The following is a 144179-nucleotide window of genomic DNA, read 5'->3' on the forward strand; positions in this document are numbered from 1 at the left end:
AAATATTAACTTCAACTCCTGGAACATCTCATATGCTACATGACATTCAAAGAGTCGTTCAAGACCCGGTTCTAAGCTGTAAAGTATGGCACATTGAACTATCGAGTAGTCATCAGCTTTGCTCTGCCAGACGTTCATAACATCTGGCGTTGCTCCTACAGTGGGTTTGGCACCTAGCGGTGCTTCCAGGGCGTAATTCTTCTGTGCAGCAATGAGGATAGTCCTCAAGTTACGGACCCAGTCCGTGTAGTTGCTACCATCATCTTTCAACTTAGCTTTCTCTAGAAACGCATTAAAATTCAACGGAACAACAGCACGGGCCATCTATCTACAACAACATAGACATGCAAAATACTATCAGGTACTAAGTTCATGATAAATCAAAGTTCAGTTAATCATATTACTTAAGAACTCCCTCTAATCATCTAAGTGATCACGTGATTCAAATCAACTAAACCATGTCCGATCATCATGTGAGATGGAGTAGTTTTTAATGGTGAACATCACTAGTTTGATCATATCTACTATATTATTCATGCTCGACCTTTCGGTCTCAGTGTTCCGAGGCCATATCTGCGTATGCTAGGCTCGTCAAGTTTAACCCGAGTATTCTGCATGTGCAAAACTGGCTTGCACCCATTGTATGTGAACGTAGAGCTTATCACACCCGATCATCACATGGTGTCTCGGCACGATGAACTTTCGCAATGGTGCGTACTCAGGGAGAACACTTGTACCTTGGAATTTAGTGAGAGATCATCTTATAAAGCTACCGTCAATCAAAGCAAAATAAGATGCATAAAAGATAAACATCACATGCAATCAATATAAGTGATATGATATGGCCATCATCATCTTGTGCCTTTGATCTCCATCTCCAAAGCACCGTCATGATCACCATCGTTACCGGCTTGACAACTTGATCTCCATCGAAGCATCGTTGTCGTCTTGCCAACTATTGCTTCTACGACTGTCGCTACCGCTTAGTGATAAAGTAAAGCAATTACATGGCGATTGCATTTCATACAATAAAGCGACAACCATATGGCTCCTGCCAGTTGCCGATAACTCCGTTACAAAACATGATCATCTCATACAATAAAATTTAGCATCATGTCTTGACCATATCACATCACAACATGCCCTGCAAAAACAAGTTAGACGTCCTCTACTTTGTTGTTGCAAGTTTTACGTGGCTGCTACGGGCTGAGCAAGAACCATTCTTACCTACGCATCAAAACCACAAGGATTTTTCGTCAAGTATGTGATGTTTTAACCATCAACAAGGATCGGGCGTAGCCACACTCGATCCAACTAAAGTTGGAGAAACTGACACCCGCCAGCCATTTGTGTGCGAAGCACGTCGGTAGAATCAGTCTCGCGTAAGCGTACGCGTAATGTCGGTCCTGGCCGCTTCATCCAACAATACCGCCGAATCAAAGTATGACATGATGGTAAGCAGTATGACTATTATCTCCCACAACTCATTTGTGTTCTACTCATGCATATAACATCTACGCATAAACCTGGCTCGGATGCCACTGTTGGGGAACGCAGTAATTTCAAAAAAATTCCTACGATCACGCAAGATCTATGTGATGCATAGACCCGAGAGGGAAGAGTGCTGTCTACGTACCCTCATAGCCCGTAAGCGGAAGCGTCAAGTGACGCGGTTGATGTAGTCGAACGTCTTCGCGATCCAATCGATACTAGTATCGAAAGTACGGCACCTCCGCGATTTGCACACGTTCAGCTCGGTGACGTCCCACGAACTCTCGATCCAGCTGAGTGTCGAGGGAGAGCTTCGTCAGCACGACGGCGTGATAACGGTGTTGATGAAGTTACCGACGCAGGGCTTTGCCGAAGCACTACAACGATATGACCGAGGTGGAATATGTGGAGGGGGGCACCGCACACGGCTAAGACAATGTCAACTTGTGTGTCTATGGGGTGCCCCCCTCCCCCGTATATAAAGGAGTGGAGGAGGGGGAGGGTCGGCACTCTATGGTGCGCCCGAGGGGGGAGTCCTACTCCCAGTGGGAGTAGGATTCCCCCTTTCCCTTGTTGGAGAAGGAGAGAAGGAAGGGGGAGAGAGGGAAGGAAAGGGGGGCCACCCAATTCGGATTGTGCTAGGGGGGGCGCGCCCTCCACCTTGGCCTCCCTCTCCTCTATTCCACTAAGGCCAATAAGGCCCATATACTCCCCGGGGGGTTCCGGTAACCTCCTGGTACTCCGGTAAATGCCCGAACTCACTCGGAACCATTCCGATGTCTAAACATAGGCTTTCAATATATCAATATTTATGTCTCGACCATTTCGAGACTCCTTGTCATGCTCGTGATCACATCCGGGACTCCGAACAACCTTCGGTACATCAAAACACATAAACTCATAATACCGATCGTCACAGAACTTTAAGCGTGCAGACCCTACGGGTTCGAGAACTATGTAGACATGACCGAGACTCCTCTCCGGTCAATAACCAATAGCAAAATCTGGATGCTCATATTGGTTCCTACATATTCTACGAAGATCTTTATCGGTCAAACCGCACAACAACATACGTTGTTTCCTTTGTCATCGGTATGTTACTTGCCCGAGATTCGATCGTCGGTATCTCAATACCTAGTTCAATCTCGTTACCGGCAAGTCTCTTTACTCGTTCCGTAATGCATCATCCCGCAACTAACTCATTAGTCACATTGCTTGCAAGGCTTATAGTGATGTGCATTACCGAGAGGGCCCAGAGATACCTCTCCAACAATCGGAGTGACAAATCCTAATCTCGATCTATGCCAACTCAACAAACACCATCGGAGACACCTGTAGAGCACCTTTACAATCACCCAGTTACGTTGTGACGTTTGGTAGCACACAAAGTGTTCCTCCGGTAATCGGGAGTTGCATAATCTCATAATCATAGAAACATGTATAAGTCATGAAGAAAGCAATAGCAGGTTTCAAAATATCCGCTCCACTTTATTGATTAACGTTCATATGGATCTAATTTACATCTGGGGTTGGAGAAGCCACACATGGCGCCCATCTGACAACCCTAGAGTGAATTTTGTGAGGCTATGTGCCTCAAAATTTGTACTTCTACCTTTGAAGTTGAAAGAGCAGGTTTCAAATTAGCCGCAATGAACTTAATATGTTTTACATTGATGCCATGCATTCCTCATGTTCCATTATGAATATCCTCCACCACTGCTTTGCAATCCGAAGCCACCAAAATTTTGGAGATGTTGCCATCTAGAGCTACGCCACTGCAGTTGTTTCTAGTTAGCTTATTGGCCAACTGGGCCACAATATATAGATCTGTGATGAATTCTTGGCGGCTCTGGTCTTGCCTGGTTTTTGCTCCATGTTGCTCTCTCAAGCTCTTCCCTTCCCCCTCCTTTCCGTGAAATTTTCGCTATGTCGCCTTATTCAAGTTTTGGATCACTATAACAAGACATGGATTCAAATCGGTAACTTCCTTGCCAAAACAGACTATTCCCACCTCCTATCCAAATAACACAATGGCACTCGGACTGAATTCAGTTAGGTACTAGTATAGTACAATACAACACAGTAAGTACAACAATTTTGTGAAATGGGATAACTGGCGCTCAGCTCTCGACCCAACCACACAACTAAGCCGGCAACACCACCACCTCGACACCTAATTTCGCCGCCACCTTCTCCGTAGGGTCACCATCTCCATCGTCCTCTATGGCAGCTCTGGCATGCTGCTCTTGTTTCCCAGTGAAAACTCGTGGGATCTTCATCCTCCTTACCTGTTCGACCACAACATGCAGGATGCTCGCCTTGTATGTAATCCAGCCGACAAGGCAAGCTCCGATCAACACGGGCAGGCCGCTCCCCACCTGGATTGCAAATCTTAGTATTAGACTATTAGTTCATTCTTCAGCTATTGCTTGATCAAACAAGGGAAACAACCATGGACCTTACCAAATGGAGAATCTTCTCTGCATCCCATGGGCTTTCTGTTTTTCCAACAGAGTAGACGAATCGGTAGATGGCGATGATTGTGTCGGCCAACATAATGAGCAGATCGCGGAGCAAGTTTTTAGGGCCTCCATCCTCGTTTATCTATGCCACGATTTAGTGTAACAAATTCAATATTTACCTCTTGCATTTCTCATGTACATTATATATAGGCTGTCCCTTATCTTGCACTCATGTGCATATGCACTACATTTATCTTATACCTTGCTGTGTACCAACAGGCCGGCCTCAAGAGAGACTATGCAAATGTAGATCGTGTGTACCACAGAAGTATGCCAAGCATGGTCCTTTGGGATTACCATCCCGCGACAAAGCAATGACGCTCCAGCGGCCACAAATATTGCCTTACCCACCATCTGTAAAATTTGAGTACAGTTTTGATCCATGTGCCATGTGGTAAAAAAGATTGAGTATAGCTGATATAGTTATGTCAATCAAACTGAGTATGAATTCTACTTAGCTATGAGAATTTTGAAAGGTTAAAACAGAAGTCATATATTGACAGCAGCAAATTTTGTTGGTGTCTGAAAAATTATATGTTTGTAGAAGAGAAAAATAATGTGGTAATTAAGTGGGTTTACATACTGATACTCGTATATGGCATCATTCAAGTATTGTCAAGTATTGTGTAAACCTTACCCTGATCCTGACCCAAGCTTTGAGATTCTTGTCGAGATGATGTGTGATAGCACATGAGTGAAGAGAGAACCCCAATAAGCAGACGTACCCAAACACCCCAGACCCCTCGGTGTGAGTAGCATGATACGTAGCGACGAACAGCTTGAAACAGCTGATCGATTTATCTATCACCACCAAATTGTGGAATACTAACTCGCCAGCACCATTATATTCTGAATCGGCGAACCTGAAAGACGTGCAAGAAATGGTGCCATTAGCGTTGTGCGTGTCGAAAGAAAAGAAAAAGGCTTCCTATAAAATTGGCGATTGGGCAATTACTTGGGGGAAAAAACTCGTGGAATGGTTTGTACTTACATCTGTGTGATGCGAAGCGCAATGGTGAAGATGTCGACCATCAAGTTCATGGTCGTATAGGCAACGGCTTGAGCTCCAGCTCCGGCGCCCGCCATTTCTAGCTGATGTGTTTGAGCGGAGCAAATTCTTACTGAGGAGAGGAGAGTGGAGAAAAGCAATGAGGGAAAGGCCTATTTTTTGTAACTGCGGGACGGCAGCTATATATATGGGCTCAAGGGGTCACTGTCCTGAAATTTTTATGTTGCTTGACCAGACCACAAGTCCATTTTCTTCCCGCGTCCTCGTATTATTAAACCGCCGTTGTTATGTGCTGACCCAAGCCGGCCGTCAAATGCTGGGCGCTAATTGGTGGGCGTTGCATGCCAGCTCGTGCCAGCATTCCATATGTACTTTTAGAAATTTGACATGCCGTCGCTCTGACCTAAAAAAAATATCCCCGCGTTGCCGGCGTTTCATCTTTGCGACACTGGTGTCCACGTTTCGAGATTGCTTCGCCACCAGGTCGGAAACGAGGATTTTAAGATTTCGAACTCTGGAATTAGCGGCACCTGCCAAACACAGTGATGTCTCGAAATTGACCGTAGGAGGAGTTCTTTATTTTCTCCTCTGAAGTCGGAACTCACCATGAGGCCCTTGCCCATATGGCATTCCAATAGAATTCTATTATTAAAATAAAAACTAAGGTGAACCACTTAACATGAAACTCTCCCGGCTCCCTCCCCTGGGTACACAGGCCGCGGCTTCTCTCTCCTCCACCCTAGTTTCCCCCTTTGCCGTCACTGGTGGGACCTGATCATTTTCTTTGTTGAAGGCGCTTTTGAAGAACTCGCTCACTCATCTCAGGGTTGTGGACACATTGGCAGTGGAGGTCAAGTTGGTCGGTGTCGGAATTGTTGTTCTTTTCTCTTTTTCGTTATCTGAGTATTTGAACGGTTGCCCTTAATCAATCGGGCGATTGTGGTTTCCTGCCTAGTTTCCCTCATATATCTGTCTGCTCAGCATTTTTGTTTTTCTATCTTAATAAAATCGGCAAAGCTCATGCCTTGCATGTCAAACAATACTCCCTCTGTTCCTTTATGTAAGGTGTATTATTTTCGGCACGGTAACCAAGGTACATAATTATAGACATGTTACGACGAAATTACCCTTGGCAAATTTGTTGGTTAGTGGCAAGTAAATCAGTTAGTCCAGGAAAGTAAGAGATCCATGCAATCGACGGAGAGATACTTTCCTTCTTTTGCTACAAGGAGAGATACAGACAATTAGAAGAGAGATACTTTCCCTTTTCTAGAGGGCTAACAAGAGAATTATGAGGAATTAGAAGAAATGCACCTTACATTCTGGAATTTTATCAAAAAAATACACTTTATATAAAGGAACAGAGGGAGTATATTCTAAAATTGATCATCGAAAGTCGTTCTCCTTACTCAGGCGACCGTGGAGAAACCCTAGTCGCCGGTCTACACCATCTCATTTTGCCCCTCCTCTCCTTGTTGCCATCAAAGGTCTTCGTCGGAAAAGCTACCGCGGCATCCGGGAAAGGTTCTTTTTTACTGGGGAGGCATGTGACTGCTTGGTTGTGTTTAGAGGCGACGGTCAAGTCGTGGTGCCTCGCCGATGCAGAGCCGCCATCCAAATGCAGCAGTGGTGTGACAACAAGGTGGCCTCACTGGCATTTCGGTTGCTGTCAACCCATATTGGTATGGGAATTGAATATGACCGCGGATTTGTGCTATATGGAGCTGCTTCTTAATTATATGAAAGATTGTGTGTCGCAACTTGTTTCATGTTGGCATGAATGTTAAATTTTGGAAAGACGACATTTGTGTATTATGAAGCTCTTTTTGAAACTAAACCATGTGTGGGTCTATCAATTCTTGCCAAATTGGGAACCAAACATGATATGGGAGTCATTTCAATTTATAAATCCTTGTAGCAGCCAAATATGTTTTTTGCAATTGGATTTTCATTTCGACCAAAGGAAACCCTAACAGAGATTTCATTTCCTTTCTACCAAATGAAATGAAATGAGTGGTGCCAAACGAGATTACTGGAAAATTGATCAACTTTTGTGTCGATCGTGCCGCCGTACAGACTGACAAGTGCAATAGTTACAGACTGGCCAGAGGACCATGCTGCTGCTGCAAATTTGTTTGCACTTTTAGCTAATTACCCAGGGAATTTATCGTGCTTTTGGTCGGCTTTTGCAACATTGTGTTCGGCTTTATGGACGACTCGTAACAAGTTTATCGTCGAACATATTTTCCCTAACAAAGCAGGTGGTTGCTTATTCAAAATGATTGCTCACCTACAACAGTGGATTCCACTCGTTAAAGATGTGGATGCCAACGCCAACTCGATGATTATCTCCTAGATTTATGTGAATGCCGTCGCCCTCACCCAGTGTTTGTTAAATTGTGATCCAAATTATACCGTGTTGAACTAGACGTAGTACAACTGATGTGCGCCTTTGCGTTGACGTCGACAAGTACGAGTACAACTCGTTTACTTGTCCTTCAAAGACTTTCATGTATTGCCCTCATATATACTCATGTAGTCGCACCTAAAACGGTCTGTCGTCTCGTGTTTGTAATACTCCTTCTCATAGTGATTGCGTCTTCGTGCGTCCGTGGTTTTCTTTCGCAAGGGTTTCCACGTAAAAGTCCATGTCTCTTTCTCTCGTTTATTTTTCGTTATTATCTAATAAGTGGTATACAGAGCCAAGTTTACAGATACGAGATTGACACGAGAGAAGTTAGGGTTACGTGCGCCGCCGCGTCGTGACCAGGCGATCCGGCTTCGGATCGATTTCAGATACGCTGTACGAAGCCGAGTTCGAGGAGAAGGTGATCCGCGATCTTACTAGCGGCCGCCCTCGCGTTCTGCACGCAGCGTAGTCTGCTGCTGCTATTACTATGCCGAGTTGCCGCTGTCGGCTCCACGTACAGGATCAAGTCCAAAGGCTGTTTTTCGATCGTGACGTGGAGACAGGAATCAAATACTACTAGTACTCACGATTTTCAAGGTCTGGTTAATCTAGTAGCCTTGCTACTTCACGTGAAGGACAAGATCTGCTACTTCCTCACGAGGGACCGAGGAAACGTGTCACTTCAAGTTTTTCGTTCTTCGGTAGATTCGTCTGCTATGTCCACTGCCTATACTACCAGGTGCTATCTGTTTTAGTTTTTGATCCAAATATTAAATTCTGTCAAGAAATTTTCTACCGCCTTGTATTACTTTGTGTACACAGATTTATCTACTTATGGCATCCATGAAGTACGATTTTTCGCTGCTGGATCTGACACAAGGTTTACCCTATGGCAAGTCAAGATGCGGGCGTTGTTGGCACAGTTCGACTATGATGAAGCACTGGATAGTTTCGGGAAGATCAGAATTCAGGACTGGACTGATAAGGAGTTAAGGATTGATCGTAAGGCTTTGTCAAAAATTTAACTCCATTTGCATAATAATATTTTGCAGGAAGTTTTGAGCGAGAAAACTGCCGCCGCTCTATGGTTAAAACTGGAAGGGATTTGCATGACAAAAGATCTTACCAGCAAGATGTCTCTAAAGCAAAAATTATTCCTGCACAGGTTACCCGAGGAAGGTAATGTTTTGAATCATATTTCAGAATTTAAAGAGATCATATCTGATCTAGCTGCAATGAAGGTTAAGTATGAAGAGGAAGATACTGCTTTAATGTTACTTTGTTCACTGCCAAGTTCCTATACCAATTTTAGAGACACCATATTATACAGTCGTGATACTCTCACGCTTAATGAAGTTTATGAAGCTTTGAACTCTAATGAGAAGATGAAATTAATGGTGCCTCATGATGGTTCAAGTTCATCCCAAGCCAAAGGATTATCTGTTCGTGGCAGGGCAAAGGAGAAGAACTCCAATAATGGAAACAGATGCAAAAGTAAAAACGGCTATAGGGGCCGGTCGCAATCCAGAGACAAGAAGTATTGCAGGTATTGCAAGAGAGACGGGCATGACATCTCTGAGTGTTTCAAGTTGCAGAACGAGGAAAAGAGGAACAAACAAGGTGAAAATTCTGCTAACGTTGCTCGTGATGATAGTTCCGATGATGCTCTTGTCATTATTGCTGGATGTGCTGAGACCAATGATGAGTGGGTACTTGATACTGCATGTACTTTTTATATGTGCCCGCATAGAGATTGGTTTACTACTTTTGATTCCACTACTTCTGCTGGTTCCATTTTCGGTTTTGATAATTCACCATGCAAGATTGAAGGCATAGGTTCCGTTTGAATCAAGATGTTTGATGGTACAATCAGAACTTTGACAGATGTTCGGTATATTTTGAAGATGAAGAGAAATCTTATCTCTGTTAGTGCCCTTGATGCAAAGGGGTACAAGTATTCAGGTGGAGATAGTGTTTTGCAGGTCACCAAAGGCTCCCTTGTTGTGATGAAAGGTGACTTAAGTTCGACCAATGGTCTTTATTACCTTCGAGGTTCTACCGTTTCAGGTAACGCTACTCCAATTATTTCAAAGAATTTTGATTGTGATGCTGTTAACCTTTGGCATATGCGTCTTGGACATATGAGTGAACTTGGTTTGGCAGAGTTAAATAAGAGAGGTCTTCTTGATGGATATGAACCTGGTAAATTGAAATTTTATGAGCATTGTATCTTTGGCAAACACAAGAGGGTGAAGTTCAACACTTTGACTCACACAACTGAAGGTATTCTTGATTATGTGCATTCTGATTTATGGGGACCATCTCGCAAGAAGTCACTAGGTGGTGCAAGTTACATGCTGAAAATTATTGATGATTATTCGAGAAAAGTTTGGCCTTATTTCTTGAAGCATAAATATGAAGCATTCTCAGCATTTAAGGAGTGGAAGATTATGATTGAAAGGCAAACTGAAAGGAAGGTAAAAATACTTAGTATGGATAATGGTATGGAATTCTGTTCTAAGCAATTTAAGAATTATTGCAAGTCTGAAGGCATTGTCAGACATTACACTGTTCCTTATACTCCTCAAAAAAACGGTGTTGCTGAGCGTATGAACAGGACCATTATTTTCAGAGCCCGTTGCATGTTGTCCAATGCAGGTTTGCATAGGCGTTTTTGGGCTGAGGCTGCTTCCACTGCTTGTTATCTCATTAACCATTCACCATCTATTGCTCTTAATAAGAAAACTCCAATTGAGGTATGGTCTGGTTCACCTGCTGATTATTCACATTTGAGAGTTTTTGGTTGCACTGCTTATGCTCATGTTGATAATGGAAAGTTGGAGCCTAGGGCTGTTAAGTGCATCTTTCTTGGTTATAAGTCTGGTGTTAAAGGTTATAAATTATGGAATCCTGAAACCCAGAAGGTTGTTATTAGCAGAAATGTTATCTTTAATGAATAGCAGCCTATTATTCAGGAGCCTACTGTTCAGGTGGAGCATGTTACTGATTCAGGTGATACATCTGGTAATGAAATTGTTGATGCACATGATGAACCCGTCGTTAATGATGATAATGTCACTCCCACTCCAAATCAGCCTATTGTTCCGCCTAGTTGGAGTCTCGCACGTGACAGAGTTGGACGGGGTATTAATAAACCTGACAGGTTAATTGAAGAGTGCAATATTGTTTCTTTTGCTTTATCTGTTGCAGAAGAAATTGAAGGTAATGCTGAGCCTTATTCATATTCCGAGGCTATTATTTCTGGTGATAGTAATAAGTGGATGACTGCTATGCATGATGAGATGGAATCACTTGAAAAGAATGGCACTTGGGATTTAGTAAGATTACCTAGAGAGAAGAAACATATTCGTTGCAAGTGGGTTTTCAAGAGAAAAGAATGTGTTTCTCCTAATGATGAGACAAGATATAAAGCAAGGTTAGTTGCTAAAGGTTATAGCCAGATTCCAGGCATAGCTCTATTCGCACTTTACTCGGTATTGTTGCCATGCATGATCTTGAGCTTGAACAATTGGATGTTAAAATTGCATTCTTACATGGAGAATTAGAAGAGGATATTTATATGGAACAACCTGAAGGTTTTGTTATTCCTGGAAAAGAAAAGCTTGTCTGTAAGTTAGAGAATTCTCGTTATGGATTGTAGCAATCCCCTAGACAGTGGTACAAGAGATTTGACACCTGTATGCTCTCTCAAGGTTTCAAAAGGTCTAATTATGATAGTTGTGTTTATTTGAAAACTGCAAATGGTTCAACTATTTATTTGCTCCTTTATATTGATGATATGCTAATTGCTGCAAAGAGTATGTCAGAGATTAATGAACTAAAGAAGCAATTGAGTAATGAATTTGAGATGAAGGATTTGGGTGCAGCAAAGAAAATACTTGGCATGGAAATATCCAGAGATAGACCGTCTGGAAAAGTATATCTAAGTCGGAAGAGATATATTGATAAAGTTCTTCGTCATTTTAATATGCATAATGCCAAGCCAGTAAGTACTCCATTAGCTGCACATTTCAAATTATCATCAGCTTTATGTCCTAAGTCAGATGCAGATATTGAGTACATGTATAGAGTTCCCTATTCGAGTGCAGTTGGTTCACTTATGTATGCCATGGTTTGTTCTCGTCCAGATTTATCATATGCATTGAGTGTTGTCAGTAGATACATGGCTAATTGTGACGCCCCCGATTCAATCATACACTAATCATACATGCAAACGTGTACGATCAAGATCAGGGACTCACGGGAAGATATGACAACACAACTCTACAAATAAAATAAGTCATATAAGCATCATAATACAAGCCAGGGGCCTCGAAGGCTCGAATCAAGTGCTCGATCATAGACGAGTCAGCGGAAAAAACAATATCTGAGTACAGACATAAGTTAAATAAGTTGCCATAAGATGGCTAGCACAAACTAGGATACAGACCAAAAGAGGCGCATGCCTCCTGCCTGGGATCCTCCTAAACTACTCCTGGTCGTCGTCAGTGGCCTGCACGTAGTAGTAGGCACCTCCAGTGTAGTAGGAGTCGTCGTCGACGGTGGCGTCTGGTTCCTGGGCTCCGGCATCTGGTTGCGACAACCAGGTAGAAGGGAAAGGGGGAAAAGAGGGAGAAAAGCAACCGTGAGTACTCATCCAAAGCACTCGCAAGCAAGGAGCTACACTACATATGCATGGGTATATGTGTAAAGGACCATATCGGTGGACTGAACTGCAGAAGGCCAGAATAAGAGGGGGATAGTTAATCCCGTAGAATACTACGCTTCAGGCCCCCTCCATCTTGCAGCATGTAGAAGAGAGTAGATGGTAAGTTCACCAAGTAGCATCGCATAGCATAAACCTACCCGGCGATCCTCTCGTCGTCACCCTGTGTGAGAGCGATCACCGGGTTATATCTGGCACTTGGAAGGGTGTGTTTTATTAAGTATTCGGTTCTAGTTATCATAAGGTCAAGGTACAACTCCAAGTCGTCCTGTTACCGAAGATCACGGCTATTCGAATAGATAAACTTCCCTGCAGGGGTGCACCACATAACCCAACACGCTCGATCCCATTTGGCCGGACACACTTTTCTGGGTCATGCCCGGCCGCGGAAGATCAACACGTCGCAGCCCTACCTAGCCACAACAGAGAGGTCAGCACGCCGGTCTAAATCCTATGGCGCAGGGGTCTGGGCCCATCGCCCATTGCACACCTGCACATTGCGAACGCGGCCGGAAGCAGACCTAGCCCCCTTAATACAAGCGCGAGCTTACGGTCCATTGCAGCGCGCGCCGCTCAGTCGCTGACGTCACAAAGGCTTCGGCTGATACCACGACGTCGAGTGCCCATAACTGTTCCCGCGTAGTTGGTTAGTGCGTATAGGCCAGTGGCCAGACTCAGATCAAATACCAAGAACTCGTTAAGCGTGTTAATTGAAGTATCCGCGAACGCTGACGAGGGCCAGGCCCACCTCTCTCCTAGGTGGTCTCAACCTGCCCTGTCGCTCCGCCCCAAAGTAACAGTCGGGGGCCGTCGGGAACCCAGGCCCACCTCTACCGGGATGGAGCTACCTGCCCCTTCAGCCCCCATCTCCGAACAGTATCATAAGTAATGTAACAGTATAAAGTATATAGCATATGCCCGTGATCACCTCCCGAAGTGGTCACGACCCAGTAGTATAACATGGCAGACGGACAAGAGTGTAGGGCCACTGATGAAACACTAGCATCCTATTCTAAGCATTAGGATAGGAGGTAAAGGTATCAACAATTATAGCAACAATGACAGGCTATGCAGCAGAATAGGATTAACCGAAAGCAGTAACATGCTACACTACTCTAATGTAAGCAGTAGAGAGAAGGAATAGGCGATATCTGGTGATCAAGGGGGGCTTGCCTGGTTGCTCTGGCAAGGAGAGGTCGTCAACACCGTAGTCGTACTGGGTAGCAGCGGCGTCGGTCTCGGTGTCTAACGAGAGAAGAGGGGGAAGAAACAATAAATATAATGCAAACATAAGCATGACGATGGAAGACATGACAATGCGCGGTTGATACGTCTCCAACGTATCTATAATTTTTGATTGCTCCATGCTATATTATCTACTGTTTTGGACTATATTGGGCTTTATTTTCCACTTTTATATTATTTTTGGGACTAACCTATTAACCGGAGGCCCGGCCCAGAATTGTTGTTTTTTTGCCTATTTCAGTGTTTCGAAGAAACAGAATATCAAACGGAGTCCAAACAGAAAAATTCTTTTTGGAACGTGATTTTCTCACCGGATAAGACCCAGGAGACTTGGACCCTACGCCAAGGCATCGAAGAGGCGGTCACAAGGGTGGGCCCCCCCTAGGGCGCGCCCCCTGCCTCGTGGGCCCCTCGAAGCTCCACCGACGTACTTCTTCCTCCTATATATATATCCATGTACCCCCAAACGATCAGAACAGGAGCCAAAAACCTAATTCCACCGCCGCAACTTTCTGTATCGACGAGATCCCATCTTGGGGCCTGTTCCGGAGCTCCGCCGGAGAGGGCCGTCATCACGGAGGGCTTCTACATCATCATAGCCTCTCCGATGAAGTGTGAGTAGTTTACCTCAGACCTTCGGGTCCATAGTTATTAGCTAGATGGCTTCTTCTCTCTTTTTGGATCTCAATACAATGTTCTCCCCCTCTCTTATGGAGATCTATTTGATGTAATCTTCTTCTTTTTGCGGTGTGTTTGTTGAGACCGATGAATTGTGGGTTTATGATCAAGTCTATCTATGAATAATATTTGAATCTTCTCTGAATTCTTTTATGTATGATTGGTTACCTTTGCAAGTCTCTTCGAATTATTCGTTTGGTTTGGCCAACTAGATTGGTAGTTCTTGCCATGGGAGAAGTGCTTAGCTTTGGGTTCGATCTTGCGGTGTCCTTTCCCAGTGACAGAAGGGGCAGCAAGGCACGTATTGTATCGTTGTCATCGAGGATAACAAGATGGGGTTTATTTCATATTGCATGAATTTATCTCTCTACATCATGTCATCATGCTTAAAGCGTTACTCTGTTTTTAACTTAATACTCTAGATGCATGCTGGATAGCGGTCGATGAGTGGAGTAATAGTAGTAGATGCAGAATCGTTTCGATCTACTTGTCACGGACGTGATGCCTATATACATGATCATGCCTAGATATTCTCATAACTATGCTCAATTCTGTCAATTGCTCAATAGTAATTTGTTCACCCACCGTAGAATACTTATGCTCTCGAGAGAAGTCACTAGTGAAACCTATGGCCCCCGGGTCTATTCTCATCATATCAATCTCCATCACTTTACTTTTGCTTTGTTTTTACTTTGCCTTTTACTTTTCACTCTGCATCTTTATACCAAAAATACCAAAAATATTATCTATCGGATCTCACTTTTGTAAGTGACCGGGAAGGGATTGACAACCCCTAATCGCGTTGGTTGCGTTGAGCTCTTTGTGTTGTGTAGGTACGAGGGACTTGCGCGTGGCCTCCTACTGGATTGATACCTTGGTTCTTAAAAACTGAGGGAAATACTTATGCTACTCTGCTGCATCATCCTTTCCTCTTCGGGGAAAATCAACGCAAGCTCAAGAGGTAGCAAGAAGAATTTCTGGCGGGGAGTCTACGCAAAAAGTCAACATACCAAGTACCCATCACAATCCCTATCTCCCGCATTACATTAGTTGCCATTTGCCTCTCGTTTTCCTTTCCCCCACTTCACCCTTGCCGTTTTATTCGCCCTCTCTTTCCCCATCTCCTTCTCCTTCTCTTCCTCCATTTGCCTTTTTCTCGCTTGCCTTTTGTTTGCTCGTGTGTTGGATTGCTTGTTTGTCACGATGGCTCAAGATACCACCAAATTGTGTGACTTCACCAGTACCAACAATAGTGATTTCCTTTGCACTCCGATTGCTCCTCTTGCCAATACTGAATCTTGTGAAATAAATACTGCTTTGTTGAATCTTGTTATGAAAGATCAATTTGCCGGCCTTCCTAGTGAAGATGCCGCTACTCATCTGAATAGCTTCGTTGATTTATGTGATATGCAAAAGAAAAAAGATGTCGATAATGATGTCGTTAAATTGAAGCTATTTCCTTTTTCGCTTAGAGATCGTGCTAAAGCTTGGTTTTCGTCTTTGCCTAAAAATAGTATTGATTCTTGGAACAAGTGCAAAGATGCTTTTATCTCTAAGTATTTTCCTCCCGCTAAAATCATCTCTCTTAGAAACGATATTATGAATTTTAAGCAACTTGATCATGAACATGTTGCACAAGCTTGGGATAGAATGAAATTAATGATACGTAATTGCCCTACTCATGGTTTGAATTTGTGGATGATTATACAAAACTTTTATGCCGGATTGAATTTTGCTTCTAGAAATCTTTTAGATTCGGCCGCGGGAGGCACTTTTATGGAAATCACTTTAGGAGATGCTACTAAACTCCTAGATAATATTATGGTTAATTATTCTCAATGTCACACTGAAAGATCTTCTAATAAAAAAGTGCATGCGATAGAAGAAATCAATGTTTTGAGTGGAAATATGGATGAACTTATGAAATTATTTGCTACTAAGAGTGTTTCTTCTGATCTTAATGATATGCCTTTATCTACTTTGATTGAGAATAATAATGAATCTATTAATGTGAATTTTGTTGGTAGGAATAATTTTGGTAACAACGCGTATAGAGGGAATTTTAATCCTAGGCCTTATCCTAGTAATCCTTCTAATAATTATGGAAATTCCTACAACAACTCTTATGGAAATTTTAATAAGATGCTCTCTGAATTTGAGAATAGTGTTAAAGAGTTTATGAATTCACAAAAGAATTTTAATGCTTTGCTTGAAGAGAAATTGCTTAAAGTTGATGATTTGGCTAGGAACGTTGATAGAATTTCTCTTGAGGTTGATTCTTTAAAGTTTAGATCTATTCCTCCTAAGCATTATACCAATGAGTCTCTCAAAGCTATGAGAATTTCCATTGATGAGTGCAAGGAAATAACCGCTAGGATGCGTGCTACGAAAGATGCCTTTATTAAAGCGTGTTCTTCCAATTCCTATGAAAATCAAGATGAAGATCTAAAAGTTATTGATGTGTCCCCTATCAAATCTTTGTTTTGCAATATGAATCTTGATGAAACTGAATATGATCTTCCCTTACGTAGAAGGCGTTCTAAAAATTCGGAGTATTTAGATCTTTATGATGAAATTGATGAAAGTGGGATTGAAAGAAATAAAAATCTAGATGTTGCTAAACCCACTATATTGGATTTCAAGGAATTTAATTATGAAAGTTGCTCTTTGATTGATTGTATTTCCTTGTTGCAATCCGTGCTAAATTCTCCTCATGCTTATAGTCAAAAGAAAGCCTTCGCCGAACATATTGTTGATGCCTTGATGCAATCTTATGAAGAAAAACTTGAGTTGAAAGTTTCTATCCCTAGAAAACTCTATGATGAGTGGGAACCAACTATAAAAATTAGAATTAAAGATCACGAGTTTTATGCTTTGTGTGATTTGGGTGCTAGTGTCTCCACTATCCCCAAAACTTTGTGTGATTTGCTAGATTTCCATGATTTTGATGATTGCTCTATAAACTTGCATCTCGCGGATTCTACTATTAAGAAACCTATGGGAAGGATTAATGATGTTATTATTGTTTCTAATAGGAATTATGTGCCCGTAGATTTCATTGTTCTTGATATAGATTGCAATCCTTCTTGCCCTATTATTCTTGGTAGACCTTTCCTTAGAACGGTTGGTGCGATTATTGATATGAAGGAAGGGAATATTAGATTCCAATTTCCATTAAAAAAGGGCATGGAACACTTTCCAAGAAAGAAAATAAAATTGCCATATGAAACTATCATGAGAGCCACTTATGGATTGCCTTCCAAAGATGGCAATACCTAGATCTATCCTCGCTTTTATGCCTAGCTAGGGGCGTTAAACGATAGTGCTTGTTGGGAGGCAACCCAATTTATTTTTAGTTTTTTGTGTTTTTCTTATGTTAGGGAATAAATAACCCATCTACCTTCTGTTTGGATGTGGTTTTGTGTTTTAATTAGTGTTTGTGCCAAGCTAGACCTATTGGATCTTCTTGGATGATAGTTATTTGATCTTGCTGTAATTTCCAGAAACTTTGCGTTCAGTGCCCGAATTATTAAAAATCATCAGAAAGTGATATTGATTCTAATTGCTGCTGATCAATAAACAAATTGTCTAGGTCGTCTAATTTTGGTAGAAGTTTTTGGGTTCCAGAAGTTTGCGTTAGTTACAGATTACTACAGACTGTTCTGTTTTTGACAGATTCTGTTTTTCGTGTGTTGTTTGCTTATTTTGATGAATCTATGGTTAGTAAAATATGTTATAATCCATAGATAAGTTGGAATACAGTAGGTTTAACACCAATATAAATAAATAATGAGTTCATTACAGTACTTTGAAGTGGTCTTTTGTTTTCTTTCTCTAATGGAGCTCACGAGGTTTCTATTGAGTTTTGTGTTGTGAAGTTTTCAGGTTTTGGGTGAATTCTTTTGATGGGTTATGGAACAAGGAGTGGCAAGAGCCTAAGCTTGGGGATGCCCATGGCACCCCCAAGATAATCCAAGGACACCAAAAAGTCAAAGCTTGGGGATGCCCCGGAAGGCATCCCCTCTTTCGTCCACTTCCATCGGTAATTTACTTGGAGCTATATTTTTATTCACCAACATGATATGTGTTTTGCTTGGAGCGTCTTGTATTATTTGTGTCTTTGTTTGTTAGTGTGCCACAATCATCCTTGCTGTACACACCTTTTGAGAGAGCCATACATGAATTGGAATTTGATAGAATACTCTATGTGCTTCACTTATATCTTTTGAGCTATGTAGTTTTGCTCTATGTGCTTCACTTATATCTTTTGAGCGTTATAATTTTGCTCTATGTGCTTCACTTAGATCTTTTAGAGCATGGTGGTGGTTTGTTCTAAAGAAACTATTGATCTCTCATGCTTCACTTAAATTATTTTGAGAGTCTTAATAGCATGGTAATTCGCTTAATAATAACTTGCTTGGTGTTCAAGATTTGTGAATTTTTCTTTTGAGTGCGTTGAATACTAAGAGAATATTGAAGCATGATAATTGTTTTGAGGTATGGAGGTGATGATATTAGAGCCATGCTAGTTTAGTAGTTGTGAATTTAAAGAATACTTGTCTTAAAGTTTGTGATTCCCGTAGCATGCACGTATGGTGAACCGTTATGTGATGAAGTCGGAGCATGATTTATTTATTGATTGTCTTCCTTATGAGTGGCGGTCGGGGACGAGCGATGGTCTTTTCCTACCAATCTATCCCCCTAGGAGCATGCGCGTAATACTTTGCTTTGATAACTTCTAGATTTTTGCAATAAGTATACGAGTTCTTTATGACTAATGTTGAGTCCATGAATTATACGCATTTTTTCCCATCCTTCCATCATTGCTAGCCTCTCTAATACCACGCACCTTTCGCCAGTATCATACACCCACCATATACCTTCCTCAAAACAGCCACCTTACCTACCTATCATGGCATTTTCATAGCCATTCCGAGATATATTGCCATGCAACTTTCCACCGTTCCGTTTATTATGACACGCTCCATCATTGTCATATTGCTAGCATGATCATGTAGTTGACATCGTATTTGTGGCAAAAGCCACCGTTCATAATTCTTTCATACATGTCACTCTTGATTCATTGCATATCCGGGTACACCGCCGGAGGCATTCATATAGAGTCATATTTGTTCTGAGTATCGAGTTGTAATTGTTGAGTTGTAAGAAAAATAAAAGTGTGATGATCATCATTTTTTAGAGCATTATCCCAAGTGAGGAAAGGATGATGGAGACTATGATTCCCCCATAAGTCGGGATGAGACTCCGGACGAAAAATAAAAAAAGAAGAAGAAAAAAAGAGGCCATAAAAAAAGAGAAAAGGCCCAAATAAAAAAAATGAGAGATAAAGAGAGAAGGGACAATGTTACTATCCTTTTACCACACTTGTGCTTCAAAGTAGCACCATGATCTTCATTATAGAGAGTCTCTTGTTATGTCACTTTCATATACTAGTGGGAATTTTTCATTATAGAACTTGGCTTGTATATTCCAATGATGGGCTTCATCAAATTTCCCTAGGTCTTCGTGAGCAAGCGAGTTGGATGCACACCCACTTAGTTTCTTTTGATGAGCTTTCATATACTTATAGCTCTAGTGCATCCGTTGCATGGCAATCCCTACTCATTCACATTGATATCTATTGATGGGCATCTCCATAGCCCGTTGATACGCCTAGTTGATGTGAGACTATCTTCCCCTCTTTTTGTCTTCTCCACAACCACCATTCTATTCCACCTATAAGTGCTATATCCATGGCTCACGCTCATGTATTGCGTGAAGATCGAAAAAGTTTTGAAAAAGTTAGAGTATGAAACAATTGCTTGGCTTGTCATCGGGGTTGTGCATGATTTAAATACTTTGTGTGGTGAAGATAGAGCATAGCCAGACTATATGATTTTGTAGGGATAACTTTCTTTGGCCATGTTATTTTGAGAAGACATAATTGCTTTATTAGTATGCTTGAAGTATTGTTATTCTTTATGTCAATATGAACTTTTGTCTTGAATCTTTCGAATCTGAATTTTCATACCACAATTAAGAAATTTTGCATTGAAATTATGCCAAGTAGCACTCTGCATCAAAAATTCTCTTTTTATCATTTACCTACTCGAGGACGAGCAGGAATTAAGCTTGGGGATGCCTGATACGTCTCCAACGTATCTATAATTTTTGATTGCTCCATGCTATATTATCTACTGTTTTGGACTATATTGGGATTTATTTTCCACTTTTATATTATTTTTGGGACTAACCTATTAACCGGAGGCCCAGCCCAGAATTGCTGTTTTTTGCCTATTTCAGTGTTTCGAAGAAACAGAATATCAAACGGAGTCCAAACAGAAAAATCCTTTTTGGAACATGATTTTCTCACCAGATAAGACCCAGGAGACTTGGACCCTACGCCAAGGCATCGAAGAGGCGGTCACGAGGGTGGGGGCGCCCCCCTAGGGCGCGCCCCCAGCCTCGTGGGCCCCTCGAAGCTCCACCGACGTACTTCTTCCTCCTATATATATCCACGTACCCCCAAACGATCAGAACAGGAGCCAAAAACCTAATTCCACCACCGCAACTTTCTGTATCCACGAGATCCCATCTTGGGGCCTGTTCCGGAGCTCCGCCGGAGAGGGCCGTCATCACGGAGGGCTTCTACATCACCATAGCCTCTCCGATGAGGTGTGAGTAGTTTACCTCAGACCTTTGGGTCCATAATTATTAGCTAGATGGCGTCTTCTCTCTTTTTGGATCTCAATACAATGTTCTCCCCCTCTCTTGTGGAGATCTATTTGATGTAATCTTCTTCTTTTTGCGGTGTGTTTGTTGAGACCGATGAATTGTGGGTTTATGATCAAGTCTATCTATGAATAATATTTGAATCTTCTCTGAATTCTTTTATGTATGATTGGTTATCTTTGCAAGTCTCTTCGAATTATCCGTTTGGTTTGGCCAACTAGATTGGTAGTTCTTGCCATGGGAGAAGTGCTTAGCTTTGGGTTCGATCTTGCGGTGTCCTTTCCCAGTGACAGAAAGGGCAGCAAGGCACGTATTGTATCGTTGTCATCGAGGATAACAAGATGGGGTTTATTTCATATTGCATGAATTTATCTCTCTACATCATGTCATCATGCTTAAAGCGTTACTCTGTTTTTAACTTAATACTCTAGATGCATGCTGGATAGCGGTTGATGAGTGGAGTAATAGTAGTAGATGCAGAATCGTTTCGATCTACTTGTCACGGACGTGATGCCTATATACATGATCATGCCTAGATATTCTCATAACTATGCTCAATTCTGTCAATTGCTCAACAGTAATTTGTTCACCCACCGTAGAATACTTATGCTCTCGAGAGAAGCCACTAGTGAAACCTATGGCCCCCGGGTCTATTCTCATCATATCAATCTCCATCACTTTACTTTTCCTTTGTTTTTACTTTGCCTTTTACTTTTCACTTTGCATCTCTATACCAAAAATACCAAAAATAGTATCTATCGGATCTCACTTTCGTAAGTGACCATGAAGGGATTGACAACCCCTAATCGCGTTGGTTGCGTTGAGCTCTTTGTGTTGTTTAGGTACGAGGGACTTGCGCGTGGCCTCCTACTGGATTGATACCTTGGTTCTCAAAAACTGAGGGAAATACTTACGCTACTCTGCTGCATCATCCTTTCCTCTTCGGGGAAAACGAACGCAAGCTCAAGAGGTAGCAGCGGTGCTAGGTGTGCCGTAACGCGGTAGGAGGTGGTACCAGCGAAGGGTGGAAACATCCGGGAAAGTATCCCCAGTGTTTCACGTTTTCGGACAGGTGATCCGGAGGGGGAAGGTTGTAGGTTTGATATGCTAGGGACGCGTGGCGGACGAACGGGCTGCGTATCCGGATTCGTCTCGTCATTCTGAGCAACTTTCATGTACAAAGTTTTTTCATCTGAGCTACGGTTTATTTTCTATTAATTTTTTAAAGTTTTAAATCATTTTCTAATTTATTATTAAATTAATTCGAAATTAGTATTATTGCATCAGCATGACGTCAGCAGTCAACAAAGGTGTTGACTGGTCAAACTAACGTGAGGGTCCCGCATGTCATTAACTGATTAATTAAATAACAGTTAATTAGGTCAATTAATGATTAAATTAATCTATTTATGATTAATTAAATTAATTAGGGCTTTAATTAATTAATAAATTAATTTTAATAATTATTTATTAATTTACCTTTTTAACTAATTCTTTTTTTGTTCTGGGCGTGGGCCCACTGGTCACTGGCTCTGGGGGAGCCAAGCGGGCACTGGGCTAAGCAACTGCGGGTGAGCGGGCGACGGCCGCCGAGGCGCGGCGGGGCACCGGAGTTGGCCGCGGGGGCGGCGCAGGCTCGCGTGAGGGGGAGCGGAGCGGCGGGCACGTGCTGCAGCGGGCGTGCGAGGTAAGCAGCAGCGGGGAAGCGGGCGACAGGACGAGCGCACGTGGGCGGGGCACCGTAGGGTTGGCCGGGTGCGGCTGTCCGCGGGCGCCGGCGGGCGGCGGAGCCGAGCGCGGAGGAGAGGCAGGGCGCACAGGGGAGAGAGGAGAGGGGGAGCTCACATGGGCGGTAGGGATTCGGGCAGCGGGGGTCGAGGAGGTCGTTGGGGACAACGTGCGGCGAGGAGGCAGACCGGTGGGGAGGCTCCGGTGAAGTAGATCGACCGTGAGGTCGTGCGGTGGCCGTGGGCGGAGGCGAGGTCAAATGCGGCGAGGTGGCGCGTCGGGGGCAATGGACGACAGCGCGGTAGCGTCCAGAGGAGGACGGGGAAGCGCGGTGGCGGTCCGGGGGCGACGTGCGGCGGGATCAACGATGGGGTCGGGGGGTCGTTGCCTCGATCCAGAGGGAGTCGGGGGGAGGCAGAGAGAAGAGTGGGGAGTCGTGAGGGAAGTGGGGAGGAGATCGCTAGGGTTCGGTCGCCCCAGGGGGCTGTAGGCGCTGGCTGGGCCGGTACGACCGGGCTGGCAGAAGTGGCCAGCTGGGCCGGTTGGCCCAGTTGGGCCAGGGGCACTTTTCCTTCTCTTTTTCTTGTTGTTTTAGTTTTCTGTTTTCATTTTATTATTTTCTGCTTTATCCTATTTTCCAATTAACCTTAATTTTGTAAACTATATAATTAGTATCTAAATTAGTTCTTCTAAATATACTACTGCCACCAAAAGTTTGGTACCCAATTAATTTTAGTTAAAACATATTTACTATTTTAAAAGAATTAAATAATAGTCTAAGCCATAGTTTATTTATTTTAGAGCATTTAGCTACTTTATAAGAGTGTGATTTCTCCACCAATATTACCCATGATCTATTTGCTACTTTTTGAACATTTTATTATTTATTATTTGAAAACTTTTATTGTTTGCTTAATTTAGAATTTGAATTCGAATCGATTTCGAACTAACGCGAGATTAGCAACAATAACAGAGGTGACGTGGCATCTTTAGCAGAGGTTTACTGTAGCTTGATTATCCGGGCGTCACACTAATCTTGGAAAAGAGCATTGGAGAGCAGTTCAGTGGATTTTCAGATACCTGCGTGGTACTTCTAATGCTTATTTTTATAGTTTGGGAAAACTGGAGATGGACTTGTTGGTTTTGTTGATTCTGATTTTGCTGGTGATTTGGATAAGAGAAGATCACTCACAGGTTATGTTTTCACCGTTGGTGGTTGTGCTGTGAGTTGGAGAGCAACTTTGCAGTCTATTGTGGCTTGTTCCACTACTGATGCCGAGTATATGGCTATTTCTAGTTGAGAGGTTTGTACACTGAGCTTTGTGGAGATTCATCTTGCCCTACCATATTTTCTGACAGTCAAAGTGCCATATATCTTACAAAGAATCCAATGTATCATGAGAGGACAAAGCACATTGATGTCAGATTTTATTATATTCGAGATGTTGTTGCTGAAGGCGATTTGAAGGTATGCAAGATAAATACTCATGATAATCCTGCTGATATGACGACAAAGCCAGTTCCGACCAATAAGTTTGAGCTTTGCTCAGGCTTAGTTGGTATTTCTCACTAGTCCTATGGACTTTGACGCACAAGGTGTTTATACTGATTTGGATGGAGTTATTCACTTTGTTCGACTACTGAAGGGAATTTGGATCAAGGTGGAGATTGTTAAATTGTGATCCAAATTATACCGTGTTGGACTAGACGTAGTACAACTGGTGTGGGTCTTTGCGTTGACGTCGACGCGTACGAGCACAACTCGTTTACTTGTCCTCCAAGGACTCTCATGTATTGCCCTCATATATACACCATGTAGTCGCACCTAAGACGGCATGTCGTTCGTGCTTGTAATACTCCTCCTTATAGTGATTGCGCCTTCGTGCGTCCGTAGTTTTCTCCCGCAAGGATTTCCACGTAAAAATCCATTTCTCGCTGTCTCTTTTTTTCTCGTTATTATCTAACAGTGTTCTTATGTGGCCCTGCCTAGCTAGTTACCCTTCTCTATGATTTTGGGAGGCCTACCTGTCATTCCCGCGGATTGTTCCTTTGGTTTGTATCAAGCCTGTTGTACCTTTACTTTGTTCTCGAACCTGCTTGTCATTTCTGGGATGGCATTTGTCGTGATGGGTTAATCTATAAAATTGAGCTAATGAATTTTCTCTAAAAAAACAAACAGCCTACATCGGACCAGTTCTCGGTGAAGAGGTTGTAATTACTCCTTTAAAAGATATGTTGAAGTACCTCCCTCACTCCAACAAACAGCCTACATCGGACTTGGGTGAGTGAGGGACTGCAACATCCAAACAACATTTCTCCTCGAAGCTGATGGTTAGGATGGGCTCTAGTGGTGGTGTGGAAGGGAATTGACCTTCAGTTGCCCGGCGGATTAAGGCAGAGCCGATTCCCCACACAGCTTTAGAAGCTCGGGCCCGATCTGCAATACAGTAGCCATGACCACATGGATTGTCGGACCCTCTGACGACAGACGACGATGTCCAGGCCCTAGCATGAGGCGTTAAATGGCCATGAAGCCCCACGCCCCTCTTGTCCACAAAGCCGATATCAGCCACAACGAGAGGGCGGGATACATGAGATGTTTGCAACACAGGTGGCACCAAGGCGAGCCTACCTAGTGCAATCTTAGCTCGCTCCAGAAAACTCCCAATTTGTAGCATCCAACCTCGCATGGAGTCAACGACGTCACATAGAGGTTGGACCGCCTCATCGAGCCGAAAGGAAACCATGCCGAGGAGCTCATAGCATAGCAGCGCATACACCGCAGCAGAGGCCGGCGGCAGCGGCAGCCAGAGATGGCCCGGAAGGAACTTTTTTGGCGGCAGCTAGGTTTCGCTTCTGTGTCGCGAGGGGGGTGACGCAGGGAGCGCGGGTTTACCCCTGGGTTACACTGCTTTAGGTTGTTACACTAGAAATCTTATTCAAGGAGAACTTGTTTTCATAATCTAGGAAAGTTGTTTGGGCCCGCTAAAGGCTCATCTTGCATGCACTCAATTCAGTCCACCATGGCGTCGAAGCGTAGTTGCGGAATGTTACTATCCTTTCTTGAAACACTGGCATATTTTAACAAACAAAATGAGAAAAGTGGAATGGCATACGAAGATATTGCTATGACTTTACAAAATAAGCGTTGCTCATCACAGGGACTCAATAGCTTGATGTTAGTTGCATGAGCATCCAAACTGAACTTTATCCCAAATGAAAGAAAATAACTACATACTACAATTTGTTGACTACATACAGAAATAATGTATATGTAGCTCTGCGATCGTATGTTCTGAAAGCGAGCACACAATTCCAGCTTGCTTCAGCTAACGGCAACTGCATCAAAATCTTAAACCTAACGCTAAAGGGAATGCCATCAAAATCTTAAACCTTAAGCAAGAACGATAAGTACTGTAGGCAATGGAAGCATAAATCACCATGTACTTTAGTTATTATCCTTTGTACTGCAAGCATATCGAACTAATCCGACTTATTCTGGTTAATACGGTTATGTATTCTAGTTGTGCGACCACATACAGTTCGAATCCCCATACAGTTTCACTCAACTTGCTGCCAGCGCTCAAAAGAATATAGACAAGATTCTCGAGACTATCAACATCCACAAAAAAAGAAGGGAATCTCACACAATTGTAGCAACATACAGCCTATAATATCATTCAAACTTGCCGTCGTAGCTCAGAAGAAATACCCAACATTACGAATATCCAACAAGAACTTGAAATAATGATAGGTAAGCCAGGCAAGGAGTATTCTTCTGCAACTACTAATTAAGCACATATGATGTAGTCGATGAAGGGCATGCCAGTGTAACAGGCTTGTAATTACCAACATTTATGTATCACCATTAATTCCATCGTTATTCAGCCATACTCGAGTTTACTCTAGTCTTCTTCTGAGGAGGTTTCATGATGGTCGTTTTTTCACGTGCAATCTTGAACCACTCCCGCGCTTCGACCAAGAGGGTCGGGAAACTCTGCATCAAATGGAGGTACTCACCAGACGTCGCGGCCATCTTGAAATTGTCACCATCGGCAAGGAAATCAAAGCACCGAGCTTTGAGTTTGGGGCAGACGTGGTCCTCCGCGAGCTCCAGCATTGAGACCACACTGTCTATGGTGATACCGTTGCCGCATAGCTTGTCCTCACAGATCATCTTCAGCTCCTCCATCCCATACCTATCAGCGGCTACAAGCAGACGCTGGTACTGTGCCATGGTGGACGTGAAATCAGCGGCTACAAGCAGACGCCTATCAACATGGCGACTACCATCATTTTCGCCGGCATCGGGTAGCGAACCATGATACATGTAATGGAGCAAAGATCGGAAGGTGGAGGCCTCCATGTCTTGGATGGTGATCGAAGTCATCTTGCTTTCGGCCATCGGGCCATAGAGCTGCGCTCTTAAGACGGGCGATCGGGCCGCGAGCACCAAGCGATGTGCGTTGAAGCTCTCCCCGCCGACGTCAAAGGAAACATCAGTGAGGTCTTGTTTACCAAGCATGATGGCCAGATCATGACCCAGACCCGGTGGTGAAGCCGGAGGTGTCCAGTTTTTTTCCCAGCTGATGTCAACGGAGCACAGCGCCTGGAAGTAGTCGTCCACCACACAGTTGGCCATGAGATCATCCCTCTCTACCAGCAGGATGTAAGCAGCTCCTTTTTCCGTGAACGCAGGGATGGGCGCGCTGTTGAATCCCACTGTCCGCACGGAAGGCGCCGGTGAGCCTGTTTTGTCGAGTAAAACCATGTGCGTCGACATCTTGGTAGCGCTCTCTATGACGGGGTACTCAGCCAACACGCTGAGAACCAGGATGATGCCGCTTCCATGAGAATACGCAACGCATTTGCATCCAGCCACGACGGTCGTCGCCAACAGAGGGCCAACCTCGGGCGGCACGAATCTTACCCGGAACAGGAAGCGGTGGCTGTTTCTTGTGGGGATTGTGTGGCACGAACCTTTGGCCATGATTGAGTTCGATCGACTGGGGAACCACCGGAAGCTGTAGGCGATCGGCGGCGACCAAACCTGTAATATGTTGAGAATTAGGGATCTGTTCCCGTGGGGTTTTAAGGGGAGTATCGCAGGCAGCCGCCGCTCGTACCGAAGCCGTACCAAGCGCGAGATTGCAGTGCCGCTAGGGTTGGGACTCTCTAGTTTTTTCGTCTTCGTTTTTTTTCCTTCCCTTTAGAGGGACAAGTACACGTTAATATTAGGAAGGCAATTAATTGCAGTTTGATATTAGGACTTCGATTGTACTTTGTTTAAAAAAATAGGACGACGATAACTGCCACACGTGTGGGCGTTAAGGGGTCTGCCCACACATTTTGTGTGGTGTCTAAGAGGATCAGCCCACACGCCTACGTGTGGGCAAAAGAACTAGCACCCACACGCCTTTTTTTTCCTTGCGGTCCCTCTCTCACACTCCTACGTGTGGGCAAAATGCATAACGCCCATACGACCTCTCTTAGCCACCTACCTCACGGTCCCGCACGCCCCGCATGACAGTCCCCACGCGTCCCCGCAGTTGCCATGGTCCGGACCCTCTTCAATGTCCGTTTAACTGCAGTTGCCATGGTTGCTCAACTGCAGTTGCCATCTCAGGTCAAGTGCCAGATGCCATTTTGGACAACTGCAGTTGTTGCCATGTATGGTCTGGTTTACTCTAGTTGCCATGATTTGAAAATTTTAGAGGTTGCCACCTACTAACACTAAGCAGTTGCCATGTATAGTCTGGTTTACTACAGTTGCCATGATTTGAAAATCTTAGGAGTTGCCACCTACTAACACTAGGCAGTTGCCGTGTAGCGCTACAAAGAGATTGGCGTGTAGTTGCCACCTACTAGACAGTTGCTGTGTAGTTGCCACCTACTAACACTAGGCAGTTGCCGTGTAGCGCTACAAAGAGACAGTTACCACCTACTAACACTAAGCAGTTGCCATATATGGTCTGGTCTACTTACAAGCACGCTAGGGCAGTTGCCATGTACACTGCAAAACGCATGGCAACTGGCGGCTTGGGTGTGGAGAGAGGAGACGGGCGTGTGGGCGAGATGGCAAATTCCCACACACCAGCCTTTGTGCGTGAGTGAAAACTGGCATGTGGGCGAATTGCTAAACGCCCACACACCGGCCCCTCCGTGTGGTGAAACGAATGTGTGGGCGACCGGGTGAATGCCCACACATCAGTCCAGTCCTACGTGGCACCACAAATATGCCAAGATTCGTGCACCCACAAACGGACGTGGAACCACGCATGTGGGCAAGACGCCCACACGTTGTTAGGTCACGTAGTAATTTCAAAATTTTCCTACGCACACGCAAGATCATGGTGATGCACAGCAACGAGAGGGGAGAGTGTGATCTACGTACCCATGTAGATCGACAACGGAAGCGTTAGCACAACGTGGTTGATGTAGTCGTACGTCTTCACGGCCCGACCGATCAAGCACCGAAACTACGGCACCTCCGAGTTCCAGCACACGTTCAGCTCGATGACGATCCCCGGACTCTGATCCAGCAAAGTGTCGGGGAAGAGTTCCGTCAGCACGACGGCGTGGTGACGATCTTGATGTACTACCGTTGCAGGGCTTCGCCTAAGCACCGCTACAATATTATCGAGGACTATGGTGGAAGGGGGCACCGCACACGGCTAAGAATATGATCACGTGGATCAACTTGTGTGTCTAGGGGTGCCCCCTGCCTCCATATATAAAGGATCAAGGGGGGGGTGCGGCCGGCCAGGAGAGGGCGCGCCAGGAGGAGTCCTACTCCCTCCGGGAGTAGGATTCCCCCCTTTCCTAGTTGGAATAGGATTCGGGAGGGGGAAAGAGGAGAGAGAGAAGGAAGGGGGGCGCCGGCCCCCTCTCCTTGTCTTATTCGGACTAGGGGGGGAGGGGGGCGCGGCCCAGCCCTGGCCACCTCTCCTCTCTTCCACAAAAGCCCACTAAGGCCCATATACCTCCCGGGGGGTTCCGGTAACCTCCCGGTACTCCGGTAAAATCCCGATTTCACCCGGAACACTTCCGATATCCAAATATAGGCTTCCAATATATCAATCTTTATGTCTCGACCATTTCGAGACTCCTCGTCATGTCCGTGATCACATCCGGGACTCCGAACAAACTTCGGTACATCAAAATGCATAAACTCATAATATAACTGTCATCGAAACCTTAAGCGTGCGGACCCTACGGGTTCGAGAACAATGTAGACATGATCGAGACACGTCTCCGGTAAATAACCAATAGCGGAACCTGGATGCTCATATTGGCTCCTACATATTCTACGAAGATCTTTTATCGGTCAGACCGCATAACAACATACGTTGTTCCCTTTGTCATCGGTATGTTACTTGCCCGAGATTCGATCGTCGGTATCTCAATACCTAGGTCAATCTCGTTATCGGCAAGTCTCTTTACTCGTTCCTTAATGCATCATCCCGCAACTAACTCATTAGTCACATTTCTTGCAAGGCTTATAGTGATGTGCATTACCGAGAGGGCCCAGAGATACCTCTCCGAAAATCGGAGTGACAAATCCTAATCTCGAAATACGCCAACCCAACATGTACCTTTGGAGACACCTGTAGAGCACCTTTATAATCACCCAGTTATGTTGTGACGTTTGGTAGCACACAAAGTGTTCCTCCGGCAAACGGGAGTTGCATAATCTCATAGTCATAGGAACATGTATAAGTCATGAAGAAAGAAATAGCAACATACTAAACGATCGGGTGCTAAGGTAATGGAATGGGTCATGTCAATCAGATCATTCACCTAATGATGTGATCCCGTCAATCAAATAACAACTCTTTGTCTATGGTTAGGAAACATAACCATCTTTGATTAACGAGCAAGTCAAGTAGAGGCATACTAGTGACACTCTGTTTGTCTATGTATTCACACATGTATTATGTTTCCGGTTAATACAATTCTAGCATGAATAATAAACATTTATCATAATATAAGGAAATAAATAATAACTTTATTATTGCCTCTAGGGAATATTTCCTTCAGTCTCCCACTTGCACTAGAGTCAATAATCTAGATTACATAGTAATGATTCTAACACCCATGGTGCCTTGGTGCTGATCATGTTTTGCTCGTGGAAGAGGCTTAGTCAACGGGTCTGCTACATTCAGATCCGTATGTATCTTGCAAATCTCTATGTCTCCCACCTGGACTAGATCCCGGATGGAATTGAAGCGTCTCTTGATGTGCTTGGTTCTCTTGTGAAATCTGGATTCCTTTGCCAAGGCAATTGCACCAGTATTGTCACCAAAGATTTTCATTGGACCCGATGCACTAGGTATGACACCTAGATCGGATATGAACTCCTTCATCCAGACTCCTTCATTTGCTGCTTCCGAAGCAGCTATGTATTCCGCTTCACACGTAGATCCCACCACGACGCTTTGTTTAGAACTGCACCAACTGACAGCTCCACCGTTTAATGTAAACACGTATCCGGTTTGCGATTTAGAATCGTCCGGATCAGCGTCAAAGCTCGCATTGACGTAACCATTTACGATTAGCTCTTTGTCACCTCCATAAACGAGAAACATATCCTTAGTCCTTTTCAGGTATTTCAGGATGTTCTTGACCGCTGTCCAGTGATCCACTCCTGGATTACTTTGGTACCTCCCTGCTAGACTTATAGCAAGGCACACATCAGGTCTGGTACACAGCATTGCATACATGATAGAGCCTATGGCTGAAGCATAGGGAACATCTTTCATTTTCTCTCTATCTTCTGTAGTGGTCGGGCATTGAGTCTGACTCAACTTCACACCTTGTAACACAGGCAAGAACCCTTTCTTTGCTTGATCCATTTTAAACTTCTTCAAAACTTTGTCAAGGTATGTGCTTTGTGAAAGTCCAATTAAGCGTCTTGATCTATCTCTATAGATCTTAATGCCTAATATGTAAGCAGCTTCACCGAGGTCTTTCATTCAAAAACTCTTATTCAAGTATCCCTTTATGCTATCCAGAAATTCTATATCATTTCCAATTAGTAATATGTCATCCACATATAATATCAGAAATTCTACAGAGCTGCCACTCACTTTCTTGTAAATACAGGCTTCTCCAAAAGTCTGTATAAAACAAAATTCTTTGATCACACTATCAAAGCGTTTATTCCAACTCCGAGAGGCTTGCACCAGTCCATAAATGGATCGCTGGAGCTTGCACACTTTGTTAGCTCCCTTTGGACCGACAAAACCTTCTGGTTGCATCATATACAACTCTTTTCCAGAAATCCATTCAGGAATGCAGTTTTGACATCCATCTGCCAAATTTCATAATCATAAAATGCGGCAATTGCTAACATGATTCGGACAGACTTAAGCATCGCTACGGGTGAGAAGATCTCATCGTAGTAAATCCCTTGAACTTGCCGAAAACCTTTTGCGACAAGTCGAGCTTTGTAGACAGTAATATTACCGTCAGCGTCAGTCTTCTTCTTGAAGATCCATTTATTCTCAATTGCTTGCCGATCATTGGGCAAATCAACCAAAGTCCATACTTTGTTCTCATACATGGATCCCATCTCAGATTTCATGGCTTCAAGCCATTTTGCGGAATCTGGGCTCACCATCGCTTCTTCATAGTTCGTAGGTTCATCATGATCTAGTAGCATGACTTCCAGAACAGGGTTACCGTACCACTCTGGTGCGGATCTCACTTTGGTTGATCTACGAGGTTCAGTAGTATCTTGTTCTGAAGTTTCATGATCATCATCATTAGCTTCCTCACTAATTGGTGTAGGTGTCACAGAAACAAGTTTCTGTGATGTACTACTTTCCAATAAGGGAGTAGGTACAGTTACCTCGTCAAGTTCTACTTTCCTCCCACTCACTTCTTTCGAGAGAAACTCCTTCTCCAGAAAGTTTCCGAATTTAGCAACAAAAGTCTTGCCTTCGGATCTGTGATAGAAGGTGTATCCAATAGTTTCCTTTGGATATCCTATGAAGACACATTTCTCCGATTTGGGTTCAAGCTTATCAGGTTGAAGCTTTTTCACATAAGCATCGCAGCCCCAAACTTTCAGAAACGACAACTTTGGTTTCTTGCCAAACCACAGTTCATAAGGCGTCGTCTCAACGGATTTTGATGGTGCCCTATTTAACGTGAATGTGGCCGTCTCTAGAGCGTATCCCCAAAACGATAGCGGTAAATCAGTAAGAGACATCATAGATCGTACCATATCTAGTAAAGTACGATTACGACGTTCGGACACACCATTACGCTGTGGTGTTCCGGGTGGCGTGAGTTGCGAAACTATTCCACATTGTTTCAAATGTACACCAAACTCGTAACTCAAATATTCTCCTCCATGATCAGATCGTAGGAATTTTATTTTCTTGTTATGATGATTTTCAACTTCACTCTGAAATTCTTTGAACTTTTCAAACGTTTCAGACTTGTGTTTCATTAAGTAGATATACCCATATCTGCTTAAGTCATTTGTGAAGGTGAGAAAATAACGATATCCGCCACGAGCCTCAACATTCATCGAACCACATACATCTGTATGTATGATTTCCAACAAATCTGTTGCTCTCTCCATAGTACCGGAGAACGGTGTCTTTGTCATCTTACCCATAAGGCACGGTTCGCAAGTACCAAGTGATTCATAATCAAGTGGTTCCAAAAGCCCATCAGTATGGAGTTTCTTCATGCGCTTTATACCGATATGACCCAAACGGCAGTGCCACAAATAAGTTGCACTATCATTATCAACTCTGCATCTTTTGGCTTTAACACTATGAATATGTGTGTCACTACTATCAATATTTAATAAGAATAGACCACTCCTTAAGGGTGCATGACCATAAAAGATATTACTCATGTAAATAGAACAACCATTATTCTCTGATTTAAATGAATAACCATCTCGCATCAAACAAGATCCAGATATAATGTTCATGCTTAACGCTGGCACCAAATAACAATTATTTAGGTCTAATACTAATCCCGAAGGTAGATGTAGAGGTAGCGTGCCGACTGCGATCACATCGACTTTGGAACCATTTCCCACGCGCATCATCACCTCGTCCTTAGCCAATCTTCGCTTAATCCGTAGTCCCTGTTTCAAGTTGCAAATATTAGCAACAGAACCAGTATCAAATACCCAGGTGCTACTGCGAGCATTAGTAAGGTACACATCAATAACATGTATATCACATATACCTTTGTTCACCTTGCCATCCTTCTTATCCGCCAAATACTTGGGGCAGTTCCGCTTCCAGTGACCAGTCTGCTTGCAGTAGAAGCACTCAGTTTCAGGCTTAGGTCCAGGTTTGGGTTTCTTCTCTTGAGTAGCAACTTGCTTGCTGTTCTTTTTGAAGTTCCCCTTCTTCTTCCCTTTGCCCTTTTTCTTGAAACTAGTGGTCTTGTTGACCATCAACACTTGATGCTCCTTCTTGATTTCTACCTCCGCAGCTTTCAGCACTCGGGAATAGTCTTATTCATCCCTTGCATATTATAGTTCATCACGAAGCTCTTGTAGCTTGGTGGCAGTGATTGGAGAATTCTGTCAATGACGCAATCATCTAGAAGATTAACTCCCAATTGAATCAAGTGATTATTATACCCAGACATTTTGAGTATATGCTCACTGACAGAACTGTTCTCCTCCATCTTGCAGCTATAGAACTTATTGGAGACTTCATATCTCTCAATCCGGGCATTTGCTTGAAATATTAACTTCAACTCCTGGAACATCTCATATGCTCCATGACGTTCAAAACGTCGTTGAAGTCCCGATTCTAAGCCGTAAAGCATGGCACACTGAACTATCGAGTAGTCATCAGCTTTGCTCTGCCAGACGTTCATAGCATCTGGTGTTGCTCCAGCAGCAGGCCTGGCACCCAGCGGTGCTTCCAGGACGTAATTCTTCTGTGCAGCAATGAGGATAATCCTCAAGTTACGGACCCAGTCCGTGTAATTGCTACCATCATCTTTCAACTTTGCTTTCTCAAGGAACGCATTAAAATTCAACGGAACAACATCACGGGCCATCTATCTACAATCAAGCATGAATAAGCAAGATACTATCAGGTACTAAGTTCATGATAAATTTAGGTTCAATTAATCATATTACTTAAAGAACTCCCACTTAGATAGACATCCCTCTAATCCTCAAAGTGATTACGTGATCCAAATCAACTAAACCATGTCCGATCATCACGTGAGATGGAGTAGTTTCATTGGTGAACATCACTATGTTGATCATATCTACTATATGATTCACGCTCGACCTTTCGGTCTCCGTGTTCCGAGGCCATATCTGTATATGCTTGGCTCGTCAAGTATAACCTGAGTATTCCGCGTGTGCAACTGTTTTGCACCCGTTGTATTTGAACGTAGAGCCTATCACACCCGATCATCACGTGGTGTATCAACACGAAGAACTTTCGCAATGGTGCATACTCAGGGAGAACACTTCTTGATAATTAGTGAGAGATCATCTTATAATGCTACCGTCAATCAAAGCAAGATAAGAGATGCACGTCCTCTACTTTGTTGTTGCATGTTTTACGTGGCTGCTACGGGCTTAAGCAAGAACCAATCTTACCTACACATCAAAACCACAACGATAGTTTGTCAAGTTGGTGCTGTTTTAACCTTCGCAAGGACCGGGCGTAGCCACACTCGGTTCAACTAAAGTTGGAGAAACTGTCACCCGCTAGCCACCTTTGTGCAAAGCACGTCGGGAGAACCGGTCTCGCGTAAGCGTACGCGTAATGTCGGTCCGTTCCGCTTCGTCCAACAATACCGCCGAACCAAAGTATGACATGCTGGTAAGCAGTATGACTTATATCGCCCACAACTCACTTGTGTTCTACTCGTGGATATAACATCAACATATAAAACCTAGGGTCGGATGCCACTGTTAGGTAACGTAGTAATTTCAAAATTTTCCTACGCACACGCAAGATCATGGTGATGCATAGCAACAAGAGGGGAGAGTGTGATCTACGTACCCTTGTAGATCGACAACGGAAGCGTTAGCACAACGTGGTTGATGTAGTCGTACGTCTTCACGGCCCGACCGATCAAGCACCGAAACTACGGCACCTCCGAGTTCTAGCACACGTTCAGCTCGATGACGATCCCCGGACTCCGATCCAGCAAAGTGTCGGGGAAGAGTTCCGTCAGCACGACGGCGTGGTGACGATCTTGATGTACTACCGTTGCAGGGCTTCGCCTAAGCACCGCTACAATATTATCGAGGACTATGGTGGAAGGGGGCACCGCACACGGCTAAGAATATGATCACGTGGATCAACTTGTGTGTCTAGGGGTGCCCCCTGCCTCCGTATATAAAGGATCAAGGGGGGGGGTGCGGCCGGCCAGGAGAGGGCGCGCCAGGAGGAGTCCTACTCCCTCCGGGAGTAGGATTCCCCCTTTCCTAGTTGGAATAGGATTCGGGAGGGGGAAAGAGGAGAGAGAGAAGGAAGGGGGGCGCCGGCCCCCTCTCCTTGTCCTATTCGGACTAGGGGGGAGGGGCGCGCGGCCCAGCCCTGGCCACCTCTCCTCTCTTCCACTAAAGCCCACTAAGGCCCATATACCTCCCGGGGGGTTCCGGTAACCTCCCGGTACTCCAATAAAATCCTGATTTCACCCGGAACACTTCCGATATCCAAATATAGGCTTCCAATATATCAATCTTTATATCTCAACCATTTCGAGACTCCTCGTCATGTTCGTGATCACATCCGGGACTCCGAACAAACTTCGGTACATCAATATGCATAAACTCATAATATAATTGTCATCGAAACCTTAAGCGTGCGGACCCTACGGGTTCGAGAACAATGTAGACATGACCGAGACACGTCTCCGGTCAATAACCAATAGCGGAACCTGGATGCTCATATTGGCTCCTACATATTCTACGAAGATCTTTTATCGGTCAGACCGCATAACAACATACGTTGTTCCCTTTGTCATCGGTATGTTACTTGCCCGAGATTCGATCGTCGGTATCTCAATACCTAGTTCAATCTCGTTACCGGCAAGTCTCTTTACTCGTTCCGTAATACATCATCTCACAACTAACTCATTAGTTGCAATGCTTGCGAGGCTTATGTGATGTGCATTACCGAGAGGGCCCAGAGATACCTCTCCGATCAGAACCTGCCAAGTCGGAGTTACTCTGTAAAACCCCGTAATAAGCACGTGAATGTAGGATTGTTGCGTGCCCCCCCCACCCCTGATTGTGCGATGTTGTCTAATTAGTCATATGAATGCATGTTTTTTTAGACAAACTCGTGAAGCTTTATTAGATCATCACAACGTTTACAAGGACGAAAAAGAAGATCATCGGGCTGACCTAACCAAGAATGGCAGCCAGCCCCTTAAAGTTAAAGTATGCTTCGCTAAATTGTGAGCCTCGTAGTTCAAGCTCCTACTTAATCCACGTATATACATACTTGCCCCCCCACCCCCTGTCTCAGTGTTAAGTTTACAAAAAGGAATAAGGCCCATGTGACGCCCACTAGCAGTCAGCTTGGGCTATTGGCTCAAGTCTCCTCCTGGCCTGGGTGTTGCGTTCTCCTGTGATTAGTCTATACCCAAAATCACTAATTGAGGAGTACTCCTTCCGAAGATCAATCCCATCTCTTTAAATTGCGACAAGTGGTGCACTGCATGCGCACCACTTGTTGCAACCTGGGTATTTTCCCTTTTTCATAGATCCATTTATTCAAAACATTTTATATCTTAAATTGTGCATCCAAATATCGAACTGTTTTCACAATTGGATTGCGCGCGTCAAGATCTTCAAATTTAGATCCCATGTTGACAGGTTTTGACGAACTTTTTCAACAAAAAAGGGGAAAAACCCCCGAAGTGGGAGCGCTTTTTTTCGTTTTCGAAAGAGGCACGACTGTGCCTCTCGCGGAAGGAAATCCGTGCCTCCACGAGAAGTAGACCCGTGCCTCTCGCGGAAGGAAAAAAAGAAAACGCATTTTTTTCGCTTCCGAGAGGCGCGACCGTGCCTCCCTCGAAAGCAAATATGTGCCTCTCGCGGAAGAAAAAATACACTTTTTTTCCTGTTTCCGATAGGCACGGCCGTGCCTCTCGCTTAAGCAAATCTGTGCCTGTCGCGGAAGCAAAACCATGCCTCACGTGGAAGGAAAAAATAGAAAACGGTTGTTTTTTCCGTTTCCAAGAGGCACGGCCATGCCTCTCGCTAAAGAAAAACCGTCCCTCTCACCGAAGTAAAAACGTGCTTCTCTTGGATGGAAAAAGAAAGAAAACAAGTTTTTTCTTTGTTTTCGAGAAGCTCGCGAAAATAAAACTGTGCCTCTCGTGAAGGAAAAAAAGGAAAACGCATTTTTCATGCAAAAATATTGATTATTTCGTTCAAAAACTAAAAAAGACCGGTGGAAAACCAAAAACCCAAAAATAACCGAAGAAAAACCATATAAAAGCAGAAAACGCGTGCGGGAAAATAGAAAAAATCTGGAGGGAGCACCCAGAGCATGACATGTGGCGGCGGCTGAGAGCGCCCCAAGTGGCGTGCTCTCAGCGCACTCCCAAGTGATCATTGGGAGTCTTCCGAAGGAGCGCTCGTCAACTAGTTGCTCAACTATGTACGCGGATTAGTATGCACAAATTATCCGCCTCCGTTCCGTGCCGTAGCCCGCCCGGCCGCCTCTACTCTCCCTGCCCTGCTGCTCTCGATCCTATTCTTACGATGACGGCGCGGCACAACCTTCTTCCCTTGTCAAATCTTCTGGATCCAACCAACGGGAACTAGCCAAGGACACAAGGTTTAACACGTCACTACATCACACCATCTAGTAATCTCAATTGCCATCTTTTATCGTTGTTCAATTTATACATCAGCCTTTTGTTGTTTACTTGTTTTTGTTGTGTGATTTGTGATGGTATGGTTCCATGAAGAGTTCTTATCTTGTACTATCCTGGAAATAATCATGATCATGATGCAAATTATCTTATATGAGTTCATATTTGTGATGCAATTTTTTCCTATGTCGAACAGCTAATTGAGAGATTACAATTCCATAGATGCGAAGAGAAAAGTGCCATCAAATGCCGCTATGATTTATTCTTTTTTAAGCTTGATTCTTCAAGTTCTCAACCTACTGAATTGTTAACGACGCTGATGCACAAATTACAAATCCCAGTCGAATTGACACTCAAGTTGAGAATATGCCGGACATGGTAAAAGTTTGCAGAACAAGAAAACAACATAACCACAACTTATATGTAAGACCTAATAAACATTGTCAAAATGGAGCTACCACCGGACAAGCAAGATGAAGCTCAACATTTCTATATACACCTGAGGGACCATATCAGCCACAAAGTTCCCCTAAACATTGTAACTATTTATTTATCAGTTAAGCACCGCCAAATGGGAGACGGATGACTTCGGTATTGCATGATCGTATACGTTGAAAAGAATTAGCAGGTAAGTCTCTTCCAGTGAAATTATTAAACTTTTTCATCTTATTTGGCAATTGTACAGGCAAATTTAAAATCATACAATTGTATTCAATATTTCTAGTGTGTGACACATTATTATAGTATGATGATAGTTATTTATTTTTGGTCCAGAAAAAAATGAACTTGACTTGACCCCCCGTATACCAAAATCCTGGCTCCACCCCTGGCGATGACTGGTCGCCGGCTACAAACACTACAGGCCGTGCATGGTAGCTGCCGATGCGATGGTCCGGGATGGCAGAACTCAATGCTCACTGAAATTCTATCTCTACCCTCCACTTGTTTTTGGACCGAACTACCTGTGGGGTTGATTAACAATGAGCTGCCTAAAATACCCCTCACAACTCAATATACTACTGGAAATCCGGTGTAGTATTGCCTCATCTGGCCGTGAAACAAGAAAAATAATGGGCCAAAATTTAGTTGATGTACCGTAAAAGGCCTCGACCCACAATGCCAAGGCTGTGATGCACGCATGCAGCTATTAATGTAATCAACTAACATCGGCAAGAGTACCAACACCGATATTCCATGGACAAAAAACCAAGCAGCCAAGCCGATGCCGCTGGGAACCGTAAGTACGAATCTCCATTGTCGAGGACGTAGCAGCCGGGACTGATATTGGGAGGAAATTCCTCCTCAAGGCGATCATGAGAAAAAAAAAGTCAAAACCGATCTGGTGAAGCAAGATCTGAAGGACAATACCAAGACAAATTTAATCTTCCAACACCCCAATTGACACCGGGAAGGAGATCTCGTCATTGAACGAAGGGACGAAGATTACTTATTGTAAACTATGCCATCTCCACCGAAGAAGATGACTATAAAACCCTAAACCAATCTAGTGAAAACACTACTATTATTCCACGCAAAAAAAAGAAACCACTACTATTATTAAGTACTCCACTCATAGATCTGGTTCCCCACCCCTCCCAACGCTAGTGAGGCCGGCCGGAGGAGCTGGACCCGATCTATGGTGGAGGCAGAGGTGGTGGCAGCGGCTAAGTTTTATTCCAGAGGACCTTTCAAGCCATTGATTTGGTTGCTAACATTTCAATTTGACTGTATGGAACATGAATATTTTATGTAACATTATGACAACTAAAACGGAAAGAGTATGGCTAGGTTGCCAATTGAGACTTAATCAAGTCTCAGTCAAATGACATAGTATATAAGAAGAAAAAGTAAAGAAAAATATACGAATCTCCATGCAAGATCAAACGAACATATAAGACATAATGAAAACTCAGTCGACTAATTCTTGGCAAAACTGGAACTGAAAATACAGCATCTCCCCAACTGCTAGTTAAAGAATAGGGAGGCCAAACTACACAAGTGCATGCAATTTTTTTTTCTAAATTATGTACTGTTCATCTCTAAATTGGGAGGAATGTTCCCCCTGTCTCCTTTACTATACGCAGGGCAGAACCACCTGTGCGTATTGCGATTGGCCAAACCATGAAACCGCCGCGTGACAATTATGCAGTCTCGCTCATTCGTACTACTATTCATCATCTACTAGAAGGGCAACCCAAGCTTTGCTGCGTCGCTTATGTTCTTGGGGTTTTACATGTTTTATTTTTATGTGGTAATGTTTTTTAATTGTGAAATTATTAATGTGCTGGTTGATTTGGCGTTTGGGGGAAACAATGAAGTGTGTTATTTTTATCAAAGATGCTACACCTACGGATAGACTTTACGGAATCATGGTTACGGATGACTGTGTCAATTTATGGTTAGAGTTTAGGGTAAGTGTGGCCCATTGGTGAAACTCGGGGAGTGATTGGTGGGAGTGTGTTCAGTATAACCAAACTGCAGTGAGTCGGCCTTGAGTGTATCATTTTTCATTTTTACTGTGGTGCTTCGGTGGGTCTTTTTGGCTCTTCGATTGGAGGGCGTCATTTAATTATACAAATATATGAGGCAGTTACCTATCTTCTTGGTCGCATGTGTTATGCTGGTGCTAAACGTGTCAGGCGGCACTTCCTTTTTGTCAACGAAGGCCTACAACACCTAGGAACTTACAAGAGACTGATTCATCGAGAGATCCCACAACAAAGCCCGGGTCAACGACCCAATCAGTCGTGTATCCAAACCAAATTGAAGATCTCAGTTCAATGGGGAGGCTTTAAAATTAAGGAGCTTAATGAAGGTAGAGATTGCATCGCCACAACCAAGGATTCACCGAGTCAAAATCAAGGCATTGAAAATGTATACCTCAATCGAATGGGAGAGCTCCAAAATTAGGGAGCATAGTGTATTAAAAAAATTGAAGCCCCAATTGACTCTCATGCCTTTAAAATTAATAGTGTTATAGAGAACTAGATAATACTCCGCATGTTGTTGCGGAAATATTTTGCGACATATTTCAATGTGATTCGTTGTATGAAACATGAATGTTTGAATTAATAATATAAAAGGCTAAAACTAAAAATATTTATAATTTATTATGGTTGAGTACTGTATAGTTGTAAAACGTTTATTAAATATAAATAACATAATAGAATGAAAATTCTCATGTATCTTTGCATGTTAAGATGAGTCTTTTTTTCATGCATGTTTTATGATGAAGTGGCATGCTCGTATGTTGAGAGACATATTGTAGTGGAGGTGGGCATTCTCTCATGCATGTTGTACAATGATGTGACATGCTTGCATGTTGAGAGAAATAATTACTGGAGGTTAGTTATTTAGATATAGAAGATATATGGCAAGCATTATGAGAACTGAGACCAATTGACCACGAGCTTTCCTACATCTATGGGCCATTTCTCACCGAAAGGTAGTTACGGGCTGACATGACCCAGTTAAAATAGGGGGGCAGGGTTAGTTAAAATTAAGGACGAACCAACCTGTGATTAGATGGTTAGAGGGACAGTGGTATGCTCAGCCCATCAGGGTTCAAGTCCTGGTGCTTGCATTATTCCTTGATTTATTTCAGGATTTTCGGCGATACGCTTTCAGTGAAAGGAGATGTCCTCGTCGATGATGAGGCGCCCACGGCGACTTCGTAAATCTCAAGATGATATGTCGGCTCAGTTTCTCGAAGGTGCTCATAGGAGTAGGGTGTGCGTGTGTGCATTCATAGGGGTGAGTGTATGCGCGTATGTATGTGCGTTTGCGTCTGGACTGTGTTAAAAAAATTGAAATTAGGGTGTGTGTGTGTGGGGGGGGGGGGTTGAATTTGTGGTGGAGAGGAGGACACATCTCCCCGTGAAATCAGTCCGTAGGCAAGTGTAGGATTTTTGCTGTCCTATAAAATACATCAGTATAGAGAGCTTCACCCAGCTCTCACCATTTGCAGTACGACTGATCCAAAATGGAAACCACCATGATACGGATCTAGATAATAGGTCGCTCGATTACACTCAATCACACGGAATCAGAGGAATTGTAGCAGTGTATTTAGTCTCAGCAAGAAGGGGATCGGGGAGTGAGAGCCTGGAGGTGGGAGGAGAGATACATCGCCCAGCGGCGCCAATACGGTAAGTGATCCAACGATGCCAACCCTAGCGCCGGGCTGCCCTTATATACCTACTTGGTCCACTCTAGGCCTTGCACCAGTGGGTTGGGCTTTTCCTTCCTCTTGGTTCTCTCCAGCTGGGCTGGGCTTCTCTGTACGGGGCCCACCATTCCCATGACATTCCCCTCTCCTTGAGAATTGGCTTCACCCCAAGCCAGAGCTCTGGGAAACCTGGACTTCAGAGGTACTTCGTCTTCCCAGGTGGCCAACGAGTCGGGGAACCCAGACCAACGCACTAAGACCTGCTTCACTTGACGAGCCCCACGCATCACGGATCGGCGCTGCAGGATCCGCTCGGGCACTTGCAGAGGAAGAAGATCCTCGTCGAGCGTCGGCAGCTCCGGCATCACTTGAGTTGACGGAGGCACGCCCAGCCGGAGTTGCGAGACATGAATGACGGGGTGGATACGCGCTGCTTCAGGCAACGCCAGCTTGTATGCCACCTCTCCAACTTGCCCCAGTACCTGAAAGGGACCAAAATAGCGAAATGCCAATTTGTGGTTAGCTCTTGTTGCCACCGACGACTGCGCGTACGGTTGAAGCTTGAGGTACACCCAGTCCCCAACAGCAAACACCCGATCCGAACGCTTGCGATCAGCCTTGCTCTTCATCACTTGCCGAGCTCTGTGGTGGTGTTGTTTGACAAGTGCCATCACTGTTGCTCTTTCTTTAGTCCAAGCGGCCAAATCAGTGACAGCCTCATCCGCTACATTGGTGATACCAAAGAAACGAGGCTTGTGCCCATACATGACTTCAAATGGAGACGATCGAAGAGCTGAGTGGTAAGAGGTGTTATACCAAAACTCGGCTAACGCCAGCCAGTCTGCCCACTTGCTAGGACAGTTATGCACGAAGCAGCGGAGATATAGTTCCATGCATTGGTCGACCCTCTCAGTAGTGCCATCTGTCTGTGGGTGCCGTGCAGAAGAGATGTTCAGTGTAGTATGCGTCAGCCTGCACAGCTCCTGCCACACACGACTGTTAAAGATCCGGTCATGGTCTGACACCATTTTATCAGGAGGTCCATGAAGCTTGAACACATTCTCCATGTAAGCTTTCGCTACTTGCAAGGCCGAATAAGGGTACCGCAAGGGAATGAAATGTGCATACCGTGTTAACTTATCCACCACGACCAAGATAGAGTTGAACCCCCGAGAAGAAGGCAGACCTTCCACGAAGTCCAGTGTCACCATCTCCCAGGCCTGCTCCGGAACAGGCAAGGGCTGGAGAAGCCCCGGATACTTCACATGCTCAGGCTTGGCCTGCTTGCATACCGCATAGTTTGCCACAAAGATCTTGACAGTCTGCTTCATTCTGGGCCACGCGAAATGCCGCATGATTCGATTGTATGTAGCGTGCACTCCTGAGTGTCCCCCAAGGCTCCCGCATGCAATTCGTGCAACACCATCTTCTGAGCTGTTACGTTGGAGCCGAGCTAGACCCGGCCCTTGTATCGAATCAGTCCATCAACCACCGTGAACGGGCCATCCAACGGCGCCCCTGAAGCTGCAGTTGCCAACTTGTTCGAGCAAGATGGTCCTTCTGATAGCCTTTCTTCACCTCTTCCAACCACGTGGGAAGGCTGTCTTGGCTCAAAATGACCATGGTGAGTTTGGAAGGCTGTCTTGGCCTCGTCCTCGGGTCGCATCCGGATCTGATGGTACCCAGACCGCAAGTCCAAACTGGTAAACACCGTTGCGCCATGCAATTCATCTAACAGCTCGTCAATGACCGGAATGGGAAACCGGTTCTTGATGGTGATAGCATTGAGGAAGCGATAGTCAACACAAAAGCGCCATTCACCATCTTTCTTCTGCACTAGCAACACGGGCGATGAGAAAGTACTGCGGCTGATCTGAATAATCCCTTGCCGCAACATCTCCGCTACCTGAGCCTCGATTTCATCTTTGTGAGCTGGGTTGTAATGGTACGGACGCCGTTTCACTGGCTAAGCGCCAGGAATCAACTCAATTGCATGATCGAACTCTCGCTGCGGTGGCAACCCTTTTGGTTCTTCAAACAAGTCCGCGAATTCCGTGAGTAACTCCTCCACTTCGACTGGGATTGGCTCGATTGTTCCTTCAGGCTTGGATACTGCTAGGAGTATCACGTGCGCCAGCTCTGTGCGTGCCTGCATTAACTGTAGCTCCGCTCCTGAAATAGCATGACAACGCGACATCTCAGGTGTGGTCCCTGTCAACTGAATGTACTTGCCTTCTTACTGGAATGTCATCAACTTCTCCCCCCAGTTAACTGTCATTAGACCCCGAGACTCGAGCCAATCCATGCCTAGCACTACATCATAACTGCCCAATGGAAACAACTTGAGAGTGGAGCTGAATCGATGGCCCTGGATGACATACTCACAACCTGGCACCTCTTGATCACATGGTGTCACTGCCCCATCGGCCACCTTGACCTTCAAAGGTGTGCGCATCGCTTGCACCCCCTCCCATTCCTGAGCAATCTCGGTGTTGACGAAGCTATGAGAACTCCCCGAGTCCACTAGCATGAGTAACACTTTGTTTCCAATCTTCCCAGACAGACGGAATGCCTTGGGCGCTTCAGTACCTTGGACTGCGGCCGTCGACAAAAGACAGAGGTCATCTTCAGAGCTTTCTGCCTGAGCAACAGCAGTGCCCGGAGAAACCGGAGGCGAGATCATGCCCACCGGTTCTTCAACGACATGTAACTGGACCGTGGATGCACATACATGCCCTGGCCCCCAACGCTCGCCACAAGTGAAGCAGAGACCACGTGCTTTGCAAAAAGCCCGAAGAGCCTTGAGCTTGTCATCTGTTGTTGTGCCCGCAGCACTCGAGGGTGACTTGGCGATGTCCAGACCTCGTTGTGTCTTGAGTGGAGTGGAGACAGGCAGCGACGCGTTCGAGCGTCCCATCGGAGACGCCGCCGGCACCGCCACGGATAGGGCTGGGCGTGAGGGAAAACGCCTAGTTCTGCTGTTGGATGCCCCAGAGCGCTGCGCCACAGTGGCCTCTTGCTCCTGACGCACCATTTCAACCACCTCTTCCTGCAATTCAGCCAAGGAAACAGCAGTATCGAGATCTTTTGGACGATGTAACATAACAACCACTTTAATTTCATGAGCTAGCCCTTCAATGAATTGAGTAGTAAAGAACAAAGGATCCCAAGAGCTATGATGAGCTAGCAAGCAGTGCATGGAAACATTGAACTGCTCTGCATATTCTAGAACTGCACCCTCTTGCTTAAGCTTCGAAAAACGACGCAACAACTGCTGAAACTCTGACCTACCAAACTTTTCTAGAACTGTTGTGCAAAAAGTATCCCAACTAGCGGCCTTAAGATGCATCTTAGACCACTCGAGCCACAAGGCAGCAGCCCCAGTGAAGTGGACCACCACAGTGTCCACCCACACTGTTGGATCAACACCACACACACGAAAGTAAGCCTCGCAACGAATGCGCCACCCCGTAGGATTAACGCCATCAAAACTGGGACAGTCTACATGCTTATGATACCCCTGATGACCAGTACCACTGCCAAAATCCAACGACGGCGGTAGGGGAATGGGAACTGTGGGAAAAGGAGTGCGGACCGTACCGTTGGCCGGGACCGACGCGGGGAGGAGAGCCCCCCCCCCAACCAGTTCCCGTGGATTCGAAGCCCTGCGGTGGCCATCGGGCCCGTAGCCGTCGCCACTGCGGTGTCCCCCGAGCTCTAGCGCGTCCGCCACTGCCGAACTCGAGGTTTCCGCCATCTTGTCGCGGGGCGAGGTGTGCCGCGCCATCTTTTCCAGTTCCGCGCGGATCTCACCGAGGTCGACCCGGAATTGCCCCATAGCCGTATCCACACCGGGGCGCCACGCCGCCAGGTCTTGCACCACCGGCTCCAAGGAGGCAAGCGCAGGCTCCATCTTGGCGACCGCTGGCTCCATGTTCGCGACCGCGGGAGCCATCCGATCCAACGTCTACTGGATCGAGAGGAGGGCCTTGGCAATGCCGCTCTGCTCCGCCGGCTGCTTCCTCCAGCTGCTTCTGGACGTCTGTCCCTGCCATGATCTCCTTCAGGCTATGAAATTTCGGCGCCAAATCGAGCCACGGAAGAGAAATTTGGTGGTGGATTTGGAGGCTCTGATGCCAGATGATACGGATCTCTACTTCTAACGGAGCAGTTGGTAGTCTCGCTTCCAGGTTTTTTTTAGTCCCACCTCCCACGGTTTATTTTGGTACCTCCTCCCACCTCTGACTAAGCCACAACAAATCGAAAAAACCTCCTCCCGAGGCCCGAACCCGCACCTATCCGCATGCGACCCTCAATAGACGTACGAAGGTTAACCTGCGACAAAAAAACCTATGACGGTTAACCAGCGACAGAAAAAGCGTGCGGCCGCACGTAGGAGCGACGAGTGCTGTTATCGAGCGAGGTCTCCCTTCGTGGCCGCCCTACATCCCTGCGCCGCCGCGCTTCAGTCGCTGCCCTCCATCCTCGCCGCCTTCCATCCTGGTCGAGGTCGCCGCCCCGCTTCACTCGCCGTCCTCCATCCGCGTCGATCCTGGACAAGGTCGCCGCGGCCCTCCATCACTTCGCCGCCGCGCTGAACACCTCGACGATCCGGTGCTGGTCCCGATCCGCTCCTCCCCCTCTCCCGAGGATACGCAGCCGCCGCCTTCGCCGGATTCGCCGCCGGCGCCTCGAATACGTCGCCCCGCTCGACATGGATGGCCGCCCCAAGACATGGATAAGCTCTCGTGATCCCCACCCCACCCCTCTCATCCCCTGAATCCATATCCTCCTTCCCGTCTTCATCCCGCCCACGATCTGATCAGGAAGCTGCCCATGATCCGATCCCCTGGTTTCTTATCCGGTTATCCACCTCTCTTGTCTCGCACGGGCGTTCTAGCAACCCCCATCTTCGGTGTGGCGACGATGCTGACGTCGTCGCGGCCTCCCGCAATTCTAGGCTCGGCCTTCCTCGACTCCATGCGCGGCTGACGAGGTGGTCTTCTCCAGAGGTGGTCTGCTCGTGCTCTCCTGGTCCTCCCGAAACGACGAGGGGTAGTGCCGGTCGTGGCTCAGCAGGATAGCATAAGCTTGCCCTTGTTCTTTTGTGTTTGAATCAGATTTGCTGGTTCTTAGTTTTACATGCACCTATCAATCTTTCTTCTGTATGCAGGTTACACACCTGATTATGTTTATGGCGAGGCGCAGGAACAAGAAGAGGCCGAGGAAGTGTGGGCACACGCGAGGAAGGTTCAGCAGGCTGCAGAAGTCGGGCGACGTCCGGAGCGCCGCGCCAACGCATGTGTGCGTGGTCGGTGGGTTGGCCAAGATCTGCATTCTACACATCTTCAAGTATTGTAGTAGTATGCTAATTAGGCTTAAGGCATCTGCGAATGTGACCGACAGGTGGAATACTAGAATGCCTACATAGGGAGCACACTGGATGGGTTAAGGTCAGTCGTTCTAACGAATTCCACCAAGAATTTTCATGAAACCTTCAGAGATTAATTCCTCTTTATTTGGTAAGTTACTTAAATGTGTCACCAGATTAAGTGAACCGCTGACTTAAAGTGTTTCTGTTTGCTTAGATTGATGAGTCAAACAAGAACAATACTTCTCTTAATCAGTTGAGGGGCAGAGTTGTGGTCTTTGATTGTGAAGACGATTGCAACCAAAACTGAGCTACATGGATCTCCACTGCAGGGTCTTGACATTCTGAAAGCAAGGCACTAACTGAACTTCTGTTTTTCATCCTTATATATCTGCAGTAAAAAATAGCAGTTCTAGGTAAGGGAGGTTCTTTGCATTGGTTCCCTTTCTGTATGGTGTTCTTCCATCCATTTCCTTCCTTCTCTATAGTCATGTTTGTTATCAGTTCGATTACTGCGATAGACATGTATATGCGGATTGTGGTATAGTTCTAGGTAAAAATGGAGCAGTTGTTCACTTGTTCTATAACAGTCGAAAGGGATTTCCAGTGAAACTCTAGGTATGTAGCTGTGTTTTATTTTGAACCAGTAATAATACTAGAATGATTTCCTGGCCAGGACAAATTGACGTGTGTGAATACCATTAAACTGCTATGATAAAATATTTAGTCTAATAAGAGTCAAAAAATACGATTTTGGGGAAAGTTTTCATATCCCAATCGTGGTACATTAAGATATTGAGTACCTTATACATGTATTGAGTACCTTACTTTCTTGTTATAGTTGATCTGCTGATGGTGCTTCACTACAAATTACTGGAATTTTGTGGGCACTACTAACGATAATATCATTCTTTCCGCGAGTTGCGGATACAATATTGAAGGTTACAAGTCTATAAATCGGCCGCCTACCCATTTTCTGTTATTTAGTTACCAGTTTAACTCATAAAACTAAAGTATGATTGGTGCTCGAGATAATGTTGTTGCTAAGAATTCGAAGGTACTGCATTTCTCTCATTTTTGTCACCTGGCAAAATGTTCTCCCATTAATAGACTTGTAATTCAGTTTCTGTTGTCACTAGATTTTTTTTGTTAAAATTGTAGTTTGCAAGGAAACTGTAATGTTTGATTTTTTTTAATTTGAGGTAAAGCTAATTGTGTCTTGCATACACTCAGGTTTTTATTTGGGTCTGGTTGAATAACTCATATCAGGCGGCATGGAGCTGATTTGACTCCTAAAGCCAGTAAGAGGGTTCCTTGGATGGTCAATAAGGGGATGATGCCAATTAGTCTGGATTCTGGAACAATGCTAACATTCAAATCCTTGAACTTGTTGGTGCATCCGTGCTTTGAGAAAAAAACAGTTAGGTATGCTTCTCAGTTCTCACTACCTCCGCGTGAAAACCAAAGTTACAAATCCTTATTTGTTATTTCCAACTATATTTTGTGGCTGCTTGGACAATATTTCCGTTGCTAACTTCCTTCCTTTGAATGACTTGCCAATGATCTTTCACAATTTATAGCGTTTTACTTTATTTCTGTAACTGATATCATTTAAATTCAGTTTGTTTTAAAGGTTCACCATGTTTCTTTAACAAAATTTATCCAGTGAATTGGTATGTCTGCTCCACTGGGCAGCAGCTGCAACCTTTCAACTTTGGCTCTTGCACCATTGTTTCATATGTGTATGCTCTATTTTCCTGTCAAGTCATTTGGTCTTTATATTCAGCTTGTGTTTGTCAAGAGCTTATTCGGTCAAAGGTTATAAGAGATATGACATTGCCGCTGTTGCGCTAAGGGATACGGGGTCATGAAAAATCAAGGTTTGTTCGTGTTTCCCACCAATTGTTTTGTTATACACCCTGTTCTTACTACTTGCATGTGACAGCCCGAGCAGCAGGCAAAATTCTATTTCTTCTTCTAGATTGCTATACCATTGTGCAAGAATCAGAATACCAATGCAAATGTGCCTTTTCAGTCCATATTTAACAATGACAAAAAATTATTTTCCTTTTGTTTCCGTTTCACTTGTGTCTGCACCGGAGAATGTTCATCCTTGCCTTCCATCACCGGAGAATATTCATCCTTACCTTCCATCACTTGCTCTACTGTAACAATGCTAATTTCTCTGCCATCTAATTGCTCCATACACTTAGTTTGTTTATATCTAGAGTTCACATAGGGGTCAGTAAACAGATAGTCTTTTTTAATCAAACGGCCATGCAGGTTTGAGCAAGCTCAAAGTAGGCTGGGGGATGACCAATGATTATACTGGTGCTGGTCAAAGCCATATTTTTTATGCAGGTCCTAGCAAGCTCATCGCCCACATAAAATATTCCTTGATGGTGGTCCATATTTTTTGTGCATATTTAGCTCGGTATTCGCCCAAACACTTTAACTTGTATATCATAAGAAAGAAAATGTTCATTTTTTACTCGAGAAGCAGTAAATCTCTTGATTACTAAAATTGTCAGACACCTTTATGATTCAGAAGTATACTTGTCTACGATCACGGCCGCCCGCGCATTCGAGCCACCAGGACCGTTAAGGAGACCTTGCAAGGCAATACTTGGGCGCTGGACTTGGGACCAGTCATTGATTTGCCATGCCTGCAACAGTTTTGGATGCTATGGCCACAGATTGCTGATGTTCAGCTCATGGGAGGAGCAGAGGCCCCCATAAGATGGGCGTGGAAGAGTAGTGGCATGTTCTCCGTTCGCCCTGCATATGCCTCAAAATTCGGAGGAAGCGATGTGGTACCGTACGCGGACGTCACATGGAACTCGAAGGCCGCCCTTCAATGTCGGTTCTTTACTTGGTTAGCCATGTGAAACAGTTGTTGGACGTTCGTTCGACTCACCAAGAGAGGCTTGCCCACCACGACACATGCCCCTTCTATGAAACCGACGAGACCATTAACCATCTTCACATCGAATGCACCTCCACACGATCATCGATCGGTGTCGCATATGGTGTGGTCGGCTGTTGGGAATCCGGACCAAGCTCCCACTGTTGACGATAACTTGGGAAACGAAACGAGGGCCATTATTTTGTTTTTTGCGAAATGAAACGAGGACCATTCTCTCGCTCATCACTTGGGAACTTTGTAAACACCGCAATGCTATTGTCTTTGGCGGAGCAACACTTTGTGTGCTTACGATCATCAAGAAAATTGTGACCGAAGGGAGGACATGGCAGCAAGCCGGGCTACTCAAGGGTAGGTGGTTAGTAGAGAGTAGTCAATCATTGTGGCCGATAGATGGTGGGCTACCGTGTACTAATATATGATTAGCACACTCTCCGTGAAAAAGATGTATATGTATAATCTGGTCTTTTCTCTATTTGTGATTTTCCGCACTAAATTTTTTGTGGACCTTGGATCGTGCCGAGTCGGCTAGAAATGCTATATCATCAGTACCTTAGCTATTATTTTCATTTATTACCAATACATTAAAGACCCAGTTGGTGATGCTATATGCCATTTCTGACCATATGAGCGAACGCACGTGAGGTAAATTGCATGAGTGAGCAGTTCATATTTTTTACATAAAGTCGTATAATTTTTTGATTAGGATACAAGGGTAAATGCGTTGGTTGATTGTGTCAAGAGTTAATAACGAGCATGGTGGTGTATCAGTCGCATGCCCAACACTGGATATGATATTTTTGTTTCCTGGTAATGCTCGACATTAAACTGTATGTCACAACGTGACAATGGCTCATGAGACGTCGGATATGCCTTCTTGGCTCGGGAGCGTCACAGTGCACACCTCGTCGCCCTTGATGGCGGCAACGGATCGAAATGAATACGGGGGAGGGGATCAGTGCGGAGAGCGGGGTAGTTGGCGGGGGATTCCTCTTTAGTGATCCGTCAGGAAGTATGGTGGGAAGGAGAGGGGGCGCCATGGCAAATGTGAGGTCGGCGTCATCCAATTTTTAAGAAGTGGACTCCAGCGAGAAGTGTCTAGCTATGGTGGGAAACCTAGCGGGAAATGGAGGGTCCAACAGGAAGAGAGAAGGGTGCGTCGTTGGGAGGTTTTTTTATGAAACCGTGTTGGAGATAACATGACGGATAGTTCGAACAACCACATTTCTCTCCCAAATATAGGCCGGCTTTCTAGGAGCCCGGACTGTCCATATAGTTCCATTTTGTGGAGCCCGCTAGGCGTCATTTAATGTTCGAACTTGTTCGAATGTATGAGGGAGAAATGAGATTTGACCTTGAAGACGATCCTAATTATTTAGTTGATTCATTTATATGCATTATAGCCCGTAGCAACGCACGGACATTCTACTAGTCTAGATAGTAAGTCGCTCGATTACACTCAATCACACGGAATCAGAGGAATTGTAGCAGTGTATTTAGTCTCAGCAAGAAGGGGATCGGGGAGTGAGAGCCTGGAGGTCGGAGGAGAGATACATCGCCCAACGGCGCCGATATGGTAAGTGATCCAATGATGCCAACCCTAGCGCCGGGCTGCCTTTATATACCTACTTGGTCCACTCTGGGCCTTGCACCAGTGGGTTGGGCTTTGCATTCCTCTTGGTTCTCTCCAGCTGGGCTGGGCTTCTCTGTACGGGGCCCACCATTCCCGTGACACACCATGACGATGACATTTCCATTCACACTACAAGTTGGCACGCTAATCCTCGCCGTGTCGTGCTCACTACTGCTGCTATTGCGTACCAAAACCAAGAAGCATCCCGCCGACCAACGACTCCCGCCCTCGCTGCCGCGCCTGCCGATCGTCGGCAACCTCCACCAACTCGGCGCGCTCCCACACCGCGCCCTGCACGGCGCTCGCCGTGGCGCACGGCCCCGTCATGATGCTCTACCTCGGCCGCGTGCCAACCCTGGTCGTCTCCTCCGCCGACGCGGCGAGGGAAGGGCTGCAGCTGCAGGACCATGCTTTCGCCAACCGGCCGTCACTCGCCATTCCGAGACGTCTCCTCTACGGCTGCACCGACATCGCCTTCGCGCCCCACGGCGCCTACTGGCGCGGCGTGCGCAAGCTCGCTGTGCTCCACCTCCTGAGCCCCGGCAGGGTGCGCGCCTACCGCGGCGTGCGCGAGGAGGAGGTGGCGAAGCTCGTCCGGAGGGTGGAGGAGGAACGAGCGCACGGCGGCGGCGTGGTGCGGCTCAGCGAACTCCTGGGCGGCTTCGCCAAGGATGTGAACGGGCGGATCGTGCTCGGGGTGCGCGCCTCGGGCGCAGCCGGGTGGCGTGCCAAGGTGGACGCGCTGCTGGAGGAGGCCAACGCGCTCCTCGGGGCGTTCCACGTCGGCGACTACTTCCCGTGGCTGGCGTGGGTGGCCGCCGTCGACGGGACGGACGCCAAGGTGAGCAGGGCGTTCGAGAGGATCGATCGGATCCTCGAGGAGATCGTCGACGTTGCCGCGACCACCGGCGTGGGAGGTTGCCGTCGCGAGGACGAGGCGTTCGTGCATGTGTTGCTGTCGCTTCAGAGAGAATCGAGCGAGACAGGGTTTCGCTTGAGCAGGGACAACGTCAAGGCACTACTAGAGGTAAAACTTCATGCATGATCCACAAGCTTCACGTGACAAAACTCGTTATAACCACGGAAAATCACAGTAAATTGGTGAATATCGGCTTCTTAGAGAAAGAAAAGCAATTTTGGTAAGTCTTAGTCGACTAAGACTTTGTTATGTCTCAGTCGATATTATCTTCCTTTGATTTTGCATGAAGATTCGTGAAAAAAGTTCTTCTCAGTTTGTCTTTCTTCTTCTCATATGCTATATCACTTGACTGAGACTTCGTTAAGTCTCAGCCGACTGAGACCTAGCCACACCCAAAGAAAACATGCTGCTGATGTCGGAGGGCATGCAACTATATTTTTGAAAAGGAAAAGTTGGCATGCGAATATTGAGCAATAATTAGGAAAGCCATTGTTTGCCTATTTTAGGAAATTGATGAATCGTGCTACCTTGCAGACATTAAGCACTCAAACCAAGTCATGTCATTCACAGTCTTGCGGCAAACATCCCATTCAATCATATCATTGTCATGATTAATGTAGTGGACCTGGGCACCATTTTGTTGTGGCCAAAAATGGTTCATGCCTTTACATTTCTCTTGATCAACACATTCTAAGAATCGTGCTTGCATTCCAACATGCACGTAGGGATTTCGTTTTCTAACTCTTGGATAAACATGGACAGGATTTGTTCGTAGCAGGGACAGACTCGACCATCATCGTCCTCGAATGGGTCATGGCCGAGCTTCTCCGCAACAAGCCAGTGATGCAGAAGCTACAACAAGAAATCAGGCGCCACTATACCAAGACTAGTCACTTACTAATGATTACTGAGCAAGACCTTCCAGTGATGGAGTACCTTAGGGCCGTTATCAAGGAGACGATGCGGTTGCACCCACCGGGGCCTCTTCTTGTTCCCCGTGAGTCTATGCAACACGCGAGGGTCCAAGACTATCACGTCCCTAATGGGACTCGGGTCATTGTGAATGCATGGGCCATCGGGAGAGACCCTGCAGCATGGGAGCATGTCGAAGAGTTCTGGCCGGAGCGGTTTATCAACAGCATGGTGGACTTTCGCGGGCAACATTCCCAACTGATACCTTTCGGTGCAGGTAGGAGGATGTGCCCCGGGATAGGGTTCACAACCACTGTCGTGGAGCTCACGCTTGCTAACCTTGTGGGGCACTTCGACTGGGCGATTCCACCGTCAGTGGTGGTGGATATGGAAGAGGCGCCAGGAATCACGTCACGAAAGAGGGTGCCAATTTACGCCGTGGCGACAGTGGCACTTCATGAGTAACCTAGGTTACATATGCACCAATGTTGTTGAATATGTTCAATTATATTTTTACGTGTAGATTAGATGTTAGATTTGTGCTTGGAGTACAACACTATGAGTAACCCACAGTAATAGGTTACATGCGTTATTGTTGTTCATACGTGAGTTGGTTATATGTTGGACCTTTTCTTCGCCATATGTAATTACATGTTAGACTTGCGTGTGGGTAGGATGTTGTTGAGATAACATATGTGTATGTTGTTGAAAATGTGTTGAATATGTGTGTACATGTGCAGATGTGTTGGCTATATGCTGGATCTTTTTGTAGTGGTTGCATGTTGGACTTGTGTGTGGGTAGGATGATAGAGTGTTGAAGTAGGACATTTGTATCATAGATCTCCTATGTACAATAAGGGGGGCACACTAGCCTAGAACACATAATTGCAACACTCACAAGGGCAAGTTGTGGTTTGAACCAGCACCCTGTGTCATGAGTGTAGCAGTAACGAAAAGGAATATATGCCAGTCATATCCAACAAATCTTTATGCATCGTATCATCTCGTACTATGATTGATCGGTCCTTACTTATCAATAGATCATTACCGCATGCCCGAAAAATATATGTCTTGTTTAGGCATTGGGTATTGTAGTATATGTAACGAAATTGATCAAGCCACACAAAGATCTAGCCAGGCAAAGTTGTCGTCGCCGAACATGATAAGATCTGCAAGACCGCGCAAATGGCTAGGCACAGACATATTCGAAGCTTTGCCAGGACCAGATATTTTGGTAGCTGCCATCGTTTATCTTCATGGTCGGGTGGTGTCAGTGGAGAGAAGGATCTCTAAGTGGAGGAGATCTGAGGGGAGAGAATAGGAAGGCCACCGGACCGCTACCGTCGCCGTCGGGTGCAGCGCTCAAGGGGGAAGGAGCGGACGACGTCGCTCTTGATCGTCGGACAAATAGCCTCCGAGGTTGTGGGCTTCTACCAAGTGCCACCGCTTCTTAGTCCATTCGTTGCGACTCGCGAGAGCGACCGAGACAGGGATTTCCTACGGTTGGGGAACGCAGTAATTTCAAAAAAAAATCCTATGATCACACAAGATCTATGTGATGCATAGCAACGAGAGGGGAGAGTGTTGTCTACATACCCTCGTAGACCGTAAGAGGAAGCGTCAAGTGACGCGGTTGATGTAGTCGAACGTCTTCGCGATCCAACCGATCCTAGTACTGAAAGTACGGCACCTCCGCGATCTGCACACGTTCAGCTCGGTGACGTCCCAAGAACTCTCGATCCAGCTGAGTGTCGAGGGAGAGCTTCGTTAGCACGACGGCGTGATGACGGTGTTGATGAAGTTACCGACGCAGGGCTTCGCCTAAGCACTACAACAATATGACCGAGGTGGAATATGTGGAGGGGGGCACCGCACACGGCTAAGACAATGATCAACTTGTGTGTCTATGGGGTGCCCCCTCCCTCGTATATAAAGGAGTGGAGGAGGGGGAGGGTCGGCCCTCTATGGCGCGCCCAAGGGGGGAGTCGTACTCCCAGTGGGAGTAGGATTCCCCCTTTCCCTTGTTGGAGTAGGAGAGAAGGAAGGGCGAGAGAGGGAAGGAAAGGGGGGGGGCAGGGGGCGGCCCCCACCCAATTCAGATTGGGCTAGGGGGGCGCGCCCTCCACCTTGGCCTCCCTATCCTCTATTCCAATAAGGCCCAATAAGGCCCATATACTCCCCGGGGGGTTCCGGTAACCTCCTGGTACTCCGGTAAATGCCCGAACTCACTCGGAACCATTCCGATGTCCAAACATAGGCTTCCAATATATCGATCTTTATGTCTCGACCATTTCGAGACTCCTCGTCATGCCCGTGATCACATCCGGGACTCCGAACAACCTTCGGTACATCAAAACACATAAACTCATAATACCGATCGTCACAGAAACTTTAAGCGTGCAGACCCTACGGGTTCGAGAACTATGTAAACATGACCGAGACTCATCTCCGGTCAATAACCAATAGCGGAACTTGGATCTTCATATTGGTTCCTACATATTCTACGAAGATCTTTATCGGTCAAACCGCTCAACAACATACGCTGTTCCCTTTGTCATCGGTATGTTACTTGCCCGAGATTCGATCGTCGGTATCTCAATACCTAGGTCAATCTCGTTATCGGCAAGTCTCTTTACTCGTTCCTTAATGCATCATCCCGCAACTAACTCATTAGTCACATTTCTTGCAAGGCTTATAGTGATGTGCATTACCGAGAGGGCCCAGAGATACCTCTTCGACAATCAGAGTGACAAATCCTAATCTCGATCTATGCCAACTCAACAAACACCATTGGAGACACCTGTAGAGCACCTTTATAATCACCCAGTTACGTTGTGACATTTGGTAGCACACAAAGTGTTCTTCTGGTAATCGGGAGTTGCATAATCTCATAGTCATAGGAACATGTATAAGTCATGAAGAAAGCAATATCAACATACTAAACGATCAAGTGCTAAGCTAACGGAATGGGTCAAGTCAATCACATCATTCTCTAATGATGTGATCCCGTTCATCAAATGACAACTCATGTCTATGGCTAGGAAACTTAACCATCTTTGATCAACGAGCTAGTCAAGTAGAGGCATACTAGTGACACTCTGTTTGTCTATGTATTCACACATGTATCAAGTTTCCGGTTAATACAATTCTAGCATGAATAATAAACATTTATCATGATATAAGGAAAAATAAATAACAACTTTATTATTGTCTCAGGGGCATATTTCCTTCAGTCTCCCACTTGCACTAGAGTCAATAATCTAGATTACACAGCAATGATTCTAACACCCATGGAGTCTTGGTGCTGATCATGTTTTGCTCATGAGAGAGGCTTAGTCAACGGGTCTCCAACATTCAGATCCGTATGTATCTTGCAAATCTCTATGTCTCCCTCCTTCACTTGATCGCGGATTAAATTGAAGCGTCTCTTGATGTGCTTGGTTCTCTTGTGAAATCTGGATTCCATTGCCAAGGCAATTGCACCAGTATTGGCACAAAAGATTTTCATTGGACCCGATGAACTAGGTACGACACCTAGATCGGATATGAACTCCTTCATCCAGACTCCTTCATTTGCTGCTTCCGAAGCAGCTATGTTCTCCGCTTCACACGTAGATCCCGCCACGATGCTTTGCTTAGAACTGCACCAACTGACAGCTCCACCGTTCAATAAAAACACGTATCCGGTTTGTGACTTTGAGTCACCCGGATCAGTGTCAAAGCTTGCATCGACGTAACCATTTACGACGAGCTCTTTGTCACCTCCATAAACGAGAAACATATCCTTAGTCCTTTTCAGGTATTTTAGGATGTTCTTGACCACTGTCCAGTGATCCACTCCTGGATTACTTTGGTACCTCCCTGCTAAACTAATAGCAAGGTACACATCAGGTCTGGTACACAACATTGCATACATGATAGAACCTATGGCTGAAGCATAGGGAATGACTTTCATTTTCTCTCTATCTTCTGCAGTGGTCGAGCATTGAGTCTGACTCAATTTTACACCTTGTAACACAGGCAAGAACCCTTTCTTTGCTTGATCCATTTTGAACTTCTTCAAAACTTTATTAAGGTATGTGCTTTGTGAAAGTCCAATTAAGCGTCTTGATCTATCTCTATAGATCTTAATGCCCAATATATAAGCAGCTTCACCGAGGTCTTTCATTGAAAAACTCTTATTCAAGTATCCTTTTATGCTATCCAGAAATTCTATATCATTTCCAATCAACAATATGTCATCAACATATAATATTAGAAATGCTACAGAGCTCCCACTCACTTTCTTCTAAATACAGGCTTCTCCAAAAGTCTGTATAAAACCATATGCTTTGATCACACTATCAAAACGTTTATTCCAACTCCACGATGCTTGCACCAGTCCATAAATGGATCGCTGGAGCTTGCACACTTTGTTAGCATCCTTTGGATCGATAAAACCTTCAGGTTGCATCATATACAACTCTTCTTTCAGAAATCCATTCAGGAATACAGTCTTTACATCCATTTGCCAAATTTCATAATCATAAAATGCAGCAATTGCTAACATGATTCGGACGGACTTAAGCATCGCTACTGGTGAGAAGGTCTCATCGTAGTCAACTCCTTAAACTTGTCGAAAACCTTTCGCAACAAGTCGAGCTTTGTACGTAGTAACATTACCATCAGCGTCAGTCTTCCTCTTGAAGATCCATTTATTCTCTATGGCTTGCCGATCATCGGACAAGTCCACCAAAGTCCACACTTTGTTCTCATACATGCATCCCATCTCAGATTTCATGGCCTCAAGCCATTTCGCGGAATCTGGGCTCATCATCGCTTCCTCATAGTTCGTAGGTTCGTCATGGTCAAGTAACATGATCTCCAGAACCATATTATCGTTCCACTTGGTGCGGATCTTACTCTGATTGACCTACGAGGTTCGGTAGTAACTTGATCTGAAGTTACATGATCATCATCATTAGCTTCCTCACTAATTGGTGTAGGAACCGCACTAACTGATTTCTGTGATGAACTACTTTCCAATAATGGAGCAGGTACAGTTACCTCATCAAGTTCTACTTTCCTCCCACTCACTTCTTTCAAGAGAAACTCCTTCTCTAGAAAGGATCCATTCTTAGCAACATATGTTTTGCCTTCGGATCTGTGATAGAAGGTGTACCCAACAGTCTCCTTTGGGTATCCTATGAAGACACATTTGTCCAATTTAGGTTCGAGCTTATTAGGTTGAAGCTTTTTCACATAAGCATCGCAGCCCCAAACTTTAAGAAACGACAACTTTGGTTTCTTTCCAAACCACAGTTCATAAGGTGTCATCTCAACAGATTTAGATGGTGTCCTATTTAATGTGAATGCAGCCGTCTCTAAAGCATAACCCCAAAACGATAGCGGTAAATCAGTAAGAGACATCATATATCGCACCATATCTAATAAAGTACGGTTACGACGTTCGGACACACCATTACGCTGTGGTGTTCTGGGTGGCATGAGTTGTGAAACTATTCCGCATTCTTCAAATGAAGACCAAAGTCATAACTCAAATATTCTCCTCCATGATCAGATCGTAGAAACTTTATTTTCTTGTTACGATGATTTTCCACTTCACTCTGAAATTCTTTGAACTTTTCAAATGTTTCAGACTTATATTTCATTAAGTAGATATACCCATATCTGCTCAAATCATCTGTGAAGGTGAGAAAATAACGATACCCGTCGAGAGCCTCAATATTCATCGGACCACATACATCAGTATGTATGATTTCCAACAAATCTGTTGCTTGCTCCATTGTTCCGAAGAACGGAGTTTTAGTCATCTTGCCCATGAGGCATGGTTCGCAAGTACCAAGTGATTCATAATCAAGTGAATCCAAAAGTCCATCAAAATGGAGTTTCTTCATGCGCTTTATACCAATATGACCCAAACAGCAGTGCCACAAATAAGTTGCATTATCATTATCAACTCTGCATCTTTTGGCTTCAATATTATGAATATGTGTGTCACTACTATCGAGATTCAGTAAAAATAGACCACTCTTCAAGGGTGCATGACCATAAAAGATATTACTCATATAAATAAAACAACCATTATTCTCTGATTTAAATGAATAACCGTCTCGCATCAAACAAGATACAAATATAATGTTCATGCTTAACGCTGGCACCAAATAACAATTATTCAGGTCTAAAACTAATTCCGAAGGTAGATGTAGAGGTAGCGTGCCGACGGCGATCACATCGACTTTGGAACCATTTCCCACGCGCATCGTCACCTCGTCCTTAGCCAATCTTCGCTTAATCCATAGTCCCTGTTTCGAGTTGCAAATATGAGCAACAGAACCAGTATCAAATAACCAGGCACTACTGCGAGCATTAGTAAGGTACACATCAATAACATGTATATCACATATACCTTTGTTCACCTTACCATCCTTCTTATTCGCCAAATACTTGGGGCAGTTCCGCTTCTAGTGATCAGTCCCTTTGCAGTAGAAGCACTCAGTCTCGGGCTTAGGTCCAGACTTGGGCTTCTTCACTTGAGCAGCAACTTGCTTGCCGTTCTTCTTGAAGTTCCCCTTCTTCCCTTTACCCTTTTTCTTGAAACTGGTGGTCTTGTTGACCATCAACACTTGATGCTCTTTCTTGATTTCTACCTCCGTAGCCTTTAGCATTGAGAAGACCTCGGGAATTGTCTTATCTATCCCTTGCATATTATAGTTCATCACGAAGCTCTTGTAGCATGGTGGCAGTGATTGAAGAATTCTGTCAATGACACTATCATCAGGAAGATTAACTCCCAGTTGAATAAAGTGATTGTTATACCCAGACATTTTGAGTATATGTTCACTGACAGAACTATTCTCCTCCATTTTGCAGCTGTAGAACTTATTGGAGACTTCATATCTCTCAATCCGGGCATTTGCTAGAAATATTAACTTCAACTCCTGGAACATCTCATATGCTACATGACATTCAAAGAGTCGTTCAAGACCCGGTTCTAAGCTGTAAAGTATGGCACATTGAACTATCGAGTAGTCATCAGCTTTGCTCTGCCAGACGTTCATAACATCTGGCGTTGCTCCTACAGTGGGTTTGGCACCTAGCGGTGCTTCCAGGGCGTAATTCTTCTGTGCAGCAATGAGGATAGTCCTCAAGTTACGGACCCAGTCCGTGTAGTTGCTACCATCATCTTTCAACTTAGCTTTCTCTAGAAACGCATTAAAATTCAACGGAACAACAGCACGGGCCATCTATCTACAACAACATAGACATGCAAAATACTATCAGGTACTAAGTTCATGATAAATCAAAGTTCAGTTAATCATATTACTTAAGAACTCCCTCTAATCATCTAAGTGATCACGTGATTCAAATCAACTAAACCATGTCCGATCATCATGTGAGATGGAGTAGTTTTTAATGGTGAACATCACTAGTTTGATCATATCTACTATATTATTCATGCTCGACCTTTCGGTCTCAGTGTTCCGAGGCCATATCTGCGTATGCTAGGCTCGTCAAGTTTAACCCGAGTATTCTGCATGTGCAAAACTGGCTTGCACCCATTGTATGTGAACGTAGAGCTTATCACACCCGATCATCACATGGTGTCTCGGCACGATGAACTTTCGCAATGGTGCGTACTCAGGGAGAACACTTGTACCTTGGAATTTAGTGAGAGATCATCTTATAAAGCTACCGTCAATCAAAGCAAAATAAGATGCATAAAAGATAAACATCACATGCAATCAATATAAGTGATATGATATGGCCATCATCATCTTGTGCCTTTGATCTCCATCTCCAAAGCACCGTCATGATCACCATCGTTACCGGCTTGACAACTTGATCTCCATCGAAGCATCGTTGTCGTCTTGCCAACTATTGCTTCTACGACTGTCGCTACCGCTTAGTGATAAAGTAAAGCAATTACATGGCGATTGCATTTCATACAATAAAGCGACAACCATATGGCTCCTGCCAGTTGCCGATAACTCCGTTACAAAACATGATCATCTCATACAATAAAATTTAGCATCATGTCTTGACCATATCACATCACAACATGCCCTGCAAAAACAAGTTAGACGTCCTCTACTTTGTTGTTGCAAGTTTTACGTGGCTGCTACGGGCTGAGCAAGAACCATTCTTACCTACGCATCAAAACCACAAGGATTTTTCGTCAAGTATGTGATGTTTTAACCATCAACAAGGATCGGGCGTAGCCACACTCGATCCAACTAAAGTTGGAGAAACTGACACCCGCCAGCCATTTGTGTGCGAAGCACGTCGGTAGAATCAGTCTCGCGTAAGCGTACGCGTAATGTCGGTCCTGGCCGCTTCATCCAACAATACCGCCGAATCAAAGTATGACATGATGGTAAGCAGTATGACTATTATCTCCCACAACTCATTTGTGTTCTACTCATGCATATAACATCTACGCATAAACCTGGCTCGGATGCCACTGTTGGGGAACGCAGTAATTTCAAAAAAATTCCTACGATCACGCAAGATCTATGTGATGCATAGACCCGAGAGGGAAGAGTGTTGTCTACGTACCCTCATAGACCGTAAGCGGAAGCGTCAAGTGACGCGGTTGATGTAGTCGAACGTCTTCGCGATCCAATCGATACTAGTATCGAAAGTACGGCACCTCCGCGATTTGCACACGTTCAGCTCGGTGACGTCCCACGAACTCTCGATCCAGCTGAGTGTCGAGGGAGAGCTTCGTCAGCACGACGGCGTGATAACGGTGTTGATGAAGTTACCGACGCAGGGCTTTGCCGAAGCACTACAACGATATGACCGAGGTGGAATATGTGGAGGGGGGCACCGCACACGGCTAAGACAATGTCAACTTGTGTGTCTATGGGGTGCCCCCCTCCCCCGTATATAAAGGAGTGGAGGAGGGGGAGGGTCGGCACTCTATGGTGCGCCCGAGGGGGGAGTCCTACTCCCAGTGGGAGTAGGATTCCCCCTTTCCCTTGTTGGAGAAGGAGAGAAGGAAGGGGGAGAGAGGGAAGGAAAGGGGGGCCACCCAATTCGGATTGTGCTAGGGGGGGCGCGCCCTCCACCTTGGCCTCCCTCTCCTCTATTCCACTAAGGCCAATAAGGCCCATATACTCCCCGGGGGGTTCCGGTAACCTCCTGGTACTCCGGTAAATGCCCGAACTCACTCGGAACCATTCCGATGTCTAAACATAGGCTTTCAATATATCAATATTTATGTCTCGACCATTTCGAGACTCCTTGTCATGCTCGTGATCACATCCGGGACTCCGAACAACCTTCGGTACATCAAAACACATAAACTCATAATACCGATCGTCACAGAACTTTAAGCGTGCAGACCCTACGGGTTCGAGAACTATGTAGACATGACCGAGACTCCTCTCCGGTCAATAACCAATAGCAAAATCTGGATGCTCATATTGGTTCCTACATATTCTACGAAGATCTTTATCGGTCAAACCGCACAACAACATACGTTGTTTCCTTTGTCATCGGTATGTTACTTGCCCGAGATTCGATCGTCGGTATCTCAATACCTAGTTCAATCTCGTTACCGGCAAGTCTCTTTACTCGTTCCGTAATGCATCATCCCGCAACTAACTCATTAGTCACATTGCTTGCAAGGCTTATAGTGATGTGCATTACCGAGAGGGCCCAGAGATACCTCTCCAACAATCGGAGTGACAAATCCTAATCTCGATCTATGCCAACTCAACAAACACCATCGGAGACACCTGTAGAGCACCTTTACAATCACCCAGTTACGTTGTGACGTTTGGTAGCACACAAAGTGTTCCTCCGGTAATCGGGAGTTGCATAATCTCATAATCATAGAAACATGTATAAGTCATGAAGAAAGCAATAGCAGGTTTCAAAATATCCGCTCCACTTTATTGATTAACGTTCATATGGATCTAATTTACATCTGGGGTTGGAGAAGCCACACATGGCGCCCATCTGACAACCCTAGAGTGAATTTTGTGAGGCTATGTGCCTCAAAATTTGTACTTCTACCTTTGAAGTTGAAAGAGCAGGTTTCAAATTAGCCGCAATGAACTTAATATGTTTTACATTGATGCCATGCATTCCTCATGTTCCATTATGAATATCCTCCACCACTGCTTTGCAATCCGAAGCCACCAAAATTTTGGAGATGTTGCCATCTAGAGCTACGCCACTGCAGTTGTTTCTAGTTAGCTTATTGGCCAACTGGGCCACAATATATAGATCTGTGATGAATTCTTGGCGGCTCTGGTCTTGCCTGGTTTTTGCTCCATGTTGCTCTCTCAAGCTCTTCCCTTCCCCCTCCTTTCCGTGAAATTTTCGCTATGTCGCCTTATTCAAGTTTTGGATCACTATAACAGGACATGGATTCAAATCGGTAACTTCCTTGCCAAAACAGACTATTCCCACCTCCTATCCAAATAACACAATGGCACTCGGACTGAATTCAGTTAGGTACTAGTATAGTACAATACAACACAGTAAGTACAACAATTTTGTGAAATGGGATAACTGGCGCTCAGCTCTCGACCCAACCACACAACTAAGCCGGCAACACCACCACCTCGACACCTAATTTCGCCGCCACCTTCTCCGTAGGGTCACCATCTCCATCGTCCTCTATGGCAGCTCTGGCATGCTGCTCTTGTTTCCCAGTGAAAACTCGTGGGATCTTCATCCTCCTTACCTGTTCGACCACAACATGCAGGATGCTCGCCTTGTATGTAATCCAGCCGACAAGGCAAGCTCCGATCAACACGGGCAGGCCGCTCCCCACCTGGATTGCAAATCTTAGTATTAGACTATTAGTTCATTCTTCAGCTATTGCTTGATCAAACAAGGGAAACAACCATGGACCTTACCAAATGGAGAATCTTCTCTGCATCCCATGGGCTTTCTGTTTTTCCAACAGAGTAGACGAATCGGTAGATGGCGATGATTGTGTCGGCCAACATAATGAGCAGATCGCGGAGCAAGTTTTTAGGGCCTCCATCCTCGTTTATCTATGCCACGATTTAGTGTAACAAATTCAATATTTACCTCTTGCATTTCTCATGTACATTATATATAGGCTGTCCCTTATCTTGCACTCATGTGCATATGCACTACATTTATCTTATACCTTGCTGTGTACCAACAGGCCGGCCTCAAGAGAGACTATGCAAATGTAGATCGTGTGTACCACAGAAGTATGCCAAGCATGGTCCTTTGGGATTACCATCCCGCGACAAAGCAATGACGCTCCAGCGGCCACAAATATTGCCTTACCCACCATCTGTAAAATTTGAGTACAGTTTTGATCCATGTGCCATGTGGTAAAAAAGATTGAGTATAGCTGATATAGTTATGTCAATCAAACTGAGTATGAATTCTACTTAGCTATGAGAATTTTGAAAGGTTAAAACAGAAGTCATATATTGACAGCAGCAAATTTTGTTGGTGTCTGAAAAATTATATGTTTGTAGAAGAGAAAAATAATGTGGTAATTAAGTGGGTTTACATACTGATACTCGTATATGGCATCATTCAAGTATTGTCAAGTATTGTGTAAACCTTACCCTGATCCTGACCCAAGCTTTGAGATTCTTGTCGAGATGATGTGTGATAGCACATGAGTGAAGAGAGAACCCCAATAAGCAGACGTACCCAAACACCCCAGACCCCTCGGTGTGAGTAGCATGATACGTAGCGACGAACAGCTTGAAACAGCTGATCGATTTATCTATCACCACCAAATTGTGGAATACTAACTCGCCAGCACCATTATATTCTGAATCGGCGAACCTGAAAGACGTGCAAGAAATGGTGCCATTAGCGTTGTGCGTGTCGAAAGAAAAGAAAAAGGCTTCCTATAAAATTGGCGATTGGGCAATTACTTGGGGGAAAAAACTCGTGGAATGGTTTGTACTTACATCTGTGTGATGCGAAGCGCAATGGTGAAGATGTCGACCATCAAGTTCATGGTCGTATAGGCAACGGCTTGAGCTCCAGCTCCGGCGCCCGCCATTTCTAGCTGATGTGTTTGAGCGGAGCAAATTCTTACTGAGGAGAGGAGAGTGGAGAAAAGCAATGAGGGAAAGGCCTATTTTTTGTAACTGCGGGACGGCAGCTATATATATGGGCTCAAGGGGTCACTGTCCTGAAATTTTTATGTTGCTTGACCAGACCACAAGTCCATTTTCTTCCCGCGTCCTCGTATTATTAAACCGCCGTTGTTATGTGCTGACCCAAGCCGGCCGTCAAATGCTGGGCGCTAATTGGTGGGCGTTGCATGCCAGCTCGTGCCAGCATTCCATATGTACTTTTAGAAATTTGACATGCCGTCGCTCTGACCTAAAAAAAATATCCCCGCGTTGCCGGCGTTTCATCTTTGCGACACTGGTGTCCACGTTTCGAGATTGCTTCGCCACCAGGTCGGAAACGAGGATTTTAAGATTTCGAACTCTGGAATTAGCGGCACCTGCCAAACACAGTGATGTCTCGAAATTGACCGTAGGAGGAGTTCTTTATTTTCTCCTCTGAAGTCGGAACTCACCATGAGGCCCTTGCCCATATGGCATTCCAATAGAATTCTATTATTAAAATAAAAACTAAGGTGAACCACTTAACATGAAACTCTCCCGGCTCCCTCCCCTGGGTACACAGGCCGCGGCTTCTCTCTCCTCCACCCTAGTTTCCCCCTTTGCCGTCACTGGTGGGACCTGATCATTTTCTTTGTTGAAGGCGCTTTTGAAGAACTCGCTCACTCATCTCAGGGTTGTGGACACATTGGCAGTGGAGGTCAAGTTGGTCGGTGTCGGAATTGTTGTTCTTTTCTCTTTTTCGTTATCTGAGTATTTGAACGGTTGCCCTTAATCAATCGGGCGATTGTGGTTTCCTGCCTAGTTTCCCTCATATATCTGTCTGCTCAGCATTTTTGTTTTTCTATCTTAATAAAATCGGCAAAGCTCATGCCTTGCATGTCAAACAATACTCCCTCTGTTCCTTTATGTAAGGTGTATTATTTTCGGCACGGTAACCAAGGTACATAATTATAGACATGTTACGACGAAATTACCCTTGGCAAATTTGTTGGTTAGTGGCAAGTAAATCAGTTAGTCCAGGAAAGTAAGAGATCCATGCAATCGACGGAGAGATACTTTCCTTCTTTTGCTACAAGGAGAGATACAGACAATTAGAAGAGAGATACTTTCCCTTTTCTAGAGGGCTAACAAGAGAATTATGAGGAATTAGAAGAAATGCACCTTACATTCTGGAATTTTATCAAAAAAATACACTTTATATAAAGGAACAGAGGGAGTATATTCTAAAATTGATCATCGAAAGTCGTTCTCCTTACTCAGGCGACCGTGGAGAAACCCTAGTCGCCGGTCTACACCATCTCATTTTGCCCCTCCTCTCCTTGTTGCCATCAAAGGTCTTCGTCGGAAAAGCTACCGCGGCATCCGGGAAAGGTTCTTTTTTACTGGGGAGGCATGTGACTGCTTGGTTGTGTTTAGAGGCGACGGTCAAGTCGTGGTGCCTCGCCGATGCAGAGCCGCCATCCAAATGCAGCAGTGGTGTGACAACAAGGTGGCCTCACTGGCATTTCGGTTGCTGTCAACCCATATTGGTATGGGAATTGAATATGACCGCGGATTTGTGCTATATGGAGCTGCTTCTTAATTATATGAAAGATTGTGTGTCGCAACTTGTTTCATGTTGGCATGAATGTTAAATTTTGGAAAGACGACATTTGTGTATTATGAAGCTCTTTTTGAAACTAAACCATGTGTGGGTCTATCAATTCTTGCCAAATTGGGAACCAAACATGATATGGGAGTCATTTCAATTTATAAATCCTTGTAGCAGCCAAATATGTTTTTTGCAATTGGATTTTCATTTCGACCAAAGGAAACCCTAACAGAGATTTCATTTCCTTTCTACCAAATGAAATGAAATGAGTGGTGCCAAACGAGATTACTGGAAAATTGATCAACTTTTGTGTCGATCGTGCCGCCGTACAGACTGACAAGTGCAATAGTTACAGACTGGCCAGAGGACCATGCTGCTGCTGCAAATTTGTTTGCACTTTTAGCTAATTACCCAGGGAATTTATCGTGCTTTTGGTCGGCTTTTGCAACATTGTGTTCGGCTTTATGGACGACTCGTAACAAGTTTATCGTCGAACATATTTTCCCTAACAAAGCAGGTGGTTGCTTATTCAAAATGATTGCTCACCTACAACAGTGGATTCCACTCGTTAAAGATGTGGATGCCAACGCCAACTCGATGATTATCTCCTAGATTTATGTGAATGCCGTCGCCCTCACCCAGTGTTTGTTAAATTGTGATCCAAATTATACCGTGTTGAACTAGACGTAGTACAACTGATGTGCGCCTTTGCGTTGACGTCGACAAGTACGAGTACAACTCGTTTACTTGTCCTTCAAAGACTTTCATGTATTGCCCTCATATATACTCATGTAGTCGCACCTAAAACGGTCTGTCGTCTCGTGTTTGTAATACTCCTTCTCATAGTGATTGCGTCTTCGTGCGTCCGTGGTTTTCTTTCGCAAGGGTTTCCACGTAAAAGTCCATGTCTCTTTCTCTCGTTTATTTTTCGTTATTATCTAACAAGTGGTATACAGAGCCAAGTTTACAGATACGAGATTGACACGAGAGAAGTTAGGGTTACGTGCGCCGCCGCGTCGTGACCAGGCGATCCGGCTTCGGATCCATTTCAGATACGCTGTACGAAGCCGAGTTCGAGGAGAAGGTGATCCGCGATCTTACTAGCGGCCGCCCTCGCGTTCTGCACGCAGCGTAGTCTGCTGCTGCTATTACTATGCCGAGTTGCCGCTGTCGGCTCCACGTACAGGATCAAGTCCAAAGGCTGTTTTTCGATCGTGACGTGGAGACAGGAATCAAATACTACTAGTACTCACGATTTTCAAGGTCTGGTTAATCTAGTAGCCTTGCTACTTCACGTGAAGGACAAGATCTGCTACTTCCTCACGAGGGACCGAGGAAACGTGTCACTTCAAGTTTTTCGTTCTTCGGTAGATTCGTCTGCTATGTCCACTGCCTATACTACCAGGTGCTATCTGTTTTAGTTTTTGATCCAAATATTAAATTCTGTCAAGAAATTTTCTACCGCCTTGTATTACTTTGTGTACACAGATTTATCTACTTATGGCATCCATGAAGTACGATTTTTCGCTGCTGGATCTGACACAAGGTTTACCCTATGGCAAGTCAAGATGCGGGCGTTGTTGGCACAGTTCGACTATGATGAAGCACTGGATAGTTTCGGGAAGATCAGAATTCAGGACTGGACTGATAAGGAGTTAAGGATTGATCGTAAGGCTTTGTCAAAAATTTAACTCCATTTGCATAATAATATTTTGCAGGAAGTTTTGAGCGAGAAAACTGCCGCCGCTCTATGGTTAAAACTGGAAGGGATTTGCATGACAAAAGATCTTACCAGCAAGATGTCTCTAAAGCAAAAATTATTCCTGCACAGGTTACCCGAGGAAGGTAATGTTTTGAATCATATTTCAGAATTTAAAGAGATCATATCTGATCTAGCTGCAATGAAGGTTAAGTATGAAGAGGAAGATACTGCTTTAATGTTACTTTGTTCACTGCCAAGTTCCTATACCAATTTTAGAGACACCATATTATACAGTCGTGATACTCTCACGCTTAATGAAGTTTATGAAGCTTTGAACTCTAATGAGAAGATGAAATTAATGGTGCCTCATGATGGTTCAAGTTCATCCCAAGCCAAAGGATTATCTGTTCGTGGCAGGGCAAAGGAGAAGAACTCCAATAATGGAAACAGATGCAAAAGTAAAAACGGCTATAGGGGCCGGTCGCAATCCAGAGACAAGAAGTATTGCAGGTATTGCAAGAGAGACGGGCATGACATCTCTGAGTGTTTCAAGTTGCAGAACGAGGAAAAGAGGAACAAACAAGGTGAAAATTCTGCTAACGTTGCTCGTGATGATAGTTCCGATGATGCTCTTGTCATTATTGCTGGATGTGCTGAGACCAATGATGAGTGGGTACTTGATACTGCATGTACTTTTTATATGTGCCCGCATAGAGATTGGTTTACTACTTTTGATTCCACTACTTCTGCTGGTTCCATTTTCGGTTTTGATAATTCACCATGCAAGATTGAAGGCATAGGTTCCGTTTGAATCAAGATGTTTGATGGTACAATCAGAACTTTGACAGATGTTCGGTATATTTCGAAGATGAAGAGAAATCTTATCTCTGTTAGTGCCCTTGATGCAAAGGGGTACAAGTATTCAGGTGGAGATAGTGTTTTGCAGGTCACCAAAGGCTCCCTTGTTGTGATGAAAGGTGACTTAAGTTCGACCAATGGTCTTTATTACCTTCGAGGTTCTACCGTTTCAGGTAACGCTACTCCAATTATTTCAAAGAATTTTGATTGTGATGCTGTTAACCTTTGGCATATGCGTCTTGGACATATGAGTGAACTTGGTTTGGCAGAGTTAAATAAGAGAGGTCTTCTTGATGGATATGAACCTGGTAAATTGAAATTTTATGAGCATTGTATCTTTGGCAAACACAAGAGGGTGAAGTTCAACACTTTGACTCACACAACTGAAGGTATTCTTGATTATGTGCATTCTGATTTATGGGGACCATCTCGCAAGAAGTCACTAGGTGGTGCAAGTTACATGCTGAAAATTATTGATGATTATTCGAGAAAAGTTTGGCCTTATTTCTTGAAGCATAAATATGAAGCATTCTCAGCATTTAAGGAGTGGAAGATTATGATTGAAAGGCAAACTGAAAGGAAGGTAAAAATACTTAGTATGGATAATGGTATGGAATTCTGTTCTAAGCAATTTAAGAATTATTGCAAGTCTGAAGGCATTGTCAGACATTACACTGTTCCTTATACTCCTCAAAAAAACGGTGTTGCTGAGCGTATGAACAGGACCATTATTTTCAGAGCCCGTTGCATGTTGTCCAATGCAGGTTTGCATAGGCGTTTTTGGGCTGAGGCTGCTTCCACTGCTTGTTATCTCATTAACCATTCACCATCTATTGCTCTTAATAAGAAAACTCCAATTGAGGTATGGTCTGGTTCACCTGCTGATTATTCACATTTGAGAGTTTTTGGTTGCACTGCTTATGCTCATGTTGATAATGGAAAGTTGGAGCCTAGGGCTGTTAAGTGCATCTTTCTTGGTTATAAGTCTGGTGTTAAAGGTTATAAATTATGGAATCCTGAAACCCAGAAGGTTGTTATTAGCAGAAATGTTATCTTTAATGAATAGCAGCCTATTATTCAGGAGCCTACTGTTCAGGTGGAGCATGTTACTGATTCAGGTGATACATCTGGTAATGAAATTGTTGATGCACATGATGAACCCGTCGTTAATGATGATAATGTCACTCCCACTCCAAATCAGCCTATTGTTCCGCCTAGTTGGAGTCTCGCACGTGACAGAGTTGGACGGGGTATTAATAAACCTGACAGGTTAATTGAAGAGTGCAATATTGTTTCTTTTGCTTTATCTGTTGCAGAAGAAATTGAAGGTAATGCTGAGCCTTATTCATATTCCGAGGCTATTATTTCTGGTGATAGTAATAAGTGGATGACTGCTATGCATGATGAGATGGAATCACTTGAAAAGAATGGCACTTGGGATTTAGTAAGATTACCTAGAGAGAAGAAACATATTCGTTGCAAGTGGGTTTTCAAGAGAAAAGAATGTGTTTCTCCTAATGATGAGACAAGATATAAAGCAAGGTTAGTTCCTAAAGGTTATAGCCAGATTCCAGGCATAGCTCTATTCGCACTTTACTCGGTATTGTTGCCATGCATGATCTTGAGCTTGAACAATTGGATGTTAAAATTGCATTCTTACATGGAGAATTAGAAGAGGATATTTATATGGAACAACCTGAAGGTTTTGTTATTCCTGGAAAAGAAAAGCTTGTCTGTAAGTTAGAGAATTCTCGTTATGGATTGTAGCAATCCCCTAGACAGTGGTACAAGAGATTTGACACCTGTATGCTCTCTCAAGGTTTCAAAAGGTCTAATTATGATAGTTGTGTTTATTTGAAAACTGCAAATGGTTCAACTATTTATTTGCTCCTTTATATTGATGATATGCTAATTGCTGCAAAGAGTATGTCAGAGATTAATGAACTAAAGAAGCAATTGAGTAATGAATTTGAGATGAAGGATTTGGGTGCAGCAAAGAAAATACTTGGCATGGAAATATCCAGAGATAGACCGTCTGGAAAAGTATATCTAAGTCGGAAGAGATATATTGATAAAGTTCTTCGTCATTTTAATATGCATAATGCCAAGCCAGTAAGTACTCCATTAGCTGCACATTTCAAATTATCATCAGCTTTATGTCCTAAGTCAGATGCAGATATTGAGTACATGTATAGAGTTCCCTATTCGAGTGCAGTTGGTTCACTTATGTATGCCATGGTTTGTTCTCGTCCAGATTTATCATATGCATTGAGTGTTGTCAGTAGATACATGGCTAATTGTGACGCCCCCGATTCAATCATACACTAATCATACATGCAAACGTGTACGATCAAGATCAGGGACTCACGGGAAGATATGACAACACAACTCTACAAATAAAATAAGTCATATAAGCATCATAATACAAGCCAGGGGCCTCGAAGGCTCGAATCAAGTGCTCGATCATAGACGAGTCAGCGGAAAAAACAATATCTGAGTACAGACATAAGTTAAATAAGTTGCCATAAGATGGCTAGCACAAACTAGGATACAGACCAAAAGAGGCGCATGCCTCCTGCCTGGGATCCTCCTAAACTACTCCTGGTCGTCGTCAGTGGCCTGCACGTAGTAGTAGGCACCTCCAGTGTAGTAGGAGTCGTCGTCGACGGTGGCGTCTGGTTCCTGGGCTCCGGCATCTGGTTGCGACAACCAAGTAGAAGGGAAAGGGGGAAAAGAGGGAGAAAAGCAACCGTGAGTACTCATCCAAAGCACTCGCAAGCAAGGAGCTACACTACATATGCATGGGTATATGTGTAAAGGACCATATCGGTGGACTGAACTGCAGAAGGCCAGAATAAGAGGGGGATAGTTAATCCCGTAGAATACTACGCTTCAGGCCCCCTCCATCTTGCAGCATGTAGAAGAGAGTAGATGGTAAGTTCACCAAGTAGCATCGCATAGCATAAACCTACCCGGCGATCCTCTCGTCGTCACCCTGTGTGAGAGCGATCACCGGGTTATATCTGGCACTTGGAAGGGTGTGTTTTATTAAGTATTCGGTTCTAGTTATCATAAGGTCAAGGTACAACTCCAAGTCGTCCTGTTACCGAAGATCACGGCTATTCGAATAGATAAACTTCCCTGCAGGGGTGCACCACATAACCCAACACGCTCGATCCCATTTGGCCGGACACACTTTTCTGGGTCATGCCCGGCCGCGGAAGATCAACACGTCGCAGCCCTACCTAGCCACAACAGAGAGGTCAGCACGCCGGTCTAAATCCTATGGCGCAGGGGTCTGGGCCCATCGCCCATTGCACACCTGCACATTGCGAACGCGGCCGGAAGCAGACCTAGCCCCCTTAATACAAGCGCGAGCTTACGGTCCATTGCAGCGCGCGCCGCTCAGTCGCTGACGTCACAAAGGCTTCGGCTGATACCACGACGTCGAGTGCCCATAACTGTTCCCGCGTAGTTGGTTAGTGCGTATAGGCCAGTGGCCAGACTCAGATCAAATACCAAGAACTCGTTAAGCGTGTTAATTGAAGTATCCGCGAACGCTGACGAGGGCCAGGCCCACCTCTCTCCTAGGTGGTCTCAACCTGCCCTGTCGCTCCGCCCCAAAGTAACAGTCGGGGGCCGTCGGGAACCCAGGCCCACCTCTACCGGGATGGAGCTACCTGCCCCTTCAGCCCCCATCTCCGAACAGTATCATAAGTAATGTAACAGTATAAAGTATATAGCATATGCCCGTGATCACCTCCCGAAGTGGTCACGACCCAGTAGTATAACATGGCAGACGGACAAGAGTGTAGGGCCACTGATGAAACACTAGCATCCTATTCTAAGCATTAGGATAGGAGGTAAAGGTATCAACAATTATAGCAACAATGACAGGCTATGCAGCAGAATAGGATTAACCGAAAGCAGTAACATGCTACACTACTCTAATGTAAGCAGTAGAGAGAAGGAATAGGCGATATCTGGTGATCAAGGGGGGCTTGCCTGGTTGCTCTGGCAAGGAGAGGTCGTCAACACCGTAGTCGTACTGGGTAGCAGCGGCGTCGGTCTCGGTGTCTAACGAGAGAAGAGGGGGAAGAAACAATAAATATAATGCAAACATAAGCATGACGATGGAAGACATGACAATGCGCGGTTGATACGTCTCCAACGTATCTATAATTTTTGATTGCTCCATGCTATATTATCTACTGTTTTGGACTATATTGGGCTTTATTTTCCACTTTTATATTATTTTTGGGACTAACCTATTAACCGGAGGCCCGGCCCAGAATTGTTGTTTTTTTGCCTATTTCAGTGTTTCGAAGAAACAGAATATCAAACGGAGTCCAAACAGAAAAATTCTTTTTGGAACGTGATTTTCTCACCGGATAAGACCTAGGAGACTTGGACCCTATGCCAAGGCATCGAAGAGGCGGTCACAAGGGTGGGCCCCCCCTAGGGCGCGCCCCCTGCCTCGTGGGCCCCTCGAAGCTCCACCGACGTACTTCTTCCTCCTATATATATATCCATGTACCCCCAAACGATCAGAACAGGAGCCAAAAACCTAATTCCACCGCCGCAACTTTCTGTATCGACGAGATCCCATCTTGGGGCCTGTTCCGGAGCTCCGCCGGAGAGGGCCGTCATCACGGAGGGCTTCTACATCATCATAGCCTCTCCGATGAAGTGTGAGTAGTTTACCTCAGACCTTCGGGTCCATAGTTATTAGCTAGATGGCTTCTTCTCTCTTTTTGGATCTCAATACAATGTTCTCCCCCTCTCTTATGGAGATCTATTTGATGTAATCTTCTTCTTTTTGCGGTGTGTTTGTTGAGACCGATGAATTGTGGGTTTATGATCAAGTCTATCTATGAATAATATTTGAATCTTCTCTGAATTCTTTTATGTATGATTGGTTACCTTTGCAAGTCTCTTCGAATTATCCGTTTGGTTTGGCCAACTAGATTGGTAGTTCTTGCCATGGGAGAAGTGCTTAGCTTTGGGTTCGATCTTGCGGTGTCCTTTCCCAGTGACAGAAGGGGCAGCAAGGCACGTATTGTATCGTTGTCATCGAGGATAACAAGATGGGGTTTATTTCATATTGCATGAATTTATCTCTCTACATCATGTCATCATGCTTAAAGCGTTACTCTGTTTTTAACTTAATACTCTAGATGCATGCTGGATAGCGGTCGATGAGTGGAGTAATAGTAGTAGATGCAGAATCGTTTCGATCTACTTGTCACGGACGTGATGCCTATATACATGATCATGCCTAGATATTCTCATAACTATGCTCAATTCTGTCAATTGCTCAATAGTAATTTGTTCACCCACCGTAGAATACTTATGCTCTCGAGAGAAGTCACTAGTGAAACCTATGGCCCCCGGGTCTATTCTCATCATATCAATCTCCATCACTTTACTTTTGCTTTGTTTTTACTTTGCCTTTTACTTTTCACTCTGCATCTTTATACCAAAAATACCAAAAATATTATCTATCAGATCTCACTTTTGTAAGTGACCGGGAAGGGATTGACAACCCCTAATCGCGTTGGTTGCGTTGAGCTCTTTGTGTTGTGTAGGTACGAGGGACTTGCGCGTGGCCTCCTACTGGATTGATACCTTGGTTCTTAAAAACTGAGGGAAATACTTATGCTACTCTGCTGCATCATCCTTTCCTCTTCGGGGAAAACCAACGCAAGCTCAAGAGGTAGCAAGAAGAATTTCTGGCGGGGAGTCTACGCAAAAAGTCAACATACCAAGTACCCATCACAATCCCTATCTCCCGCATTACATTAGTTGCCATTTGCCTCTCGTTTTCCTTTCCCCCACTTCACCCTTGCCGTTTTATTCGCCCTCTCTTTCCCCATCTCCTTCTCCTTCTCTTCCTCCATTTGCCTTTTTCTCGCTTGCCTTTTGTTTGCTCGTGTGTTGGATTGCTTGTTTGTCACGATGGCTCAAGATACCACCAAATTGTGTGACTTCACCAGTACCAACAATAGTGATTTCCTTTGCACTCCGATTGCTCCTCTTTCCAATACTGAATCTTGTGAAATAAATACTGCTTTGTTGAATCTTGTTATGAAAGATCAATTTGCCGGCCTTCCTAGTGAAGATGCCGCTACTCATCTGAATAGCTTCGTTGATTTATGTGATATGCAAAAGAAAAAAGATGTCGATAATGATGTCGTTAAATTGAAGCTATTTCCTTTTTCGCTTAGAGATCGTGCTAAAGCTTGGTTTTCGTCTTTGCCTAAAAATAGTATTGATTCTTGGAACAAGTGCAAAGATGCTTTTATCTCTAAGTATTTTCCTCCCGCTAAAATCATCTCTCTTAGAAACGATATTATGAATTTTAAGCAACTTGATCATGAACATGTTGCACAAGCTTGGGATAGAATGAAATTAATGATACGTAATTGCCCTACTCATGGTTTGAATTTGTGGATGATTATACAAAACTTTTATGCCGGATTGAATTTTGCTTCTAGAAATCTTTTAGATTCGGCCGCGGGAGGCACTTTTATGGAAATCACTTTAGGAGATGCTACTAAACTCCTAGATAATATTATGGTTAATTATTCTCAATGTCACACTGAAAGATCTTCTAATAAAAAAGTGCATGCGATAGAAGAAATCAATGTTTTGAGTGGAAATATGGATGAACTTATGAAATTATTTGCTACTAAGAGTGTTTCTTCTGATCTTAATGATATGCCTTTATCTACTTTGATTGAGAATAATAATGAATCTATTAATGTGAATTTTGTTGGTAGGAATAATTTTGGTAACAACGCGTATAGAGGGAATTTTAATCCTAGGCCTTATCCTAGTAATCCTTCTAATAATTATGGAAATTCCTACAACAACTCTTATGGAAATTTTAATAAGATGCTCTCTGAATTTGAGAATAGTGTTAAAGAGTTTATGAATTCACAAAAGAATTTTAATGCTTTGCTTGAAGAGAAATTGCTTAAAGTTGATGATTTGGCTAGGAACGTTGATAGAATTTCTCTTGAGGTTGATTCTTTAAAGTTTAGATCTATTCCTCCTAAGCATTATACCAATGAGTCTCTCAAAGCTATGAGAATTTCCATTGATGAGTGCAAGGAAATAACCGCTAGGATGCGTGCTACGAAAGATGCCTTTATTAAAGCGTGTTCTTCCAATTCCTATGAAAATCAAGATGAAGATCTAAAAGTTATTGATGTGTCCCCTATCAAATCTTTGTTTTGCAATATGAATCTTGATGAAACTGAATATGATCTTCCCTTACCTAGAAGGCGTTCTAAAAATTCGGAGTATTTAGATCTTTATGATGAAATTGATGAAAGTGGGATTGAAAGAAATAAAAATCTAGATGTTGCTAAACCCACTATATTGGATTTCAAGGAATTTAATTATGAAAGTTGCTCTTTGATTGATTGTATTTCCTTGTTGCAATCCGTGCTAAATTCTCCTCATGCTTATAGTCAAAAGAAAGCCTTCGCCGAACATATTGTTGATGCCTTGATGCAATCTTATGAAGAAAAACTTGAGTTGAAAGTTTCTATCCCTAGAAAACTCTATGATGAGTGGGAACCAACTATAAAAATTAAAATTAAAGATCACGAGTTTTATGCTTTGTGTGATTTGGGTGCTAGTGTCTCCACTATCCCCAAAACTTTGTGTGATTTGCTAGATTTCCATGATTTTGATGATTGCTCTATAAACTTGCATCTCGCGGATTCTACTATTAAGAAACCTATGGGAAGGATTAATGATGTTATTATTGTTTCTAATAGGAATTATGTGCCCGTAGATTTCATTGTTCTTGATATAGATTGCAATCCTTCTTGCCCTATTATTCTTGGTAGACCTTTCCTTAGAACGGTTGGTGCGATTATTGATATGAAGGAAGGGAATATTAGATTCCAATTTCCATTAAAAAAGGGCATGGAACACTTTCCAAGAAAGAAAATAAAATTGCCATATGAAACTATCATGAGAGCCACTTATGGATTGCCTTCCAAAGATGGCAATACCTAGATCTATCCTCGCTTTTATGCCTAGCTAGGGGCGTTAAACGATAGTGCTTGTTGGGAGGCAACCCAATTTATTTTCAGTTTTTTGTGTTTTTCTTATGTTAGGGAATAAATAACCCATCTACCTTCTGTTTGGATGTGGTTTTGTGTTTTAATTAGTGTTTGTGCCAAGCTAGACCTATTGGATCTTCTTGGATGATAGTTATTTGATCTTGCTGTAATTTCCAGAAACTTTGCGTTCAGTGCCCGAATTATTAAAAATCATCAGAAAGTGATATTGATTCTAATTGCTGCTGATCAATAAACAAATTGTCTAGGTCGTCTAATTTTGGTAGAAGTTTTTGGGTTCCAGAAGTTTGCGTTAGTTACAGATTACTACAGACTGTTCTGTTTTTGACAGATTCTGTTTTTCGTGTGTTGTTTGCTTATTTTGATGAATCTATGGTTAGTAAAATATGTTATAATCCATAGATAAGTTGGAATACAGTAGGTTTAACACCAATATAAATAAATAATGAGTTCATTACAGTACTTTGAAGTGGTCTTTTGTTTTCTTTCTCTAATGGAGCTCACGAGGTTTCTATTGAGTTTTGTGTTGTGAAGTTTTCAGGTTTTGGGTGAATTCTTTTGATGGGTTATGGAACAAGGAGTGGCAAGAGCCTAAGCTTGGGGATGCCCATGGCACCCCCAAGATAATCCAAGGACACCAAAAAGTCAAAGCTTGGGGATGCCCCGGAAGGCATCCCCTCTTTCGTCCACTTCCATCGGTAATTTACTTGGAGCTATATTTTTATTCACCAACATGATATGTGTTTTGCTTGGAGCGTCTTGTATTATTTGTGTCTTTGTTTGTTAGTGTGCCACAATCATCCTTGCTGTACACACCTTTTGAGAGAGCCATACATGAATTGGAATTTGATAGAATACTCTATGTGCTTCACTTATATCTTTTGAGCTATGTAGTTTTGCTCTATGTGCTTCACTTATATCTTTTGAGCGTTATAATTTTGCTCTATGTGCTTCACTTAGATCTTTTAGAGCATGGTGGTGGTTTGTTCTAAAGAAACTATTGATCTCTCATGCTTCACTTAAATTATTTTGAGAGTCTTAATAGCATGGTAATTCGCTTAATAATAACTTGCTTGGTGTTCAAGATTTGTGAATTTTTCTTTTGAGTGCGTTGAATACTAAGAGAATATTGAAGCATGATAATTGTTTTGAGGTATGGAGGTGATGATATTAGAGCCATGCTAGTTTAGTAGTTGTGAATTTAAAGAATACTTGTCTTAAAGTTTGTGATTCCCGTAGCATGCACGTATGGTGAACCGTTATGTGATGAAGTCGGAGCATGATTTATTTATTGATTGTCTTCCTTATGAGTGGCGGTCGGGGACGAGCGATGGTCTTTTCCTACCAATCTATCCCCCTAGGAGCATGCGCGTAATACTTTGCTTTGATAACTTCTAGATTTTTGCAATAAGTATACGAGTTCTTTATGACTAATGTTGAGTCCATGAATTATACGCATTTTTTCCCATCCTTCCATCATTGCTAGCCTCTCTAATACCACGCACCTTTCGCCAGTATCATACACCCACCATATACCTTCCTCAAAACAGCCACCTTACCTACCTATCATGGCATTTTCATAGCCATTCCAAGATATATTGCCATGCAACTTTCCACCGTTCCGTTTATTATGACACGCTCCATCATTGTCATATTGCTAGCATGATCATGTAGTTGACATCGTATTTGTGGCAAAAGCCACCGTTCATAATTCTTTCATACATGTCACTCTTGATTCATTGCATATCCGGGTACACCGCCGGAGGCATTCATATAGAGTCATATTTGTTCTGAGTATCGAGTTGTAATTGTTGAGTTGTAAGAAAAATAAAAGTGTGATGATCATCATTTTTTAGAGCATTATCCCAAGTGAGGAAAGGATGATGGAGACTATGATTCCCCCATAAGTCGGGATGAGACTCCGGACGAAAAATAAAAAAAGAAGAAGAAAAAAAGAGGCCATAAAAAAAGAGAAAAGGCCCAAATAAAAAAAATGAGAGATAAAGAGAGAAGGGACAATGTTACTATCCTTTTACCACACTTGTGCTTCAAAGTAGCACCATGATCTTCATTATAGAGAGTCTCTTGTTATGTCACTTTCATATACTAGTGGGAATTTTTCATTATAGAACTTGGCTTGTATATTCCAATGATGGGCTTCATCAAATTGCCCTAGGTCTTCGTGAGCAAGCGAGTTGGATGCACACCCACTTAGTTTCTTTTGATGAGCTTTCATATACTTATAGCTCTAGTGCATCCGTTGCATGGCAATCCCTACTCATTCACATTGATATCTATTGATGGGCATCTCCATAGCCCGTTGATACGCCTAGTTGATGTGAGACTATCTTCCCCTCTTTTTGTCTTCTCCACAACCACCATTCTATTCCACCTATAAGTGCTATATCCATGGCTCACGCTCATGTATTGCGTGAAGATCGAAAAAGTTTTGAAAAAGTTAGAGTATGAAACAATTGCTTGGCTTGTCATCGGGGTTGTGCATGATTTAAATACTTTGTGTGGTGAAGATAGAGCATAGCCAGACTATATGATTTTGTAGGGATAACTTTCTTTGGCCATGTTATTTTGAGAAGACATAATTGCTTTATTAGTATGCTTGAAGTATTGTTATTCTTTATGTCAATATGAACTTTTGTCTTGAATCTTTCGAATCTGAATTTTCATACCACAATTAAGAAATTTTGCATTGAAATTATGCCAAGTAGCACTCTGCATCAAAAATTCTCTTTTTATCATTTACCTACTCGAGGACGAGCAGGAATTAAGCTTGGGGATGCCTGATACGTCTCCAACGTATCTATAATTTTTGATTGCTCCATGCTATATTATCTACTGTTTTGGACTATATTGGGATTTATTTTCCACTTTTATATTATTTTTGGGACTAACCTATTAACCGGAGGCCCAGCCCAGAATTGCTGTTTTTTGCCTATTTCAGTGTTTCGAAGAAACAGAATATCAAACGGAGTCCAAACAGAAAAATCCTTTTTGGAACATGATTTTCTCACCGGATAAGACCCAGGAGACTTGGACCCTACGCCAAGGCATCGAAGAGGCGGTCACGAGGGTGGGGGCGCCCCCCTAGGGCGCGCCCCCAGCCTCGTGGGCCCCTCGAAGCTCCACCGACGTACTTCTTCCTCCTATATATATCCACGTACCCCCAAACGATCAGAACAGGAGCCAAAAACCTAATTCCACCACCGCAACTTTCTGTATCCACGAGATCCCATCTTGGGGCCTGTTCCGGAGCTCCGCCGGAGAGGGCCGTCATCACGGAGGGCTTCTACATCACCATAGCCTCTCCGATGAGGTGTGAGTAGTTTACCTCAGACCTTTGGGTCCATAATTATTAGCTAGATGGCGTCTTCTCTCTTTTTGGATCTCAATACAATGTTCTCCCCCTCTCTTGTGGAGATCTATTTGATGTAATCTTCTTCTTTTTGCGGTGTGTTTGTTGAGACCGATGAATTGTGGGTTTATGATCAAGTCTATCTATGAATAATATTTGAATCTTCTCTGAATTCTTTTATGTATGATTGGTTATCTTTGCAAGTCTCTTCGAATTATCCGTTTGGTTTGGCCAACTAGATTGGTAGTTCTTGCCATGGGAGAAGTGCTTAGCTTTGGGTTCGATCTTGCGGTGTCCTTTCCCAGTGACAGAAAGGGCAGCAAGGCACGTATTGTATCGTTGTCATCGAGGATAACAAGATGGGGTTTATTTCATATTGCATGAATTTATCTCTCTACATCATGTCATCATGCTTAAAGCGTTACTCTGTTTTTAACTTAATACTCTAGATGCATGCTGGATAGCGGTCGATGAGTGGAGTAATAGTAGTAGATGCAGAATCGTTTCGATCTACTTGTCACGGACGTGATGCCTATATACATGATCATGCCTAGATATTCTCATAACTATGCTCAATTCTGTCAATTGCTCAACAGTAATTTGTTCACCCACCGTAGAATACTTATGCTCTCGAGAGAAGCCACTAGTGAAACCTATGGCCCCCGGGTCTATTCTCATCATATCAATCTCCATCACTTTACTTTTCCTTTGTTTTTACTTTGCCTTTTACTTTTCACTTTGCATCTCTATACCAAAAATACCAAAAATAGTATCTATCGGATCTCACTTTCGTAAGTGACCATGAAGGGATTGACAACCCCTAATCGCGTTGGTTGCGTTGAGCTCTTTGTGTTGTTTAGGTACGAGGGACTTGCGCGTGGCCTCCTACTGGATTGATACCTTGGTTCTCAAAAACTGAGGGAAATACTTACGCTACTCTGCTGCATCATCCTTTCCTCTTCGGGGAAAACGAACGCAAGCTCAAGAGGTAGCAGCGGTGCTAGGTGTGCCGTAACGCGGTAGGAGGTGGTACCAGCGAAGGGTGGAAACATCCGGGAAAGTATCCCCAGTGTTTCACGTTTTCGGACAGGTGATCCGGAGGGGGAAGGTTGTAGGTTTGATATGCTAGGGACGCGTGGCGGACGAACGGGCTGCGTATCCGGATTCGTCTCGTCATTCTGAGCAACTTTCATGTACAAAGTTTTTTCATCTGAGCTACGGTTTATTTTCTATTAATTTTTTAAAGTTTTAAATCATTTTCTAATTTATTATTAAATTAATTCGAAATTAGTATTATTGCATCAGCATGACGTCAGCAGTCAACAAAGGTGTTGACTGGTCAAACTAACGTGAGGGTCCCGCATGTCATTGACTGATTAATTAACTAACAGTTAATTAGGTCAATTAATGATTAAATTAATCTATTTATGATTAATTAAATTAATTAGGGCTTTAATTAATTAATAAATTAATTTTAATAATTATTTATTAATTTACCTTTTTAACTAATTCTTTTTTTGTTCTGGGCGTGGGCCCACTGGTCACTGGCTCTGGGGGAGCCAAGCGGGCACTGGGCTAAGCAACTGCGGGTGAGCGGGCGACGGCCGCCGAGGCGCGGCGGGGCACCGGAGTTGGCCGCGGGGGCGGCGCAGGCTCGCGTGAGGGGGAGCGGAGCGGCGGGCACGTGCTGCAGCGGGCGTGCGAGGTAAGCAGCAGCGGGGAAGCGGGCGACAGGACGAGCGCACGTGGGCGGGGCACCGTAGGGTTGGCCGGGTGCGGCTGTCCGCGGGCGCCGGCGGGCGGCGGAGCCGAGCGCGGAGGAGAGGCAGGGCGCACAGGGGAGAGAGGAGAGGGGGAGCTCACAGGGGCGGTAGGGATTCGGGCAGCGGGGGTCGAGGAGGTCGTTGGGGACAACGTGCGGCGAGGAGACAGACCGGTGGGGAGGCTCCGGTGAAGTAGATCGACCGTGAGGTCGTGCGGTGGCCGTGGGCGGAGGCGAGGTCAAATGCGGCGAGGTGGCGCGTCGGGGGCAATGGACGACAGCGCGGTAGCGTCCAGAGGAGGACGGGGGAGCGCGGTGGCGGTCCGGGGGCGACGTGCGGCGGGATCAACGATGGGGTCGGGGGGTCGTTGCCTCGATCCAGAGGGAGTCGGGGGGAGGCAGAGAGAAGAGTGGGGAGTCGTGAGGGAAGTGGGGAGGAGATCGCTAGGGTTCGGTCGCCCCAGGGGGCTGTAGGCGCTGGCTGGGCCGGTACGACCGGGCTGGCAGAAGTGGCCAGCTGGGCCGGTTGGCCCAGTTGGGCCAGGGGCACTTTTCCTTCTCTTTTTCTTGTTGTTTTAGTTTTCTGTTTTCATTTTATTATTTTCTGCTTTATCCTATTTTCCAATTAACCTTAATTTTGTAAACTATATAATTAGTATCTAAATTAGTTCTTCTAAATATACTACTGCCACCAAAAGTTTGGTACCCAATTAATTTTAGTTAAAACATATTTACTATTTTAAAAGAATTAAATAATAGTCTAAGCCATAGTTTATTTATTTTAGAGCATTTAGCTACTTTATAAGAGTGTGATTTCTCCACCAATATTACCCATGATCTATTTGCTACTTTTTGAACATTTTATTATTTATTATTTGAAAACTTTTATTGTTTGCTTAATTTAGAATTTGAATTCGAATCGATTTCGAACTAACGCGAGATTAGCAACAATAACAGAGGTGACGTGGCATCTTTAGCAGAGGTTTACTGTAGCTTGATTATCCGGGCGTCACACTAATCTTGGAAAAGAGCATTGGAGAGCAGTTCAGTGGATTTTCAGATACCTGCGTGGTACTTCTAATGCTTATTTTTATAGTTTGGGAAAACTGGAGATGGACTTGTTGGTTTTATTGATTCTGATTTTGCTGGTGATTTGGATAAGAGAAGATCACTCACAGGTTATGTTTTCACCGTTGGTGGTTGTGCTGTGAGTTGGAGAGCAACTTTGCAGTCTATTGTGGCTTGTTCCACTACTGATGCCGAGTATATGGCTATTTCTAGTTGAGAGGTTTGTACACTGAGCTTTGTGGAGATTCATCTTGCCCTACCATATTTCCTGACAGTCAAAGTGCCATATATCTTACAAAGAATCCAATGTATCATGAGAGGACAAAGCACATTGATGTCAGATTTTATTATATTCGAGATGTTGTTGCTGAAGGCGATTTGAAGGTATGCAAGATAAATACTCATGATAATCCTGCTGATATGACGACAAAGCCAGTTCCGACCAATAAGTTTGAGCTTTGCTCAGGCTTAGTTGGTATTTCTCACTAGTCCTATGGACTTTGACGCACAAGGTGTTTATACTGATTTGGATGGAGTTATTCACTTTGTTCGACTACTGAAGGGAATTTGGATCAAGGTGGAGATTGTTAAATTGTGATCCAAATTATACCGTGTTGGACTAGACGTAGTACAACTGGTGTGGGTCTTTGCGTTGACGTCGACGCGTACGAGCACAACTCGTTTACTTGTCCTCCAAGGACTCTCATGTATTGCCCTCATATATACACCATGTAGTCGCACCTAAGACGGCATGTTGTTCGTGCTTGTAATACTCCTCCTTATAGTGATTGCGCCTTCGTGCGTCCGTAGTTTTCTCCCGCAAGGATTTCCACGTAAAAATCCATTTCTCGCTGTCTCTTTTTTTCTCGTTATTATCTAACAGTGTTCTTATGTGGCCCTGCCTAGCTAGTTACCCTTCTCTATGATTTTGGGAGGCCTACCTGTCATTCCCGCGGATTGTTCCTTTGGTTTGTATCAAGCCTGTTGTACCTTTACTTTGTTCTCGAACCTGCTTGTCATTTCTGGGATGGCATTTGTCGTGATGGGTTAATCTATAAAATTGAGCTAATGAATTTTCTCTAAAAAAACAAACAGCCTACATCGGACCAGTTCTCGGTGAAGAGGTTGTAATTACTCCTTTAAAAGATATGTTGAAGTACCTCCCTCACTCCAACAAACAGCCTACATCGGACTTGGGTGAGTGAGGGACTGCAACATCCAAACAACATTTCTCCTCGAAGCTGATGGTTAGGATGGGCTCTAGTGGTGGTGTGGAAGGGAATTGACCTTCAGTTGCCCGGCGGATTAAGGCAGAGCCGATTCCCCACACAGCTTTAGAAGCTCGGGCCCGATCTGCAATACAGTAGCCATGACCACATGGATTGTCGGACCCTCTGACGACAGACGACGATGTCCAGGCCCTAGCATGAGGCGTTAAATGGCCATGAAGCCCCACGCCCCTCTTGTCCACAAAGCCGATATCAGCCACAACGAGAGGGCGGGATACATGAGATGTTTGCAACACAGGTGGCACCAAGGCGAGCCTACCTAGTGCAATCTTAGCTCGCTCCAGAAAACTCCCAATTTGTAGCATCCAACCTCGCATGGAGTCAACGACGTCACATAGAGGTTGGACCGCCTCATTGAGCCGAAAGGAAACCATGCCGAGGAGCTCATAGCATAGCAGCGCATACACCGCAGCAGAGGCCGGCGGCAGCGGCAGCCAGAGATGGCCCGGAAGGAACTTTTTTGGCGGCAGCTAGGTTTCGCTTCTGTGTCGCGAGGGGGGTGACGCAGGGAGCGCCGGTTTACCCCTGGGTTACACTGCTTTAGGTTGTTACACTAGAAATCTTATTCAAGGAGAACTTGTTTTCATAATCTAGGAAAGTTGTTTGGGCCCGCTAAAGGCTCATCTTGCATGCACTCAATTCAGTCCACCATGGCGTCGAAGCGTAGTTGCGGAATGTTACTATCATTTCTTGAAACACTGGCATATTTTAACAAACAAAATGAGAAAAGTGGAATGGCATACGAAGATATTGCTATGACTTTACAAAATAAGCGTTGCTCATCACAGGGACTCAATAGCTTGATGTTAGTTGCATGAGCATCCAAACTGAACTTTATCCCAAATGAAAGAAAATAACTACATACTACAATTTGTTGACTACATACAGAAATAATGTATATGTAGCTCTGCGATCGTATGTTCTGAAAGCGAGCACACAATTCCAGCTTGCTTCAGCTAACGGCAACTGCATCAAAATCTTAAACCTAACGCTAAAGGGAATGCCATCAAAATCTTAAACCTTAAGCAAGAACGATAAGTACTGTAGGCAATGGAAGCATAAATCACCATGTACTTTAGTTATTATCCTTTGTACTGCAAGCATATCGAACTAATCCGACTTATTCTGGTTAATACGGTTATGTATTCTAGTTGTGCGACCACATACAGTTCGAATCCCCATACAGTTTCACTCAACTTGCTGCCAGCGCTCAAAAGAATATAGACAAGATTCTCGAGACTATCAACATCCACAAAAAAAGAAGGGAATCTCACACAATTGTAGCAACATACAGCCTATAATATCATTCAAACTTGCCGTCGTAGCTCAGAAGAAATACCCAACATTACGAATATCCAACAAGAACTTGAAATAATGATAGGTAAGCCAGGCAAGGAGTATTCTTCTGCAACTACTAATTAAGCACACATGATGTAGTCGATGAAGGGCATGCCAGTGTAACAGGCTTGTAATTACCAACATTTATGTATCACCATTAATTCCATCGTTATTCAGCCATACTCGAGTTTACTCTAGTCTTCTTCTGAGGAGGTTTCATGATGGTCGTTTTTTCACGTGCAATCTTGAACCACTCCCGCGCTTCGACCAAGAGGGTCGGGAAACTCTGCATCAAATGGAGGTACTCACCAGACGTCGCGGCCATCTTGAAATTGTCACCATCGGCAAGGAAATCAAAGCACCGAGCTTTGAGTTTGGGGCAGACGTGGTCCTCCGCGAGCTCCAGCATTGAGACCACACTGTCTATGGTGATACCGTTGCCGCATAGCTTGTCCTCACAGATCATCTTCAGCTCCTCCATCCCATACCTATCAGCGGCTACAAGCAGACGCTGGTACTGTGCCATGGTGGACGTGAAATCAGCGGCTACAAGCAGACGCCTATCAACATGGCGACTACCATCATTTTCGCCGGCATCGGGTAGCGAACCATGATACATGTAATGGAGCAAAGATCGGAAGGTGGAGGCCTCCATGTCTTGGATGGTGATCGAAGTCATCTTGCTTTCGGCCATCGGGCCATAGAGCTGCGCTCTTAAGACGGGCGATCGGGCCGCGAGCACCAAGCGATGTGCGTTGAAGCTCTCCCCGCCGACGTCAAAGGAAACATCAGTGAGGTCTTGTTTACCAAGCATGATGGCCAGATCATGACCCAGACCCGGTGGTGAAGCCGGAGGTGTCCAGTTTTTTTCCCAGCTGATGTCAACGGAGCACAGCGCCTGGAAGTAGTCGTCCACCACACAGTTGGCCATGAGATCATCCCTCTCTACCAGCAGGATGTAAGCAGCTCCTTTTTCCGTGAACGCAGGGATGGGCGCGCTGTTGAATCCCACTGTCCGCACGGAAGGCGCCGGTGAGCCTGTTTTGTCGAGTAAAACCATGTGCGTCGACATCTTGGTAGCGCTCTCTATGACGGGGTACTCAGCCAACACGCTGAGAACCAGGATGATGCCGCTTCCATGAGAATACGCAACGCATTTGCATCCAGCCACGACGGTCGTCGCCAACAGAGGGCCAACCTCGGGCGGCACGAATCTTACCCGGAACAGGAAGCGGTGGCTGTTTCTTGTGGGGATTGTGTGGCACGAACCTTTGGCCATGATTGAGTTCGATCGACTGGGGAACCACCGGAAGCTGTAGGCGATCGGCGGCGACCAAACCTGTAATATGTTGAGAATTAGGGATCTGTTCCCGTGGGGTTTTAAGGGGAGTATCGCAGGCAGCCGCCGCTCGTACCGAAGCCGTACCAAGCGCGAGATTGCAGTGCCGCTAGGGTTGGGACTCTCTAGTTTTTTCGTCTTCGTTTTTTTTCCTTCCCTTTAGAGGGACAAGTACACGTTAATATTAGGAAGGCAATTAATTGCAGTTTGATATTAGGACTTCGATTGTACTTTGTTTAAAAAAATAGGACGACGATAACTGCCACACGTGTGGGCGTTAAGGGGTCTGCCCACACATTTTGTGTGGTGTCTAAGAGGATCAGCCCACACGCCTACGTGTGGGCAAAAGAACTAGCGCCCACACGCCTTTTTTTTCCTTGCGGTCCCTCTCTCACACTCCTACGTGTGGGCAAAATGCATAACGCCCATACGACCTCTCTTAGCCACCTACCTCACGGTCCCGCACGCCCCGCATGACAGTCACCACGCGTCCCCGCAGTTGCCATGGTCCGGACCCTCTTCAATGTCCGTTTAACTGCAGTTGCCATGGTTGCTCAACTGCAGTTGCCATCTCAGGTCAAGTGCCAGATGCCATTTTGGACAACTGCAGTTGTTGCCATGTATGGTCTGGTTTACTCTAGTTGCCATGATTTGAAAATTTTAGAGGTTGCCACCTACTAACACTAAGCAGTTGCCATGATTTGAAAATCTTAGGAGTTGCCACCTACTAACACTAGGCAGTTGCCGTGTAGCGCTACAAAGAGATTGGCGTGTAGTTGCCACCTACTAGACAGTTGCTGTGTAGTTGCCACCTACTAACACTAGGCAGTTGCCGTGTAGCGCTACAAAGAGACAGTTACCACCTACTAACACTAAGCAGTTGCCATATATGGTCTGGTCTACTTACAAGCACGCTAGGGCAGTTGCCATGTACACTGCAAAACGCATGGCAACTGGCGGCTTGGGTGTGGAGAGAGGAGACGGGCGTGTGGGCGAGATGGCAAATTCCCACACACCAGCCTTTGTGCGTGAGTGAAAACTGGCATGTGGGCGAATTGCTAAACGCCCACACACCGGCCCCTCCGTGTGGTGAAACGAATGTGTGGGCGACCGGGTGAATGCCCACACATCAGTCCAGTCCTACGTGGCACCACAAATATGCCAAGATTCGTGCACCCACAAACGGACGTGGAACCACGCATGTGGGCAAGACGCCCACACGTTGTTAGGTCACGTAGTAATTTCAAAATTTTCCTACGCACACGCAAGATCATGGTGATGCACAGCAACGAGAGGGGAGAGTGTGATCTACGTACCCATGTAGATCGACAACGGAAGCGTTAGCACAACGTGGTTGATGTAGTCGTACGTCTTCACGGCCCGACCGATCAAGCACCGAAACTACGGCACCTCCGAGTTCCAGCACACGTTCAGCTCGATGACGATCCCCGGACTCTGATCCAGCAAAGTGTCGGGGAAGAGTTCCGTCAGCACGACGGCGTGGTGACGATCTTGATGTACTACCGTTGCAGGGCTTCGCCTAAGCACCGCTACAATATTATCGAGGACTATGGTGGAAGGGGGCACCGCATACGGCTAAGAATATGATCACGTGGATCAACTTGTGTGTCTAGGGGTGCCCCCTGCCTCCATATATAAAGGATCAAGGGGGGGGGTGCGGCCGGCCAGGAGAGGGCGCGCCAGGAGGAGTCCTACTCCCTCCGGGAGTAGGATTCCCCCCTTTCCTAGTTGGAATAGGATTCGCGAGGGGGAAAGAGGAGAGAGAGAAGGAAGGGGGGCGCCGGCCCCCTCTCCTTGTCTTATTCGGACTAGGGGGGGAGGGGGGCGCGGCCCAGCCCTGGCCACCTCTCCTCTCTTCCACAAAAGCCCACTAAGGCCCATATACCTCCCGGGGGGTTCCGGTAACCTCCCGGTACTCCGGTAAAATCCCGATTTCACCCGGAACACTTCCGATATCCAAATATAGGCTTCCAATATATCAATCTTTATGTCTCGACCATTTCGAGACTCCTCGTCATGTCCGTGATCACATCCGGGACTCCGAACAAACTTTGGTACATCAAAATGCATAAACTCATAATATAACTGTCATCGAAACCTTAAGCGTGCGGACCCTACGGGTTCGAGAACAATGTAGACATGATCGAGACACGTCTCCGGTAAATAACCAATAGCGGAACCTGGATGCTCATATTGGCTCCTACATATTCTACGAAGATCTTTTATCGGTCAGACCGCATAACAACATACGTTGTTCCCTTTGTCATCGGTATGTTACTTGCCCGAGATTCGATCGTCGGTATCTCAATACCTAGGTCAATCTCGTTATCGGCAAGTCTCTTTACTCGTTCCTTAATGCATCATCCCGCAACTAACTCATTAGTCACATTTCTTGCAAGGCTTATAGTGATGTGCATTACCGAGAGGGCCCAGAGATACCTCTCCGAAAATCGGAGTGACAAATCCTAATCTCGAAATACGCCAACCCAACATGTACCTTTGGAGACACCTGTAGAGCACCTTTATAATCACCCAGTTATGTTGTGACGTTTGGTAGCACACAAAGTGTTCCTCCGGCAAACGGGAGTTGCATAATCTCATAGTCATAGGAACATGTATAAGTCATGAAGAAAGAAATAGCAACATACTAAACGATCGGGTGCTAAGGTAATGGAATGGGTCATGTCAATCAGATCATTCACCTAATGATGTGATCCCGTCAATCAAATAACAACTCTTTGTCTATGGTTAGGAAACATAACCATCTTTGATTAACGAGCAAGTCAAGTAGAGGCATACTAGTGACACTCTGTTTGTCTATGTATTCACACATGTATTATGTTTCCGGTTAATACAATTCTAGCATGAATAATAAACATTTATCATAATATAAGGAAATAAATAATAACTTTATTATTGCCTCTAGGGAATATTTCCTTCAGTCTCCCACTTGCACTAGAGTCAATAATCTAGATTACATAGTAATGATTCTAACACCCATGGTGCCTTGGTGCTGATCATGTTTTGCTCGTGGAAGAGGCTTAGTCAACGGGTCTGCTACATTCAGATCCGTATGTATCTTGCAAATCTCTATGTCTCCCACCTGGACTAGATCCCGGATGGAATTGAAGCGTCTCTTGATGTGCTTGGTTCTCTTGTGAAATCTGGATTCCTTTGCCAAGGCAATTGCACCAGTATTGTCACCAAAGATTTTCATTGGACCCGATGCACTAGGTATGACACCTAGATCGGATATGAACTCCTTCATCCAGACTCCTTCATTTGCTGCTTCCGAAGCAGCTATGTATTCCGCTTCACACGTAGATCCCACCACGACGCTTTGTTTAGAACTGCACCAACTGACAGCTCCACCGTTTAATGTAAACACGTATCCGGTTTGCGATTTAGAATCGTCCGGATCAGCGTCAAAGCTCGCATTGACGTAACCATTTACGATTAGCTCTTTGTCACCTCCATAAACGAGAAACATATCCTTAGTCCTTTTCAGGTATTTCAGGATGTTCTTGACCGCTGTCCAGTGATCCACTCCTGGATTACTTTGGTACCTCCCTGCTAGACTTATAGCAAGGCACACATCAGGTCTGGTACACAGCATTGCATACATGATAGAGCCTATGGCTGAAGCATAGGGAACATCTTTCATTTTCTCTCTATCTTCTGTAGTGGTCGGGCATTGAGTCTGACTCAACTTCACACCTTGTAACACAGGCAAGAACCCTTTCTTTGCTTGATCCATTTTAAACTTCTTCAAAACTTTGTCAAGGTATGTGCTTTGTGAAAGTCCAATTAAGCGTCTTGATCTATCTCTATAGATCTTAATGCCTAATATGTAAGCAGCTTCACCGAGGTCTTTCATTCAAAAACTCTTATTCAAGTATCCCTTTATGCTATCCAGAAATTCTATATCATTTCCAATTAGTAATATGTCATCCACATATAATATCAGAAATGCTACAGAGCTGCCACTCACTTTCTTGTAAATACAGGCTTCTCCAAAAGTCTGTATAAAACAAAATTCTTTGATCACACTATCAAAGCGTTTATTCCAACTCCGAGAGGCTTGCACCAGTCCATAAATGGATCGCTGGAGCTTGCACACTTTGTTAGCTCCCTTTGGACCGACAAAACCTTCTGGTTGCATCATATACAACTCTTTTCCAGAAATCCATTCAGGAATGCAGTTTTGACATCCATCTGCCAAATTTCATAATCATAAAATGCGGCAATTGCTAACATGATTCGGACAGACTTAAGCATCGCTACGGGTGAGAAGATCTCATCGTAGTAAATCCCTTGAACTTGCCGAAAACCTTTTGCGACAAGTCGAGCTTTGTAGACAGTAATATTACCGTCAGCGTCAGTCTTCTTCTTGAAGATCCATTTATTCTCAATTGCTTGCCAATCATTGGGCAAATCAACCAAAGTCCATACTTTGTTCTCATACATGGATCCCATCTCAGATTTCATGGCTTCAAGCCATTTTGCGGAATCTGGGCTCACCATCGCTTCTTCATAGTTCGTAGGTTCATCATGATCTAGTAGCATGACTTCCAGAACAGGGTTACCGTACCACTCTGGTGCGGATCTCACTTTGGTTGATCTACGAGGTTCAGTAGTATCTTGTTCTGAAGTTTCATGATCATCATCATTAGCTTCCTCACTAATTGGTGTAGGTGTCACAGAAACAAGTTTCTGTGATGTACTACTTTCCAATAAGGGAGTAGGTACAGTTACCTCGTCAAGTTCTACTTTCCTCCCACTCACTTCTTTCGAGAGAAACTCCTTCTCCAGAAAGTTTCCGAATTTAGCAACAAAAGTCTTGCCTTCGGATCTGTGATAGAAGGTGTATCCAATAGTTTCCTTTGGATATCCTATGAAGACACATTTCTCCGATTTGGGTTCAAGCTTATCAGGTTGAAGCTTTTTCACATAAGCATCGCAGCCCCAAACTTTCAGAAACGACAACTTTGGTTTCTTGCCAAACCACAGTTCATAAGGCGTCGTCTCAACGGATTTTGATGGTGCCCTATTTAACGTGAATGTGGCCGTCTCTAGAGCGTATCCCCAAAACGATAGCGGTAAATCAGTAAGAGACATCATAGATCGTACCATATCTAGTAAAGTACGATTACGACGTTCGGACACACCATTACGCTGTGGTGTTCCGGGTGGCGTGAGTTGCGAAACTATTCCACATTGTTTCAAATGTACACCAAACTCGTAACTCAAATATTCTCCTCCATGATCAGATCGTAGGAATTTTATTTTCTTGTTATGATGATTTTCAACTTCACTCTGAAATTCTTTGAACTTTTCAAACATTTCAGACTTGTGTTTCATTAAGTAGATATACCCATATCTGCTTAAGTCATTTGTGAAGGTGAGAAAATAACGATATCCGCCACGAGCCTCAACATTCATCGAACCACATACATCTGTATGTATGATTTCCAACAAATCTGTTGCTCTCTCCATAGTACCGGAGAACGGTGTCTTTGTCATCTTACCCATAAGGCACGGTTCGCAAGTACCAAGTGATTCATAATCAAGTGGTTCCAAAAGCCCATCAGTATGGAGTTTCTTCATGCGCTTTATACCGATATGACCCAAACGGCAGTGCCACAAATAAGTTGCACTATCATTATCAACTCTGCATCTTTTGGCTTTAACACTATGAATATGTGTGTCACTACTATCAATATTTAATAAGAATAGACCACTCCTTAAGGGTGCATGACCATAAAAGATATTACTCATGTAAATAGAACAACCATTATTCTCTGATTTAAATGAATAACCATCTCGCATCAAACAAGATCCAGATATAATGTTCATGCTTAACGCTGGCACCAAATAACAATTATTTAGGTCTAATACTAATCCCGAAGGTAGATGTAGAGGTAGCGTGCCGACTGCGATCACATCGACTTTGGAACCATTTCCCACGCGCATCATCACCTCGTCCTTAGCCAATCTTCGCTTAATCCGTAGTCCCTGTTTCAAGTTGCAAATATTAGCAACAGAACCAGTATCAAATACCCAGGTGCTACTGCGAGCATTAGTAAGGTACACATCAATAACATGTATATCACATATACCTTTGTTCACCTTGCCATCCTTCTTATCCGCCAAATACTTGGGGCAGTTCCGCTTCCAGTGACCAGTCTGCTTGCAGTAGAAGCACTCAGTTTCAGGCTTAGGTCCAGGTTTGGGTTTCTTCTCTTGAGTAGCAACTTGCTTGCTGTTCTTTTTGAAGTTCCCCTTCTTCTTCCCTTTGCCCTTTTTCTTGAAACTAGTGGTCTTGTTGACCATCAACACTTGATGCTCCTTCTTGATTTCTACCTCCGCAGCTTTCAGCACTCGGGAATAGTCTTATTCATCCCTTGCATATTATAGTTCATCACGAAGCTCTTGTAGCTTGGTGGCAGTGATTGGAGAATTCTGTCAATGACGCAATCATCTAGAAGATTAACTCCCAATTGAATCAAGTGATTATTATACCCAGACATTTTGAGTATATGCTCACTGACAGAACTGTTCTCCTCCATCTTGCAGCTATAGAACTTATTGGAGACTTCATATCTCTCAATCCGGGCATTTGCTTGAAATATTAACTTCAACTCCTGGAACATCTCATATGCTCCATGACGTTCAAAACGTCGTTGAAGTCCCGATTCTAAGCCGTAAAGCATGGCACACTGAACTATCGAGTAGTCATCAGCTTTGCTCTGCCAGACGTTCATAGCATCTGGTGTTGCTCCAGCAGCAGGCCTGGCACCCAGCGGTGCTTCCAGGACGTAATTCTTCTGTGCAGCAATGAGGATAATCCTCAAGTTACGGACCCAGTCCGTGTAATTGCTACCATCATCTTTCAACTTTGCTTTCTCAAGGAACGCATTAAAATTCAACGGAACAACATCACGGGCCATCTATCTACAATCAAGCATGAATAAGCAAGATACTATCAGGTACTAAGTTCATGATAAATTTAGGTTCAATTAATCATATTACTTAAAGAACTCCCACTTAGATAGACATCCCTCTAATCCTCTAAGTGATTACGTGATCCAAATCAACTAAACCATGTCCGATCATCACGTGAGATGGAGTAGTTTCATTGGTGAACATCACTATGTTGATCATATCTACTATATGATTCACGCTCGACCTTTCGGTCTCCGTGTTCCGAGGCCATATCTGTATATGCTTGGCTCGTCAAGTATAACCTGAGTATTCCGCGTGTGCAACTGTTTTGCACCCGTTGTATTTGAACGTAGAGCCTATCACACCCGATCATCACGTGGTGTATCAACACGAAGAACTTTCGCAATGGTGCATACTCAGGGAGAACACTTCTTGATAATTAGTGAGAGATCATCTTATAATGCTACCGTCAATCAAAGCAAGATAAGAGATGCACGTCCTCTACTTTGTTGTTGCATGTTTTACGTGGCTGCTACGGGCTTAAGCAAGAACCAATCTTACCTACACATCAAAACCACAACGATAGTTTGTCAAGTTGGTGCTGTTTTAACCTTCGCAAGGACCGGGCGTAGCCACACTCGGTTCAACTAAAGTTGGAGAAACTGTCACCCGCTAGCCACCTTTGTGCAAAGCACGTCGGGAGAACCGGTCTCGCGTAAGCGTACGCGTAATGTCGGTCCGTTCCGCTTCGTCCAACAATACCGCCGAACCAAAGTATGACATGCTGGTAAGCAGTATGACTTATATCGCCCACAACTCACTTGTGTTCTACTCGTGCATATAACATCAACATATAAAACCTAGGGTCGGATGCCACTGTTAGGTAACGTAGTAATTTCAAAATTTTCCTACGCACACGCAAGATCATGGTGATGCATAGCAACAAGAGGGGAGAGTGTGATCTACGTACCCTTGTAGATCGACAACGGAAGCGTTAGCACAACGTGGTTGATGTAGTCGTACGTCTTCACGGCCCGACCGATCAAGCACCGAAACTACGGCACCTCCGAGTTCTAGCACACGTTCAGCTCGATGACGATCCCCGGACTCCGATCCAGCAAAGTGTCGGGGAAGAGTTCCGTCAGCACGACGGCGTGGTGACGATCTTGATGTACTACCGTTGCAGGGCTTCGCCTAAGCACCGCTACAATATTATCGAGGACTATGGTGGAAGGGGGCACCGCATACGGCTAAGAATATGATCACGTGGATCAACTTGTGTGTCTAGGGGTGCCCCCTGCCTCCATATATAAAGGATCAAGGGGGGGGGGGGTGCGGCCGGCCAGGAGAGGGCGCGCCAGGAGGAGTCCTACTCCCTCCGGGAGTAGGATTCCCCCCTTTCCTAGTTGGAATAGGATTCGCGAGGGGGAAAGAGGAGAGAGAGAAGGAAGGGGGGCGCCGGCCCCCTCTCCTTGTCTTATTCGGACTAGGGGGGGAGGGGGGCGCGGCCCAGCCCTGGCCACCTCTCCTCTCTTCCACAAAAGCCCACTAAGGCCCATATACCTCCCGGGGGGTTCCGGTAACCTCCCGGTACTCCGGTAAAATCCCGATTTCACCCGGAACACTTCCGATATCCAAATATAGGCTTCCAATATATCAATCTTTATGTCTCGACCATTTCGAGACTCCTCGTCATGTCCGTGATCACATCCGGGACTCCGAACAAACTTTGGTACATCAAAATGCATAAACTCATAATATAACTGTCATCGAAACCTTAAGCGTGCGGACCCTACGGGTTCGAGAACAATGTAGACATGATCGAGACACGTCTCCGGTAAATAACCAATAGCGGAACCTGGATGCTCATATTGGCTCCTACATATTCTACGAAGATCTTTTATCGGTCAGACCGCATAACAACATACGTTGTTCCCTTTGTCATCGGTATGTTACTTGCCCGAGATTCGATCGTCGGTATCTCAATACCTAGGTCAATCTCGTTATCGGCAAGTCTCTTTACTCGTTCCTTAATGCATCATCCCGCAACTAACTCATTAGTCACATTTCTTGCAAGGCTTATAGTGATGTGCATTACCGAGAGGGCCCAGAGATACCTCTCCGAAAATCGGAGTGACAAATCCTAATCTCGAAATACGCCAACCCAACATGTACCTTTGGAGACACCTGTAGAGCACCTTTATAATCACCCAGTTATGTTGTGACGTTTGGTAGCACACAAAGTGTTCCTCCGGCAAACGGGAGTTGCATAATCTCATAGTCATAGGAACATGTATAAGTCATGAAGAAAGAAATAGCAACATACTAAACGATCGGGTGCTAAGGTAATGGAATGGGTCATGTCAATCAGATCATTCACCTAATGATGTGATCCCGTCAATCAAATAACAACTCTTTGTCTATGGTTAGGAAACATAACCATCTTTGATTAACGAGCAAGTCAAGTAGAGGCATACTAGTGACACTCTGTTTGTCTATGTATTCACACATGTATTATGTTTCCGGTTAATACAATTCTAGCATGAATAATAAACATTTATCATAATATAAGGAAATAAATAATAACTTTATTATTGCCTCTAGGGAATATTTCCTTCAGTCTCCCACTTGCACTAGAGTCAATAATCTAGATTACATAGTAATGATTCTAACACCCATGGTGCCTTGGTGCTGATCATGTTTTGCTCGTGGAAGAGGCTTAGTCAACGGGTCTGCTACATTCAGATCCGTATGTATCTTGCAAATCTCTATGTCTCCCACCTGGACTAGATCCCGGATGGAATTGAAGCGTCTCTTGATGTGCTTGGTTCTCTTGTGAAATCTGGATTCCTTTGCCAAGGCAATTGCACCAGTATTGTCACCAAAGATTTTCATTGGACCCGATGCACTAGGTATGACACCTAGATCGGATATGAACTCCTTCATCCAGACTCCTTCATTTGCTGCTTCCGAAGCAGCTATGTATTCCGCTTCACACGTAGATCCCACCACGACGCTTTGTTTAGAACTGCACCAACTGACAGCTCCACCGTTTAATGTAAACACGTATCCGGTTTGCGATTTAGAATCGTCCGGATCAGCGTCAAAGCTCGCATTGACGTAACCATTTACGATTAGCTCTTTGTCACCTCCATAAACGAGAAACATATCCTTAGTCCTTTTCAGGTATTTCAGGATGTTCTTGACCGCTGTCCAGTGATCCACTCCTGGATTACTTTGGTACCTCCCTGCTAGACTTATAGCAAGGCACACATCAGGTCTGGTACACAGCATTGCATACATGATAGAGCCTATGGCTGAAGCATAGGGAACATCTTTCATTTTCTCTCTATCTTCTGTAGTGGTCGGGCATTGAGTCTGACTCAACTTCACACCTTGTAACACAGGCAAGAACCCTTTCTTTGCTTGATCCATTTTAAACTTCTTCAAAACTTTGTCAAGGTATGTGCTTTGTGAAAGTCCAATTAAGCGTCTTGATCTATCTCTATAGATCTTAATGCCTAATATGTAAGCAGCTTCACCGAGGTCTTTCATTCAAAAACTCTTATTCAAGTATCCCTTTATGCTATCCAGAAATTCTATATCATTTCCAATTAGTAATATGTCATCCACATATAATATCAGAAATTCTACAGAGCTGCCACTCACTTTCTTGTAAATACAGGCTTCTCCAAAAGTCTGTATAAAACAAAATTCTTTGATCACACTATCAAAGCGTTTATTCCAACTCCGAGAGGCTTGCACCAGTCCATAAATGGATCACACGTTGTTAGGTCACGTAGTAATTTCAAAATTTTCCTACGCACACGCAAGATCATGGTGATGCACAGCAACGAGAGGGGAGAGTGTGATCTACGTACCCATGTAGATCGACAACGGAAGCGTTAGCACAACGTGGTTGATGTAGTCGTACGTCTTCACGGCCCGACCGATCAAGCACCGAAACTACGGCACCTCCGAGTTCCAGCACACGTTCAGCTCGATGACGATCCCCGGACTCTGATCCAGCAAAGTGTCGGGGAAGAGTTCCGTCAGCACGACGGCGTGGTGACGATCTTGATGTACTACCGTTGCAGGGCTTCGCCTAAGCACCGCTACAATATTATCGAGGACTATGGTGGAAGGGGGCACCGCACACGGCTAAGAATATGATCACGTGGATCAACTTGTGTGTCTAGGGGTGCCCCCTGCCTCCGTATATAAAGGATCAAGGGGGGGGGGGTGCGGCCGGCCAGGAGAGGGCGCGCCAGGAGGAGTCCTACTCCCTCCGGGAGTAGGATTCCCCCTTTCCTAGTTGGAATAGGATTCGGGAGGGGGAAAGAGGAGAGAGAGAAGGAAGGGGGGCGCCGGCCCCCTCTCCTTGTCCTATTCGGACTAGGGGGAGGGGCGCGCGGCCCAGCCCTGGCCACCTCTCATCTCTTCCACTAAAGCCCACTAAGGCCCATATACCTCCCGGGGGGTTCCGGTAACCTCCCGGTACTCCAATAAAATCCTGATTTCACCCGGAACACTTCCGATATCCAAATATAGGCTTCCAATATATCAATCTTTATATCTCAACCATTTCGAGACTCCTCGTCATGTTCGTGATCACATCCGGGACTCCGAACAAACTTCGGTACATCAATATGCATAAACTCATAATATAATTGTCATCGAAACCTTAAGCGTGCGGACCCTACGGGTTCGAGAACAATGTAGACATGACCGAGACACGTCTCCGGTCAATAACCAATAGCGGAACCTGGATGCTCATATTGGCTCCTACATATTCTACGAAGATCTTTTATCGGTCAGACCGCATAACAACATACGTTGTTCCCTTTGTCATCGGTATGTTACTTGCCCGAGATTCGATCGTCGGTATCTCAATACCTAGTTCAATCTCGTTACTGGCAAGTCTCTTTACTCGTTCCGTAATACATCATCTCACAACTAACTCATTAGTTGCAATGCTTGCGAGGCTTATGTGATGTGCATTACCGAGAGGGCCCAGAGATACCTCTCCGACAATCGGAGTGGCAAATCCTAATCTCGAAATACGCCAACCCAACATGTACCTTTGGAGACACCTGTAGAGCACCTTTATAATCACCCAGTTACGTTGTGACGTTTGGTAGCACACAAAGTGTTCCTCCGGCAAACGGGAGTTGCATAATCTCATAGTCATAGGAACATGTATAAGTCATGAAGAAAGCAATAGCAACATTGAGGGAGTCCTGGATTAGGGGGTGTTCGGGTAGCCGGACTATACCTTCAGCCGGACTCCTGGACTATGAAGATACAAGATTGAAGACTTCGTCCCGTGTCCAGATGGGACTTGGCGTGGAAGGCAAGCTTGGCGTTGCGGATACTCAAGATCTCCTACCAGTGTAACCGACTTTATGTAACCCTAACCCTATCCGGTGTCTATATAAACCGGAGGGTTGTAGTCCGTAGGCAATCAACTCCATACACAACAATCATACCATAGGCTAGCTTCTAGGGTTTAGCCTCCTTGATCTCGTGGTAGATCTACTCTTGTACTACCCATATCATCAATATTAATCAAGCAGGAGTAGGGTATTACCTCCATCGAGAGGGCCCGAACCTGGGTAAAACAAAGTGTCCCCTATCTCCTGTTACCATCCGGCCTAGACGCACAGTTCGGGACCCCCTACCCGAGATCCGCCGGTTTTGACACCGACATTGGTGCTTTCATTGAGAGTTCCTCTGTGTCGTCGCTTTTAGGCCCGATGGCTCCTTCGATCATCAACAACGATGCAGTCCAGGGTGAGACTTTTCTCCCCGGACAGATCTTCGTCTTCGGCGGCTTCGCACCGCGGGCCAATCCGCTTGGCCAACTTGAGCAGATCGAAAGCTACGCCCCTGGCTATCAGGTCAGGTTTGGAAGCCTAAACTACACGGCTGACATCCGCGGGGACTTGATCTTCGACGGATTCGAGCCACAGCCAAGCGCGCCGCACTGTCTCGATGGGCATGATATAGCTCTGCCACCGAACAGCGCCTTGGAGGCCGCACACGCATCGGTTCCGACCATTGATTCGGAGCCTACTGCACCGATCGAGGATCAGCGGTTAGACGCTGCCTCAGGGGCTGCGATCTCAGAGGCGATTGAGCCGAACTCCAGCCCCGCACTCCGCATGGCCCATGACTCCGAGGATCCGGATTCCTCTCCGATCTCCGAGCCCCCCGCGCCCCTGCCGATTGAATCCGATTGGGCGCCGATCATGGAGTTCACCGCCGCGGACATCTTTCAGCACTCGCCCTTCGGCGACATCCTGAATTCTCTAAAGTCTCTCTCTTTATCAGGAGAGCCCTGGCCAGACTATGGTCAGCAAGGTTGGGATACGGACGACGAAAAAATTCAAAGCCCACCCACCACCCACTTCGTAGCCACTATCGATGACTTAACCGACACGCTTGACTTTGATTCCGAAGACATCGACGGCATGGACGACGATGCAGGAGACGAACAAGAACCAGCACCTGTAGGGCACTGGAAGGCCACCTCGTCATATGACATATATATGGTGGATACTCCAAAAGATGGAGATGGCGATGGAACAGTGGGGGATGATGCCCCCAAGAAACAGCAAAAGCGCCGGCGTCAGCGGCGCCGCTCTAAATCCCGCCAAAGCAAAAATGGTGATTCCGGCACGGGAGATAATAGTACCCCGGATAGCGCCGAAGAACACCCACCTCAGCAAAATTCGGCACAGGAAGTTGGAGAAACCAGCCCTCATGAAAGAGTGGCAGACCGAGAGGTCGAGGATGATAACTATACGCCTCCCTCCGAAGACGAGGCTAGCCTCGATGATGACGAATTCGTCATACCATCAGACCCCGCCGAACAAGAGCGTTTTAAACGCAGGCTTTTAGCGACGGCAAGCAGCCTCAAGAAAAAGCAGCAACAGCTTAGAGCTGCCCAAGAATTGCTAGCTGACAGATGGACTGAAGACCTTGCGGCCGAAGAGTACAAACTCGAACGCCCCTCCAAGAGTTACCCGAAGCGCAGGCCGCTACCCCAATCAGAGGAGAAAGCACCTACATCACCAGCGCATGACACGGCAGACCGGCCACCTCGCGGCCACAACAGAGAGGCCTGTCGGCCCTCCACCCAAGCCATGCCCCGACGCCGCTCAACTAAGGCACGGGAAAATGCGCCCGACCTGCGAGACATATTGGAGGATAAGGCAAGACAAACAAGATCAATCTACGGATCGCGCAGGCGCCCTACGGCATGTGACAATGATATTCACTCCGGATACAACAAATCCGGCCGGGCCGAACACAACAGACTTAGCTCTTCCGAGATGCGTCGTGATATAGCCCAATACAGAGGCGCCGCACACCCGCTATGCTTCACGAATGAAGTAAGGGATCATAAAATCCCAGAGGGTTTCAAACCCATAAACATCGAATCATACGATGGCACAACAGACCCGGCGGTATGGATAGAGGATTATCTCCTTCACATCCATATGGCACGCGGCGATGATCTACACGCCATCAAATACCTCCCGCTCAAACTTAAAGGACCAGCCCGGCATTGGCTCAACAGCCTGCCAGCAGACTCAATCGGTTCTTGGGAGGACCTGGAAGCCACATTCCTCGACAACTTCCAGGGCACTTACGTGCGACCGCCGGATGCCGACGACTTAAGCCACATAATTCAGCAGCCAGAAGAATCGGCCAGACAATTCTGGACACGGTTCCTAACAAACAAAAACCAGATAGTCGACTGTCCGGACGCAGAGGCCCTAGCAGCCTTCAAACATAACATCCGCGACGGGTGGCTTGCCCGGCACCTGGGACAGGAAAAGCCGAAATCCATGGCAGCCCTCACGACACTCATGACCCGCTTTTGCGCGGGAGAAGATAGCTGGCTAGCTTGCAGTAACAACTTATCGAAGAACCCTAGTAATTCGGATACCAAGGACAAAAGTGGCAGGACACGTCGGAATAAGCAAAAGCGCCGCGTTAACAGCGACAACAATGAAGACACGGCAGTCAATGCCGGATTCAAAGGCTATAAATCCGGTCAGCGGAGAAAGCCATTCAAAAAGAATACTCAGAGCCCGTCCAGTTTGGACCGAATACTCGATCGCTTGTGCAAGATACATGGCACCCCCGAAAGGCCAGCCAATCACACTAATAGGGATTGTTGGGTGTTCAAGCAGGCAAGCAAGAGGGCCGAAAACAGAGACAAGGGGCTGCACAGCGACGACGAGGAGCCCAAGCCGTCGAACAACAATGGACAGAAGGGCTTTCCCCCACAAGTGCGGACGGTGAACATGATATACGCAACCCACATTCCCAAGCGGGAGCGGAAGCATGCGCTACGGGACATATACGCGATGGAGCCAGTCGCCCCAAAGTTCAACCCATGGTCCTCCTGCCCGATCACCTTTGATCGAAGGGACCATCCCACTAGCATCCGTCATGGCGGCTTCGCCGCATTGGTTCTCGACCCAATCATCGACGGATTTCATCTCACAAGAGTCCTCATGGACGGCGGCAGTAGCTTGAACCTGCTTTATCAGGATACAGTGCGGAAAATGGGCATAGATCCCTCAAGGATTAAACCCACAAGAACGACTTTTAAAGGCATTATACCAGGTGTAGAAGCCAACTGTACAGGCTCAGTAACACTTGACGTGGTCTTCGGATCCGCGGACAATTTCCGAAGCGAAGAGTTAATCTTCGATATAGTCCCGTTTTGCAGTGGCTATCATGCCCTGCTCGGATGAACCGCATTCGCAAAGTTCAATGTGGTGCCGCACTATGCATATCTCAAGCTCAAGATACCAGGCCCTCGAGGAGTAATTACGGTCAACGGAAACACCGAACGCTCCCTCCGTACGGAGGAGCATACGGCGGCTCTCGCAGCAGAGGTACAAAGTAGCCTTCTCAGGCAATTCTCTAGTCCGGCCATTAAAAAGCCAGACACTGCCAAGCGCGCCCGGAGTAATCCACAGCAGGACCGCCTGGCACGCTCTGAGCAAGCGTAGCAATGCGGCCCCAACCCCAACTTTCACAACATAGCGAAACCAGTACCTCACGTACACAACTACGCCCTAGAAATACCATGGGCACAGGGGAAGGGGCACAATAACGGCACGCCCAAAATACGGCTTAAAACGTACTAGGGGCTGCCGGATTCTTTTTTTCTTACTTTCAGGACTCCATACTTCGGACGACCTGTTCGGCAATTCGACTGCCGCACAAACGATGCAAGATCCAGGGAGGCAGACAAGCCATGCCGCATTATGGAACTCCCAGGTGGTCTCTGTTACGAGCGGTATACCTGTTTTAAATACAATTCCGCGGCCTGCCCCTGGTCAGGACATACTGAATAGTCCAATATCTTTTGCTTACCGCACTATTTGTATCGTTCGGCTTTGATAAATAGCCTCTCTATAAACAATGCATAGCTTTTTGTCTATTTTTTGCATTACTCTCTTTTATATATGTTCATTTATGACACGTTGCACCCGTACACTATGGTACGACAAGTACGCCAGGGGCTTCAGTACCCTTTAACATGGTGTGAGAAGTCCGTACACTTTCACAAGTGTGGCACCCCGAACTTATAGCACTATATGCATCGGCTCCGAATCATGATTTGGGTCAATAGTTGGGTTTGCCCGGCTCCTATGTTTTGGTGCCTTACGTTCCGCTATATCGGCTAAGGTAGCACTAGGAGAACCACTGCGATTGTGCCCCGGTTGAGCTGGGTTAAGCACCTCAGTGGAGAGAGCTAAAACTGACTGTCATGATGAGGCGAGAGACCGGCCGCTGTTCGAGAGGTTTTTCGAGTCCCTAAAGACTTATGCCGCTTTGAGCGAGGAGCTGGATAACCCCAGCCAAGGCGTGGATAGCGCCCCGAACTCGGTCTTCCGAACTAGGGGCTTCGCCGAAATTTAAAATTATAAAGTTCTATGGCTAAGTGAGAGTGTTCAAGCATTATAGTCCGATTGCCTAGTTCGTCGTGCTGAGCGCCTCCCTCGAAGGACCCAAACATGGGAAAAAGAGCGCACAGGTTTATCACCGAACACCCCAGCACTAGTGGCATGGGGGCAGAAGCCGACGACTGGCCATCTCTCAATTTTTGATAAACGGCCGCACAGAAAATAATATTTTAAATTCAATAAGCATTGCTTAGCGCATATGAACAAGTTTTCAGCGCACAAGATAAAATCGAGCGAGTTCATTCAAAAATTACATCCTTGGTACATTCATCCGCCACAAGGCGGGCACCTGCAAGAAAATCCTTGTAATAGTTCTCGGGCTTGCGATGCTCCTTCCCCGGCGGCGGCCCATCCCTCACAAGCTTTTCACCATCTAGCTTACCCCAGTGCACTTTCGCACGGGCAAGGGCCCTATGGGCACCCTCGATGCAGACGGAGCGCTTGATGACCTCGAGCCTTGGACAGGCCTCCACCAGCCGCCTCACCAGCCCGAAGTAGCTCCCAGGTAGGGCCTCTCCGGGCCACAGCCAAACTATGAAGCCTTTCATGGCCTGTTTGGCCGCCTTGTGGAGCTCGACCAGCTGTTTCAGCTGGTCGCTCAAGGGCACAGGGTGTCCGGCCTCAGCATACTGAGACCAGAACACCTTCTCCGACGAGCTGCCCTCTTTAGCTCGGTAGAATGTGGCAGCGTCGGATACGCTGCGGGGAAGATCTGCGAATGCCCCTGGAGAGCTCCGGATTCGGGTAAGTAACAAGTAGTTTACTTTTATATTTCTGCTTTGCATGAAGAATGCCTTACCCGCTGCTATCTTTTTCACCTCCTCCAACTCTTGGAGGGCCTTTTGGGCTTCGGCCTTGGCAGACTTGGCAGTCTCAAGGGCCGTCGCGAGCTTGGACGCTTGGGTCTTTGACTCAAGCTCCAAACTCTCATGTTTTTTCATGAGAGCCTGAAGCTCTTGCTGCACCTCGCCGACCTGAGCCCCAAGTTTCTCTAGCTCGGTGCGCTCCGTGGCCGTTTATTTTTGGCCTCGGACAGCGCCTGCTTGAGGGTCGCCACCTCAGTCGTGGCCCCTACAATAAGCAATACAATCCTGTTATTTTTTGCAATCACGCCTCTCTATAGGCACCTTTTTTTGTAAGGTATTTCTTACCTTCTTTCTCCTCGATTTGCCGCTTGGCAAGGCCGAGCTCTTGCTCGGTCCGCTCGAGGTCCTGCTTTAGGACACCCACCTCCACAGTCAGTGCGGCGGTGGATAGCAGCGAAGCCTGCATACGCATATTGACTCTTTATTGTTAGACTCCTGCGAAATTTAATAGATCCTCTATTCGGCTTTTCTTTCCGAACGCCAAACAGAGCATGAGGGGCTACTGTCTATGCGGTAATATTTTTACATATTTTTTACTTACCTCGAAGCCTGTTAGGAGGCTAGCACAAGCTTCACTCAGTCTGCTCTTGGCGGACTGAACCTTCTGGATCACCGTACTCATAATAGTACGATGCTCCTCGTCGATGGAGGCGCCTTCAAGCACCTCCAGCAGATTGTCCGGCACCTCCGGTTGGACAGAGGCTGCCGGCTCATAAGGCTTGCTCCTCTTGGAAGGAGTTCGCCTGCCGCGGTCCGAAATCGTTGAAGATTCCGGCACGGTGTCCGGATCAGAGCCGGACTTGGAGCCCTGGGGGGTCTTGTCCCCTTTACTCCTGGAGTCCGGGAGGTCGCCTTGCGGCTCCTACAGGACCACCTCCTCCTGCCCCGGAGCTCGTTGCAATGCCACTTCGGCGTCATCCGCAGTGCGGGGGGAGACAACAGGCGGAACTGTGTTCACGTCCGATGAATCCAGAGAGCCGCTCGACGACTCGTTGAGTTCGGCCCGGGGCGGGCGGCATGATTATATACGACATTAGGGAAAGCTGTGCAACAAAAAGAATATCATGAGTTACTCTGGTATCCGAACACTTACGATTTCGCTGGACGCCTGGCCCTGTCCGGCCACTCCTCTTCGTCCTCGTCGGCGTCGGGGGCGTAGTCCGGCGGAGGGGTCTTCCTCTTCTTGGACCCTTCGGCCTTCCCCCTTGGGGCGGCCTTCCTTTTCTTTCCTCCCTCCGCTGAGGGGGGAGAGCTTTCTTCTTCCTCCTCCTCGTTTTCACGGGAGGAGGGCGTCTCGGACTCATCGGATGACGAGTCTGACAACACCACGTTGCGGGTACTCTTTCGAGTCCCCGTGGTCTTCTTCTTCTTGGCCTTCTTTTCCGGCACCACATAAGGCGCCGGAGCCAGCAGTTTCACTAGTAGAGCTGGGGCTGGGTCTTCGGGCAGCGGAGCCAGACAGTTAATCGGTCCGGATACCGCCCGCCAAGCCTGTCAAAGGTAAGGGAGTTTAGATCCCGCATAGAGTTAAACTATGAAAAAAGCTGAACATCCTGTAAAAGGTGAAAATAGCTTACCTCGCTAGCGTGACGCTGCGAGCTGTATCCGCGGTCCTCGGAAGCGTATGCGGGAGCCTCGGCACCTTTGATTAGCGCCTTCCAGATGTCTTCATACGTCGTGTCGAAGAGCCTGTTAAGGGTTCGGTGCCGTGCCGGGTCGAACTCCCACAGAGTAAAGTCCCGTTGTTGACACGGGAGGATTCGGCGAACGAGCATGACCTGGACTACATTTACAAGCCTGATTGACTTGTTTACCAGGGACTGGATGCATGTCTTCAGTCCGGTCACCTCTTTCTCGTTGCCCCACAATAGGCCCGTCTCTTTCCAGGACATGAGCTGCGTGGGGGGTCCGGATCAGAACTTGGGGGCCGCGATCCATTTCGGATCGCATGGCTCGGTGATGTAGAACCACCCGGCTTGCCACCCCTTTAGGGTCTCTACGAAGGAGCCCTCGAACCACAGGACGTTGGCAATCTTACCCGCCATGGCGCCTTCGCACTCTGCCTGGTTGACGCACACCACCTTGGGCTTGACGTTGAAGGTCTTGAGCCAGAGGCCGAAATGGGGGCGGACGCGGAGGAAAGCCTCGCACATGATGATAAACGCCGAGATGTTGAGGATGAAGTTCGGGGCCAGATCGTGAAAATCCAGGCCGTAGTAGAACATGAGCCCTGGACGAATGGGTGAAGTGGAAAGCCCAGTCCGCGGAGGAAGTGGGGAAGGAATACTACCCTCTCATGGGGCCTTGGGGTGGGGAGAAGCTGCCCCTCCTCGGGAAGCCGATGCACGATGTCTTTGGACAAGTATCCGGCCTTCCTTAGCTTTTTGACGTCGCCCTCCGTGACGGAGGAGACCATCCACTTGCCTCCGGCTACGGACATTGCTGGAGAAAGTTGAGGTGGGAAGTGCGGGCTTGGGCGCTGGAGCTCGAGTGCGCAGGAGATGGATAGGAAAAAGAGGAAGAAGGCGTAGGTAAAAGGGTGGATCCTTATCCCCTTATATGGGTGGATGCAGTTGTGCGTCCCCACCAGCCTAGTAAAACTCGCTTGCCTCCCAAGCGCCGTGATAAATGGTGCGGTTGGGTTATCCACGTCTGTATTGATGAGAATCCCGTAAAGAGGGTACACGATCTCTGCTTTGACAAGACGTGCCAAGGAAACCGCCTCGCGAAACATGCCGAGGTGGAAAAGTAAAAACGATTCAAGTAAAGGACTTGGCCGTAGTGTGATGACGCACTGCGGAATACGTCGGCAGATTTGATTTGTGTCAATATTATTCTCTCTATGGCAATATGTGGAAACTTATTTTGCAGAGCCGGACACTACTCTTGGTGTTTACAATCTTCTACGAAGGACTTGGAGGAGGAACCCGCCTTGCAATGCTGAAGACAATTTGCGCGCCGGACTTGTCGTCATTGAAGCCTGGTTCAGGGGCTACTGAGGGAGTCCTGGATTAGGGGGTGTTCGGGTAGCCGGACTATACCTTCAGCCAGACTCCTGGACTATGAAGATACAAGATTGAAGACTTCATCCCGTGTCCGGATGGGACTTTCATTGGCGTGGAAGGCAAGCTTGGCGATGCGGATATTCAAGATCTCCTACCATTGTAACCGACTTTATGTAACCCTAACCCTATCCGGTGTCTATATAAACCGGAGGGTTGTAGTCCATAGGCAATCAACTCCATACACAACAATCATACCATAGGCTAGCTTCTAGGGTTTAGCCTCCTTGATCTCGTGGTAGATCTACTCTTGTACTACCCATATCATCAATATTAATCAAGCAGGAGTAGGGTATTACCTCCATCGAGAGGGCCTGAACCTGGGTAAAACAAAGTGTCCCCTATCTCCTGTTACCATCCGGCCTAGACGCACAGTTCGGGACCCCCTATCCGAGATCCGCCGGTTTTGACACCGACAAACATACTAAACGATCGGGTGCTAAGCTAATGGAATGGGTCATGTCAATCAGATCATTCACCTAATGATGTGATCCCGTTAATCAAATAACAACTCTTTGTCTATGGTTAGGAAACATAACCATCTTTGATTAACGAGCTAGTCAAGTAGAGGCATACTAGTGACACTCTGTTTGTCTATGTATTCACACATGTATTATGTTTCCGGTTAATACAATTCTAGCATGAATAATAAACATTTATCATGATATAAGGAAATAAATAATAACTTTATTATTGCCTCTAGGGCATATTTCCTTCACACGTGTGGGCGTTAGTGTTTCCGAAAAAATATTAGGCATGATATAAATTACACATTAATTATGTGATTGGCATGGACATTCTTTTTTTAGCCGGATAGACATTCATACTTAGTATGATATTAATTACACACTAAACATGTTGAGCGCTCGCTATTGCTGTAATTTTGATCGTTGGATCAACATGGTTTGATGACCATGATTAAAATTTATTTCAATCCCACCGCACCATTTTTTATCCTTTCCCAACCCGCCGAACATCTCAACTAACATCCATTAGATTTTATTCTAATATGTTATAAACTTTGTCATGATAGAATTTATAAGGTACTATGTTCTGAACACCAACACGACATTTTTTAATCATTTTTCTAACCCGCCGAACATTTTATGTGACACTACAAATCATCTCAGAAAATGGACATGCCTAGTGACGGCCAAAAGCATCACCAAAAATCAGGCAGGAACGTCGCCAAAGTTGTCGTGGGCGCTGCCTCGAGACCGTCACGTAAAATGATCTTTGGCGACGTTTTTTTTCGTTGCCGGGGTTTTCGTCACTGAATAGAGCAGATTTTGTAATGTCTGTTCCGAAGTGATCCCATCTGGAGCCCTGTTCCGGGGCTCTGCCGGAGCCATCTTCATCAACCTTGCTGCCTCCGTGACCATGTGTGAGGAGTTCCTTCTCGGGACCTACATATCCATAGTAGTAGCTAGATGGTTCTCTATGTGTCTTTTGGATCTTCAATACCATGTTCTTGTTCTTGATCGAGATCAATTCGATATAATCGATAGTGCATTTGTTAGGATATGATGAATTGTCACTTTATGATCAGATTGTTCATTGATTTCAATTGAATCTATTTGTGTTATCTTGCTGTATAATTAAATAGCTTTGTAATGGTCTCTGATCTATCCATCTTCTTTGGCCAAGTTCAATTGATTTATCTTTAGTGGGAGTAGTGTTTCATAGTGGGTTCAATCTTACGGTGTTCTATATCTCAGTGATAGAATAGGGACAAGACACGTATTGTATTGTTGCAATTAAGGATAAGACGATAGGGTTTTGTCATATTGATTGGCTTCTTCCTCTCTACATTATGTGATCTTGCTTATTGTGATACTTTGTTTCTTGCAAACTTAATACTTTGAGATGCATGATGGATAGCAGTTTTGGGGTGGAGTATTAGTAGTCAATGCAATTGGATTAACAGTCTACTTATCACGGTTTTAATGCCTATATGAGATTATTCCATGAATGAGCATAGTCATAAATATTGGAATCGTTTTAATTGTGCAACTGTAATTTGTTTACCATGCCATTTGCTTGTTTTCGAGAGAGATGCCACTAGTGAACCTATGACCCCCTGGTCTATTCTCCATTAACAAATTCTTCTACAAAATTCCTACTTTATTTACTTCTTTTTATATGCGGTCTTTCTATACCATTATCTATCTCTATTTCATTTTAATCTTGTAATTAGCAAGACAAGGGGCTTGACAACCCTCTTGCCACGTTGGGTGCAAGTTTTTATCTTGTTTGTTTGCATGTGTTGTTTATCTTGTTAGCTTCGATCTTCATACTAGTTCGATTAAACCTTGGTTCTTAACTGAGGCAAATACTTTGCTTCTATTCTACATCAGCCTTCCTCTTTGGGGAATTCCAACAACTCCTGCGGGAGTAGATACGTGTGCCCGCTCTACAGCGGCTCGAGGACCGGGTGGGAAGTAGAAGGTAGAGGAGCTATGGCGTCACGCTATCCCTCGGCGATTTAAAGTCATATGCACTGGAGCATCTGCTCGATTCGGCTCCTCCACACTCGGTACTTCTATTGTTGATGTGTCACAGGAGCCTCGACGAAGCCTGCAGCCAGCGAATATGAAATTTGATGTATGACGATAATAGAATTGTTGTTGATTAGACCTCTTTTTGTTTATTGAAATTAAATGGTTTGCCATGGAATATGCCATATAATGGTTGTTGAACTAAAATAAGCTGGCGAGCAATAATAAAATGAAGAATAGCTTCTCGGACATTCCTCATGGTCGTGATGGCCATAGCGGCATCGCGAAAGCAGCGGGTGGCGATAGTGGCGACTGCACACTATTAGGGATAACCTTATACACATAAACTTATCAGTAGCGCCGGTTAAAAGGAGGCGCTACTGCTACTTAGCAGTAGTGCGTGGTCACAAAAGGCTCTACTGCTATCCACATAGCAGTAGCGTGGCAAGAAGAAAATCCGCTACTACTATAATTGCCACACCGTTGCCGGCAGGCTAGGTACAGTAGTAGCGCCCTTGTGCATACCGCGCTACTGGTAACAAAATAGTAGTAGCGGGTTTTGAGGGTAGGGCGCTACTGCTAAGTTTGTACTAGGCCACATGGCGAGCCCCAGTTAGCAGCAACGCGTATTAATATCCAGCACTACTGTTATGACCCGTAGTAGTAGCGCTTCTCCCTAACTCGCGCTGCTACTAACCCAAGCTTATCATCTTCTCCGCGTGGTCGACCCTCACTCTCCCTCTCCGCTCTTCTCACTCTCCCTCTCCACTCTCTCCCACACACCGTCGCCGCCGCATTGCCGCCGCCGTTCTTCCCCCTCCTTACTCGGTATGCCCCCTCATCCCCCCTCCGGTCGCGCCCTCCTCCTCCTGCTCCTCTAGCCACTTGCTCCTCCGGCCACGCCCTCCTCCTCCTCTTCCTCCTCCTCCTCCGGCAGCCCTCCTCCCACCGCCCTCCTCCTCCTTCTTCGTCCTCCTCCATCCTCCTCCTCTCTCTCCTCCCTCCTCCTCCTCACTCCTCCCTCCTCCCACCTTTCCTCTGTGCTATAGAAATGGTAGACAATTTTTTAGGTATGAAATGTGTTGTGATAGAAAATGTTAGAAGTTTCGTTATAAAAAACATTTAGTACTAATTTAGGTATATAAATTTTCAAGTTTACTAAAAACTTTTATAGGTTTGGATGTAGTTGATGGCTAGTGAACTTTGATGGAGAGAGAGAGAGAGAGAAAGAGAGACCTAATCAAATGAAATGTTTTCGCAAGAAAATGAAATGTTATGCTTCTTGTCAAAATTAAACCACTGAAATGCAATGTGCATACCAGGTTTGAATTTTTCTATATAAATGCTCATGTGCGGCATAGGGTATATCAACGATGAGTCGGTCGACGACGCCCAGAAGATCACCGACGACACCCGCATCCTCGACAGCCCTCGTCTATAGTGAGTAAACATGTATATCTAATGTTGTGTACTAGCTAGTGTTGCTCAAATATGATGTAGATATAAACATGTATATCTAGTGTTGCTCAAATAGGATATGTACTTGCCCAAGTGGCCTATGTTTGCAGGGAACACCTCTGAGTGGCCTATGTTTTGACAGAGTGTTGATTAATTTCTGTTCCAGCAAATTTCAGATGCTCGATATGTCCTTTTTAGCAAAGGTCATGCTGGATTTTTCCATGAATTTTAGCATGGCTTGTGCTAGGATGTAGGAAATATCGAGTGCCTTGGATTTGCCGAAAGAGCATTAAACAACATTTTGGGTTGACTTTAAGTCTGTTGGGGCTCCATACATGACAGTCCAAAAACAATGAGGGAGTGTCCACCATATACGAGAGAAGAAGAATGTCGACTGTTGTCATGGGGTCGTTCTTCCTCTTCTTTCTCGTGATAGACCTTTTGGTAATGCACGGGAAAGAAGAGAAGAACGAGCATCACCGACGATCGCAAATTTTAGAGATGAAGAATCCCGACTGTTGTCGTGGGGGTCGCTTCTCCTTCGTTCCCGTGTGCTAGACAATTTGGTGTAATGCACTCGGGGACGAAGGAAGGAGCGACCATCATCGAAGGTCGAATATATCAGAGAGGGAGTTCCCACCATATACACCACATGAGATGAGAGTTTTCAAAGAACACTCGACAGACTGAAAGTCAACCCGTGGTGAATATTAATGATCAAATTTAGTTTTTGTAGTACATATATTGAAATTCAGAAGTTTAATCTTTGAATTATGAACATAGAAATGTCTGACGACGATGATAGGATCCCGTAGTGCGACTACTGCGGCGACAACCGAGGTCTATGCGACAGGCCTCACCTGCAAGACGGTCGACGCTTCAGTATTAAGCTCAACGAGAACTTCGATGTTGAAACGGTACGCAACTACAACAAGTCTTTTTCGTAATTAAGCATGACTTATGCTTCTTCAACGTGTAATTTCTGTCTTCTACAATTCGACTAGTGCATCCCTGATGTCTACTACATAACTTATTCTTGTAGACTCGTGTTGGGCCTCCAAGCGCAGAGTTTTTTTAGGACAATAGCAATTTTCCCTCAGCTGGATGACCTAAGGTTTATCAATCCGTGGGAGGTGTAGGATCAAGATGGTCTCTCTCAAACAACCCTACAGCCAAATAATAATAAGTCTCTTGTGTCCCCCAACACACCAAATACAATGGTAAATTGTATAGGTGCACTAGTTCGGTGAAGAGATGGTGATACAAGTGTAGTAATGATAGTAGATATTGATTTTTGTAATAGAAACAATAAAAAACAGCAAGGTAGCAAGTAACAAAAGTGAGCACAAATGGTATTGCAATGCTCGAAAATGAGGCCTAGGGTCCATACTTTTGCTAGTGCAATCTCTCAACAATGCTAATATAATTGGATCATATAACCATCCCTCAACGTGCGATGAAGAATCACTCCAAAATTCTTATCTAGCGGAGAACATAAGAAGAAATTTTTTGTAGGGTACGGAACCACCTCAAAGCTATTCTTTCCGATCAATCTATCCTAGAGTCCGTACTAAAATAACACCAAGCTATTCTTTCCGATCAATCTAACCAAGAGTTCATACTAAAATAACACCATATGATAAAAATCAACCAACTCTAATGTCACCTAGATACTCCAATGTCACCGCGAGTTTCCGTGAGTTGATTATACGATATGCATCAAACATTTTCAGATTCATAATACTCAATCCAACACAAAGAACCTCAAAGAGTGCCCCAAGATTTCTACTGGAGAAACAAAGACGAGAACGTGCATCAACCCCTATGCATAGATTACCCCAATGTCACCTCAGGAATCTGCAAGTTGAGTGCCAAAACACATATCAAGTGAATCAATATGATACCCCTTTCACAAAAAAGAATCAATATGATACCCCATTGTCACCACGGGTATTCATAGCAACACATACATCAAGTGCTCTCAAATCCATAGAAGTATTATATCCGATAAAAAAATCTCAAAGGGAAAACTCAATTCACAACAAGATAGAGAGGGGAAAACACCATATGATCCAACTATATTAACAAAGCCCGCGATACATCAAGATCGTGACATCTCAAGAACACGAGAGAGAGAGAGAGAGATTAAACACATAGCTACTGATACAAACCCTCAGCCCCGAGGGTGGACTACTCCCTCCTCATCTTGGTGGCCACCGGATGATGAAGATGGCAACCAGTGATGATTTCCCCCTATGGCAGGGTGCCGGAACAAGGTCTAGATTGGTTTTCCATGGGTACAGAGGCTTGCGGCGGCGGAACTTCTTATCTAGGGTTGTTTCTGATGGTTTCTCTATTTATAGGATTTTTTGGCGTCGGTTTCACGCGAAGATGGGCCTCGAGGTGAGCATAATCCACCGGGGCAAGCCAGGCCCCTCTGGCATGCTCTAGTGGATTGTGCCCTCCTCATGGCTCTTCTGGCCCTCCCACGAAGCTTTTAGTGCCTCTTTTGTTCAAAAAAATCATCAAAAAGTTTCATTGCATTTGGAGAACTTTTATTCCTGGACAAAAAACAACACCACGGTAGTTCTGCTGAAAACAGCGTCAGTTCGGGTTAGTTCCATACAAATCATACCAAAACCATATAAAATTGTTGTAAACATGGCATGAATACTTCATAAATTATAGATACATTGGAGACGTATCAGCATCCCCAAGCATAATTCCTACTCATCCTCGAGTAGGTAAATGATAAAAGAAATAATTTATGAAGTGTGAATGCTAGCAAAGTGCATAAGTTTGATCAATGTTAAGGCCGGGTCACTTTTCCTAGCATCATAACAGTAATTGTTTCTCATAAAACTTCTCATGTTAAACTAGCAACCAATTCACATGTTAAGGTTCAAACAATGAATTCTCTTGAAAGTCAACAACCTATATTCTTAGTCAGCAAACAATTGCAATTCAACTTATTCAACAGAGTCTAAGTAAGAGCTCCACATACTCAATCATCATATAGTCTTCTATGATTGCTAGTACTCAAAGCATATTCTTAGAACAAAAGGCATCCATCGAACACAAAGAAAGATAGGGGCTTAATGTTTCGCCTCCCAACTCATTTATCATAGAGATAACTAGCAATGTGACCCGCGCATTTGCACGGCTAGGCATTTGTGTGTGTGTGTGTGTCTTTGAGTGTGCAATTGGTTTGTAGCGAAAAATAATTGTGATTTTTATTTGATTTTATTTTATCTGCCAGTTATTCACCATCACTCAAAGTGTTATTTGGTATAAGGCATTATTAGATAAGTATCAAACTTAATTCAAATTATACTATAGATGAGGTGAATATATCTATAATACGGTAGGAACCTATCCGTAAGGACAATAGTTTATGATAAAAAAGAATAGAATTTTATACAAATTAATATCCATCTTTATCTCTTGCGCTCATCTCACTTGGTGTCTATCTTGATTCATTCACAAACCCTGTGTGCTCTTGCACTTGTTTATTAATTATTAAACATACATAATATCAGTACTTTTTCTGGTCGATGCAATTTCTTGCTTCCACATGCTTCTATGTATGCTTACATGATGCTTCATGTATATGTGGTAACTTATTTGTTTCAATCTTCACACTATTGTGCAACATTGCTTTGATTCCTCCTATGACACTCTATATGTACTTATTCAGAGAATGGAATCAAATTACCAATTCATTTTAAGTTTCACCCCACACTTCAGCATTGGGTACAAAAATTTATAATTTTTTTCTCTTTAACTAGATAGATACATTTCTAGCGAACTGCATTCTTAGAAAAGCAGCGTCAGTCCGGGTTAGTTCCATCCAAATCATACCAAAACCATATAAAATTATTGTAAACATGGCATGAATACTTCATAAATTATAGATACGTTGGAGACGTATCAATCGCATTCCATGCAAGACGCTATGTCTTGGAGAAGCTGAATTTCAAAGATCATGAGAATATGGAGACAAAGAGAGTTCACCTAAAGACCCATCATGGTTATGCTTTTTCCGTAAAGCTATACAATGCGGTGACGTACTCCCATTTCGGTTGCTCGAATTGGGAAGCACTATGCAAGGCGTATGGTTTTCAGGAGGGTATGCATGTCACCTTCGATCTTGGTGATCCTGAAGATGACACTGACGAAGATAATATCAATGAAGATAGTATCGACGAAGATAATATCGACATTTGGCTCAATGTTGATACGCCTCCACTTCTACCTCTATGTGATTTTCTCAAACATATTTATTAAGTAATGTATATTCTTTATTTCAAAAAAGTTGACAGCTTATTTCCATTGATAGCTTATTTCCATTCTTCAAAAAATGTACGGAAGATAGTAGACAGAACCTACTACACTGATGGCTCTAAATTAACTTATGAGGAGAAAGATCATCTTATCTCATTTATTATTGATGATTAGAATTACAATATAAATTATGAAACTCCTACACATTATGATCAATACATGCCACTAGTGCACGTGTAGAACTACGGTAACATCCATGGAAATACCATGGTAAGATTTTTTTACTATTATGACATCAGTGCATATTTTGCATACATTCTCCTAAAGCTAAACTACATTGCTAACTATGAGGTTATTATTATGTTTTTCAACAGAAAATCCCGAAGGATTGTGTGCCTCATCTGATGTTTCCGAAAGGTCTCCTTGATGTTATTACCTTACGGCCAAGTCTGCCTAGGCTTCACCGATGTTCATACAAGATTTCTCGAACCGGTAAAGACATGACAATCAAATAGTGGAACAAATGTATGAAGAACCATAGGGAGCTACTTGGAAGCAACATTGTGCGAAGAGCACTGATGACCCACAAGTATTGGGGATCAATTGTAGATCTTTTCGATAAGTAAGAGTGTCAAAACCAATGAGGAGCGGAAGGAAATGACAAGCGGTTTTCAGCAAGGTAATGTCTGCAAATGTTGAAATTGTAAGTAACAGAGTAGTTTGATAGCAAGATATTTTGTAATGAGCAAGTAATGATAGTAGTAACAAAAGTGCAGCAAGGTAGCCCAATCCTTTTAAGGCAAAGGACAGACCAAAACGTTCTCTTATAGTGAGCAAAGTGTTCTTGAGGGTACACGGGAATTTCATCTAGTCACTTTCATCATGTTGGTTCGATTTGTGTTCGCTACTATGATAATTTGATATGTGGGTGGATCGGTGCTTAGGTGTTGTTCTTACTTGAACAAACCTCCTACTTATGATTGATACGTCTCCAACGTATCTATAATTTTTTATTGTTCCATGCTATTACATTATACATCTAGGATGTTTTATATGCATTTATATGCTATTTTATATAGTTTTTGGGACTAACCTATTAACCTAGCTCCCAGTGCCAGTTTCCGTTTTTTCCTTGTTTGTGAGTATCGCAGAAAAGGAAAATCAAACGGAGTCCAATTGACCTGAAATTTCATGGAGCTTTTTTTGGACCAGAAGAAGGCCATGGAGTAAAAGAGTTGGGCCAGAAGAGTCCCGGGCTGCCCACGAGGGTGTGGGGCGCGCCCACCCCCCTGGGCGCGCCTCCCTACCTCGTGGACAGCCCAGAGACCCCCACCCCTGACTTGTTCTTGACGCCAAAACCTCTTATATATATAGAAACCACCAGAACATAACCTAGATCGGGAGTTCCGCCGCCGCAAACCTCCAGAGCCACCGCAAACCAATCTAGACGCGTTCCGGCACCCTGTCGGAGGGGGGATCCCTCTCCGGTGGCCATCTTCATCATCCCGGTGCTCTCCATGACGAGGAGGGAGTAGTTCACCCTCGGGGCTAAGGGTATGTACCAGTAGCTATGTGTTTGATCTCTCTCTCTCTCGTGTTCTTGATTTGGCACGATCTTGATGTACCGCGAGCTTTGCTATTATAGCTAGATCTTATGATGTTTCTCCCCCTCTACTCTCTTGTAATGGATTGAGTTTTCCCTTTGAAGTTATCTAATCGGATTGAGTCTTTAAGGATTTGAGAACACTTGATGTATGTCTTGCATGTGCTTATCTGTGGTGACAATGGGATATTCACGTGATCTACTTGGTGTATGTTTTGGTGATCAACTTGCAGGTTCAGTGACCTTGTGAACTTATGCATAGGGGTTGGCACACGTTTTCTTCTTGACTCTCCGGTAGAAACTTTGGGGAACTCTTTGAAGTTCTTTGTGTTGGTTGAATAGATGAATCTGAGATTGTGTGATGCATATCGTACAATCATACCCACGGATACTTGAGGTGACATTGGAGTATCTCGGTGACATTAGGGTTTTGGTTGATTTGTGTCTTAAGGTGTTATTCTAGTACGAACTCTAGGATAGATCGAACGGAAAGAATAGCTTCGTGCTATTTTACTACGGACTCTTGAATAGATCGATCAGAAAGGATAACTTTGAGGTGGTTTCATACCCTACAATAATCTCTTAGTTTGTTCTCCGCTATTAGTGACTTTGGAGTGACTCTTTGTTGCATGTTGAGGGATAGTTATATGATCCAGTTATGTTATTATTGTTGAGAGAACTTGCACTAGTGAAAGTATGAACTTTAGGCCTTGTTTCCTAGCATTGCAATACCATTTACGCTGCCTTTTATCATTAGTTACCTTGCTGTTTTTATATTTTCAGATTACAAATACTTATATCTACCATCCATATTGCACTTGTATCACCATCTCTTCATCGAAATAGTGCACCTATACAATTTACCATTGTATTGGGTGTGTTGGGGACACAAGAGACTCTTTGTTATTTGGTTGCAGGATTGCTTGAGAGAGACCATCTTCATCCTACACCTCCCATGGATTGATAAACCTTAGGTCATCCACTTGAGGGAAATTTGCTACTGTCCTACAAACCTCTGCACTTGGAGGCCCAACAACGTCTACAAGGAGAAGGTTGCGTAGTAGACCTCAAGCTCTTTTCTGGCGCCGTTGCCCGGGAGGTGAGTGCTTGAAGGTATATCTTTAGATCTTGCAATCAAATCACTAGTTTAGTTTATAAAAGAAAACTACAAAAACTGGAATTGAGGGTGCCTCATATGCTTCATCTTTTTAATGTCTTCCATGAAATAAGGATTCCGATAATTGTGCTCAATTGCTAGAGGAAGAGTGCATTAAAATGTTTGGCACTAAATCTTTGAATGATGAGCATGATTGCATTGTTGTTAGTATGAATTCTTTGAATACGCATGATGCTAATGATATGCAAAGCCACAAGCTTGGGGAAGCTATGTTTGATGAAGATGATATTTTTAGTCCCCCAAGTTTTGATGAGCAAATTTATTATGATGAAAGAATGCCTCCTATTTATGATGATTATTGTGGTGAGACGCATGCTATAAAGAATAAAGATAACCATGAAACTTGTCATCATGATTTTAGTTTTCTATTGGGTTATGCTTCACATGATAGTTATTTTCTTGAGTTTGCTCCGACTATTCCGAATGAGAAGAATTTTGCTTATGTAGAGAGTAGTGAATTTTCTATGCTCGTAGATCATGAAAAGAATGCTTTATGTGATGGTTATATTGTTGAATTCATTCATGATGCTACTGAAAATTATTATGAGGGAGGAACATATGCTCGTAGGAATTGCAACAATATCAAGTTTCCTCTCTATGTGCTTAAAGCTTTGAAGTTATGCTTGTTTTGCCTTCCTATGCTAGTTGATTATTGTTCCCACAAGTTGTTTGCTCAAAAAATCCCTATGCATAGGAAGTGGGTTAGACTTAAATGTGATAGTCATATTCTTCATGATGCTATCTTTATGTTTCAGTTCGTATCTTTTATGTGAGCATCATTGTCATCATCATGCCTAGCTAAAAAGGCATTAAAGAAAAGCGCTTGTTGGGAGACAACCCAATATTTCCCCTTAATGTTTTTGTGTGTTAACATGATTATGCTACTGTAGTAATCATGTTTTATAGCCTTTGTTTCAATAAAGTGCCAAGTAAGACCTTTAGGATAGCTTACGGTGATAGTTGTGTTGATCTTGCTGAAAAACAGAAACTTTTGCGGGCACGAGATTAGTTTTCATAAATCACAGGAAAGTGATTTTCAGTTGATTCTTTTTGCACAAGATTAATAAACAAATTTCTTAGGACTTCCTAATTTGGTGGAATTTTTGTAGTTCCAGAAGTATACGTTTCATATAGATTACTACAGACTGTTCTGTTTTTGACAGTTTCATTTTTCTATGTGTTGTTTGCTTATTTTGATGAATCTATGAGTAGTATCGGAGGGTATGAACCATAGCAAAATTGGAATACAGTAGATATTACACCAATATGAATTTAGAATGAGTTCATTATGGTACCTTAAAGTGGTGATTTATTTTCTTATACTAACGGAGCTTACGAGTTTTCTGTTGAGTGTTGTGTTGTGAAGTTTTCAAGTTTTGGGTAATGATTCGATGGACTATGGAATAAGGAGTGGCAAGAGCCTAAGCTTGGGGATGCCCAAGGCACCCCAAGGTAATATTCAAGGACAACCAAGAGCCTAAGCTTGGGGATGCCCCGGATGGCATCCCCTCTTTCGTCTTCATTCATCGGTAACTTTACTTGGAGCTATATTTTTAACCACATGATATGTGTTTTGCTTGGAGCGTCATTTTTTTATTTTTTTTTCTTGCTGTTTGAATAAAATACCAAGATCTGAAATTTTTAAATTGTTAGAGTCTTCACATAGTTACATAATTATTCCACTACTCATTGATCTTCACTTATATCTGTTGGAGTAGTTTGTCATTTGCTCTAGTGCTTCACTTATATCTTTTAGAGCACAACGGTGGTTTTAGTTTGAAGAAATAGATGAGCTCTCATGCTTCACTTATATTATTTTGAGAGTATTTTAGAACAGCATGGTAATTTGCTTTGGTTATAAAATTATTCCTAATATGATAGGCATTCAAGATGGGTATAATAAAAACTTTCATATAAAGTGCATTGAATACTAAGAGAAGTTTAATTCCTTATGATTGCTTTGAGATATGAAGATGGTTATATTAGAGTCATGCTAGTGAGTAATTGTGAATTCGAGAAATACTTGTGTTGAGGTTTGCAAGTCCCGTAGCATGCACGTATGGTAACCGTTGTGTGACAAATTTGAAGCATGAGGTATTTCTTTGATTGCCTTCCTTTGTGTGGAGGTCGGGATCGCGCGATGGTTAACTCCTACCAACCCTTCCCCTAGGGGCATGCGTGTAGTACTTTGTTTTGATGACTTGTAGATTTTTGCAATAACTATGTGAGTTCATTATGACTAATGTTGAGTCCATGGATTATACGCACTCTCACCCTTCCATCATTGCTAGCCTCTTTGGTACCGTGCATTACCCTGTCTCACCTTGAGAGTTGGTGCAAACTTCGCCGGTGCATCCAAACCCCGTGATATGATACGCTCTATCACACATAAACCTCCTTATATCTTCCTCAAAATAGCCACCATACCTACCTATTATGGCATTTCCATAGCCATTCCGAGATATATTGCCATGCAACTTTCCACTGTTTCATTTATTATGACACGCTTCATCATTGTCATATTGCCTTGCATGATCATGTAGTTGACATCATATTTGTGGCAAAGCCACCATGCATAATTTTTCATAGATGTCACTCTTGATTCATTGCTCATCCCGGTACACCGTCAGAGGCATTCATGTAGAGTCATATTTTCTTCTAGTATTGAGTTGTAAATAAATAGAAGTGTGATGATCATCATTCATAGAGCATTGTCCCAAAAAAAGAGAAACGCCAATAAAAAATGCCCAAATAAAAAAATAAAAAAAAAAGAAATAAATAAAAGGGCCAATGCTACTATCCTTTATTCCACACTTGTGCTTCAAAGTAGCACCATCATCTTTATGATAGAGAGTCTCTTATTTTGTCACTTTCATATACTAGTGGGAATTTTTCATTATAGAAATTGGCTTGTATATTCCAACAATGGGCTTCCTGAAAGGCCCTAGGTCTTGATGAGCAAGCAAGTTGGATGCACACCCACTTAGTTTCTTTTGTTGAGCTTTCATACATTTATATGTCTAGTGCATCTGTTGCATGGCAATCCCTACTCCTTGCATTGACAATTGATGGGTGATACGTCTCCGTTGTATCTATAATTTTTTATTGTTCCATGCCAATGTTATTCAACTTTCATATACTTTTTGGCAACTTTTTATACTATTTTTGGGACTAACATATTGATCCAGTGCCCAGTGCCAGTTCCTGTCTGTTGCATGTTTTTGGTTTGGCAGAATATCCATATAAAACGGAGTCCAAATGGGATAAAAACGGACGGAGCTTATTTTTGGAATATTTGGCAAATCTGGGAGAAAGATCAATGCGAAACGGTGTCCGAGGTGGCCACGACGCAGGGGCCCACGCCCTCCCCAGGAGGGCGTGCCCCCCACCCTCGTGGGCCACCCGTAAGGCGGTTGATGCCCTTCTTCGGCCGCAAGAAAGCTAATTTTTGGTAAAAAAATCACGGCGAAGGTTTCAGTCCAATCGGAGTTACGGATCTCCATATATACCCGAAACGTTGAAAGGGCAGCAGAACAGAACGCAGAAACAGAGAGAAATAGAGAGATAGATCCAATCTCGGAGGGGCTCTCGCCCCTCCCATGCCATGGAGGCCAAGGACCAGAGGGGAACCCTTCTCCCATATAGGGAGGAGGTCAAGGAAGAAGAAGACGAAGGGGCCCCTCTCCCCTTCTCTTCCGGTGGCGCCGGAACGCCGTTGTGGCCATCATCATCACCGCAATCTTCAAAAACAACTTCACCGCCATCATCACCAACTCTTCCCCCCTCTATGCAGCGGTGTAACCTCTCTATTACCTGATGTAATCTCTACTTAAACATGGTGCTCAACGATATATATTATTTCCCAATGATGTATGGCTATCCTTAGATGTTTGAGTAGATCCGTTTTGTCCCATGGGCTATTTGATGATCAAGATTGGTTTGAGTTGCATGTTTTGTTCTTGGTGTTGTCCTATGGTGCTCTCCGTGTCGCGCAAGCGTGAGGGATTCCCGCTGTAGGGTTTGCAATATGTTCATGATTTGCTTATGGTGGGTGGCGTGAGTGACAGAAGCACAGACCAGAGTAAGTAGGTTGTTTGCGTATGGGATAAAGAGGATTTGATACTTTAATGCTATGGTTGGGTTTTACCTTAATGAATCTTTAGTAGTCGCGGATGCTTGCTAGAGTTCCAATCATAAGTGCATATGATCCAAGTAGAGAAAGTATGTTAGCTTATGCCTCTCCCTCAAATAAAATTGCAATAATGATTACCAGTCTAGTTATCGATTGCCTAAGGACAAATAACTTTCTTGTAACAACAAGCTCTTTACTAAAACTAATTTAGTTGTCTCTTTATCTAAACAGCCCCTAGCTTTTATTTACGTGCTCTTTATTTTCTGGCTAACCTATCCAAAAACACCTACAAAGCGAACGTCAAGCGTGCGTAGAGTTGTATCGGTGGTCGATAGAACTTGAGGGAATATTTGTTCTACCTTTAGCTCCTCGTTGGGTTCGACACTCTTACTTATCGAAAGAGGCTACAATTGATCCCCTATACTTGTGGGTTATCAAGACCTTTTTCTGGCGCTGTTGCCGGGGAGCAATAGCGTGGGGTGAATATTCTCGTGTGTGCTTGTTTGCTTTATCACTAAGTAATTTTTATTTGTTGTTCTTAGTTGTTCTCTATCTTTAGTTATGGATATGGAACACGAAATACCAAAAATATTAGGTGTACTTGCTACTCATGGAGATGGGGAACCTCCTAAAACCCTCGATGCTGGTTATGTGAAAGATATTATGTACTACTTTGATAATCCTGAGAAAACCCCATTCAACTATGAAATGGGAGTAACGTTGGATCAACGTGAATACTTTAGGGATTATCTATTGACACAAAAAGGGAAACTATTATGGGATCAAATTCATATATTGAAGTGGTATGCTAGGCAACTATGCTTGAGTTATGATTATACTTGTTGCTCTAGGATGAAGGCTCCACACCTTCCCTTTTCATGCAAATTTAATGATAATAAAACCTTAGCTTCTTATGCTAATGGTATATATGATTACTATGATGTGGAACAAATAGAAGAATTTGTTACTTTTATGGGTGCTTATGAAATTGAATCTATGTTTAAAGAGTTTGAAGATTTTGATGATGCTGTTTATAGACCTGAAAATTTAGCTATCCTCAAATATTGCTATGAGAATTATGAATACAATTCTGATATTAATGCACTTATTGAGAAAGTCTCCGTTGTCCAAGAAGACACTAATATTTTGCAGGAATCTATGGAAGAAGAAATTGATGAAACTGTGAGCTCATTGGATGAAAAAGATGAGGAGGAGAGCGAAGAACAAAAGGAGGAAGAGATGATTAGCTACCCGTGCCCACCTTCTAATGAGAGTAACTCTTCAACTCATACATTGTTTAATTCCCCTTCGTGCTTACCGAAGGATGATTGCTATGATGACTGCTATGATCCCGTTGATTGTTTTGAAATATCCCTTTTTGATGATGCTTACTGTGCTTGTGGCCAAGATGCCAATATGAATTATGCTTATGGAGATGAACTTTCTATAGTTCCTTATGTTATGAATGAAATTGTTGCTATTACAACCACGCATGATAGTCATATTATCTTTTTGAGTTCTCCCAACTACACTATATCGGAGAAGTTTGTGCTTATTAAGGATTATATTGATGGGTTGACTTTTACTACTACACATGATGATTTTGATTGATATAATATGCATGTGCTTGATGCTCCTACTTGCAATTATTATGAGAGAGGAACTATATCTCCACCTCTCTATGTTTCCCACACGATAAAATTGCAAGAAACTGTTTATACTATGCATTGGCCTTTACTATGTGTGCATGAATTGTTCTTTTATGACATGCCGATGCATAGGAAGAGAGTTAGACTTCGTCATTACATGATATATGTTGCTTTGTGCTCACTAGTAAATTACAAATCATTGTTAATTAAAATTGGCTTTGATATACCTTGGGATCCGGGTGGATTCACTACTTGAGCACAATATGCCTAGCTTAATGGCTTTAAAGAAAGCGCTGCCAGGGAGACAACCCGGAAGTTTTAGAGAGTCATTTACTTCTGTTGAGTGCTTTTATATAGTTTAAAAACCAAAAAATAAAGAGGGGAACCCAAAACTTTTCAAAAAAGAAAGTGAAAGTGAGAGAGACAAGCATTGTTGAAGTGGGAGAGCTCCTTGAACTTTGTTCATGCTCACGGCAACTTTGTGAATCTTGATTATAGAAACTTTTCAACAAAAATAATTATCCCCTTGTACAATTCCATTGTATTATAAAAATAATGTGCCAAGGTTTGCCTTTAGGATGTTTACAATGCTTGTTGGTTTGTGCGGTGCAGGACAGAAACTTTGGCTGTAGTGTGAGAATTTTAATTTTTTACTAGAACGTCAAATGGTTCTGATTCTTTTTTCACTGTCTTGCTGTACAAATTTATTATTTTTCCTAATTTTGATAGAATTTTTCAAGTATCAGAAGTATGGTGAATGTTCAGATTATTACAGACTGTTCTGTTTTAGTCAGATTCTGTTTTTGATGCATAGTTTGCTTGTTTTGATGAAACTATCAATTTATATCAGTGGATTAAGCCATGAAAAAGTTATATTACAGTAGACACAATGCAAAAACAAAATATGAATTGGTTTGCAACAGCACTTAGAGTAGTGATTTGCTTTATTATACTAACGGATCTTACCGAGTTTTCTGTTGGAGTTTTGGGTGGATGAAGTGTTCGATGATCGAGAAGGTCTCGATGTGAGAAGAAGGAAGAGAGGCAAGAGCTCAAGATTGGGGATGCCCAAGGCACCCCAAGTAAATATTTAAGGAGACTCAAGCATCTAAGCTTGGGGATGCCCCGGAAGGCATCCCCTCTTTCTTCAACAAGTATCGGTATGTTTTCAGATTCGTTTCATTCATGCGATATGTGCAAGTCTTGGAGCGTCTTTTGCATTTTCATTTTTCTTTTATGCACCATGCTGGTATGAGATGGTCCTTGGTTGATTTATAGAATGATCTTTGCGCTTCACTTATATCTTTTGAGTATGGCTTTATAGAATACTTCATGTGCTTCACTTATATCATTTGAAGTTTGGATTGACTGTTTCTCTTTACATAGACAACCGCCATTTGTAGGATGCTCTTTTGCTTCACTTATATTTGTTAGAGCGTGGGCATACCTTTTTTAGAAAGAATTAAACTCTCGTGCTTCACTTATATCTATTTAGGGAGATGAAAGGAACTGGTCATTCACATGGTTAGTCATAAAATCCTACATAAAACTTGTAGATCACTGAATATGATATGTTTGATTCCTTGCAATAGTTTTGCGATATAAAGATGGTGATATTAGAGTCATGCTAGTGGGTAGTTGTGGATTGTAGAAATACTTGTGTTGAGGTTTGTGATTCCCGTAGCATGCACATATGGTGAATCGTTATGTGATGAAGTCGGAGCATGATTTATTTATTGATTTTCTTCCTTATGAGTGGCGGTCGGGGACGAGCGATGGTCTTTTCCTACCAATATATCCCCCTAGGAGCATGTGCGTAGTACTTTGTTTCGATAACTAATAGATTTTTGCAATAAGTATGTGAGTTCTTTATGACTAATGTTGAGCCCATGGATTATACGCACTCTCACCCTTCCACCATTGCTAGCCTCTCTAGTACCGCGCAACTTTAGCCGGTACCATAAACCCACCATATACCTTCCTCAAAACAGCCACCATACCTACCTATTATGGCATTTCCATAGCCATTCCGAGATATATTGCCATGCAACTTCCATCATCATCATATACATGACTTGAGCATTCATTGTCATATTGCTTTGCATGACCGTGAGATAGCTAGCATGATGTTTTCATGGCTTGTCCGTTTTTTGATGTCATTGCTACGCTAGATCATTGCACATCCCGGTACACCGTCGGAAGCATTCATATAGAGTCATATCTTTGTTCTAGTTTCGAGTTGTAATATTGAGTTGTAAGTAAATAAAAGTGTGATGATCATCATTATTAGAGCATTGCCCCAGTGAGGAAAGGATGATGGAGACTATGATTCCCCCATAAGTCGGGATGAGACTCCGGACTTTGCAAAAAAATAAAAGAGGCCAAAGAAGCCCAAATAAAAAAGAGGCCAAATAAGCCCAACAAAAAAATATAAAATAAAGAAAATAAAAAAATAAAAAAATGAGAGAAAAAGAGAGAAGGGGCATTGTTACTATCCTTTTACCACACTTGTGCTTCAGAGTAGCACCATGTTCTTCATAGAGAGAGTATCCTATGCTTTCACTTTCATATACTAGTAGGAATTTTCATTATAGAACTTGGCTTGTATATTCCGATGATGGGCTTCCTCAAACGCCCGAGGTCTTCATGAGCAAGCAAGTTGGATGCACACCCACTTAGTTCCAGTTTGAACTTTCATACACTTATAGCTCTTAGTGCATCCGTTGCATGGCAATCCCTATTCACTCACATTGATATCTATTAATGGGCATCTCCATAGCCTGTTGATACGCCTAGTTGATGTGAGACTTTCTCCTTTTTTGTCTTCTCCACATAACCCCCACCATCATATTCTATTCCACCTATAGTGCTATGTCCATGGCTCATGCTCATGTATTGCATGAAAGTTGAAAAGGTTTGAGCACGTCAAAAGTATGAAACAATTGCTTGGCTTGTCATTGGGGTTGTGCATGACTTGAATATTTTGTGTGGCGAAGATGGAGCATAGCCAGACTATATGATTTTGTAGGGATAACTTTCTTTGGCCATATTATTTTGAAAAGACATGATTGCTTTATTAGTAGGCTTGAAGTATTATTGTTTTTATGTCAAATGATAGACTATTGCTTTGAATCACTCATGTCCTAATATTCATGCCATGATTAGACATATGATCAAGATTATGCTAGGTAGCATTCCACATCAAAAATTATCTTTTTTATCATTTACTACTCGAGGACGAGCAGGAATTAAGCTTGGGGATGCTGATATGCCTCCGTCGTATCTATAATTTTTGATTGTTCCATGCCAATATTATTCAACTTTCATATACTTTTTGGCAACTTTTTATACTATTTTTGGGACTAACATATTGATCCAGTGCCCAGTGCCAGTTCCTGTCTATTGCATGTTTTTGGTTTCGCAGAATATCCATATCAAACGGACTCCAAACGGGATAAAAACGGACGGATCTTATTTTTGGAATATTTGGAAAATCTGGGAGAAAGATCAACGCGAAATGGTGTCCGAGGTGGCCACGAAGCAGGGGCCCACGCCCTCCCCAGAAAGACATGTTTGGTTGGGTAACCCCCACGACCCAAACCATTTACCTATGAACATTTTCTTGAATCAATAAAGTGGCGAGATTTCTCAAAAAAACCAGCATTTCCAGAGGTCATTATAGTTCCTGCTCACAAACATCGTCTATACTCGCACAAATGTTGACTTTCTCTAACCTGATCTTCGGTTCCACTTGGCTATTTCCAGCAAATGTTACTTCCTCTACTCCATCTAGGCTCACCCAGTGACCAGCTTCACTTTCGTCTATTCGCCCACGCATTCTCGCAACAAAAATGCTTGTTTCCCTCGCCCATCCATTCGTGCTCCCTAACTTATGTTCGAGGCGTCGCCTGTAGGAGGTGAAGCTATTGAAGGAAATATGCCCTAGAGTCAATAATAAAGTTATTATTTATTTCCTTATTTCATGATAAATGTTTATTATTCATGCTAGAATTGTATTAACCGGAAACATAATACATGTGAGAATACATAGACAAACAGAGTGTCACTAGTATGCCTCTACTTGACTAGCTCGTTAATTAAAGATGGTTATGTTTCCTAACCATAGACATGAGTTGTCATTTGATTAACGGGATCAAATCATTAGGAGAATGATGTGCTTGACTTGACCCATTCTGTTAGCTTAGCACTCGATCGTTTAGTTTGTTGCTATTGCTTTCTTCATGACTTATACATGTTCCTATGACTATGAGATTATGCAACTCCGGTTTACCGGAGGAACACTTTGTATGCTACCAAACGTCACAACGTAACTGGGTGATTATAAAGGTGCTCTACAGGTGTCTCTGAAGGTACTTGTTGGGTTGGCGTATTTCGAGATTAGGATTTGTCACTCCGATTGTCAGAGAGGTATATCTGGGCCCACTCGGTAATGCACATCACTATAAGCCTTGCAAGCATTGCAACTAATGAGTTAGTTATGGGATGATGTATTACGAAACGAGTAAAGAGACTTGCCGGTAACGAGATTGAACTAGGTATTGAGTTACCGACGATCGAATCTCAGGCAAGTAACATATCGATGACAAAGGGAACAACGTATGTTGTTATGCGGTTTGACCGATAAAGATCTTCGTAGAATATGTGGGAGCCAATATGAGCACCCAGGTTCCGCTATTGGTTATTAACCGGAGACGTGTCTCGGTCATGTCTGCATTGTTCTCGAAGTCGTAGGGTTTGCACGCTTAAAGTTCGATGACGGTTATATTATGAGTTTATGTGTTTTGATGTACCGAAGGTAGTTCGGAGCCCCGAATGATATCGGGGACATGACGAGGAGTCTCGAAATGGTCGAGACGTAAAGATCGATATATTGGACGACTATATTCGGACATCGAAAAGGTTCCGAATGATTCGGGTATTTTTTGAAGTACCGGAGAGTTACGGGAATTCGCCGGGGAGTAAATGGGCGGGCTTTAGGGGAAAGAGAGAGGAGAGGCTGCGCGCACCCCCAAGTCCTAGTCCGAATTGGACTAGGGGAGAGGCTGCGCCCCCTCCTTCCTTCTCTTCTCTTTCCCCTTTCCTTGACTCCTACTCCTACTACTTGGAAGGGGGGAATCCTTCTCCCGATGGGAGTAGGACTCCTCCAAGGGCGCGCCATAGAGAGGGCCGGCCCTCCCCCTCCTCCACTCCTTTATATACGGGGAGGGGGGGCACCCCTTGGAGACACAACAATTGTTCTCTTGATTTCTTAGCCGTGTGCGGTGCCGCCGTCCACCATAATCCACCTCGATAATATCGTAGCGGTGCTTAGGCGAAGCGCTGCGTCGGTAGAACATCATCGTCGTGACCACGCCGTCGTGCTGACGGAACTCTCCCTCGATGCTCCACTGGATCGGAGTTCGAGGGACGTCATCGAGCTGAACGTGTGCTGAACTCGGAGGTGTCGTGCGTTCGGTACTTGATCGGCCGGATCGTGAAGACGTACGACTACATCAACCGCGTTGTGCTAACGCTTCCGCTTTCGGTCTACGAGGGTACGTGGACACACTCTCCCCTCTCGTTGCTATGCATCACCATGATCTTGCGTGTGCGTAGGAATCTTTTTTGAAATTACTATGTTCCCCAACAGTGGCATCCGAGCCTGGTTTTATGCGTAGATGTCATATGCACGAGTAGAACACAAGTGAGTTGTGGGCGATATAAGTCATACTGCTTACCAGCATGTCATACTTTGGTTCGGCAGTATTGTTGGATGAAGCGGCCCGGACGGACATTACGCGTACCCTTACGCGAGACTGGTTTTACCGCCGTGCTATGCACACAGGTGACTAGCGGGTGTCAGTTTCTCCAACTTTAGTTGAACCGAGTGTGGCTACGCCTGGGCCTTGCGAAGGTTAAAACAGCACCAACTTGACAAACTATCATTGTGGTTTTGATGTGTAGGTAAGAACGGTTCTTGCTCAGCCCGTAGCAGCAACGTAAAATTTGCTACAACAAAGTAGAGGACGTCTAACTTGTTTTTGCAGGGTATATTGTGATGTGATATGGTCAAGACGTGATGAGATATAAGTTGTCGTATAAGATGATCATGTTTTGTCGAAGTTATCGACAACTGGCAAAAGCCTTATGGTTGTCTCTTTATTGCATAAGATGCAAGCGCCAAATAATTGCTTTACTTTATCGCTATGCGATAGCAATAGTTGCAAGAGCAATAGTTGGCGAGACGACCATGTGACGACACATTGATATAGATCAAGATGATGGAGATCATGGTGTCATTGAAGGAAATATGCCCTACAGGCAATAATAAAGTTATTATTTATTTCCTTATATCATGATAAATGTTTATTATTCATGCTAGAATTGTATTAACCGGAAACATAATACATGTGTGAAAACATAGACAAACAGAGTGTCACTAGTATGCCTCTACTTGACTAGCTCGTTGATCAAAGATGGTTATGTTTCCTAGCCATAGACATGGGTTGTCATTTGATTAACGGGATCACATCATTAGGAGAATGATGTGATTGACATGACCCATTCCGTTAGCTTAGCACACGATCGTTTAGTATGTTGCTATTGCTTTCTTCATGACTTATACATGTTCCTATGACTATGAGATTATGCAACTCCCGTTTACCGGAGGAACACTTTGTGTGCTACCAAACATCACAACGTAACTGGGTGATTATAAAGGTGCTCTACAGGTGTCTCCGAAGGTAATTGTTGGGTTGGCGTATTTCGAGATTAGGATTTGTCACTCCGATTGTTGGAGAGGTATCTCTGGGCCCACTCGGTAATGCACATCACTATAAGCCTTGCAAGCATTGCAACTAATGAGTTAGTTATGGGATGATGTATTACGAAACGAGTAAAGAGACTTGCCGGTAACGAGATTGAACTAGGTATTGAGATACCGACGATCGAATCTCGGGCATGTAACATACCGATGACAAAGGGAACAATGTATGTTGTTATGCGGTTTGACCGATAAAGATCTTCGTAGAATATGTGGGAGCCAATATGAGCATCCAGGCTCCGCTATTGGTTATTGACCGGAGACGTGTCTCGGTCATGTCTGCATTGTTCTCGAACCCGTAGGGTCTGCACGCTTAAAGTTTGATGACGGTTATATTATGAGTTAAAGTGTTTTGATGTACCGAAGGTAGTTCGCAGTCCCGGATGAGATCGGGGACATGACGAGGAGTCTCGAAATGGTCGAGACGTAAAGATCGATATATTGGACGACTATATTCGGACATCGAAAAGGTTCCGAATGATTCGGGTATTTTTCAAAGTACCGGAGAGTTACGGGAATTCGCTGGGGAGTATATGCGCGGGCTTTAGGGGAAAGAGAGAGGAGAGGCTGCGCGCACCCCCAAGTCCTAGTCCGAATTGGACTAGGGGGAGAGGCTGCGCCCTCTCCTTCCTTCTCTTCTCTTTCCCCTTTCCTTGACTCCTACTCCTACTACTTGGAAGGGGGGGAATCCTACTCCCGATGGGAGTAGGACTCCTCCAAGGGCGCGCCATAGAGAGGGCCGGCCCTCCCCCTCCTCCACTCCTTTATATACGGGGAGGGGGGCACCCCTTAGAGACACAACAATTGATCTCTTGATTTCTTAGCCGTGTGCGGTGCCGCCGTCCACCATAATCCACCTCGATAATATCGTAGCGGTGCTTAGGCGAAGCCCGGCGTCGGTAGAACATCATCGTCGTCACCACGCCGTCGTGCTGACGGAACTCTCCCTCAAAGCTCGGCTGGATCAGAGTTCGAGGGACGTCATCGAGATGAACGTGTGCTGAACTCGGAGGTGCCGTGCGTTCGGTACTTGATCGGCCGGATCGTGAAGACGTACGACTACATCAACCGCGTTGTGCTAACGCTTCCGCTTTCGGTCTACGAGGGTACGTGGACACACTCTGCCCTCTCGTTGCTATGCATCACCATGATCTTTCGTGTGCGTAGGAATTTTTTTTGAAATTACTACGTTCCCCAACAGTGGCATCCAAGCCTGGTTTTATGCGTAGATGTCATATGCACGAGTAGAACACAAGTGAGTTGTGGGCGATATAAGTCATACTGCTTACCAGCATGTCATACTTTGGTTCGGCAGTATTGTTGGATGAAGCGGCCTGGACGGACATTACGCGTACCCTTACGCGAGACTGGTTTTACCGTCGTGCTATGCACACAGGTGACTAGCGGGTGTCAGTTTCTCCAACTTTAGTTGAACCTAGTGTGGCTACGCCCGGGCCTTGCGAAGGTTAAAACAGCACCAACTTGACAAACTATCATTCTGGTTTTGATGTGTAGGTAAGAACGGTTCTTGCTCAGCCCGTAGCAGCAACGTAAAATTTGCTACAACAAAGTAGAGGACGTCTAACTTGTTTTTGCAGGGCATATTGTGATGTGATATGGTCAAGACGTGATGAGATATAAGTTGTTGTATAAGATGATCATGTTTTGTCGAAGTTATCGGCAACTGGCAAAAGCCTTATGGTTGTCTCTTTATTGCATAAGATGCAAGCGCCAAATAACTGCTTTACTTTATCGCTATGCGATAGCAATAGTTGCAAGAGCAATAGTTGGCGAGACGACCATGTGACGACACAATGATATAGATCAAGATGATGGAGATCATGGTGTCATTGAACGAAATATGCCCTACAGGCAATAATAAAGTTATTATTTATTTCCTTATAGCATGATAAACGTTTATTATTCATGCTAGAATTGTATTAACCGGAAACATAATACATGTGTGAATACATAGACAAACAGAGTGTCACTAGTATGCCTCTACTTGACTAGCTCGTTGATCAAAGATGGTTATGTTTCCTAGCCATAGACATGGGTTGTCATTTGATTAACGGGATCACATCATTAGGAGAATGATGTGATTGACATGACCCATTCTGTTAGCTTAGCACACGATCATTTAGTATGTTGCTATTGCTTTCTTCATGACTTATACATGTTCCTATGACTATGAGATTGTGCAACTCCCGTTTACCGGAGGAACACTTTGTGTGCTACCAAACATCACAACGTAACTGGGTGATTATAAAGGTGCTCTACAGGTGTCTCCGAAGGTACTTATTGGGTTGGCGTATTTCGAGATTAGGATTTGTCACTCCGATTGCCAGAGAGGTATCTCTGGGCCCTCTCGGTAATGCACATCACTTAAGCCTTGCAAGCATTGCAACTAATGAGTTAGTTGCGGGATGATGTATTACAAAATGAGTAAAGAGACTTGCCGGTAACGAGATTGAACTAGGTATTGAGATACCGACGATCGAATCTCGGGCAAGTAACATACCAATGACAAAGGGAACAACGTATGTTGTTATGCGGTCTGGCCGATAAAGATCTTCGTAGAATATGTGGGAGCCAATATGAGCATCTAGGTTCCGCTATTGGTTATTGACCGGAGACGTGTCTCGGTCATGTCTACATAGTTCTCGAACCCGTAGGGTCCGCACGCTTAACGTTATGATGACAGTTATATTATGAGTTTATATGTTTTGATGTACCGAAGGTTGTTTAGAGTCCTGGATGTGATCACGGACATGACGAGGAGTCTCAAAATGGTCAAGACATAAAGATTGATATATTGGACGACTATATTCGGACACCAGAAGTGTTCCGGGTGATTTCGGAGAAAACCGGAGTGTCAGAGGGTTACAGGAACCCCCCCCCCCCCCCGGGGAGAAGTAATGGGCCTTATGGGCCTTAGTGGAGAGAGAGAGGGCTGGCCTAGGGCAGGCCGCGTGCCCCTCCCCCTCTGGTCCGAATTAGACTAGGAGAGGGGGGCGGCGCCCCCCTTTCCTTCTCCCTCTCCCCCTTCCTTTCCCCCTCCTAGTAGGAGTAGGAAAGAGGGGAGTCCTACTCCTACTAGGAGGAGGACTCCTCCTCCTGGCGCGCCCTGCAAGGGCCGTCCGGCCTCCCCCCTTGCTCCTTTATATACGGGGGCAGGAGGGCACCCTAGAGACACAATAATTCATCAGTTTATCTTTTAGCCATGTGCGGTGCCCCCCTCCACCATAGTCCACCTCAATAATACTGTAGCGGTGCTTAGGCGAAGCCCTGCGTCGTTAGAACATCAACATCATCACCACGCCGTCGTGCTGACGAAACTCTCCCTCAACACTCGGTTGGATCGGAGTTCGAGGGACGTCATCGGGCTGAACGTGTGCTGAACTCGGAGGTGTCGTACGTTCGGTACTTGATCGGTCGGATCGTGAAGACGTACGACTACATCAACCGCGTTGTACTAACACTTCCGATTTCGGTCTACGAGGGTATGTGGACAACACTCTCCCCTCTCGTTGCTATGCATTACCATGATCTTGCGTGTGCGTAGGAATTTTTTTGAAATTACTACGTTCCCCAACAGATATGGTATGCACGCCGTAAGGTAGTTTACGAGTCTATCTTCCAGAGTCCTCACCAAACGGCTTCTTTTGTGAACAACTTCATCTCTGAGCTGGATCAGCTGGCTAAGTTGGAGGCCCGACCACCTGTTACTTTGATACCCCATGCTGAAATTCAAAGGTGGTTGGCTCCGGCAGCGGGTTTCTCCAAGATCAATACTGATGGTGCAGTGGCAAAGTTCAGACATGGGGGAGCTATTGCAGCAGTTTGTAGGGACTCTGATGGCCTTTTTCTGTGATCTTCGGTGGTTGTTTACCGGGGAATCATTGACCCGCTTATCTTGGAATCTTATGCTTGTAGAGAAGCACTGTCACTTGTTGATGATCTTGCTCTTCAACACATTATGGTGGCATCAGACTGTCAAGGTGTGGTGAAGGACATATCAAACGAGACAAGAGGGCCTCATGGAGCTATCATACATGAAATAATGGAGCGTAGTGGTAGTTTTACTTCTTGCCGTTTTAGTCATGAGCGTAGAAACTTTAATTTTGAGGCTCATAATCTTGCCAAGTTTGCCTGTAACTTAGGCTTGGGTAGACATGTTTGGTTGGGTAACCCCCACGACCCAAACCGTTTACCTATGAACATTCTCTTGAATCAATAAAGTGGCGAGATTTCTCAAAAAAAACCAGCATTTCCAGAGGTCATTATAGTTCCTGCACACAAACATCGTCTATGCTCGCGCAAATGTTGACTTTCTCTAACCTGACCGTCGGTTCCACTTGGCTATTTCCAGCAAATGTTACTTTCTCTACTCCATCTAGGCTCACCCAGCGACCAGCTTCACTTTCGTCTATTCGCCCACGCATTCTCGCAACAAAAATGCTTGTTTCCCTCGCCCATCCATTCATGCTCCCTAACTTATGTTCGAGGCGTCGGCTGTAGGAGGTGAAGCTATTGAAAGAAATATGCCCTAGAGTCAATAATAAAGTTATTATTTATTTCCTTATTTCATGATAAATGTTTATTATTCATGCTAGAATTGTATTAACCGGAAACATAATACATGTGTGAATACATAGACAAACAGAGTGTCACTAGTATGCCTCTACTTGACTAGCTCGTTAATTAAAGATGGTTATGTTTCCTAACCATAGACATGAGTTGTCATTTGATTAACGGGATCACATCATAAGGAGAATGATGTGATTGACTTGACCCATTCCGTTAGCTTAGCACTTAATCGTTTAGTTTGTTGCTATTGCTTTCTTCATGACTTATACATGTTCCTATGACTATGAGATTATGCAACTCCGGTTTACCGGAGGAACACTTTGTATGCTACCAAACGTCACAACGTAACTGGGTGATTATAAAGGTGCTCTACAGGTGTCTCTGAAGGTACTTGTTGGGTTGGCGTATTTCGAGATTAGGATTTGTCACTCCGATTGTCAGAGAGGTATATCTGGGCCCACTCGGTAATGCACATCACTATAAGCCTTTCAAGCATTGCAACTAATGAGTTAGTTATGGGATGATGTATTACGAAACGAGTAAAGAGACTTGCCAGTAATGAGATTGAACTAGGTATTGAGATACCGACGATCGAATCTCGGGCAAGTAACATACCGATGACAAAGGGAACAACGTATGTTGTTATGCGGTTTGACCGATAAAGATCTTCGTAGAATATGTGGGAGCCAATATGAGCATCCAGGTTCCGCTATTAGTTATTGACCGGAGACGTGTCTCGGTCATGTCTGCATTGTTCTCGAACCCGTAGGGTCCGCACGCTTAAAGTTCGATGACGGTTAAATTATGAGTTTATGTGTTTTGATGTACCGAAGGTAGTTCGGAGTCCCGGATGAGATCGGGGACATGACGAGGAGTCTCGAAATGGTCGAGATGTAAAGATCGATATATTGGACGACTATATTCGGACATCGGAAAGGTTCCGAATGATTCGGGTATTTTTCGAAGTACTGGAGAGTTACGGGAATTCGCCTGGGAGTATATGGGCGGGCTTTAGGGGAAAGAGAGAGGAGAGGCTGCGCGCGCCCCCAAGTCCTAGTCCGAATTGGACTAGGGGGAGAGGCTGTGCCCCCTCCTTCCTTCTCTTCTCTTTCCCCTTTCCTTGACTCCTACTCCTACTACTTGGAAGGGGGGAATCCTACTCCCGATGGGAGTAGGACTCCTCCAAGGGCGCGCCATAGAGAGGGCCGGCCCTCCCCCTCCTCCACTCCTTTATATACGGGGAGGGGGGCACCCCTTGGAGACACAACAATTGATCTCTTGATCTCTTAGCCGTGTGCGGTGCCCCCCCTCCACCATAACCACCTCGATAATATCGTAGCGGTGCTTAGGCGAAGCCCTGCGTCGGTAGAACGTCATCGTCGTCACCACGCCGTCGTGCTGACGGAACTCTCCCTCAAAGCTCGGCTGGATCAGAGTTCGAGGTACATCATCGAGCTGAACGTGTGCTGAACTCGGAGGTGGCGTGCGTTCGGTACTTGATCGACCAGATCGTGAAGACGTACGACTACATCAATCGCGTTATGCTAACGCTTCCGCTTTGGGTCTACGAGGGTACGTGGACACACTCTCCCCTCTCGTTGCTATGCATCACCATGATCTTTCGTGTGTGTAGGAATTTTTTTGAAATTACTACGTTCCCTAACAGTGGCATCCGAGCCTGGTTTTATGCGTAGATGTCATATGCATGAGTAGAACACAAGTGAGTTGTGGGCGATATAAGTCATACTACTTACCAGCATGTCATACTTTGGTTCGGCAGTATTGTTGGATGAAGCGGCCCGGACAGACATTACGCGTACCCTTACGCGAGACTAGTTTTACCATTGTGCTATGCACACAGGTGACTAGCGGGTGTCAGTTTCTCCAACTTTACTTGAACCGAGTGTGGCTACGCCCGGGCCTTGCGAAGGTTAAAACAGCACCAACTTGACAAACTATCGTTGTGGTTTTGATGCGTAGGTAAGAACGGTTCTTCCTCAGCCCGTAGCAGCAACGTAAAATTTGCAACAACAAAGTAGAGGACTTCTAACTTGTTTTTGCAGGGCATATTGTGATGTGATATGGTCAAGACGTGATGAGATATAAGTTGTTGTATAAGATGATCATGTTTTGTCGAAGTTATCAGCAACTGGCAAAAGCCTTATGGTTGTCTCTTTATTGCATAAGATGCAAGCGCCAAATAATTGCTTTACTTTATCGCTATGCGATAGCAATAGTTGCAAGAGCAATAGTTGGCGAGACGACCATGTGACGACACATTGATATAGATCAAGATGATGGAGATCATGGTGTCATTGAAGGAAATACGCCCTACAGGTAATAATAAAGTTATTATTTATTTCCTTATATCATGATAAATGTTTATTATTCATGCTAGAATTGTATTAACCGGAAACATAATACATGTGTGAAAACATAGACAAACAGAGTGTCGCTAGTATGCCTCTACTTGATTAGCTCGTTGATCAAAGATGGTTATGTTTCCTAGCCATAGACATGGGTTATCATTTGATTAACGGGATCACATCATTAGGAGAATGATGTGATTGACATGACCCATTCCGTTAGCTTAGCACACGATCGTTTAGTATGTTGCTATTGCTTTCTTCATGACTTCTACATGTTCCTATGACTATGAGATTATGCAACTCCCGTTTATCGGAGGAACACTTTGTGTGCTACCAAACATCACAACGTAACTGGCTGATTATAAAGGTGCTCAACAGGTGTCTCCGAAGGTACTTGTTGGGTTGGCGTATTTCGAGATTAGGATTTGTCACTCCGATTGTAAGAGAGGTATCTCTGGGCCCTCTCGTTAATGCACATCACTTAAGCCTTGCAAGCATTGCAACTAATGAGTTAGTTGCGGGATGATGTATTACAGAATGAGTAAAGAGACTTTCCGGTAACAAGATTGAAATAGGTATTGAGATACCGACGATCGAATCTCGGGCAAGTAACATACCGATGACAGAGGGAACAACGTATGTTGTTATGCGGTCTGAACGATAAAGATCTTCGTAGAATATATGGGAGCCAATATGAGCATCCAGGTTCCGCTATTGGTTATTGACTGGAGACGTGTCTCGGTCATGTCTACATAGTTCTCGAACTCGTAGGGTCCGCACGCTTAATGTTATGATGATAGTTATATTATGAGTTTATATGTTTTGATGTACCGAAGGTTGTTCGGAGAACTGGATGTGATCATGGACATGACGAGGAGTCTCAAAATGGTCAAGACATAAAGATTGATATATTGGACGACTATATTCGGACACCGGAAGTGTTCCGGGTGATTTCGGAGAAAACCGGAGTGCCGGAGGGTTACCGGAACCCCCCCCCCCGGGAGAAGTAATGGGCCTTATGGGCCTTAGTGGAGAGAGAGAGGGCTGGCCTAGGGCAGGCCGCGCGCCCCTCCCCCTCTGGTCCGAATTGGACTAGGAGAGGGGGGCGGCGCCCCCCTTTCCTTCTCCCTCTCCCCCTTCCTTTCCCCCTCCTAGTAGGAGTAGGAAAGAGGGGAGTCCTACTCCTACTAGGAGGAGGACTCCTCCTCCTGGCGCGCCCTGCAAGGGCCGGCCGGCCTCCCCCCTTGATCCTTTATATACGGGGGCAGGAGGGCACCCTAGAGACACAATAATTGATCAGTTTATCTTTTAGCCATGTGCGGTGCCCCCCTCCACCATAGTCCACCTCGATAATACTGTAGCGGTGCTTAGGCGCGAAGCCCTGCGTCGGTAGAACATCAACATCGTCACCGCGTCGTCGTGCTGACGAAACTCTCCCTCAACACTCGGCTGGATCGGAGTTCGAGGGACGTCATCGGGCTGAACGTGTGCTGAACTCGGAGGTGCCGTACGTTCGGTACTTGATCAGTCGGATCGTGAAGACGTACGACTACATCAACCGCGTTGTGCTAACGCTTCCGCTTTCGGTCTACGAGGGTATGTGGACAACACACTCCCCTCTCGTTGCTATGCATCACCATGATCTTGCGTGTGCGTAGGAAATTTTTTTAAATTACTACGTTCCCCAACAGTGGTATCCGAGCCTGGTTTTATGCGTAGATGTCATATGCACGAGTAGAACACAAGTGAGTTGTGGGCGATATAAGTCATTCTGCTTACCAGCATGTCATACTTTGGTTCGGCGGTATTGTTGGATGAAGCGGCCCGGACCGACATTATGCATACGCTTACGCGAGACTGGTTCTACCGACATGCTTTGCACACAGGTGGCTGGCGGGTGTCAGTTTCTCCAACTTTAGTTGAACCGAGTGTTGCTACGCCCGGTCCTTGCGAAGGTTAAAAAAGCACCAACTTGACAAACTATCGTTGTGGTTTTGAGGCGTAGGTTAGAACGGTTCTTGCTAAGCCCGTAGCAGCCACGTAAAACTTGCAACAACAAAGTAGAGGACGTCTAACTTGTTTTTGGAGGGCATGTTGTGATGTGATATGGTCAAGACATGATGCTAAATTTTATTGTATGAGATGATCATGTTTTGTAACAAAGTTATCGGCAACTGGCAGGAGCCATATGGTTGTCGCTTTATTGTATGCAATGCAATCGCCCTGTAATGCTTCACTTTATCACTAAGCGGTAGCGATAGTCGTAGAAGCATAAGATTGGCGAGACGACAATGATGCTACGATGGAGATCAAGGTGTCGCGCCGGTGACGATGTTGATCATGACGGTGCTTCGGAGATGGAGATCACAAGCACAAGATGATGATGGCCATATCATATCACTTATATTGATTGCATGTGATGTTTATCTTTCATCCATCTTATCTTGCTTTGATTGATGGTAGCATTATAAGATGATCCCTCACTAAATTATCAAAGTATAAGTGTTCTCCCTGAGTATGCACCGTTGCGAAAGTTCTTCATGCTGAGACACCACGTGATGATCGGGTGTGATAGGCTCTACGTTCAAATACAATGGGTGCAAAACAGTTGCACACGCAGAATACTCAGGTTAAACTTGACGAGCCTAGCATATAACAGATATGGCCTTGGAACACGGAGACCGAAAGGTCTAGCGTGTATCATATAGTAGATATGATCAACATAGTGATGTTCACCATTGAAACTACTCCATCTCACGTGATGATCGGACATGGTTTAGTTGATTTGGATCACGTGATCACTAAGAGGATTAGAGGGATGTCTATCTAAGTGGGAGTTCTTAAGTAATATGATTAATTGAACTTAAATTTATCATGAACTTAGTACCTGATAGTATCTTGCTTGTCTATGTTGATTGTAGATAGATGGCCCGTGTTGTTGTTCCATTGAATTTTAATGCGTTCCTTGAGAAAGCAAAGTTGAAAGATGATGCTAGCAATTACACGGACTAGGTCCGTAACTTGAGGATTATCCTCATTGCTGGACAGAAGAATTACGTCCTGGAAGCACCGCTGGGTGCCAGGCCTGGTGCTGATGCAACTGACGATGTTAAGAACGTCTGGCAGAGCAAAGCTGATGACTACTCGATAGTTCAATGTGCCATGCTTTACGGCTTAGAACCGGGACTTCAACGACGTTTTGAACATCATGGAGCATATGCGATGTTCCAGGAGTTGAAGTTAATATTTCAAGCAAATGCCCGGATTGAGAGATATGAAGTCTCCAATAAGTTCTATAGCTGCAAGATGGAGGAGAATAGTTCTGTCAATGAGCTTATACTCAAGATGCCTGGGTATTGCAATCACTTGATTCAACTGGGAGTTAATCTTCCGGATGATAGCGTCATTGACAGAATTCTCCAATCACTGCCACCAAGCTACAAGAGTTCGTGATGAACTATAATATGCAAGGGATGGATAAGACGATTCCCAAGCTCTTCGCAATGCTAAAGGCTGCGGAGGTAGAAATCAAGAAGGAGCATCAAGTGTTGATGGTCAATAGGAACACCAGTTTCAAGAAAAAGGGCAAAGGGAAGAAGAAGGGGAACTTCAAGAAGAACAGCAAGCAAGTTGCTGCTCAGGAGAAAAAAACCCAAGTCTGGACCTAAGCCTGAGACTGAGTGCTTCTACTGCAAGCAGACTGGTCACTGGAAGCGGAACTGCCCCAAGTATTTGGCGGATAAGAAGGATGGCAAGGTGAACAAAGGTATATGTGATATACATGTTATTGATGTGTACCTTACTAATGCTCGCAGTAGCACCTGGGTATTTCATACTGGTTTTGTTGCTAATATTTGCAACTCGAAACAGAGGCTACGGA

General features: G+C 44.6%; 2 protein-coding genes, 1 long non-coding RNA gene and 2 pseudogenes across 3 annotated transcripts; 2 read left to right on the forward strand and 3 right to left on the reverse strand.

Moving 5' to 3' along the window:
• Positions 1-3712: 3712 nt before the first annotated feature.
• LOC147961657 (uncharacterized) lies at positions 3713-5099 on the reverse strand (annotated as a pseudogene).
• Positions 5100-26421: 21322 nt separating this feature from the next.
• Positions 26422-88767, reverse strand: LOC147961658 (uncharacterized). The gene is made up of 3 exons (XM_087533890.1): positions 87682-88767; positions 72443-72452; positions 26422-27092 (listed from the first exon to the last, which is right to left on the reverse strand). Exons 1-3 carry the CDS (start codon positions 88765-88767, stop codon positions 26422-26424), a joined length of 1767 nt encoding a protein of 588 aa, XP_087390016.1.
• LOC147961659 (uncharacterized) lies at positions 46949-51370 on the forward strand. The gene is made up of 3 exons (XR_015611917.1): positions 46949-48008; positions 48144-48342; positions 49160-51370. It is a non-coding gene; the product is annotated as an uncharacterized LOC147961659 (long non-coding RNA).
• On the forward strand, positions 52627-55026 carry LOC125528851 (cytochrome P450 71A1-like). The gene is made up of 2 exons (XM_048693279.2): positions 52627-53509; positions 54164-55026. The coding sequence occupies exons 1-2, from the start codon at positions 52808-52810 to the stop codon at positions 54776-54778; spliced, it is 1317 nt and encodes a 438-aa protein (XP_048549236.2). The 5' UTR covers positions 52627-52807; the 3' UTR covers positions 54779-55026.
• On the reverse strand, positions 64949-66335 carry LOC147961660 (uncharacterized; annotated as a pseudogene).
• Positions 88768-144179: the final 55412 nt, after the last annotated feature.

The sequence above is a fragment of the Triticum urartu genome, chromosome 7A, assembly GCF_056163025.1.
Source record: "Triticum urartu cultivar PI428250 chromosome 7A, HENAU_Tu73, whole genome shotgun sequence".
NCBI classification, from domain to species: domain Eukaryota; kingdom Viridiplantae; phylum Streptophyta; class Magnoliopsida; order Poales; family Poaceae; genus Triticum; species Triticum urartu.

Bases quoted from the DNA above. Each gene is read 5' to 3' on its own strand.
- LOC147961658 (XM_087533890.1), bottom strand. From the start codon at position 88,767: ATGGCCAAAGGTTCGTGCCACACAATCCCCACAAGAAACAGCCACCGC.
- LOC125528851 (XM_048693279.2), top strand. From the start codon at position 52,808: ATGATGCTCTACCTCGGCCGCGTGCCAACCCTGGTCGTCTCCTCCGCC. The intron at 53,510-54,163 runs GTAAAACTTCAT...AAACATGGACAG, and splicing joins ACGTCAAGGCACTACTAGAG to GATTTGTTCGTAGCAGGGAC.